A 112981-nucleotide genomic window follows, 5' to 3' on the forward strand; every position below is an offset into this window, starting at 1 on the left:
AGGAAAGGGTGTTCTACCACATGCCGTCACACAGATGAACCCGGGGAAGTCACACCCAATGACATGAAGCCATTACAAAAGGACCCAGAGTAGTCAGAGACAGAAAGTAGAATGGGAGTTGCCAGGGTTGGGGAAGGAGGGAGAATTACTGCGATGGACCTGGAGTTTCAGGTTGGAAAGGTGGAAAGTTCTGGAGAGTTCTGGAGATGGCTCACAGTGAATGTTCTAGGAGCCACACAACTGTTGAGGGCATGGTGGCTTAAACAATACTAGCTAGCCCTCAAGAGGATGAGGCTGGAAGACTTTGAATGTGAGGCTAGCCTGGTCTATATAGTGAGACCCTGCCTCAAAAAAAAAAAAGAAAAAAGAAAAAAATAATAATAAATTTCATTAGGTATATTTTATGACAACGTGTGTGGGGGGGAGCCAGTAATAGTGTTAAAACCATGTTAATTTGGTGAAGAAACCAGGGCACAGGAAACACGTGACCCCTGAGAGAGTCTAACGTTTAACGGGTAGAAATGCAACACACACACCACATACCAGCATCTGAGCCCGGCAAGGTAAGTCACAGCCTCTGGCTTCTCCCACTTCCTCTCCAACGAGCAGGCAGCATGGAACCTTTGGCCTCTTAAGTGTCAGGCCTGAATTCTGATCTCTTCCTCTCTCCAGGCCTCAGCTCCCCCACTCTGGTAAGCACAGTGGTTGAGGGGGGGGATCCCCAGAGGGAGTACCTCCTTCAAAGCTTCTGAGGCTCTTGTTTTCTTTGTCTTCAAACCCTCACCCAGACTCCGCCTTAGTGACTGTTTCCTGTTTTTTGCTTTCTTCCTCTCCTTCCCCTTCTGGGTGACATCCATGTAGGAGACAGATTTAGAAACCTAACCCTGGCTGGCCTGGAACTCCCAGAGATCTGCCTAAAGTCATGGGCCACCATACCAACAGGGCCACTGCTTTTTTACCCCAGGTCCACAGGGGCCGAGACCCGGAAAGGGACTCTCTCTCTCTCTCTCTCTCTCTCTCTCTCTCTGTGTGTGTGTGTGTGTGTTTTTTGAGACAGGATTTCTCTGTGTAGCCCTGGCTGTCCTGGAACTCACTCTTTCTATACCAGACTGGCCTCCAATTCAGAGAGATCCACCTATCTCTGCCTCCTGGGTGCCCCCACCGCCATCCAGTCCCTGTCTCTCAAGTGAGCACGTGGTTCAGGTCTTGTCCTGAGAACCATGTCAGTCAGTAATAGAGATCAACGCTACCGCTCACATTCCCACCAAGCCTCTTCCTTGTAGACATTCAGAAATTTCCCTTTCCCCTCTGTATTCTCTCTGTAAAACTGAACATGAAATGTGTGAGAAGGTGAAGGTGTCTGTGTCTGTCACCATAGTGCACAGCAAGGTAATGGCTGTGGGTGGAATTGTCACTAACGCTTTCATGAACTTATCTCCTCAGAGCTCACTCTTTCCACCCACTTGCTAGAATTTTGTCTTAGTTTCTTCTCTGAAGTATTCAGTCACACAAACAAGCTTATTTTTATTTCGTGAGATGGTTACATGGCACCTAGGATTCCAGATACCTTAAAACATCAACTCATTTAAGCCAGATGTGGTGGCAACTGCCTGAAATCCTAGTGCGTAGGTGATGATGAAGGATCAGGAGTTCAAGGCTAGCCTCAGCTCTATATAGGATTTGAGGTCAGCCTGGGCTACCGAAGACTCTGTCTCGAGGGGGAAAAAAATTAATTCATTTAATTCACACAAGAAGTCTACGAAGCACACACGACAGCTCACAACTGGTCTGTAACTCCAGTTCCAGGAGACCTGACGCCCATGGCAAAACATCAACTCACAACTGGTCTGTAACTCCAGTTCCAGGAGACCTGACACCCATGGCAAAACATCAACTCACAACTGGTCTGTAACTCCAGTTCCAGGAGACCTGACACCCATGGCAAAACATCAATGCACATAAAATTAAAAAAAAGTAAATAAATTAAAAAAAAAAGCCGGCGGTGGTGGTGCACACCTTTAATCCCAGCACTCGGGAGGCAGAAGCAGGCAGATCTCTGTGAGTTCGAGGCCAACCTGGTCTACAAGAGCTAGTTCCAGGCTCCAAAGCCACAGAGAAACCCTGTCTCGAAAAACAACAACAAAAAAGTCTATGAAGGAGATGTTAGCACGAATCCCATCTTTCAGACCAGGGAGTGGAAGCATAAAGAGATTGGGTGATTTGCCTAAAGTCTTGGCACAAAAGGTCTTCCAGGGTTGTCCATATCTAAGAGAAGAGTTGTGCCCTAGGGGAGGAAGCTACTTGGCTCAGTGACTAAGAGTGCTTGTTGCTTCGCAGAAGATGGGAGTTCCGTTCCCAGCACTCCGGGGGTGGCTCACAACCATCTTAACTCTAGGACACCCACCACCCTCTTCTGGTTACAGACACATAAAAATACAAAATAAAATAAATTGATTTTTATTCAGATTTATGAGATAATATTTGCTGTTCCCCAGAGAATAGTTCTCCCATCAGTAACTGTAAAAGTTATTATCAACCCAGAACTTCTCCAAAAACTGACCTTTAGACTTCTTACCCTCTGCCAACTTGGTGGATGTGGTTTTCATCTTGACTTACTGTTGAGCTAAAAGTAATGTCCTCTTCCCTTTGACATTGCTTTGTGCACTCAGTTATCAACGATTTAATTAGTCTGTTTTTTCAGTGCTGGGAATGGAACCCAGGACCTGTATGTGCTAGGGAAGCGCTCTACCCAGTGAGCCACAGCCCTAGCCTCTGTTGTTTATGATTGACAGTTGAAGTCTTTCCTAATACCTTACTGCAATGACAACACTCTCCTATATTTTGTCAGTGTTTCTAAAGTTTCCCTTCACACGTAAGTACTCACTGTGAATAGAATTGAGTTCTCCAGTTGCTGTGATGTGGGGATACCTGCTCCCCTCCCGGTCTAGTTGATCAGTTGATCCAGCCTCACATAGTAGACCTTTCTTTTACCCAGCCATCTGCAGTGTCGCCATTGTCATGTGTTAGGTGTGTGGTAGGTTCTAGAAACTAGGACCCACTAACTAATCTCCCTACCCCCATATTAATCTTTTGTATTAAATCTCAGTATTCCAAGAACAAATTGCTCGTCTTATTCTCCCTGTGTGTCTGGATCACCTTATCCTTCCCATGTAACTGGATCATCTTATCCTTCCCATGTAACTGGATCACCGTATCCTTCCCATGTAACTGGATCACCGTATCCTTCCCACGTAACTGGATCACCTTATCCTTCCCATGTAACTGGATCACCGTATCCTTCCCATGTAACTGGATCATCTTATCCTTCCCATGTAACTGGATCACCGTATCCTTCCCATGTAACTGGATCACCGTATCCTTCCCATGTAACTGGATCACCTTATCCTTCCCATGTAACTGGATCATCTTATTCTTCCCATGTAACTGGATCACCGTATCCTTCCCATGTAACTGGATCATCTTATTCTTCCCACAAACACTTTCAAGTTCCATCCTTATTGGGATTTGATTGGGATTTCATTGACTCTGCAGATCAGTTGGGAAAGAAAGCATCTTTCTTCTCCTATTTTATTACATTGCCACAGCACACATACGGAAGTCAGAGCACAGCTCGTGGGAGTCAGTTCTCTCTTTCCACCACATGGGTCCCCGGGGTCACAGTCAGGTCATTAGGCTTGGTGACAAGAGCTTATACCTTCTGAGTCAGCCGTCTCAGCGGCCTCCACTCAGATTTTTTATTTCTTCTCAAATTAAGACTGAAAAGTTAATTTTTCTTGGTTTACTTTGTTCCATATTTTATGGCATGCATTATTTTATAGTCTCCTTTATTTTTTATTGTTGAGAGTAGCCCAGATTGCCTTCAAATTCACCATCCCGCTGTCTCAGCATCCAAGTGATGCCAGCACACCTGACTTTTGTTTGCTTGTTTTTCGAGACAGGGTTTCTCTGTGTGGCCCTGGCTATCCTGGAACTCACTCCTGTAGATCACAGGCTTGAACTCGGAGATCCACCTCCCTCTGCCTCCCAAATGCTGGGATTAAAGGCGTGGGTCACCACCACCCGGCTTATTTTTCTTTTTTTAATTGTGGTACATAGTCTGCTGTGGACCCATGTGTTTATTTATTTTCAACTAAGCGCGTTCACATTGTTCCGAGATTAATCTTCCGGAACCAACCTTACAAAATGAAACCACCCCTAGGAAAACTCCCGCTTCCCTTCCCAGCCCCTGGCAGCCTCCCTTCTCCCTTCTGTTGTGTGAGCTCTTTTTATAACCCTGCTGTGTTTCCATGGTTGTTCTGGTAATGGCTGTTTGCTTTCTTTTCGAGCCTTGACCGGAAGTTTCCTCTGGCCTTCTGCTGCCTGGCATGTCCCTCCCAAGGGTCTCCAGGGAATCTGACCCTCACAATGACTTCCTTTGCCCCTGCTCTGGTGGGCTTCATCAGCTACCCACGGCTGCCTGTCACCCGTAGGGACTTCACTCTCTCCTAGGTATGTGACCTTGCTCAAGCCACTTAACCTCTCTGTGCCTCAGTTTCTCCTAGGAGATGGGAAGTAGAAGTACTCGCGCTTGTAGAGTTCAGGAGTAACTAGTTAATGATTACTAGTGCTTTGAGAGTGACCAGCATGAAGTGGGTACGGTGCAAGACATTTCCATCAGTGACAAGCCACGTCTACAACAGGGGTCCCAGAAAATTATACTGAAGCTGGAAAAGATTCATACCACCTAGAGACACCATAGCCATCCTAACACTAACTCAACGCATTGCTCCCAGAGCCCTGGTGACATTCGTGCCAAGCTACTGTACTGCAGTTGTATTCAAGGATAGCATGCACAGCTATGTACACCAAGTATGTAGTCTCCTGCGCCATCTAGGCGTGTGTGGACACACTACGATGCTCACACAACCACACACTGCCTGCTGACGAGCTTCTCTAAACTTGAACTACAAAGTGAGCTCGAGGCCAGGATGGACCCCTTAGTGAGGCCCTGTATCATAATGAAAAGCACAGAGAGAGCTTAGGGGTGCAGCTCTGAGCACTGGCCTAGCATGTAGGAAGCCATGGCATCTCAGTCACCAGCACCCCCAAAATGAAAAAGGACTTGTTCCCCCCTATATGTAGTGTCTATGTTGCTGTATTATTATCACCACCATTATTATTATTATTTTATTATTACTATTATTACCCACCGGAGGTCAGTCCCCACTTATCACCCAGACCCTTCCAGCTGTCCTGTCCCCTGTCCTCAGCACTCTGTCACCCTCTTGTGAGATCAGAGCCCCACCCCCGACCCCACTCCACTTCTCCCCACTTCTCTCTGCTTACTCAGTCTTTCCCTTCCTTCTGGCATGATTCCAAAGCTCAGCAGCCTCACACAGGGACTTCCCTGGATCCAGCTGTTAACATCAGCATGGGATAGCTGTACACAGTGTTGTGAGAATGGCAGGATGCCACAGTACTCTCCAGGCCAGGAACCCAGGTCACTGGTTAAGCCATTGAAGCTTCCTTTGCTTGACATCTGGAGGCTGCAATGGTCTGGGAACTAGCCTTGCGTGTGGCTATTTGACCTCAGATAATGAATCCCCCAAAACTCTGGGATTCTCTGGGAACTAGCCTTGCATGTGGCTACTTGACCTCAGATAATGAGTCCCCCAAACCCTGGGACTCCTTTCAGATAGGCCCTTTCTGGGATTCCACAGAGACATCAAGGAGGTCTGCTTTTGCCCCACCTGTCCCGGAGGATCTCAGGACTGAGAGAGCAAGGTTGGTTATATGGGGAACACAACATTGCCTAGGAAGGCCTTCTCTCCCATAAAAACTCACTGCCTGTGGGAAGAGCTTACCTGGAGAGCATTAGGTTTTAGCTTTGCTAGACCAAGGCCCTGCTTGGATGGTAAATGGGCAAGAAGTCACCAGCTGACAAACCCGGAAAAGGGCCTAGGATTTGGAAATAGGCTGTAGCCAATCTGTTCCCTGACCTCCTAGACCTGGGCCACTGCAGAAGGCCACTGTGGGCTGCCCTTCTGCAATCTCTTAGCCCCATGTGGGCCCTGCATTGGCCGAGTTAGGGCTAGGCTTCTCCTGGAAGCTAAGCAAGATATTAAGGTGTGCAGACATACACAGGGCATTAGCCGGAGATGGCTGTGTGACTGTGTTCTTCTAACTTTGGATATTCTCTTACCAGAGAGGCTGTAAGAGAGGCCCCGTGGGATTCAGAGTTCCCCAGATCTGAGCCATGGAGGCCTCATTCTGCCCCATGCACAGACAGAAATTCCACACACACACACACACATACACACACATGTAAGGGCGTGCACGCATGCTCTTGCACCACACCCACTTCCCTGAATATGAGTTCCCCTTCCTCTCCTAACCCTACACAGGGAGCAAGCCACGTGGGAGGGCCGTGTTACACCCCTGCTTATCAACTACCTCCTGGCTTCCTCTGCCTGAATTCTTGAGGGCCTGAAGGTTTGGGAGCTGTCCTGTGCATAGACTTCCTGATCTCAGATAATGAGAGGAAATGAGATCATTCGTGCAGAGAAAACTACGGATTTCAGTCCCAAGCTCCTGCCTTCACTCCCCAATCTGTGGTGTTCATCTCTCCATCTCCCTGCAGGCAGCCAGCAGCTGAGCCCCTGGAGCCGATAGACCCCACCTGAGATGTCTTCTTTTACTTGCCGGAGCCTGCGTATAACCCTTCTTGCCCTGTTCTGCTGCTCAGGTAAGCGGCCCCCAGGGTTCCCAGCACATGGCATCTTAGAGTAGGGGGTTCCGCACTATTCCTTGGGCTTCAGGTTGGGGAGGAGGGCATCCTGGCTACAGGGGCCTCTCCACCATGGATCCAGAAGACCGTGACAGCCTGGCTTGGGTTGCCCATGGCCTCAGCCAGTGGCTAGGATCATGGCCTCTTGGTTACTGGATGGAGCAAGCCCAGGGCTTGAGAATGTTGATGCGATAGGCTGCCAAGGTTGAGTGGCGAGCAGTGAGTGGGTAAGAAGGGGTGCCAGGGTCTAAGCAAAGAGATGAGAGTGTGCCAAAGGGACCTAGTGAACAGCAGAGGGCAGCAGGGGGCGCTGCGTTCACTGGGACAACAAAATGAAAATGAAACTTTTTTCAGTGGGTCAAGGAGATCTGGAAGGACACCGCCACTACGTGCTGAGTGCCTTGTGCCTGAGTCAGCCATGCCAAGTGCTTTCAAGCTTGCTTGCACTCAGGACCCAGGGGAGGGCACATTAGCCCTCTTAACGAATAAAGAAACTGGGGCTCAGAGAGAGGACGCATCTAACCCTAGACTGCCCAGACAGCACACTGGCAAATGTTGAGTTCAAACTCAGTACTGTCTACATGGAAAGCCCCTCTTTTGCAAATTATTTACATACCGCTAGCTGATGGCTGAGTGGGCTGGGGGAGGTAGAGAAAACAGGCCACGTGTAGGGGCCCTGCCAGCTGGGACCTAGGACCTTCATGGTCCTCACAGAGTGGCAGTGAGCACTGAGGGTCCCATCTTTGCATACCAGATACTTCCCAAGTATCTGTCATGCACTGGACTGTGTGGTCAGCATAAAGAGAAACAGGCAAAACTCAGGCCCAGCCTTCTAGAAGCTTCAAAATGTTTGCAGAGCATCAACATAAGTTATGAGCCATGAGTGCAGCAGCTCCTTCTCATGGTAGCCTGTTGCTTCTCTGGCCTTGTCTCTAACATTCCTCTTCCTAGCTAAGCTCCTGCCGTTCTGGCCGTCCATTGCTTCAGGAGAGCAAGCTCCCACGGGCAGGTCTGGGAGGCAGCAGTTCCCGGTATCTGGAACTTGCTCCCACAGCACACGCAAGGTTCACCTCCTCCTTCCATATTTGCCCCAATGTCATTATCATTATCTTTTCTTAACCATGTTATTAAAAGTGGAGTCCCTCTGGACAGTGATGGCACACACCTTTAATCCCAGCACTAGGGAGACAGAAGCAGGTTAATCTCTGAGAGTTCGAGGCCAGCCTGGTCTACAAAGTGAGTTGTGGACAGCCAGGACTGTTACACAGAGATACCTTGTCTCCGGGGGGAAAAATAAGAGTCCCTCCATCACCTGCCCCATGCCTATCCCTGGAGCTCACCACTACCCGAAGGGCATTCCTGGCAGTTCTCTGTGTTTATGTGAGTTCAGAGCTTACCTCCATTCTCAGAGGTGTCTTCATGACAGAGAGAACTTTGAACTGGAGCTTAACGCAGCAAGAGAGGCTCGAGGAAGACTGACCTAGTGCCGATGGACAGAGGGGCTGGAGGAAAGAACGCAGGAAGTCCCTGAGTGGCAGCCTCCGTAGGTCTGATGGGGAAAGTTGTGAAGTAATAGAGATCCCTGAGGGTGGGCATCGGAGACATCTGCTGCCTGGTGTTTTTGCTCTTCCAGGGTCTGGTGAGAAGGAGTTCGAGGTTCACGTATCATCCGAGAAGCAGATAGTAGAAGCCACAGGCTTTTTGAAAGTCAACTGCAGCACTAGCTGTGAGAATCCGCAAGTGGGTGGTCTGGAGACCACCTTGAGTAAGAAAGTGTTGGAGGAGCACCCTCGAGGGAAGTGGAAACAGTTCTTAGTCTTAAATATCTCCCAAGACATGAGCCTCCTGTGCCACTTCACCTGTGAGGAGAAACAGCATTCAGAGCATCTCAACATCAGAGTATACAGTGAGTGTCTCTGCCTGGGTCTCCACTCCTCGACTATACACTCCCACATCTGCTCAGTGACTGTTCTTGGGCTTCCCATCATGGTCCTCATCTCCTCCGGGCTCCTGAACCACAAGCAGGTCAGGTCTGTCGGCTCAGGATCCGCTTACACCCTTGGTTGGGCTCCACAAGTCCTCCTATACCTCGGAAGCAGACAGCGCAGGTTTTGAATCTTTCTCCAAGAGTGTCAGTCTAGCCAGGGTTTGCACGGATCTGGAAGTCAGTTCCCACCCCGGTTCTGTTGCCAGAACACTCCATAAGCATTACAAGCAGTGGGGGAATCAGGGGAGCTTCGTGAGATGGAGGAGCTACTAGAGAATACCAGGAAAGTGGGAGAACGTGGAGCATTTCATCATTCCCCCCCAAGGACCCGTGGCGAACGTGTGAGCATTGTGTACACTCCTGGCAGGATTCGCTCAATCTTAGTTCCAGGTGTTTCCCAGCTACCGGTTAACGACATTGATGGATCAAAAGCTGGAAAGATGTTCTGAGTCCTAGGAGGGGTGAGGATGGGTGGAGTAGCTTAAGCGGAAACCAGGGTACCGCTGTAGTCCTTACTCAGTGGATCTGCAATGACACTGGTCACGAAACCAGCTGGAGAAGTGAGGCAAACGCGACTCCTGCCCGGGCTTCAGGAGGAGGCTCACAGTCAGCTCTGAGGACTGTCATAGAGTCCACATATAGAGGAGCTCCCTTCCAGTGCTCCCGGGACAACCACCCAGCTGTTTAATCCAAACATTTGTGTTTGGTATCTGGAGGGGATGGAGACAGGCCCAGATGTTTTTGTATATCATTCTAGCTGGCTCTGCAATCTGGATCTCCTCTCTGTAGACCCCTTCTCTGTTTTCCGAATCATGCTCACCCAGATCATCCTCCACCATACCCTTCTCCCTCCTCTTTCTTCTTCCAGTGAGTAGGTCAATGCCCAGCCCACTCCCTCTCTTTCAAGCCCAGCTAGGGACCTGGGATACCAGGAGATGGGCCCTGGCCAGATTGAGCCTGCAGGGCCACAGTTCCATCCTGAGTGGTCTTCCTCCTTTGTCTCCTACAGAGCCTCCGGCTAAGGTCACACTGAAGCTGCAGCCCTCGCAGGTGTTTGTGGGAGAAGCCTACACCATTGAGTGTATGGCAGAAGCCGTGAAGCCCCTTGAGAGTCTCACCCTCAGCCTGCTCCATGAAGGAGAGACCCTGCAGAACCAGACCTTTGAGGGAGCTGAAAGTAACGCCATAGCCATATTCAACAGGAGAGCTCAAACAAAGGATAACCTCAACTTATCCTGCCAGGCTGTGCTGGACCTGCGGCCCCATGGTGGGCACATCATCAGCAAAGACTCAGAGTCCCAGATCCTCGAAGTCATCGGTAAGGAGATGCTGGGCCCAGAGGGGCAGAGATGGCATCCCTCTCCACACCTTGGGAAAAGAAAACCCACAAGCCCCACTCCTAGGTAGCTTGATGTGTATGTAGAATCCCGAGGGCTCCCTCTTACTTCCTGATTTACTGGGTCTCTCTCCAAGCTCCAAGCTGAACCCTAACTTTTCCAGAAGCCAGGAGAGCTCAACTAGTGGTTGGGCGTGTTGCCTTGACCGTGGTAGTGAGTTCTCTCAAGCTATGGCCCCTTTCTACAGTGCGAAGGCTTGCTGGCCTGACCCACAGCTTCCCGGGAGCACTGCTGGTCTGTGACTCGTGGTGCCCAAGGCCTGTTGTAAATGAGCTTGCTTGAAGCTCACTCAGCTCTGCCTGACGAGGGACATGGTATAAATCTGACCATGACATCCTCCAGGCCATGGCATTGTTGTTGTTGTTTTTTCTCTTTTGTCTTTGGGGGTCCACCACCCAGGTCCCACAGAGCATTCTTTGAATGCCCAGTCTTAGCTTGGCTTATTTCTAACCAGCTTTTCTTAAATTATCTTGTCTGCCTTTTGCCCCTGGGCTTTTATCTTTTTCTATATATATTTTATTTCCTTTTTGTTGTTGTTGTTGTTGTTTTGTTTTGTTTTTCGAGACAGGGTTTCTCTGTGTAGCTTTGGAGCTTCTCTTGGAACTCATTCTGTAGACCAGACTGGCGTCAAGCTCACAGGCATCTGCCTGCCTCTGCCTCCTGAATGCTGGGATTAAAGGCGTGCACTACCACCACCCAGCTTTTCCTTTCCTTCTTATTCTGTGTCTGGCTGTGTGACTGGGTGGCTGGTCCCCTGCACCCTCCTCTCCTCCTCCTTCTCCTTCTACTTATTCTCTCTATTCTGCTAACCCTGCCTGTCCTTTCTCCAGCTTAGCTATTGGCCTTTTCAGTTCTTTATTAGACCAATCAGGTGTTTTAGGCAGGCAAAGTAACACAGCTTCACAGACTTAAACAAATGCAACAGAAAAGAATGCAACACACTTTTGCACCATTAAACAAATGTTCCACAGCATAAACAAATGTGACACATCTTTAACTAATATTCCACAACACCCTGATGTCCAGGCTCTACATACTGGTCTCGGGAGCTGCTGAAGAGGGGTAGCTGCTGAAGAGGGGTAGCTGCTCTGCCTGATAGAGCCTCGACTGCAGACCACCTTCCTCTTCTATGTCACACGGGGGGCAGACACCTTATGCCACTTCTCTCTGCTACCAGGCTGGCTGTGGAATGCATGAGTGGCCAAGGTGTGATGGGTGGACTCCCTGGGGTGCCTGGCACCTGAAAATCTCTAAATGCATTGCCTCTTCCCTTCCCAGAGCCTACAAACCCCATAATCATAGTGGTGACAATACTGCTGGTTTTATTTGTGACATCGGTCCTACTCTGCTTTACCCTCGGCCAGCACTGGCACAGGAAGCGGACGGGCACCTACAGGGTGCTGGCTGCCTGGATGAGGCTGCCCCGAGCCTTGCGGCAACGTCCTGGGTGAGCCGATGTTCCCAGGCCTCTGGTGGCTGCTGGAACTCAACATGGCGCCTTCAGGGTATGGTCCAGCACTGGCTGAAGGACTCTGGCCGTGGCACAAGACACTGGGGACATTTCCTTTCTTCTTAACCTCAATACAAATACCTGGATTTCACCCTGTGCTCTCCATGTCTGCTCCTGGGATAACAGACAGCACCTGTGACAAGGATGGTACTAACTGTGACCTGCTCACCCCGTTGTCTCCTCCGCCCTTCCCATCTCCCTGCATTTTCCTCTGCAGCCCAGACCCCAGACGTCTACCCACACCATTAGCAACTGATTTCCTACTGAGGTCCCGTGAAGGGGAGGAATTTCTGTATGCACATGGCCCTGGGGACCTCGGGCTGTTCCTGGTTGAATCAGGACTCGGCCCTGGCTCTCCTTTCTGCCAACAGAATCCAGGGAAAGGAGGCCCAAGGAAGCCGAGTCCACCACAGGGGCCTCCTGAGCCGGCCTTCTTCCCCAACCATGCTGCCTTCCAGGGGCTTTCAGGCATTTGGAGACAGGAGCCATCCTCCTCTCTCGTGCCCTATTTCAGGCCCAAGGGTGGACTCCACAGAGGGGAGAGAGGGACAAAGACCAGCTGGGGCTCTGGTATCAGGGCCTTGCTCTGGTCCAGACAGGGAGCAGGATCAATCAGGTTTACGTGGCTTCTGGGTCAGGGAGGAGTTTTACAGAGCTTTCTCTCCAGAACAGGCAGCTTGAGACAGCAGTGGAGCAGAGAGCCTGCTGCCTCAGGGTAGACGGCTTGACTGGGACGGGGTGGGTAGAAGGGCTTCAGCATAGATGCAGAGTCCAGCATGCTGGCAGCCCCATGCTGAAGCGGGTGAGGCTGGATGATGATCTGTCTTCAGGGCAGGCTCTCAGCATCATAGTACTCTAGGGAGACAGAACCCTCAGCTTGCTCCTTCCTGCCTTGGTGGACCCCCAAGGAGGAACATAGAACGGGACGAGGCAGCGGTTGGCAGGAGCCCCCATCCACAAGGGCACATGGTCCTTCTGACATCTCAGTCTGCCCTAGGTCAGGTCCCACGGCCCATCCACCCATCCCCTACCTGAAGCTGGGGGTACATCCGCACCAACAGTCCCTGTGGCACTCGGGGGTGGCGGTGGGGGCACATCTCTCCTGAGATGGAAGAGGAGAAGAAAGACCCTGTCAGAGGCCCAGGGTGGCTTCTGAGGCTTTACCCCCCCCCCCAGTCTGCTCTTTCAGCCTAGATCAAGGACTTGATTACACCCAAACCCCCCCCCCCACAGTCTCACTTACACCTCCCCTTGCCTGGAGGCAGGCGGCTGGTGCTGAATCCTGGGCGCACCCTGCCAGGGAGGTTGATGTGGGGGAACAGGGAGGAAAGAGATAGGCCAGAGTGTCATGGGGCCCGGCAAATAGTGGTGGTGGACCACCACAGGCTCTTCTTGCTCCTGCGCCTCCATCTCTTCCTCCACCTGTTCCTGTTGGCTGTCTGTATAGACCTGGGAGGGGTGCAAAGTGGAGGGGGGTGGCGATGAGCCAGGCTCAGCCCTGCCTGCCCCCACTGCCTCGCCTCCTCCACCTCCTACATTATTTTCTGCACATCGTCATCGTCACCGTCACCGGTGTATAGGCTGTTTAGTGAGCTGCGCTTGCGTGCAGCCAAGGCGCTTTGGAGATGCTGACCCCATTCCTCTGCAGAGGGGAGAGCTGAGTCTCTAGGAGGTGAACCATGTCGAAGAGCCTAACTCATCCAAGAGAGCAATCTGCCTTTGTTCCTGCATCTTTGTGCATCCCTCAAGGAAGGGGGGATGCTCACCTTAGGGCCTCAGAGGGCCTAGGGGTGTGAGTTAGCAGCCCTAATTCAGGATCTCCACCTCCCTAAACTCCCCAACTAGCCCCTCCTTGAACCCCTCCAGGTTTCCCAGAGTCCCCTTTCCATTGGGTCTTCCTTTCTCAGACCCCACACCCCTTACTCCCTCCATCCCGGGTTCACTTCCTACCTGGTCTTCAAGAGCCTGCCCTAAGGCCTCCTGCAGTCCTCCAAGGAGTCTGTCTTCTTCCTCCCTCCCTCTCCAGGTGTGCAGTAATACCGCATCTCTGCACCTGCCTGTCACAGCCTACCTAGCCAGTGCTTTATTCATTCTTTTGTTCGACAAATAGCGGTTGGGCCTTTAATAAAGAGTTCTGCACCAGGCTCCTGGGACTTGAGGTGCACAGAGGAATACCTGGAAGGAAAACCTTGGACACAACGTCTGGGTGGTAGTGGAGATTTGGAAACTCCCTTCCTACTAGAAGCTGACACCAGGCCTTGGCACATAGTAGATGCCAAAGGGACTGAGCCGGGCAGGGAGGGTGTGGGCTAGCTTTCTGCTGCTACTTTATACTCGGTCTTTTTACTCCAGGTGGGGGTCCCCCACATAGAACCCACCCTGGGCCCCACCTTCACACACCTGTGGGCTGGGCCCCTCTGGCCCCGGGTTCAGGGCTCCTGCCACCATTTGACTCAACAGCAGCTGGTGCAGCTGGGCGTTCTGCAGCATCATGAGCTCCAGCAGATCTGAGGAACAGGTTTCAGCAGGCCCACCCGGCCCACCGCCACACAGACCCATCCCCCTCACCGTACAACATTTATACAGGACTGAACAGAAAGGAGGCCCCAGGGATGTGTGGCAGCGGGGTGTCGAGGGAGTGACCCAGGGAAGTTACCTTCCTTGACACGGCTGGGTTGAGGCAGAGGAGATGGGACAGTCCAAGGAAAAGGTTGCAAGATGGTCACCCAGGGCTGGGGACATGGGTGGAGATTCAGCTCAACGAGACAGAAGAGCAGTAAGGCATGTCGGGAGCCCCCCCCTCCACTCCCTGCTCAGTGTCTTTGCACCCCATGGCCTCCTTCCTCCCAGTCCAGTCTCTTCCTCTTGGTTTGGGACCTCCCCTAGAGTTTACCCCCATCCCAGCTCCGCAGTCTCCACCCCCACCCCATTCCAAACAGTCTGTGCTCCTGGGCTCAGGTCTCACCGTAGGGGCTGCACTCTGTGATGGGACGCCACTCCAGCTCCCGCTCCTGGGGGAGGACATGGCTTAGCAGGTCAGTTACCTAGGTAGCTCTGGGGACGCCTGAGAAGGCTCCTCCCAAGAGTACACTGACCCGCCCAGCCCAGGATGCCCGGTGCCTGGGAAACAGACCAAGCCTCCGCCCAGGCCCTCCTCTTCTGGAGATCCACCTTCGGGCCCCTGGCTGGGATTCCCCAGGCTTAGGTTCTTCCTGACGCTGATGCTAACCCTGGGAGAACCCACGTTTGTTGAGTGGTAAGCTAGGGTGACCCGGTTCCCTGGTCCCAAGGGAATAGAAGATTTTATAGGACCGGGCATGGGTGTGTAAGGTGGGTTAGGAGGGCAGAGGAGCCACTCACTGCCATTCTGTCAATCACTCTTAGGAGCGGGGAGTCCTAAGGACCCAGAGGTTTCTGGAGGGGGGACCAGGCAGACACGAGGCAAATGGCCCAGGATGCCAGGGGCTCTTTATGTCTCCCCTGTAGATTTGCTCAATTCCTCAAACCCTGTGCCCTCAGAGGTGGGAAGGTGGACGGGCATTCAGTCCTCTGAGGCCCAGCACCACGGCATTCCTCTGACAGGAAGCTAGAGAAGAGGCCGCTGCTTAAGAACAGGTGAAGAGGGGAGATCTATTTCCGCAGCTGTGACATCCGAAGACAGGCCCCAGCAGCAGTCAGGACAATCCCGACAGGAAGCTGGGATTAGCACCAGAGACTCACCCTTTCCCCACTTCTGTTCCCCTTTCCGCAGTCCTAGAGTGTAGAGCCAGAAGGAACGGTCCCAGCTCCTCCTTTGTCCCTGTCTGTCGGTGATCCTGTCACTGAATTTACCAGGGTCAGAGCCTCTGCCCTCTCAGCCCTAGACAGTCACCTTCAATAAACCTATTAAAAAGACAAATTAGTCCCAGCACTTGGGAGGCAGAGACAGGCGGATCTCTGTGAGTTCGAGGCCAGCCTGGTTTACCAAGGGAGTTCCAGGACAGGCTCCAAAGCTACAGAGAAACCCTGTCTCGAAAAACCAAAAAAAAAAAAAAAAAAAGACAAATTAGCCAGGTAGTGGTAGAGCTCACCTTTAATCCCAGCATTCCCGGAGGCAGGAGCAGGCCTGTCTACAGAGTGAGTTCCAGGACAGCCAGGGCGACACAGAGAAAAATAAATAATTAATTAATAATAATAATAGTAAAAATGTGGGGAAAGGAGATTCATTCAATGTGGCCACATTAGGAGAGGACAAAGGGATCCAGTGGCAACCGTACCATCCCCTCCATCCTCAGGGGCCTGGCTTGAGGGTTAGGGGAGAGAACAGAAAAATAGGCCAAGAGAAACGGCACTGTGCCCCGGAAATCAGCTAGAAGGAAGCCATTCCCACAGAGGCTGCTACTGCTCACCCCAGACTGTAGAAGGAAGTGCCCAAGGGGAAGAGAAGTGGAGCCTTAGGGTTATATTGCTGCGATGAAACACCATGACCAAAGCAACCTGGTGAGGAGAGGGTTTATTTGGCTTACACCTCCACATCGGTGTCCATCCCTGGAGGAAGTCAGGGCAGGAGCTTGGAGCAGGAGCTGATGCAGAAGCCAGGGAGGGGTGCTGCTTCCTGGCTTGATCCCCGTGGCTTGCTTTCTTACAGAACCCACGGATAGCCCCAGCCCAAAATGGGTTGGGCCCTCCCCATCAATCACTAACCCATCAATCAGTAATTTAAAAAATTCCCCGCAGGCTTACCTACAGCCTGATTTTTTTTTTTTTTTTTTTTGGTTCTTCGAGACAGGGTTTCTCTGTGTAACAGCCCTAGCTGTCCTGGAATTAGCTCTTGTAGACCAGGCTGGCCGCGAACTCACAGAGATCCGCCTGCCTCTGCCTCCCGAGTGCTGGATTAAAGGCGTGCACCACCACCGCCCGGCTCTGGGGACATTTTCTTAGTTGAGGTCCCCTCCTCTGATGACTCTAGCCTGTCAAGTTGACATAAAGCTAGCAAGCCGGAATTTTGTCTATGGAGAGAAAACTCAATGGGGAACTCAGCTGCTTGCCTCAACTTCCCCAGTTGGTTTCTGCTAGATGTTGTGTCTGATTTGATGATGTCATCTCTTCATCAGCTGTTGTTCTTTGACTTGGCAGCCTCACCAGAGGGGACACTCTGCTCACCTGTGACACTATTGGGGACTCCAGCTGGCTTCCTCAAGAGGCTTTCTCAGTTTCTACTGGGTGTTTGCTTGCTGAGGTTGTCCCCTTTGACTTGCTATATACATCACAAACTCATCCAAAACTGAAAGTGTGGCTGTCGTAGGTCATCCCGGGGACCATACAAAACCAGCAGGCACAGGTCAGACCTGAGAAAGAGTGGTTCTCAACCTTCCTAATGCTGTGACCCTATAATATAGTTCCTCATGTTGTGGTGACTCCCAACTATAAAGCTGTTTTCAGTGCTATTTCGACCCTGTGAAGGGGTTATCCAGCCTCCAAAGGGTCCATGACCCATGGGTTTAGAACCGCTAGATAAAGGCTGCAATTCCAAGATACAGAATGTAGGTATCACCTTGTGAGTGATGGATTACCTTGTGGGGATGATGGGCAGGTGCCAGCAGGGGCGAGAGAAGGGGTGACGAGCACACCCACGATTAGGAATCATTTTGTTCCTCGCATCTTTATGCCACCCCCTAAAGGGTTGAGCGAATCCACCTCTCTGGGCCGTCTTACCGTCCCAAATAACCAAGTAACTACACCCTAGGTCAGGATACCCTGTTTGTAGACACACCTGTTGTCAACAACTTTGAAAGAGCAAAAATAAGCTCTCTGCCCTTTAGTTGAGGCGGAACAGGACTCACATCTGTGGGTCCCCTCAGGGTATTTCCAAGACAGTTTGTCCTCTGTTACCCTAATAAACCCATTTCTAGAAATAAGTAAACACGGGGAAAGATTCATACTAAAACATATCCTTCCTTCACAATGTTATTTTTTTGTTCTTTTTGCTCGAACTCACAAAGATTCATCTGCCTCTACCTCCCAAATTCTGGGATTAAAGATGTGCGCCACCATTGCCATGCTACAGTGTTATTTTTTAATTACTTATTTACTTGGTTTTTATACATGCAGGTGTTTAGTTTGCATGTGTGTCAGTGCATCAAATGTGGACCTGTTGCCTACAGAGGCCGGAAGAGGACATTGGATCCCCTGGAACTAGAGTTACAGATGGTTGTGGGTCCTGGGATTAGAGCTGGGTCCTCTGCAAGAGCAGTCAGTGCTCCTCACCCTTGAGCCAGTTCTCTAGTTCCCATAGTGCTTTATTGAAAGAATTGAAAATTGAACATCACTCAATGTCCAAATATAATAAAAAGGCTGGGCAATGGTGGCGCATGCCTTTAATCCCAGCACTTGGGAGGCAGAGGCAGGCAGATCTCTGAGTTTGAGGACAGCCTGGTCTGTGGAGCTAGTTCAGGACAGTCAGACTACACAAAAGAGGCCCTGTCTCAGAACACAAAACAAACAAACAAACAAAGCGTGCAACTGGAAGGAGGAACCGCTTCCTATTGCTTTCCTGTGGAAAACAGACCAGAAAAGACCCTTTGTGAAAATTCCAGGGACGTCTCAATGACGACTTTAGCCACGGTGAGGAAGAACCAAGGAGAGAGCGACTGACAGCAATGGCCCTTTTGGAGGGTCCGATTTCCAAAGGAGCAAGGAGCTGGAATCTGAGGGTTAAAGGAAATTAAATGTCGGTCTGCAGAATTCTGTGACTGGCAGTATCTGAGCAGGGAGGAGTCTGGGAACCGTACTGGCGATGGGAGTTTGTCCTCCATACCCGGTCTCACTGCACATTTCCAGCAACTGCAACTGTCCTCGAGTGGTTTATGGGGGTGTGGTTTTGTTCAGCGTGTAGCTGGTGGTACTTTGGGGGCATGTAAGGATTGTGTTGAGGGGATGCCCTGGGATGGGGACATCTTTCCAGAGTTCCACCCATCGGAACTACAAAGTGGAGTTTCAGAGCCTTCCCCGCTCCACCCAGGACCTCTGGGATTGAGGCGCCACCAGCCATGAGTGAGCATCTAATGAAGGTCCTAGGAAATTATCCTGACCAAGGACCCAGGGAAGAAACCGAGTGCCCAGACTCGGAGTGGTTGTGGCATGCTTGCTCACTGTGGGCCAGAGTGGGACTTTCTAGAATTCACTTGTGTGCGGGTGACTGTAACTTGTAAATTAGCACAAGGGGAAAAAGGGGTTTTGTTTGTCTTTGGTTTGCTCCTGTGATAGGATGGGGTTGAAACAGGTATACACTCTGCTTGGTTCAGGGTCTGTGATGACTTTTATACTGTAACTTGATTGAAATAAGAAATACTCAGGGTTGGGACTAGAGAGATGGCTCAGAGGTTAAGAGCACCGACCGTTCTTCCAGAGGACTTGGGGTCCATTCCCAGCACCTACATGGCAGCTCACAACTATCTGTAACTCCAGCTCCAGAAATTCTGACGCCATCACACAAGATACACATGCAGGCAAAACACGAAAGGATATTAAAAACAAATAAATAAATAAAATAAAAATGCTTAGGAGACCGGAGCATCTCAGCTCTGTGTTTGTTGTGAGGACATTTGTTCATTTGGAATTTGATCATGAGGAATCTGAGCTCATAGATGGATTCATCCCTTGATGAATTCGCAATATGATGGTATTTGGGGGTAGGGTGGTAAAAAGCACCTAGTTGGAGGAAGTAGGTTATTGGGGTGGTGTGCCCTTGGGGTACACTTCCTCTGTAGCCATGCGATGTGAGCTGTTCTGTTCCATCGTGCCCTCCTCACCCTGAAGTACCTGCAACAGTGAGCCAGTAGAATCCGTCCTGTCGTAAGCTGCCCTTGTCACCGTGTTTGGGCACGGTGACTAAGGCTAACCAATGCGGTCTGTAGGTGACCCTTCACTTCCTAGTCCCTCTTCTGCACCTCTCGTCTACTTGGGGTTCCTGTTTCCTCTTCCTACAGCCAGGTTTCCTCCTCGGGTATCTTCAGGTTTACCTCGTTATTTCTCACAGACTTAGAGCCTCCTCCGGGTACACATAGTCTCAGAGAAGGGACATGCAGCCTCAGGGACTGGCCAAGCAGAAACATCATCGCCATCCCTGTGGTAGAGCCGAGTTGGCTGTCGTAACATCAACAGCCTTTCAGATCATATGTTTGGGGCAGGGGCAGTTGCCTGAAGGAGGAAAAATCCTCTTACTAAGGGAAGGAGATGTGGTTCTAGTTGGGCTTTTGTCTCCTAATCTAAATGACCCACATGATACTGGATACAAATAGAAACCTTAGCTCCATTTCCTCGACATTTTACCGCCATTGGCAGCAAAAGAATCATGCTAAATCTACCAGCCTTTATACCGCAAATGTGACCGGTGCACAGAGCTGTGCCCTACACAGCTCAAACAATTGACTATCACAGCCTTGCCCCCTCCAGTCCCTCATTAGGGAACATTCTACCCCATGGAGCTTTGAGCAGAAAAAGACAGGACCAAAGGAGTAGGGCTGGACAGTTAGAAGGGACAGATGGCGCCCGTTATCACCTGTCTTAGTCAGTGTTCCATTACTGTGAAGAGACACCATGGCTATGACATATAAAGGAAACGATTTAATTGGGGCTGGCTTACAGTTTCAGGGGTTCAGTCCATTGTCATCATGGTGGGGAGCATGGCAGCTGTGCAGGCAGACATGGTGCTGGAGAGGAAGCTGAGAGTTCTACATCCAGACCTGCAGGCAACAGGAAGAGAGAGACTCTGGGCTTGGCATCAAAACTCACCCCCAGTCACACACTTCCTCCAACAAGGCCACACCTCCTAATCCTTTAAAATAGTGCCATTCCCTGATGACCAAAGCATTCAGATCTGTGAGCCTATGGGGAGGGGGGGCATTCTTATTCAAGCCACCACATGTCATCATGACTAGAAGCATGGTGGCCTGCAGGCAGATGCTGAAGCAGTAGCTGGGAACCATGGCCTGATCCGAATGTAGGCAGAGAGTGAGAGACTGGGCCTGGCCTGAGCTTTTGAAACCTCAAAGCCCACCCCTAGTGGCACACTTCATCCAACAAGGCCACACCTCCTAATCCTTCTAACCCTATCAAAGAGTTCCACTCCCTGGTGGCTAAGCATTAGATTATATGAGCCCATGGAGGCCATTTTTATTCAACCACCACATCACCTATCCATCATCTACAGACAAAGATGCCCTGTCAAGGGGATGGTGACCAGTGAACTGAAGCCACCGCCAGGCTGGGAGTGATGAGAGGGACCCTGAGGGGAGACTTTGGGGAGTCCATCTGTGAAGGGTCTGAGAAGAAACTGTACTTTGCCCCCACATGTTGGAAGCAGCTCTAGTGGGGTATTCACTTCACCCGTGACCTCGGGCTACCTGACCCTGTAGAGGTGGTGTTTCTTGTCTGCCAACGTGACCCCGTTAAAGGGAAGAGGGGGGCGGTCGCTCAAGTGGTGGTCAGAGGTGGACCTGCTGGTTCCATTCACCCCTGGGCAGAATGGACGACCTTGACCTTGCTGTGTTTCGGTGAGTGTTCTCTAACAAATCCTTGATACCCATTTGAGCGGACTCTCTTGGCTCCGCCTACAAACTGCCCCTGGTGAGGAAGCTCAGGTTTCTTTAGTGATAGATGCCTGCAGGAATGCACCCCACCCCTGCCAGGGGGGCATCTGTAGAAGAGACGATGTTGGTAGAGGGGACCAATGCGCACACCTGGCTTACAAGATGCTCAGAATGTCAGTGACTTCCCCTGATCACTGTGGCAGCCACACCGTGGGAGCTGAGAGGTGAGGACTCCCAGAAATGCTCTAACCACGGGCCTGGTCCCCGAGGAGGGGCCCGGTGACATCCGAGGCTCTGTCCACAGAGGTACCTGTAGGAGATGAGGGTGGCTACTGGCCAGGCCTCTCTGAGCCTACCACGGCACACACCACCCCAGAGCTCAGTCTGCTGAGGGCTAGAAGCAGCTGCCTGTGGCAAGGGGAATAGACACAGCATGGCCAAGACAGGCTGCTTTGGAAGGTCTGAAAGGGAGGGGGGAGCAGAAATCCACCACTCCTTATGTAGGCTGGAGATGGTGAGATGGAGCACTTCATAACAGCTCCTCTAGGGGGCACCACAGCTACAGAGTGACCAGGGGAGCTAAGACAATCTTATTTTTCCCAACCACAACCCCTCCCTAGGCTTGAAAGGACAGATGTCTTGTCAGCTGGGGGGTGGGGGAGGAGGCAGACAAATGCCACTTGAGACCTCTGTGTGGTCCTCTTAAACAGTTGGGTGTGAATGTGCACACTCGTGTGCGTGTGTGTGTGTGTGTGTGTGTGTGTGTGTGTGTGTGTGTGTGTGAGAGATGTCGGGGATGTGGGCAAATACCAGATAAAAATCTGTTGGTTGCACTAGCAGTCCCTGTTCCTGGGCACGGGAGTGAGTGTATTGGCACGGACAAGTCACGTCAGTGAAAACACAAGAACGCACGGACAGAAACACAGACATACCCTCCATAAAAACCTGTGTCCGTACATGCGGCATTTGTGTTATCTGGCATGGATGTGGCTGAAAATATAGGGTTTTGGGGGGAGGTGTAGCCTGAAGATTTGCAGAAGCCTATGGTGTGAGCCTGGGAGTGTGTGTGTGTGTGTGTATGAAAAGTGATTTGTATGTGTTGCTGAGAGCACGGACATGAAGCATTTGTGTGCGAAGAGTTCACACGTGAGTGTGCACCAGGCTGAGTGTGTGAAGCAGCCTATTCCCTGGACGTGCTTGCAGAAGTGACTGCGAGGGAGATTGAGGAAGATCGGGTACAAAAATGAGCCTGCGTTATGTTTACTAAGGTTGGGAGAGCTCCTGGATGGGGGAGGGGTGTGTGTGTGTGTGTGTGGTGTGTGTGTGTGTGTGAGCCCCATGTGTGGATGGGTGTGTCTTGGTCTGGACCCTGGGTCACTGTGGTCCCAGGACCCAGGCACTGTCAGGGTGTGCCTGGAGCTTGCCAAGAGGGAAGTGTGGCTGAGGCACCCACCTGAAGATTGGCCAGTCCTCAGGTTTCACTCATGACCCTGTGACATCAGCGGCAGCAGCTGTCCTCGCCGGCCCGGCCCCCCAGCCAAGTCCCCCAGAGCTCCAGCCTCAGCCCGAGGTGGGCACGGCACCCAGGGCTCGTCCGCCACCACTCCGCTCTGCTTCTGACCAACGGTGAGTACCATGCCTGTCTGCGTCAGCCAAGCCTGGTACCCCAATGGGTGGGTCACCCCAAGAGACAGTGACCCTGGTCTCAACCCCAGCATGGTTCCGAGGAAGTCGCCACTTGGCTCTGGCACCACTGACCTCTCCACACCCGCTCTGCTGTCTGTGCCTGGACCCCACGCTGCCTATCTGCCCTGTCAACCCTCCCTGTGCCCTAACCCTGTATGTCCCCAGACTTGCCTTCTCTGTCCGGTTCTCTCTGCCCCTGCCTAGCTGTCCTTTCCCTGATCAAGGGTCTTCATTCTGGTCACAAACAGCATGTGACCAAAGGTTAGCTCCAGGCAGGCATAGGGTGACCCAAAGGACAGGGTCCAGGCTGGGATTTCTTCAGGAAGGGACATGAGAGGGAACCAAAATAGTGAGTCGGCTTGGCCTGTTTGCTGAGGCCGGGAGAAGCAGGGGAGGAGAGCAGAGAGCGGCTGGAGGCCGGGTGGGGGTGGTGGCGGCCTCTTTGCTCTATTGAAAGAGGAATCCATGAGATGCCAGCGAGGACACATCCCGGCTGCCACCAGTCTAGGCTCTGCCCACTGTCCCGCCCTCCTCCAGCCCTCTCTGCCAGCCTCAGGCCTCTTTCCCTAGCAAATTGGGGGGGTGGGGGTGGGCAAGAGGTGTAGCCCCACATACAGAGGGGGCCCAAGGGGAGCAGCCCCGTATAGTTAAGAGGGATGTGGGATGTGGAGCCAGAAGGCGCGCCTTGAGAGGGAAGATGGGGTCTCAGCACTTAGGGAACTCAGGGGAACGAGAGAGTCCCGAGGAGACTTGAGGACACACGGGTTCCCAATGTAGGCCAGGGAAGCAGTGTCCAGCAGACCCCAGCCCTCTCTGCCCTCAGGACAGACCCCAGGGCAGGGTGGGCAGTAGCGGCTGGTAGAGAGGTTTGACACTGCTTGGAGAAGCTAGAGCTAATTGGATGTCCAGGTGTTGTTTATCAGAAGAGTCAACTTACTGAAAGTTATGAAGGGATCCCGATCTTAGCTGGGCATTATACACCTGTAATCCCAGCACTTGGAAGGCCGAGGCAGGAGGATTGCCACGAATTCAAGGCCATCCTGGGCCATAGATGACTTTGTATAGGTAGAGACTGAGATCCCTAGGTCAGAGCAGTGCGGGGCTGGGCTATGTCCAGGGGTCTTAGAGCATCTACCGTCAGGGAGGCTGCCCCACTCCCCCACCACCTGCTCCCTCTTCACCCTTTCCTGCTGAAGTCTGCACAAGCACAAATCACTCAGCAGAGCCTGGAAAGGCTGGAGGCCTGGGGAGCCTTTGATGAGGTCCTGCCAGTGAGAAGGTTGGGAAGTTTGGGGAGAGAAGGGGCTGAACTTTGGGGAGGTGTCAAGAGCAACGGATGTCGTCCGTCATCTGCCACCATAGCTACGGCTGTGTCAGGAGGACCCTAGCAGTGGCAGAGGCTGGGTGACATTGCGTGTGGTGGACTCAGGGATAGCGGTAGGTAGGCTGTTTCTTAGGAAGCCAGGCCCGAGTCCCCACACAGTGTCCAGGACACAGGGAACAGAAACCACAGGCCTTGCCTCCAGTGATCTCAGAAGCCCACCTCCATCTATAGTCCAGGCACCCCCAAAGGATCATATGCAGGGATTTAGGGAGTTAGGAGAAGGTGGATGAGGGACCTTTGGTGGCCCAGGCTAGCCCTGCTTGTCACTTCTGGTTCGGAAATACATATGCTTGGGGAACTCAGGACTGGGGATCACCTCCCTTCTTCAAAGTCGGACAAATGAGAAGTCTGCTCCAGTAACTTCTCTTGAGAGGGTCTGTGCACCCCAGACCGGGACCTGACTCAAACGCAGCCCAGCCGGCACTGGAGGCACTGGGTCTCCTGGTGAGATGTGAGCAGTCGGTCCTGATGCAAGCTCTCTGCTTTGGGGGCCGGATAATTCTGGGCATCAGAATAGCAAGGAAACATGGGTTGGCAAGGAAGTGAGGGGGTAGAGCTGCTGAGGCCAGCAGTGTTCACAAAAGCCTCCGGGAAGAGGCAGAACGGAGGAGAAGGGGCTGGAGATCCCAGAAGCAACTGTCCCTTGAAAGACGTGTCTGGAGAGCAGGGGTGAGACATGAGGGGACAGAGGCAGATGTGCCGGTGACAGCTTGGCACTTCATGGGTTGTACAGTAGGTTTTTTCAACGCCTTTTCATCAGACACTTGGACACACGGGTCATAGCGCTTGCCCAGGGCACACTGTAAGGGAATGGCCAGGGCTCACTCCACAGTGGTCAAGGCCCCTGCTCTCTGGGGAGGAACTTGGGTGGGACTGAGTCAAAACAGAGCTTTCCTGGGACTGTGGATACCATGAGTGGTCCAGGCAGGCTCTGGGGCTCTGGGTCAATCCGGTGACTCATTCAGGGGTCCCACTGTGGCAGGGACAGGGCAGGTCTCGCTGTAGTTCCCTCTGAAGGTGCTGGGGGACCCGGGTTCCTTTCACCTTTACCCTCACTCCTGGCCTTCGTGTGTGCGTCCCGTTATGCAGCATCAGCATTGGCTATTTTTGTTCCCTGCTGTCTTCTGTCAACACCCTGTGTTGACGGTGGGGAGGGTGGCGGCGGAGGGAGGGGGCTCCAGGAGTCCTAAAGGCCGTAGAGTGGGAAGGTGGGAGGCAGATTGGGCAGCGTCCTTGTCTCAGGGCCTCTGCCTAGAGTCCTGGCCTAGGAGGGAAGGGTAAGATCCAGGAGTCACTGAACTCAGCCCTGATGGGGCCTAGCAGGTTATAGCCTGTGGGTAGCAGTTTAGCCTGGTGGTTAGAACAAGCTGAGGGCCCAGTTGTCAATCCCAGTTACTCTATCATGAGCACCTGGTGGGTCACTTACCCTTCCCATGTCTCATCTGTCAACAAAGTGATGCCGACAAAATCAGAGAGGATTCAGCGAGTTCGCGGACACTTTGTGCCCAGAGCAATGTCTCGAGTGCAGTAGCTGTACTGAAGCGCTTGTTAGTTCATTGTGTCTACACAACAAAATAAAACCCCTCACCACAGTGTGAGAGAAGGAAAGGAGCTACAGCCTCAGGGAACCCTTCAAAACCAAGATTTGAGCCGGGCGATGGTGGCGCATGCCTTTAATCCCAGCACTCGGGAGGCAGAGGCAGGCGGATCTCTGTGAGTTCGAGACCAGCCTGGTCTACAGAGCTAGTTCCAGGACAGGCTCCAAAGCCACAGAGAAACCCTGTCTCGAAAAACCAAAAAAAAAAAAAAAAAAAAAAAAAAAAAAAAAAAAAACCCAAGATTTGGGGCCTGAGGAGATTGCTCAGTCCATAAAGCATTTGTTATGCAAGCATGAGGACCTGAGTTCAGATCCACAACACCCGTGTAGAAAGTCAGCTGTGCCTGTTATTCCAGCACTAGGGAATCCCTTGGGCTTGCTGCTCAGCTAATCCGGCTGAATCAGTTTACTCCAGACCCCAAAAACCAGGACACCAAATAATGACTTCTGACCTTAACCCACACACATATGTGCATACGTATATGCATGCATGTCTGCATACACCACACACATACACACACTGAGGGCAGGGAAAAGCAGGGATATTTTTTGTTTGATCTGGTCTCCCTAGAGTTGGGGGCCTCTTTAGCACGGGCTGCGGAGACCTCCACCTAGGTTGCTGTGAGGACTTACATCAACAAGGCCGAGGGTATCCCATCAGAGTCCTTTGTAGAAAGGTCTGCTGTTGAGATTGGCAGGTTTCAGTCGGTCCAAAGAGGGGAAAGGAGAAGACTTTCCCAACATAACTTCTAGGGAACGTCCCCAAAAGCAGGAGCTGGAGGCAACACAGGCTGCCTGAGGACGGGGCAGTTGCCAGAGCAGAGCCTGTCAGCCTTCCTTGCCGATCTCAGGTGTTGCCGGGTGGCTGTCGGCCACAGTGCCTGCTCCCAGGGCTTCTGCAAGGCCTGTTAGCTCGCGGTTTCCATGTGACGGGGCTGATAACAGGGGTTATAGCACTAGGTTGGCTCTGGAATTCTCTGGGTTCTAGGAGGGACAGAAGGAGCAAGGTACAGTATAGAGAGGCTGAAGGGAGAGGAACAGAGGCAGGGGAATTCCTGAAAGGAATTACCCAGGAGGAGGTGCCACGGTGGTGGAGGCAGCACCACACACACACATGTCCAGAGCAGGTGAGGGGCTCACACATGACTACAGTGTGTGCAAGAGGCAGTTTGGGGAGGGACCACCACTGTGTGCTAGGCATTGTTTCTCAGAGAGACTTGAGCTAAGAGAAGGCAGGAAGCCCTGGGCTTGGATAGAACAAATCAATCTTACCACCCTTTGAGCAGCTGGGAAATGAGTCAGAGTTGAGTGTGTGTGTGTGAGTGTGTGTGTGTAAATAGGCCATAGTGGGAACTGGGAAATGAGTCAGAGTTGAGTGTGTGTGAGTGCGTGCGTGTGTGTGTGTGTGTGTGTGTGTGTGTGTGTGAATAGGCCATAGTGGGAACTGGGAAATGAGTCAGAGTTGAGTGTGTGTGTGTGTAAATAGGCCATAGTGGGAACTGGGAAATGAGTCATGGAGTTGATAAGAGAGACAGAGAATGGAGAACGGATCATACAAACAAGCTATAGTGGAGATTGTGTATATATGATAATTAATTGGTTCCAGTAAAAATAAACTTCAGTTAGGGATCTTAGTACAACCCTGTAGTGAGTTCAAAGTCAGTCCAAGGCACTTATAGAGACCCTGTCTTTAAAAAAAAAAAAGAAAGAAAAGAAGCAAATATTTGCTTGTCAGAGTGTTGACGGTGTGCTCCCAGCCCCCGCGCCCAAAACACAATGCCCCCAGAAGCCAGCAATCCTTCCAGGCCTGCCAGGTGTCCACACCACAGTCACGAGGGGCTTCGAGCAAGACCGCCAGCCTGCCCGTGGAGGAAGAGCCAGGCCAATGCCCCAGAGGGCTGGAGGGACACCGTGTTTATAGGGGCGGGAGCATGGGGTTGGCATAAAAGACAGCTGTGTTCACATCCTTAGCTGGAACAGTAAAATGGAGCACGTGACACCGGGCCTGGCACACGGTGTACAGATGAGTGCGTCTCTGCTGTCTGTCCATCAAAGGACCTGGGTGGGGTCTGGGGGCGTGACTTGGTGGTTCCACGCCCCTCCTAGCAGGCACTGGGTCCTAGGTTCAGTCCCAGCAGCACAAACACCAGGCATAGTGCATGTCTGTAATCCTAGTACTTTTGAGGTGGAGGCAAAAGAATCAGAAGTTCAGGGTCATCCTCGGCTCCATAGCAAGTTCAAGGCCAGCCTAGGATACATGAGACCCTGCCTCAAACATAAGGAAAAAGAAAGAAATGGGGAAGGCAAAAGGGGGGAGGAGGATGGAGGAGAAAGGGAAGGTAGAGAGGAAGGAAGAGTAAGAGGGAGGGAGGGAGGGAGAGAGAGAGGGAAAAGAAGGGTTTATAGCTCAGGGCTGGGGGTGTAGCTCTACTGGTAGCATACCTACCTAGTATGCACATACATAAAGCTGGAGGTTCAATTCCCAGCATGCACTGAGCTAGACACGGTAACATAGGCCTGTAATCTCAGCACTTGGGAGGTGGAGGCACAAGGATCAGAAGTTAAAGGTCATTCTGGACTAGGTAGGGAGTTCTAGCCTAGTCTGGGTTGCTGAATTTGTGAGACCTGTGAAGAAAAAAAAGGACTTTTCTTTAGCTGCCTCCTGACACTCTATGCAAGTCAGACGTTCAGGCGAATGCCCCAAGACTTAGGGCCAGAAGAACCAATCCTTCAACTCCTGGGGCATTTTTCTCATGTTGGAGGACACCTGGAATGTTGTATCTTGATATACATTTTCTGTCTTAAAGGTTTAGGCTTGGGAGGAAACTCTTCCCTGGGGAAGTGAGGGATACGTGAGCTGTGAGGAGTTTGGAGAGGAGGGGTCTGGGACAAAAGCTGAACACAGCCCATTCATAGGGTCTTAAAAAAAAAGATTTATTTATTTAGCATGTATACAGGTTCTGTCTGCATGTGCCCCTGCAGGCCAGAAGAGGCACCAGATCTCATTACAGATGGTTGTGAGCCACCATGTGGGTGCTGGGATTTGAACTTAGGACCTCTAGAAGAAGCAGTCAGTGCTCTTAACCTGTGAACCATCTCTCCATCGCCCCATTCTTACTAGATTCTTATTTCATTGGCTTTGAGGCAACAGGAAGCACTCCGGGTAGAAGAAAAGGCTCAAGCCGAGAGGTCTAAGATTGGTAGAGAATGACCCCTCATTTTTGGGAGGGTCTTTAGAGCCTGGCAGGCCACAGGACCGACTGTAGAAAAAGAGCCTTCAGATGAGGGCAGACACTCTTGGCACACAGTACAAAACAGTGTGCCCATCACTGTCATTTGTGTCTCTTGGTGAGCCCACAGGCAGGTGGTTGAATGGGGACTCCCAGGAAAGGTTTATTCTAATCCTCTGTGGCCTTCGTGAGCCTCCGCTATGACTCTAGTTGGTTTCCTAAATTCTGTGTGCTACTCCATCAATGCCCAGGGTTTCTGCTCTAGGCTCCCAGCTCTAACCCTTGCAACAGAGTTTTCTCAACAGACAGTGATAGGCCGGGAGGGGAGGGCCACCTGCGGTGACTTCCTTTGAGCTCTGACTTGCCAAGGCTGAGGCCATTTTTTTCTCCCTCCTCACCAAGCTAAGTGTTGACAGAAAAGTAACATAGCCACTCCCCTTCCCATCTCCTCACTCTTGGAGCTGGGCCACAGTGGGAACCTGGTATATTTGGAAAACAGTCCATACGGTTGCCTAGTGCTGTCATTGACCAGAACGGAAGTTTGGTGTGGTTGAGTCTCCCAGGAAGTTTTGTATTTGAACCTAAACTGCAGGGGACCCTTAAAACAGATCTCCACCGGCACATATAGCTTTCGGTAATGTTTGCTTGTCTGTCTGTCTGTGGTTTGTGTCTGAGACAGATTTATACTCCGTAGCACAGGCTAACCTGTGTAGCCCAGAGTGGCCTAAACGCACGGCAATCCTTCTGCCTCAGCCTTCCAATTACTGAGATTAAAGACATGAACTACCACACCCAGCTTGCTTTAGATCATTTTGTTCATTTTATGTCATAGTCCAAGTCTCACTACGTAGTAGTCCTGGTTGTCCTAGAATTCTCTATGTAGACCAGGCTGGCTTCCAAACTCCCAGAGATCCATTTGCCTCTGCTTCCCAAGTGCTGGGATTGAAGGTATTTGTCACCATGTCTAGCTATTATATTTATTATGATTGTGTATGTGCTGTGTATAGACAGGGTATCATGTAACCACATCAGGCATGTGGGGGCCAGAGTCAGTTCTCTCCTTATGTCTTGTCCCTGGGTTCTGGAGATAGGTCTCAGATTATCAGCTTTGGGTAGCTAGCATGTGCTCTTACTCCCTGTGCCATTTAACTGACCTGTCATTTTGTTCGTAAACAAACAAAACATCTGGACAGTGGTAGGCAATGAGCGGTCTTGTGAGAGATAAAGGACATGGCTAGTTGGTAAGAGGAGTGGTAGCTGGACCCTGAACAATGCCAGCTAGCTGCCTGGCACCTTTGTACCCATGGAGGTGTGCTCTAAAGGGAATGGGAAGGGTGTGCGGGACAGGTTGAGCCACCCATGGTCACCCTTCCAAGACAGTTCCTTACAGTAGCATTTATATCACAGAGTGGCAGGGGCATAGCTGAGACCACTTGAGAGATTTCAGGCTGGTGCAGCTGAATGAGTTTCTGGATATTTGAAGACACCCCCCCCCCCAAAAAAATATCACTTTTCCAGAAGGGAAGATTCTGGAAGTGTATAAAAACATCTGTGGTTTGGAGACTATCCTGAACTTTGTTTGGTCAATAGTTTGGGACATTGGTATTCATAGGTACTTATAGGTAGATGGCCTTGGTCTCAGAAGAAATCAGCACCCTTTCAAAAGATTGGAGGGAGTCCCTCCCCTTTCTAATTTGCAGAGGGTCTTATCGTGAATGAGGACTAGGGCTTCTTTGGTTTTATTCTTAACCTTCACCTTCATTCATTGATACAATCTGGTGACTTTTCTTCTTCAGTCTGTTGATAAGAAGTTCACAGTACTTAGTTTTTTGAGCTTGCCTTGCACTTTTGAGATAAATCCTGTGTGGCCATGGTGCTTAACTTTTTAATATACTGTTGGTATTAGTGGGCTAATATTTTTTGTTGAGGTGTATGCAGATTGGGAAGAAAAGAATTTACATTATTTCGAGGCTGGGGAGTTATACCACAGCTCTTAGGAGAAGATCCAAAGTGTCGCAGACTCCATCCGCGAGGAATAGACACCCTGAGTGGCCGGGCCAGGGAGGGACGACTCCAGTCTGGACCGGCTCCAGGAGGAGCTGCCTCACCCTCGGCTCCCTGCCTGGGGACAGCTGGCCTCAGCCTGGCTCACCATTCCTGATCTTCCCTTCCCCCACCTCTGTCCTGGTCAGCTCACCAACTCCAGGCCCCCAGGAAGGCCTGATTTACCCACCACTTCCGCCCAAACTTCCTCTTTGAAGGCGGTTTGGATGGGACTTTGCACTTTCTAAATGGGCTCCAGCCCTGGCTCCCGGGGCTTGGCTTTAGTCTTGGCTTGGCCTCTATCACTCGCTAAAATTATCTTATTTGCTCGCCTTATTTACCGTCTGCCTCTTCCCTCTGGAATGCAACCTCCGGGAGGCCAGGGACTTTACCTCCCCTGTGCTCTGCCCTAGAACAAGATTAGATAGAGCCAGGCATGGACCACAAACTCAGAAAGTTTGTTGAGCGAATGAATGAATTTGTGGACCGGAAAGTCGTGGCTCCTCTCTTAGGCTTAGCTGTGGGATAAGGGAATGAATGCCTGCTCTCTCAGTTCTTTGAAGCATCACCATTCTCAAATGCCTTGGGAAGGGGTTGCCTGAGGACCTAAGCCATAACTTAGGCACAGTCTGGGACAGAGTTGGGTGGAAGGAGCTACCGTCTTACCATGTTCACACTCCTTGTAGCCCAAGGAGCCACGAGGAGATCTACCAGCCTACCCGGTGTCATGGAGTTCTGCTGATACTTTGTATCTGCCAGGGACATCCACACATTGTGGTTGTTCTTTCATCCTGTCACCAATGCCACTAGAAACAGCACGACTTTCCCATCTGTGTTAGATGCATGAGAAGGGTAGTGGACAGTACTGGAGGGCAGTGACTCCATCTGACCTCCCACTGGGGGGGACTCTGCAAGGCTGCAAGATGAAGTCTAGTCCCCTTGTGCCTGGCAACAGCCCTAACCTTATCCGGCCTCTCCCCACCCCGTTCCCTAAATGGCTTCTGCGATCCATACAGGTTCCCAGTGTCTGCCTTTGCCCTGGCTGCCCCTGTCTCCGGGATGTCCTCTGCTCTGTCTTCCTGTGTTCTTAACTTACTCATTTACTGAGACCCAGCTTTAAAAGTCATCTCTCTTCCACTTGGAAGCAACTGCTCACTCACCTCCATGCCCCTAGCACCATCAATGCCCCTCTTGAGGACAGGGTCTGTATCATCTTGTCACAGCCAAGTGTGCTCGGGTCCACTTTCCCCAGACCATCAGCATCGAACTGTGAATCACTGAGCCCTACTCGTGGCCAGCTCAGCTTCTGAGATATAAACAAATGGATAAAAGGATGGATGGACAGATGGACAAACGGACAGGGGGATGGATGGACCGATGATAGAGGGAGAGATAGATGGATAGATGGGTAGTTGGATGGGTTGGTGGATGAAGCATAGAAAAGTCCATGAGATCCCTAGAAGGTCTGTATCCAAGGCCTCATTCATTCATTCGTTCATTTCATTCACTATACCCTTTATTGGTATGTTTCTTTTGAGACAGGATCTCACTATGTAGCCATTAAGTAGACTAGACTGACCTCAAACTCGTAGACGTCTGACTGTTTCACCTCCCAAGTGTGGGGTTAAAGGCATGTGCCACCCAAGCCTGGCAACAGACTCTATTTAAATACCTACCTCATGCCCAGTGCTGGGACTAGCCATGGTGACCTAGACGGACACAGTCACTGCTCGTGTTGACATTCCCATCCCTTGGAGAACACACACAAACAAATGAGGCAAGCATTTGCAACTTATGAAAAATGATGTCAAGTAAAATAGAGGAAAAAAACCTTTCTCTGAAATAGAAGACAGAAAGGGAACTGCCATGAGAAGGGGGGCTGTGGGGTGCCAGAGAGAGAGGGGAGCTGGGCAAAATCCCAAAGGCAGGATCAAAGCCAGTGACCATATAGGACTGGAACAGAGTGGCCAGGGTAAGAGCAGTGGACAAAAGAGGGGCAAGCAGGCAGGGGCAGGACCTGTGAGGCCACCACAGGAGGCTTAAGTTGTATTCAAAACCCATTGGAGGGTCATTAGAGAATTTTAACAGAAACGGGAGCCGACTCTTGTTTTGGAATCTCGGTGGTTGCCTTGTGGGACTGACTCGGAGGATAAGTGGCAGACACAGTAGCAGGAAATGGTTATGGCGTGGGCATGAGCAGCTGGGAAAAAGTGGGTTTCCATGCGTGGTGGAAAAGGGATTAGTAGGGCTTTGCACATGGTGACAGAAAAGGAGAATTCAGGACACATGTTGGTGATCGACCAGAGAAACTGGGAGTGGTGGCATTTCCTGGCGTGAGAAAGAGTATGTGGAACCATGGAGGGTGGGCTCACCTCTCTGCAGCATGGAGCTGTCCAGAGGGCAGCAGCTATGCCTGTGTAGAGCTCTGTTCCTATGGCACATTCTGTCATCATAGCCATGTGAAGGCTGAGCCCGTGTGACTCCAGAGATTGGTCACAGAAAGGGCCGCACCACAGGTGTTGTTAAGGGACAACCGGTAAGGAAGAGAAACCACCAGAGTGATCCCGTGGAGGCCAAAAGAATAGAAGATTCCAGAGAGGGTCAGTGGCCAAGTGGGCTGCCTGCTCCTGAGAGGTCAAGGGAGGTGAGGAGAGAAATCTGTGCCCTGGACTTGGCAGCTGGGAGGGTGTTGCCAATTTGACAAAAGCAGTTCCGGTTGAGTGGGGTGATGGCAGCCAGGTTGGAATGGGTTGAGGAGGGAGCAAAAGGTAAGAAAGTAGAGACAGCTGGTGGAGACACTTTCCAAGACAAGAAGACAGGGGGAGCTGTGAGGTGTGGTGGCTTGTTGTGTAATGTTTTGCTCTTTTGTCTTTTTGGGGGAACCACCATCCAGCTCCCAGAGGCGTATTCTTAGTTACGAATTCCTGGCCTTAGTTTGGCTTGTTTCTTGCCAACTTTTCTTAACTTCAATTATCCCAACTACCTTTTGCCTCTGGGATTTTCCCTTTTCTTACTTCTGTATATCTTACTTTTACTCCTGCTCCATGTCTGACTGTGTGGCCGGGTGGCTAGCCCCCCATGCCCTCCGCTCCTTGTTCCCTCTTTTCTCCTTAGACCAATTCTGCCTGCCAGCCCCACCTAGCCTTGTTCCTGTCTTGCTATTGGCCATTCAGCTCTTTATTAGACCAACAGGTGTTTTTTTGTTTTTGTTTTTTGTTTTTTTGGTTTTTCGAGACAGGGTTTCTCTGTGGTTTTTGAGCCTGTCCTGGAACTAGCTCTTGTAGACCAGGCTGGTCTCGAACTCACAGAGATTCGCCTGCCTCTGCCTCCCGAGTGCTGGGATTAAAGGCGTGCTCCACCACCGCCCGGCCAACAGGTGTTTTAGACACGCAAAGAACCATAGCTTCACAGAGTTAAACAATTGCAGCATAAACAAAAGCAACACAGTTTAAAACAATATTCCCCAACAGGAACTGTCGTTGGCTTTAATATAGAAGACGGACACCCATGAGCGGTAGACAGAAAAGATCCACAAGAAGAGGCTGCGAGGAAGCACAGGGCCCAGGTGTCGAGTATAAGTGGAAGGCCCAGCCCGTGGTGGTGATTTCACTGTGTCCCTGGCTGTCCTGGAACGCTCTCTGTAGACCAGGCTGGTCTCGAACTCAGCGAGCTGCTGCCTCTGCCTCTTGGGGGCTAGGACTAAAGGTGTGCACCACCAAATCTGGCCAGATTATTATTATTCTAATAGGCCAGGAGGGAGGGAGAAGAGGCAGGGTAATCTGAAGGGAATATCAAGGGGAGGCCGTGGACATTTGAAGAAGTATGAGATGACCTGAAGCATTTGTTTTTAGAAAGCAGGAGAACAGCCACGGGAAACACCGCTGGGGTGGAGAGGTGGGTAGTAATGCACTGCTTCACGACCTGAGGATGAACCTGAGTTCACTCCTCAGTTCCCACTCAAAACAAACAAAAAACTAACCGACAAAATTGGGCGTAGCAGGATATATTTGTACTCCCAGCCCCGAGGACGTAGAAATCTTTGCCATCAACTAACAGATAGTCTGATCATCGAGCCCAGGCCAAGGATAGACCCTGTCTCAAACAAACAAACAAAGCTGAGCCAGAGGGGTTAGCACATGGCTTTTTTGGGAGGGGTGTTTTTTGAGACAGGGTTTCTCTATATAGCTTGGCTGTCCTGGAACTTACTCTGTAGACCAGGCTAGCCTCAAACTCAGAGATCTACCTGCCTCTGCCTCCTGAGTTCTGGGATTAAAGGAATTGGACCACCACTCACAGCGCAGCACGGGATTTTTAAACAAAAGTTGTATCTTTATTTACTTTTATTGTATGAACGTTTTGCCTGTGTGTATGTTTGCCATGTGTGTGGCTGGTCCCTGTGGAGGTCAGAAGAGGGCATCAGATTCCCTGGGACAGGAGTTATAGACAGTCGTGAGCCACTGTGTTGGGACTGGGAATGCAGATATTTCCCCTCACACAGCCAAACCTCCAAACATGAAGCGGCTTCAGGGTTGGTGAAAGGATGGCAGGCAGAGCTGGGAAGTTGTGTGTGTTCCCAGGGAGAGAAGAGGGTACTTCTCAGAGCAGAGACCAGAGTGGGCCAGTGGGGTGGGCCACATCATTTTCAAAACATGAGAGCAGGACAGGCTGCTCCAAACACTGGACTGTCCCTGGACTCCTGTGACTCAGGTGAGGTCAGTTTCCTCGAGGGCTGGTCCTGAGCCAGGCTGTAACACTGGGTTATTGTGGTCCCTCCAGCCAGGCTGTGATACTAGGTTATTGTGGTCCTGAGCCAGGCTGTAACACTGGGTTATTGTGGTCTCTCCAGCCAGGCTGTGACGCTGGGTTATTGTGGTCCTGAGCCAGGCTGTGATGTTGGATTATCGTGTTCCTCCAGCCAGACTGTGATGCTGGGTTATTGTGGTCCTCCAGCCAGGCTGTGATGCTGGGTTATTGTGGTCCTCCAGCCAGGCTGTGATGCTGGGTTATTGTGGTCCTCCAGCCAGGCTGTGATGCTGGGTTATTGTGGTCCTCCAGCCAGGCTGTGATGCTGGGTTATTGTGGTCCTCCAGCCAGGCTGTGATGCTGGGTTATTGTGGTCCTGAGCCAGGCTGTGATGCTGGGTTATTGTGCTCCTCCTGGGCTCCAGTGGAGGAAAGTGATCAGCCCCAGAACTGGGGTATTGTGGCCAAGATGACTTCAGACTGGGTGGATCCCTTCGAGGCCATCTGGCAGGCCAGTATTATCTATCATATGAAAGATGCAAGTATGCATGTAAGGTCAGGGGAAGGCTTGGGACCGGCTGAGTGTCTCTGTGAAGGGCTTACAGCTCAGACCCGAGTGTGTGGATGTGCACTTGTGCACACCAGGGTCACTGACCAGCTGAGAAACAGGAACCAGCAGAGTCATCCCCCAGAAACATGACTCCTCGGAGCCTGGCAAAAAGCAGCTGGGTAACTGGACAAGGGGTGTGGCCATCTCTGCCCAATGGCTCTGGCCTTTCTGTGTCATCTGCTCCATCTGTTGACCAGGCCTGAAAAGTGTGCACAATACCAGAGCTGCTGTGCCTGGGTCTTCTGTGAGAGGACTAGACTTGATGTCGCTCTGGGGGTCTGCCGGAGTCCCTGTCAGGGTAGCAGGGTAGAGGCTCTAGGATCCATCCGTCTGTGTGATCTCTCTCTCTCTCTCTCTCTCTCTCTCTCTCTCTCTGTCTCTTTGTCTCTCTGTCTCTCTGTCTCTGTCTCTCTCTGTCTGTCTGTCTCTCTCTCTCTCTCTCTCTCTCTCTCTCTGTCTCTTTGTCTCTCTGTCTCTCTGTCTCTGTCTCTCTCTGTCTGTCTGTCTCTCTCTCTCTCTCTCTCTCTCTCTCTGTGTGTGTGTGTGTGTGTGTATGTGTACATGTGCTTACAGAGGTCAGAGGAGGGCATTGGCTGTCCTGTTTTATCACTATCCACTCTACTTCTTAGAAACAGGTCTTTTTCCTATTTTACCTAGAGCTCAGCTAGTGAGCAACAGACCCAGCAATCCTCCAGTCTCTGCTTCTGCACCAGCACTGGGGTTACAAGTGTTCATGTGGCTACCCAGCTTTTTTCTTGAATGTTAGAATCCAAGAGCAGGTCCTTATATGCACTTACCCACTGAACCATCTCTCCAGCCCCATACTGGCCTCTCAGTGGTTGTGAGTGGCTGGGCCAGTGTTCTTTCTGTTTGCTGAAGGAATCATTCCCCCAAATCCATTTCCAATAACTAACCCAGCACAGCCCTTCTGTGGGGAACAGGCTGGGCAAATGGGACCAGGAACCAGAAAAGGCCGAGGGGCTAGCTCAGGAGATGGTCCACATATTGCCCATAAATCCCAAGGCTTCTGGCACACTTTCTTTCCCATACCCAGTCCGTAAGGGACCACCAATCAAAAACTGTCCCTGGGGGCTCGAACCCTGCCCTGCTGGAACTGCCCATCTCTTACTCCCACCGCCTTTCCTGGTCTTCCCCGTTAGCATTCCCTGGTTTCCTGACACCACCCACCTCCCACACCTTACATCTGCTTGTTCCACTGCATCTGGCCAGAGGTTTGGATTCCACAGAACCATGGGAGGAAGCTGCTGAGACCCTCTGCAGACCGGGACCCTTCTGTGTTCCCTCTCCCAGCCCACTGCCAAGTACCTCATAAGTCGGAAAAGAAATCTTATGTCCCCACAGTCTTCCTTTCCCTTCTCTCCAGGCAGAGATGACAAACACAGACAGGGCCCATGTTCTTCTGAGATGGTCCCTGGCAGACATCATCCACACATCCCAGACATCCTTTTGCACCGAGTCTTGCTGAAACCCCGAAGGTCTCCACACATCCTTTGCTAACCAGTATCAGTCGATCCACATGGCAGCCACCGCCTTGCTGCAATTCATTTTCTAGATGTGCTTTAGGGTCGGTCCTCCTTTCAGGCCCTCATCCTGGTCCACCTGGAGATCCTGCGGTCAAACCAATACAGGTTCTCTCTTTGTGTTCCTATAGGCTGAAGCCACACGGTTCCTGGAGTTTGTACTGTCAGGACACTGGGGCATTGGCCCCAAACTCCCAAGACTGAAGAGGATCTGGTTTGTTTTCTGTTGATCCCGAAGGTGGCGCAACTTTTTGGAGAGAAGAGTGCACTGTGGGGCCTGGGGTGGGGGATGCTTCCTGCCCAGCACCTGTGCAGCAGCAAGCCCAGGTCTTGCAGGCACATCTCCCAGCCCCAACAAGACCTGTGCACCCACCTCCCTGGCCCAACCCCTGGGCAGGCAAGAAGTGAGGCGAACACAGTAGACCCAGGGAATTGGTGATCCCCAGAACCCCAGGACTACGGGCTGCAGCTGCCCCGCTGCCTACCACCCTTCTGGCCCCTGAGCCCAGGATGCAAGGATGGCCAGCTCATCTCTGCCCACCCTGGTACCCCCGGGTCCCCACTGCCTGCGTCCCTTCACCCCCGAGTCCCTGGCAGCCATAGAGCAGCGAGCAGTGGAGGAGGAGGCCCGGCTACAGCGGAATAAGCAAATGGAGATTGAGGAGCCCGAGCGGAAGCCACGCAGCGACCTGGAAGCGGGCAAGAACCTACCGCTCATCTACGGGGACCCCCCACCTGAAGTCATCGGCATCCCCCTGGAGGACCTGGACCCTTACTACAGTGACAAGAAGGTCTGGGTGTAGGAGCGCTCCCTCTTTCTTGTGCCTCCTGTCCACCTGTCTGTCTGTCCTTCGGACTCAGATTCTCTCTCTCTCCCCCGCAGACCTTCATTGTGCTCAACAAAGGCAAGGCCATCTTCCGCTTCTCCGCCACGCCTGCCCTCTACATGCTGAGCCCCTTCAGCATCGTCAGGCGTGTGGCCATCAAGGTGCTCATTCACGCATATCCTGCCCCAGTGGGAAAGGCGGGGAGGTTAGGGGTGGGCAGGAGACCTTCCTGTGCCCTCCTCTTCCCAGCTGCCTCCTTCCTCTCTTTCCTTGACCCACCCCCACGCTGTTCAGCATGTTTATCATGATTACCATCCTGACCAACTGTGTGTTCATGACCATGAGCAACCCACCATCTTGGTCCAAGGACGTGGAGTAAGTTGCCTTCCCCAGATTCCCTCTTCCAGGTCTGTATCCCGAGGGCTCAGACTAACACTGCTCTTGTCTTTCAGGGAAGACACACTGTCCCTGTGACCATTAACGCCTTAAGTCAGGATGGGGGAGGGCATGCTATCACCCTCGCCAATGGGCTCAGCTCTGGGTAGCCATATGCCATCTTGGTGCCCCTCCTCTAAGGCCCACTGCTGCCATGCACACACACACGCACACACACACACACACACACACACACACACACACACACACACACACACACACTGTGGTGACATCCGTGGCCCTGACCGGCCCTCTTCTTGCCAGGTACACCTTCACTGGGATCTACACTTTCGAATCTCTTATTAAGATGTTGGCCCGAGGCTTCTGCATTGACGACTTCACATTCCTCCGGGACCCCTGGAACTGGCTGGACTTTAGTGTCATCACGATGGCGTAAGTGAGACCCTAGGTCTGGGGTGGGAGTGGCCAGAAGGGTGAGCCCCAAAGGGGGCTTTGACAGGAGGGTGGTGGCACGGGTCATGACTTGTACAGACTGAGCCACACCATCTAGGACATTCCCAGGGCCCTGCCCAGAGGTCAGCATCCCCTCCTCGTACCTTAGGAGGCAGCCTAACTCAGCCTAACACAGCCAGTGGGTGAGCGCGGCTGTCCCTGCCTATCCACTCTCCAGCAGCAAGCTCAGCACTGTTCTTCTCAACTCTTGGGCTATAAGAGGAACTTTGGGGGTTATTTGACCCGCCCCCCATTCCTTATGGTAATCCCCATTATAAGAATTCTTTGGGACTCCTCATTCTGGGCCCAGAGACACTTGATTTCTGCCCCACTTCTGACACCCCCACACACACCTTAACTTCCCACTCAGGTATGTGACAGAGTTTGTGGACTTGGGCAACATCTCAGCCCTGAGGACCTTCCGTGTGCTGCGGGCCCTGAAAACCATCACGGTTATCCCAGGTATTGGGAGGTGTGGGGACCCTCTGCCTGGGGAACATACCTCCTCCACAGTACTCAGGCCTAGAAGTGAACACTCGGGTTTGAAGAGTCTAACCTAGGCTAATGACAACGCTCGGAGAACACACTTGGGAGCACTAGCGTAGTGACATTTATTAGAATTTCTCCATGCTTTTGTGTAGTTCTGAGGGTCAGGCAGCAGCCCATTGCATCTTCGAGGTCATTCATCTCCAGACAAAGCCAAGCTCAGCATAGAAGAGGTGCTCAGGAAAGGGTCATCTTAGAGAGGCTTCAAAGAAGGCGCTTTGAGAAGCAAAATCTGCCTCAGAGATGGAGTTGGCTGAGGCTCAGGGTGGAGTCCGCTACCATCCCACCCTTCTCCCCGCTGACGCTTTCACCCTTGCCGTGCCCAGGGCTGAAGACCATTGTAGGAGCCCTGATCCAGTCCGTGAAAAAGCTGTCCGACGTCATGATCCTCACCGTCTTCTGCTTGAGCGTCTTTGCGCTCGTGGGACTGCAGCTCTTCATGGGGAACCTGCGTCAGAAGTGCGTGCGCTGGCCCCCGCCCATGAATGACACCAACACCACGTGGTACGGCAATGACGCGTGGTTCAGCAACGACACGTGGTACGGCAATGACTCGTGGTACGGCAACGACACTTGGAGCAGCCAGGAGAGCTGGGCCAGCAACTACACCTTTGACTGGGATGCTTACATCAACGACGAAGGTGAGAAGCGAGGCAGCCCTTGTCTCGGCTGCTTCTTACAGAGAACATAAGCCTAGATCTATCACTGACCAGCTTGGGTAGGCTCCAATAGTCAGTCATGACCCTCAGAACCTTCTCTTATCACCGGGCGGTGGTGGCGCACACCTTTAATCCCGGCACTTGGGAGGCAGAGGCCGGTGGATCTCTGTGAGTTCAAGGCCAGCCTGGTCTACAGAGTGAATTCCAGGGCAACCATGCCTGCTACACAGAAAAACCTGTCTCAAAAAAACAAGCAAAACGGGCTGGAGAGATGACTCAGTGGTTAAGAGCATTGCTTGCTCTTCCAAAGGTCCTGAGTTCAATTCCCAGCAACCACATGGTGGCTCACAACCATCTGTAATGAGGTCTGGTGCCCTCTTCTGGCCTGCAGACATACACACAGACAGAATATTGTATACATAACAAATAAACAAATATTAAAAAAAACAAGCAAAACAAAACAAAAAGATTCTCTCCTATCAAATGAAATATGGTTAAATGATGATGACACACTGTCTAAAACCCCGCACCTGCTGAGGCTGAGGAAATAGCTCAGTCTATAAATGCTTGCCGTGCAAGACTGAGGACTCGAGGTCAATCCCCAGAACCCCTGTAAGCTTCCAGGCATGGTGGCACACGCTTGTGATTTCAGCACTGGAGAGGCAGAAACAGGCAGATCTCAGGGGCGCCCTGTAGAGTGAGCTAATCCTGCCTTACTTGCAAACCCCAGGTTCCAATAAGAGACTCCCTGAAAAAAAGGTGCAGTTGGTGCTGAGAAACAAGACCGAGTTTTCCCTGAGACACACACACAGGCACACACACACAAGCTCTCGCTGTACAAAGACACAGTCCATCATCCTTCTGTAGCCTGGGCACTCTGCTCTCCTTCCCCATCTTCCCCATACTCTGTGCTCCCCTCCTGGTAGGTCTGCCAACGAGCATGTCCTGTTCACATGCCTGTTCTTTATGGGCACATGGCAACACTCATACACATTCTCAGTCTCTGGTACTCACAGTGTCTGCATATTGGAATGGTGTTCGTCCTTCACTGTGGTCCCTAGATTCTAACTCATTCCTACAGTTAAATAAGTGTGTGGTAGCCTAATGCACACACAGACACATGACCCTTGCCCCTTGTTCGGCTCCTGGTGAGTTCTGATCTCATAGCCAGAGTTGGTGCCAAGCCGGTGAGGTGAGGCTTAGCGCTGAACCCCTGCAGTTTAGCTGCTGGAGAGCTTGGAATCTGGGACTGTTGGTTAAAGATGGGAGGGGTCACACATGGAGTAGCGTGTTGTGTGCGTGTGTTTACTGTGCATCTGTGTGGTAACATGTCTTCTTCGTGGCCTCTGGTTCCCAAAGGAAACTTCTACTTCCTGGAGGGCTCCAATGATGCCCTGCTCTGTGGGAACAGCAGTGATGCCGGGTGAGTTGTGGGGTATCCTGGGAAGTGGGGCTTCATTAGGAACATGCATCTGTGGTGGATAGGACTGTGGGGGAACCATTGGGCAAGGATAGAAGGCTTTGGTGTTTGAAGGACATATGGGGGATCTTCTGGGGGACCCAGAGTCCTCAGCTCTCTTCCCTCCCTAATCCGGTCCCCCCTTTCACTACCAGGCACTGCCCCGAAGGTTATGAATGCATAAAGGCTGGACGGAACCCTAACTATGGCTACACCAGCTATGACACCTTCAGCTGGGCCTTCCTAGCTCTCTTCCGCCTCATAACGCAAGACTACTGGGAGAACCTTTTCCAGCTGGTACAGCTGCCCTCGCTCTGCCCTGCTGCCCCAGACATACCCTCCACACCGCTGCTCTTCAGAGCCCACCCCTAGTGGCCAGGCCCCCACTGTACCATCTCCTCTAGGGGACTTCCCTATGGGTTCTTATGAATACCTGGCCAGAGTCAAACCACACTCCTTTTCTATTTTTGCTTTATGAACTGAGGTCTGAGCCTGCTATAGACTTGGACCCAAGAATCTTCAAGCCTCAGAAAAACCGGTAGGACAGCTGGGGAACTTAACTCTGCCCCCACACAATGGTAGTTAGCCCTCCATATCTGTGGGCTTCATTTATGTAGATGCAACCAACTACAGATTGAAGATACTTTTTTAAAAAAAAGAATGGAGCGGGCAGTGATGGTGTACACCTTTAATCCCAGCACTCAGAAGGCAGAGGCAGGCAGATTGTTGAGTTAGAGAGGTCAGTCTGGCCTACAAAGCGAGTTCCAGGACAGCCAGAGCTACACAGAGAAACCTTTCTTGAAAAACTGAACAAAAGGCTGGGGATATGGTAGCTCAATGGTAGAGTACTTGCCGAGTGTGTACAAGGTCCTGGTTCAATTCCCAGCAATGTGCAAGAGAGAGAGAGAGAGAGAGAGAGAGAGAGAGAGAGAGAGAGAAGTATTTTAGCAGTAGTAGGAGTGGTGGCACACACCTTGACTCCCAGCACTCTGGAGGCAGAGGCAGGCAGTGAATCTCTGAATTTGAGGCCAGCCTGGTCTACAGAGTGAGTGAGTTTCAGGATAGCCAGGGCTACACAAATTCTGTCTCAAAAAACCAGTCAATCAATCAATCAATAAACAAATAAAAAACAAACTAAACTAAAAGAGGAGAGAAGAAAGTATTTCAGATAAAAAAAATTGTGGCTATACTGGAGACTGCTGTTTGGAAGACACACAAAAATATCCTATGGGAAAAGATTTTTATTCCATAATTTAGAAGGCCCAGCAACTGTACATGTAGCACTTACATTGTATTAGATACCATGGATCGTCTAGAGAGGATTAGAGGAGGGGGCTGTGCCTAGGTTGGATGCAAATGCTACACCCTTTCCTATAAGGGGGATGAGCATCTGGAGATCTGGTATCCAAGGAACCAGTTCCCAGGATACCAAGGGATGCCTGCATTTGATGTCCACGGCTGGTATAGCAGGTGGGTTGAGAAGGAACGATGGTGTCTTCTGATCTTTGACAGTGTTCCTAACAAGATTTATAATAACAGCAATCATAGATCTACTATCTGTTGAACAGTTCCTAGGTCCCAGGCTCCCGGGCAAAGCAAGGTTTCAAGCCCTGTTTGCTATTTGTCCATCCTGGTTCTCTGACCACAGAGTGCCTATCTGGACTCCCCACGGCTCTGATCTGGGACACCAGAATGCTTAGGTCACTACACATATTTTGAGGTTCCCCAGAATATGGTTGAATTGCTAAGGATGGCCACACCTTGTCTCCAGGCCCCGTGAGGGACCCCTCCTCTGCCTACCTACCTAAGCAACAACCATGTAGAAGGACCCATGGAGGCCATGAGACCCCTCCCTCCTTTTTCCCACATCCCCAGACCCTTCGAGCAGCTGGCAAGACCTACATGGTCTTCTTCGTGGTCATCATCTTCCTGGGCTCCTTCTACCTCATCAATCTGATCCTGGCGGTGGTGGCCATGGCCTATGCGGAGCAGAATGAAGCTACCTTGGCTGAGGACCAGGAGAAAGAGGAGGAGTTTCAACAGATGCTTGAGAAATTCAAAAAACATCAGGAGGAGTTAGAAAAGGTGGGGATCCAGGCAAGGAGTTTGGGGTGAGGACCAAGGGTCTCCCTGGCCTTGGCCTGAACTGCTTAACTCCTGGCTTCTTCCAGGCAGGCTGGAGGGATAAGGGAGGAGCAGGGGCAAGAGGAAGGGTTATGGAGCAAAAGGAACAGAAAGCTCCAGGTTGGGAGCTTTAGTGGAAGGGATACCTCAGTTTCCCCATCACACAGCGAGGAGTTTGGGACAGTGAACTGTGAACTTTCCTCCAGATTAAAGGTCTATGGTTTTGTGCTTTCTGGGTTTTTGCTGAGTCAGAGGCAAGACCCCAGGTTGTACACGGGACAGCTTCCTGCTTTCTCATGCACATATGACGTCTAGGGCCCAGCAGAGAATCAGGGATGAGAGTCTTCTGGGCCAAAGTCTACAGTCCTTTTGTTTTTACCCCGTCCCTCCACCGCCACTGAAGGCTGCCCCTTTCTCTCCATGCACTAGATATGACATCAACTAAGATAAAGGCTCAGTAAGAGTTTCTGAGAGTCAACGTGTCCATCCCCCTGCCTCAGAGTGAGACTACTCATTCATTATTCTTGCTGATTTACAGGCTAAGGCTGCCCAGGCTCTGGAAGGTGGGGAGGCAGATGGGGACCCAGTCCACAACAAAGACTGCAATGGCAGCCTGGACAAGTCCGGGGAGAAGGGGCCCCCAAGGCCGAGCTGCAGCGCAGACAGTGCCATCTCAGATGCTATGGAGGGTAAGTGCCCTGTGCCCCTATCCCCCCTCCCACTCTGCCTATGCTGCCCACCAAGCCTCTCAGTCTCCTGTGGTGCAGGGTGGGGCCTGCTTGGACCCAGCTTCAGGAGGGCAGTAACTTAATATTGACACCAAAGAAACAAGCTGGGATAAATATAGTCCTGTCAACCTGCTTCATTTCTGGCCGCAAGGCCAAGCCGTTGCGGGAACTAGGGGCTTCCGGGAGGGTTTGGGGGCTGCCAAGGCAACGAGGAAGGACAGGCTAATAATATTAACCAGGAAGGCCTGGTGTTCCAGAACCTACTCCAGTGTTTCCTGAGCAAAGGCTAAAAGTCAATGTTTAAATTCCCCCGAGTAGAATCACAGACTCCCCACAAGTCCTGTGGTGCCCCCAAGTCTCAGGAGGAGAATAAAGAAGTAGTAACAAGGGCCGGGCAGTGGTGGTGCATGCCTTTAATCCCAGCACTTGGGAGGCAGAGGCAGGTGGACCTCAGTGAATTTGAGGCCAGCCTCATCTACAAAGCGAGTTCCAGGATAACCAGGGCTGTTACATAGAAAAACCCTGTTTCAAAAAAAAAAAAAGGTATCACTGACCCAGAGATGGAGGGTACCCAGTCACTTCCTAGGGCTTGCCTTGTGCTAAAGGCAGAGTTTAGGGTTCTTCGGGGCTCTGTGACCCTTTAGAGGGCTGCATCTCATACTTACCTCTGCATTCAGGTGATGGTGTTCTTCCAGAGGAAATGGTCCAGGAATGCTGGGCAGAGGTGGCCCAAGAAGCTCCCTGCCTCTGTTTCCTCAGGCTTTAGATCTCAGATGCTGGGACACCTACAGGAGCCCAGGCAGACTAGCCTGAGATAGAGAGCCAAGGAAAGAGGTTCACTTTCTCATTCCTGGGTGGGACCCCAGCCCTACCCAGGTTCTCCAAGGGACTGCCACCTACCCTAGTCTCTTTCACCTGCAAAACAGGGGGCACCAATAGTATTTGCCTCTTAAGTTTACAAAAGTAAGTACTGGAGAATCTGCTTACGGGGAGACTTCTCCCATAGGCCGCAGAAGCCAGGTAAAGGAACAGACCCCACAAATTGGGGATAGCAAGAATAGGGGATTTCCAGAAAGTCACTCAAGAGGGAAAGGTGTTTATGCCTGGGAACAGTCTGGGGTGACTAGTGTTACCAGCAGCAGGGAGGGAAAGGTTTCAGGAACTCTGGCCAGCAGCACAGAGGACTGACCCCCTAAGGTGTACCCCTAACGTGTACCCCCTAAAGTGTACCCCCAGTGCTTCCTAAAGACTCTGGCACCCAGTCAGAGACCACGGTATGTCTTTTTCCTGGCAGGTAGCTCAGCTCCAGCACACTAAGGGGAGGGAGGCGGTAGCATGGATAATAAAAACCCAGAGACAGATATTGGGGTCCAACCAGAAGATCAGAAAAGCAAAGCAGCCAGCCACTAGAGAGACTTTTTACCTCTTCCAAATCTTCAGACCAAAGGGGAGAGAGAGAGATCTTGTCTCCACCAATCCTCAAACTCCACACTCAACTAAGTTCCTGTCTCCTCCCGACCTTATATTCCTCTCTCTGCCCAGCCATATTGCTGGAATTAAAGTCATGTGACCCCAAGTGCTAGGAGCACCTTTGTGTGAGCTCGGTTTCTCCTTTAGACAGATTCAATCTTGTGTTAGCCAGGGTGGCCTTGAACTCACAGAGACCCCTCTGCCTCTGTCTCCAGAGTTCTGGAACTACAGAGGTGTGCCATTACTCCCTGGCCTTTGTGGCTGACTAGTGTGACTGTTTTGCCTTCTGATCTTCAGGCAAGCTTTATTTATGAAAACTCAGATAATGTACCTCTATAGGAGGGCATTGTGGGGGTGCAACAACGGGCTTGCTGAGGGCGCAAAGCAGAAGGCTGGGGGAGGATTTCAGGGTAAGGCTTCTGAAGGAGGTGTGCTTTGAGGACAGGGCTCGGAGGGAGGGGGCTTGTGGGTGGGATTGTGAGGGGCTGGTCCTGGGGCTAGAGAAGTTCTTACTGAGGGGGGTGGGTCCAAGAGTCAGAGCATAGGGAAAGCTGGAGCTTTGACGGATGACTGACATCCTGTGAGGAAGATGGCAGTGGGGTTCAGTTTTGGGATGTGGAGTTCTAAAGGGTGGGAGGTAGGAGCAGGAACAAAGAGCTAGACAGAGTAAGGGTCAAGCCAGGCAGAGACTCTTCATCAGGCACCCGCCCCATCCCCACCCCCAGAGCTGGAAGAAGCCCACCAGAAGTGCCCGCCGTGGTGGTACAGGTGTGCGCACAAAGTGCTCATTTGGAACTGCTGCGCCCCGTGGGTGAAGTTCAAGCATATCATCCACCTGATCGTCATGGACCCCTTCGTGGACCTGGGCATCACCATCTGCATCGTGCTTAACACCCTCTTCATGGCCATGGAGCATTACCCCATGACCGAGCACTTTGACAACGTGCTCTCCGTGGGCAACTTGGTAAGCAAGGGGCAGAAGGAGAGAGCGGGTGTCTGGAGAACAGGATAGAAGAGTGGGCTTGGCTGGGCTGTGTGGAAATGTAGGGGCGCTTGGGGACAGCCAGCACAGGTCGTACAGAGGAGGTCTGGGGAATATGGTGATTGAGCTTCAAGGAATTTGGGAACCAGGAGAGTGGGGTGAGCTGAGACCAGGACTCCTGGAGGTCTGGGATCCAGGCCACATCTAGGAATTGGGGTCGAGGGAGTAGGGGCGTGGTGGAAATGGCTGGGGCTAGATAACAAGTTTCTCAACTTTCATAGACTGCCATGGTCCTAAAAGAGACCAAGGGACTTGGGAGTGAGGGCATATAGCCAAAGACACCCAAATGTCGATGGGTCTACCTCACCCCAGAGACCTCCTGTTCTCCAGCCCCACCGGGTGCTCTCCTGAGCCCTTTGCTGCTCAGCTATTGTTGACATGCTCTGATCCCCCTGCTTATCCCTGCCCATTAGGGGCATTAGCACCTCATAGTCAGCCCCACTGGAGCCTAACAAAGGGAAAAGCCGCTGCCTCCTCCTCCAGTTCTGCTCCACCGTGCCCCACCCTCCCCAATTCCCTTTGCAGTCCCACCCCACCCACCCACCGTGGCAAACGGACAAGAGGCTCCAAGGCTCCCATTATCTCTAGGGAGAGGCAAGCTCAGAGAGTGTGCCATGTGAGGGAAGGCTGGGACGGTACCAGCACTGGGTAGGGGGCATAAGAACCATGGCATCAGAACCCCCAGTCTTCAAAGCAGATACGTCCATCTCGTGAAGATGCCCAAAGCAGCCATGGCCAGGCTGGGCAAGAGAGGCAAGGGCACAGCTGCCAGGGTGTGGTGATGGGCAGGACCCGTCTGCTTGTCTACCCAATGTCCACACTGTGTTGCTTGTCTGGGCACCTGCTATGGCCAGAAACAGCTCTTGGGAGGGACCCAGTGTGTACCTAGGCATGCTGTCAATCCAAAGCAGCTGACGCCTAGTAAGAGGGGGGTATGCCGGTGAAGTTTAAGGGACTGTGGGGCCCTTGGGTGCCTGTTCTGAGGTTGAGGGGGCAGAGCTAACCTTCTTACTGATTCCATCCCTTTCAGCCCCTGCCAAGACCCAAAGCTTGGTTGAGGGTGTGGCTCATTTGGTACAGTGCTTAACTAGGGTGCAAGCCTTCCTAGGCTCCCTTCCCAGCCCTGAATAAAGCCAGGCACGATGACACATGCTTGTAACCCTAGCACCCGGAAGGTGGTGGCAGGAGCGACAGAAGTCCATGGCCACCTTCTGCTGCATAGTGAGTTCAAGGCCAGCCTGAACTGCATGCTACTTGTTTCAAAATCAAAAGGCAAAGTTTGCTAGCTCCTGGGGTTGGATATACGTAGGGAGGCTGGGAGCACAGAGGAGAAATCCTGAGCTGAGACCACAAGGAACTGGGCGGTACGAAGGGATCTGGGGTGCACCTCTCTGAGCCTCAATTGCTCATCTGTCCAAAGAGTGTGATAATCCCTCCAGCTTTGTAGAGACCTGCGTGCCAACAAGGTCAGTGTGGACCAGATGGCACTTCAAGAATGTTGAACATCAGGATCAGGTTGAAGACCCAAGAAGTTAGTGGCTTGACCATGGTCACGGGTCAGAAATGGATAGGAATGGGTCTATACCCACCTAGGCATATGACATGACCTTTGTACCTGCCACCGTATGCACACACATAGGCCATGGGTACCACTCCCTACTCTTCAGGGCCCTCAACCCTCACCCTTGGGGAGATCTCCCAAGGCCCCTTTATCTGTGAGGCTCTGTGATAGGGGTTCCATGTCCTGTCCCACCCCCTGCCAGGTCTTCACGGGCATTTTCACTGCAGAGATGGTGCTGAAGCTGATCGCCATGGACCCCTATGAGTATTTCCAACAGGGCTGGAACATCTTCGACAGCTTCATTGTCACCCTCAGCCTGGTGGAGCTGGGCCTGGCCAACGTGCAGGGGCTGTCGGTGCTGCGTTCCTTCCGTCTGGTACACAAGACCCAGGGGTTGAGGGGGGATGGGAGGAGACCCTAGGAGGGTGCATGCTACCTGGCCCCTCAGAACTAGAAAAAAGAGTCCTCCCTTCCTATTACACAAGGCTGGGGTGGGGGACCTGACATTAGATGACCTCGGGCAGCAATGGAGCTGACTTCAGCACTGTGTTGTAGGCCTAACAGAAGACAAAACCACGCTTGGGACTTAAGAATTACTATTTTTTTCTCTACCCCTTGAAGTTCAGTCTTGTTTTGTTTTGTTTAACTTTATCATGAGGGCTTTCAAGCATACAGTAAAAAAAAATGACTCTTTAGGTGCCTGTCCCCCACCCCCAACAGCCACTAGTGTAGTATCTTTACAATTTTTCCAAGTTTATATATGTGTGTCCGTATGCCACATGTCTTTTGCCAGACATGAATCACATGTATCTACATGCTATCACATGTAGAGGCCAGAAGAGGATGCAAGGCCCCTGGAGTTGGTGTGATAGGTGGTTAGGAACTGCCGAATGTGGGCGCTGGGAACTGGACCAGGAGTCTCTGGAAGAGCAATGAAATGTTCCTACCTGCTAAGCGGTCTCCCCAGCCACATGTACTGCAGTTCTGTTTTCATCTGTCCCGTCTATTTTTATTGCAGGGGGAGGGGATGTTAAAGCCAATTCTGGTGTCCAATCTCACCTGTAAATACTTTAGTCTGTATCTTCAATGATTAAGGCCTTTTTTTCCTTTTTAACATGGATGCCAGGAGGCTATAGGACACAAAGACCCCCTCATTAACAGAGGCAGGCAAAAGTCTTGCTCATCAGGAGGATGGGGGTTAAGACTGTTGAACACTGAGCTTTCTCCTGAGGCTCCCTGGGGTTGGCTGGTGGTCCCCAAGCCTCATTCATTCTCCTATTTCCCCCTGCCTGGCAGCTGCGTGTCTTCAAGCTGGCCAAGTCGTGGCCAACACTCAACATGCTCATCAAAATCATTGGCAACTCAGTGGGTGCCCTGGGCAACCTGACACTGGTGCTGGCTATCATCGTCTTTATCTTCGCCGTGGTGGGCATGCAGCTGTTTGGCAAGAGCTACAAGGAATGTGTGTGTAAGATAAACTCAGACTGCACCCTCCCGCGCTGGCACATGAACGACTTCTTCCACTCCTTCCTCATCGTCTTCCGCATCCTCTGCGGGGAGTGGATCGAGACCATGTGGGACTGCATGGAGGTGGCCGGCCAGGCCATGTGCCTCACCGTCTTCCTCATGGTCATGGTCATTGGCAACCTGGTGGTAAGTAAGCTATTTCGAGAGCTTCCTGACTCTTACACGGGAACTACACGAAGCGTGTCCAGTTCCTCTCTTTCTCACTTGAGGGGCTTGTTTATTTTGGGGAGAGCTGTACAAAACTGTTGGCGTTTAGATCTCTATAGTCAGGCCTTGCAGTGGTGGACAGCCTATGCCAGCATTCAGGAAGCTGAAACAGAGGATCTCTGCAAGTTCAAAGAGAGCCTGGCTTACTCAATGGGTGCCAGGGCAGGCAGTCTGGGTTCTATAGCAAGACGGTCTCGACATAAACAGTGGGGGCTGGAGAGATGGCTCGGCAGTTGCGACCAGTTGCTGCCTTTGCAGAGGACCTGGGTTCAATGTCCAGCACTCACATGATAATTCCTAACCATCTTTAATTCCAGTTTCTGTGGATCAGGGTCCTCTTCTGACCTCCTTGGGCACCAGGCACTCATGTGATCCACATATATACTTGCCGGCAAAACATACATAAAGTAAAGTGAACAAATCTAACTTTAAAATGTTTTCACCAAGCAGTGGTGGTGCACACCTTTAATCCCAGCACTCAAGAGGCAGAGGCAGGCGGATCTCTGTGAGTTCGAGGCCAGCCTGGTCTACAGCGTGAGTTCCAGGACAGCCAGGGATACATAGAGAAACTCTGTCTCAAACCCTTTCACTGACCAAAAAAAAAAATGTTTCCACCTTCTATGGCCACTGCCTGAAAATGGTGGTTTTGTAAGACCTCCCTCAGCACTTTCTTAAAACAGGTTCCTGGCCCCAGCCCTAGAGTTCTAGACTCTGCAAAGTCTAGAACATAGCCTGGGAATCTGTTTCAGCTGAGTACCACATGTTGCTGCTGTCTCTGGTTCAGGGACTGTGTTGGCCTAGAACTTTCATCAATCCTCCTGCCTCAGGTACCTGAGTGCCGTGATGACAGGTGTGTACTATGCCTGGCTTGTAGGCTGTATTTGTGTGTGTGTGTGCGTGCGTGCGCGCGTGTGTATATATGTGATTGCACGTGTGTGTGCACACGCGTGTATGTATGTGATTGCACGTGTGTGTGTGCACGCGTGTGTATGTATGTGATTGCACGTGTGTGTGCACGCGCGTGTATGTATGTGATTGCACGTGTGTGTGTGCACGCGTGTGTATGTATGTGATTGCACGTGTGTGTGCACACGTGCATGAGTGCGCTCATGCTCACCTGTTCCCGTGTGTGCAGGTGCACACATGTGCATGCGAGTATGAAAACCAGAGATCAACTTCAGGTGTCATTCCTTGGGAACCTTCCACCTTGTTTATATGTGTCACGGATGTGTGTAGTAGTATGTACATGTGTATGCAGGTGTCAGAGGTCAGAGGTCAGAGGTTGATATGGAGGGGTTTCCTTGATCACTCTCCAACTTATCTTCTTTTTTTAGTAATTTATTTTTACTTTATGTGCATTGGTATTTGGCCCGTATGTATCTCTGTGTGAGGGAGTTAGATTCACTGGGACTTAACTTACAGACAGGTGTGAGCTGCCATGTGGGTGCTGGGAGTTGAACTCTGGTCCTCTGGAAGAGCAGTCAGTGCTCTTAACCACTGAGACATCTCTCCAGCCATCTCCACCTCTCTTCTGAGACAGGGTCCCTGATTGATCGGCAGACTGGCTGGTCAGCGAGCTCCGGAGATCTGCATGTCTCTGCCCATCTGGACCCCCACCCCAGCTTAGGGTTTACAGACCTGAGTGGTCACATATCTTTTCTTATGGATTCTGAGGATGCTAACTCAGGCCATCCGACTCCTGTGGTAGACACTCCACTTCGCAGCCTTGCAAGCTGTGTTTTGAGGAAACTAATGCAGGATGGCAGACAGCCCTGCCTTCCTCACTATTGCTGTCTGTATGATATTGAACCGTAGCTGCTCTCCAGTCAGGCTGGGGTCTCTATCAAATAGAAGACAAAGAATTCATAACTCCTGAGGTCACTGGGATGGTTGACCTCACTAGTATGTAGAAAGATGTGTCATAGAACGGGACCAGGACCCCATGAAGGTTTTCTTCCACTTTCTTTGGCTCTGTTCCCTGCCTCTGGTCCTGTGGCCTGGAAAAAAAGAATCCATCCAGTGCTGGGCAACCCAGAAATGATGGAACTCCTTCTATTTTGCCCCTTTCTGTAGCCTAGGCCTTGGTGTGTGGGGCCGTGCATGGCAGAGATGCAGGCTGGACAGGCAAAGCTTGTGGTCCAGCTGGCCAGCTTTTCTGTGGCTGGGCCTGTCCCCTTCTTGGGGTAGAGGTCAGGTCACTCCCATCAGGGCTCCTTAGTGCTGCCCCTAGCTGTCCCCTGCGTGGCTGACACTTGCCCTGGGCAACAGGGGGTTGAGGAGGCCGTCATATCCCCACAAAGGCTGGAGGAATCTGTGGGCTGCTGGGTCAGAGCTTCTCAGATATGGCTGAGCTCTGGCTGGGGACAGAGGCCGATGGGGGAGGGTGTGTCCCCTCAGCTAGAGGAGACTGTGGGACAGCTACAGTCTGGGAGAACTCAGGTCTGCAGTTCCTAGGAGGGGTCTGAGAGAATGGGGAGGAAGAGTAGCTTTCTGGGCCAAACTTAGGGCAGACATGCTTGAAGGAATTCTTTGTGAGCGTAGATTAAAGGCCAGGGTGGCTAAAAGTCTGTAGCAGGGGCCTCTCTCTGCACAAGGGCAGTCAACATTTTGTGTCCCTCTTTTTTTTTTCTTTTGAGGTGAGATCTTCTTTTGCAACCATGACTGTTCTTGAACTCAGGCTACTCCTGCCTCAGCTACTCAAGTATTGAGATTACAAACATACAAAAAAGAAAAAAAAAATACTGTTTGTATGTGAAAGAGAGAAAAAGAGAGAGAGTGAGAGGGAAAGAAAAGAGAGAACAGGACCGCTTTTGGGAGGTTGATTCTGTTTCCACAATGGAATCTGATAATTTACCTCAGGTCCTTAGGTTTCTGTAGCAAGTTCTCTTACACCCTGAACTATCTCACTGACACATACCCAGCAATAATTTTTTTAAAAATATTTATTTATTATGTATACAATATTCTTTCCATGTGTATGCCTGCAGGCCAGAAGAGGGCACCAGACCCCATTACGGACAGCTGTGAGCCACCATGTGGTTGCTGGGAATTGAACTCAGGACCTTTGGAAGAGCAGGCAATGCTCTTAACCTCTGAGCCATCTCTCCAGCACCCCCCCCCAACCAATAATTTTAACCTCTTTCTTCTCAGTTTTCCTTTCTGGAAAACGAGGACGTGGGTGATGGCCATCATGAGGGTTACCTGGCACAGGCTCACTGCTTAGCCTCTAAGTTCAGAGGTCAGAGGTTACAGGTGGGTTATTTTAGGTTAGCAATTATTATAATAAAATCAGTAACCACCTCCTCTTGGGGAAGGGGAGGCTCCAGTCATTAATGCCTTAAGCTGCTGGTAACCCTCCCCCATAGCCCGGGGGGCCCGGAATACTATCTCCACACTGGAGGATGCCCAGAGATGCCCAGCTCTTGAGATGCTGGGCTGGGACTAGAGCCTGGGTCTGTGACTCTGGTAACCATGACACCAGTTAGGCTGGCAGCCATCACGGTACCCTTGATGCTGGTGGCAGCACTTGCTCAGCGTTTGCCCTGAGTTCTGTGCTCAGTCTGTCTGTTCACTCAGTCCGCGTCAGCACCTGAGGACGGGCAGACTGATGTGTCTGTTTCAGAGAGCAGGAAGCAAGAGCTCAGAGCGAACTAAGCCAAGTTTTCTGGCTCCAGAATCTACAGTCGTGGCATCACGCTGCCTCTGTGTACTGCTACACACACACACACACACACACACACACACACACACACACCGACTGGCTCATCCAGCCCAGCTCTGTGACTCCCAGTTCACGCAGAGGGCTTGCAGCAGCCCAGGGAGATAGTGTGCTCATTTCCTTGGGCACAGTCCTCTCTGACCCCTCTCCCTCTCAGGCTTCAGAGAAGCAGGTGTCTGCCAGTGGGCACCAGAGCACGGTGCCAACGTTCACGAGCTCTCATGCCCTCTGCATCCACGGCATCCACGGCACTGGATCACTTCCTCTGGGTTAGTGTGAAGAAGTGGAAGGGATGAGGACAAGGGTACCCCACCCCAAAGAGCACCCAGGGAGACTACCCTCCCTCTCTTGCCCCTCCCGCTTTGCCTGAGAAGGCTATTTCTGTCCCGAGCAGAAGCTGTGCACAAACCCTGCTGACCCAGAGAGCAGCTAATTCCCATCTCAAATGTGTTTCTGGCAACTGGATGTCCCCTCCCCAAAGGGAGAAGAAAGACCAGTAAATGTGGGTAGGGGCAATGGCAGGAAGCTATGGGGTGTGGATAGTGACCCCCAGCACATTCCTCTGAAGGGGATTTTAATATAGTTTTTAAAGATACTGTATTAGCCTGGTAGTTAAGGCAAGGATGAGAAGACCTTGGAGGACACTGTTAGCGCCAGGCAGTGTGACACATGAAGAGAGTCAAGGACAGTAGGCTCTCACACATAAGCTCCCTTATTCCCTCATGCCCAGGAGAGTAAGACCTTGGCCATACCCTTGGCAGGCAGAAGCTATGACCTCCTACCCCACACAGCTTCACCATCATCTTGCTGCTCAAAGATGAGTGGGCTGGCGGGAGGAAGGACCGCCATATTGCAAGCCTCCCGGGATACCGGCCATCTTGTAGTATGAAGGAACGGTGCCCTCTGAGGTTGTATAATGACACTAGAAACCCGAGATCTAGTCCTGGCTATGCTGTCTGTCTTAGGACGAATCATTGCGCCTCTCTGGGACTCAGTTTTCTTATTTACAAAATGCTGACCCAGCCTCGGAGTTGATCATTTAATCCTTATGCCTTGCACAATTATCTATTGCTACAAGTGTGATAGAAGCCAGTTTGGGTACCTATTAAATCTTCTATCTGTATTTTTTTTTCTTTTTAGCAATCACAATGTACTAGAATTACCTTCATTTTACAGATAAGGAAACTGAGGCAGCGGATAGCCTAATATACTGATGTGTAGAGTTGGGTAGCTTGGTGCCAAAACTTATCCCCTAGTTTCTATTGCCACCTATACCCATGGTATGGGATTTGCTAATACTAGGCTGTGGGCTCCCTGAGGTCACCTGGCAGGTATGTAGTCATTGTCCCCTGGAAAATAAAATGGAGGAAATGGATGGGTTGACCAGCAGCCTTTTAAGACCCAGTCAGCATTAGGATGGAGGTGGCACATGCCTTTAGTCCCAGTGGTGCGAAGGCAAAGACAGGCAGATCTCTGGGTTCAAGGCCAGCCTGGTACAGAGTGAGTTCCAGGACATCCAGGGATATACAGAGAAACCCTGTCTGGTAAAGCAAACAAAACAATAACAAAAAAAGTGATTCCTAGGGCTGGAGAGATGGCTCAGAGGTTAAGAGCATTGCCTGCTCTTCCAAAGGTCCTGAGTTCAATTCCCGGCAACCACATGGTGGCTCACAACCATCTGTAATGGAGTCTGGTGCCCTCTTCTGGCCTGCAGGCATACACACAGACAAAATATACATAATAAGTAAATAAATATTAAAAAAAAAAGTGATTCCTAGAAGTCTCAGAAGCTTTAACTTGGCCTTTGTTCTTTATTTCCCAACAGTGAAAGCAGTGGACAGTAAGATCCTTGTCACCCAGCGTACCCCCCCTTGTCACCCAGCGTACCCCCCTTGTCACCCAGTGTACCCCCCTTGTCACCCAGCGTACCCCCCTTGTCACCCAGTGTACCCCCCTTGTCACCCAGTGTACCCCCCTTGTCACCCAGTGTACCCCCCTTGTCACCCAGTGTACCCTCCTTGTCACCCAGCGTACCCCCCTTGTCACCCAGCGTACTCCCCTTGTCACCCAGCGTACCCCCCTTGTCACCCAGTGTACCCCCCTTGTCACCCAGTGTACCCCCCTTGTCACCCAGCGTACCCCCCTTGTCACCCAGTGTACCCCCCTTGTCACCCAGTGTACCCCCCTTGTCACCCAGTGTACCCCCCTTGTCACCCAGCATAGCCCCCCTTGTCACCCAGTGTACCCCCTTGTCACCCAGTGTACCCTCCCTTGTCACCCAGCGTACCCCCCCTTGTCACCCAGTGTACCCCCTTGTCACCCAGTGTACCCTCCCTTGTCACCCAGTGTACCCCCCCTTGTCACCCAGCGTACCCCCCTTGTCACCCAGTGTACCCCCCTTGTCACCCAGCGTACTCCCCTTGTCACCCAGTGTACCCCCTTGTCACCCAGTGTACCCTCCCTTGTCACCCAGTGTACCCCCCTTGTCACCCAGCGTACCCCCCTTGTCACCCAGTGTACCCCCCTTGTCACCCAGCGTACACCCCTTGTCACCCAGTGTACCCCCCCTTGTCACCCAGTGTACCCCCCTTGTCACCCAGTGTACCCCCCTTGTCACCTAGCGTACTCCCCTTGTCACCCAGTGTACCCCCTTGTCACCCAGTGTACCCTCCCTTGTCACCCAGTGTACCCCTCTTGTCACCCAGCGTACCCCCCTTGTCACCCAGTGTACCCCCCCTTGTCACCCAGCGTACACCCCTTGTCACCCAGTGTACCCCCCCTTGTCACCCAGTGTACCCCCCTTGTCACCCAGTGTACCCCCCTTGTCACCTAGCGTACTCCCCTTGTCACCCAGTGTACCCCCTTGTCACCCAGTGTACCCTCCCTTGTCACCCAGTGTACCCCCCTTGTCACCCAGCATACCCCCCTTGTCACCCAGTGTACCCCCCCTTGTCACCCAGCGTACCCCCCTTGTCACCCAGCGTACCCCCCTTGTCACCCAGTGTACCCCCCTTGTCACCCAGTGTACCCCCCCTTGTCACCCAGTGTACTCCCCTTGTCACCCAGTGTACCCCCCTTGTCACCCAGTGTACCCCCCCTTGTCACCCAGCGTACTCCCCTTGTCACCCAGTGTACCCCCCTTGTCACCCAGCGTACCCCCCTTGTCACCCAGTGTACCCCCCTTGTCACCCAGTGTACCCCCCTTGTCACCCAGCGTACCCCCCTTGTCACCTAGTATACCCCCCTTGTCACCCAGCGTACTCCCCTTGTCACCCAGTGTACCCCCCTTGTCACCCAGCATACCCCCCTTGTCACCCAGCATAGCCCCCCTTGTCACCCAGCATAGCCCCCCTTGTCACCCAGCATAGCCCCCCTTGTCACCCAGCATAGCTCCCCTTGTCACCCAGCATAGCCCCCCTTGTCACCCAGCATAGCCCCCTTGTCACCCAGCATAGCCCCCCTTGTCACCCAGTGTACCCCCCTTGTCACCCAGCATAGCCCCCTTGTCACCCAGCGTACCCCCTTGTCACCCAGTGTACCCCCTTGTCACCCAGTGTACCCCCCTTGTCACCCAGCGTACTCCCCTTGTCACCCAGCGTACCCCCTTGTCACCCAGCGTACCCCCCTTGTCACCCAGTGTACCCCCCTTGTCACCCAGCGTACCCCCCTTGTCACCCAGCATAGCCCCCCTTGTCACCCAGTGTACCCCCCTTGTCACCCAGCGTACACCCCTTGTCACCCAGCGTACCCCCTTGTCACCCAGCGTACCCCCCTTGTCACCCAGTGTACCTCCCTTGTCACCCAGCGTACCCCCTTGTCACCCAGCGTACCCCCTTGTCACCCAGCGTACCCCCTTGTCACCCAGCGTACCCCCCTTGTCACCCAGTGTACCTCCCTTGTCACCCAGTGTACCTCCCTTGTCACCCAGTGTACCCCCCTTGTCACCCAGCGTACCCCCCTTGTCACCCAGCGTACCCCCCTTGTCACCCAGTGTACCCCCCTTGTCACGCAGCGTACCCCCCTTGTCACCCAGCATAGCCCCCCTTGTCACCCAGTGTACCTCCCTTGTCACCCAGCGTACCCCCCTTGTCACCCTGTGCACCTCCCCAACCCTGTCACTGCTTTGGGCAGCAGGGTCTCACGACAGAGGCAAGCCTCAGTTTCCACATCTGTAAGATGGGATTGACATTAGTAGCCCTCCCACTGTCAATCATGAGCACCTGACCTGATAAAATCCTTTATATTTATTTATGTGTTTATTTTTGAGACAATGTCTCTCTACACAGTCCAGGATGTCCTGGGACACACTATGTAGACCAGGCTGGCCTCAAACTCACAGAGATCTGCTGCCTCTGCCTCCTGAGGGCAGGGATTAAAGGTGTGCACCACCACACCCCAGCTTGACTTCATTTAATATTGTGTGAGCCAGGTGTGGACAAACATGCCCGTTGTTGATCTACTCTGGAGACTGAGGGAGGAAGACTACTTGGGTTTAGTACCACCATACCTGGCAGATGGCATCTTTTTAAGGGCCCAACACGAGGCAGTTCTGCTGTACAGTTCTGAGGACCCCATGTGGGATAAAGGTGGTGTCCCCCAGACCCTGGCTGGCCTGAGATCCTCTGCCCCTTGGCTTTCAGGTTCTGAATCTGTTCCTGGCTCTCCTGCTGAGCTCCTTCAGCGCCGACAGCCTGGCAGCGTCCGATGAAGACGGAGAGATGAACAACCTGCAGATTGCCATCGGACGCATTAAGTGGGGCATCGGCTTTGCCAAAGCCTTCCTCCTGGGGCTGCTGCACGGCAAGATCCTGAGCCCCAAGGACATAATGCTCACCCTCGGTGAGCCTGGGGGTGCTGGGGAGACGGGGGAGAGTGCTCCTGAGGATGAGAAGAAGGAACCGCCCCCAGAAGATGAGAACAAGGAACTGAAGGACAATCATATCCTGAACCACGTGGGCCTGAGCGATGGCCCCCGCTCCAGCATCGAGCTGGACCACCTCAACTTTATCAACAACCCCTACCTCACCATCCAGGTGCCCATTGCCTCCGAGGAGTCCGACCTGGAGATGCCCACCGAGGAGGAGACTGACACATTCTCGGAGCCTGAAGACATTAAGGTGAGGCCATCGAGGGTCTGGCTGTGGGGGTCGGCAGCCAATAAGACCCAGCTTAAAATTTTTACTTAACTTTAAACAAGTCATAAAACCTTTCTGACCCTTAGTTTCTCCGTCGGTGAAAGGTTCTTGGCTCACACCTAGTGAGCAATCTGTGACTCTTAGTTTAGACATCAGGATTGCAACAATGGGCCGAGCCAAAGCTCCTCCTGGGCCCTTCCTGCCACCCGCTGGCATTCTTGGACAGATGCTATCTGTGGCACTTCAGCTCCACCACTGGGGACCCAAGAGCTCTCTCTTTTTCTCCCTCCTTCTCTCTCTCTCTCTCTCTCTCTCTCTCTCTCTCTCTCTCTCTCTCTCTCTCTCTCTCTCTCTGTTTTTTACCCTGGAACTTATTCTGTGGACCAGGCTGGCCTCAGACTCACAGAGATCCACCCGTGTCTCCCGAGTGATGGAATTAAAGGCATGCACCACCATGCCCGGCTCCAGCAGGTCTCTCTTAAACAGGCCCCCTGGGCTCGAAGGCCCTGCCAAGTCTCTGCCCCAAGTAGGTTCAGATCTGATCTATAGCCCCAAGGACCCCTGCTGGCTGAAACTCGCACAGTCCCTTATGTTTACATAGAATTCCTCTGGGGCTGTTCCAGACTTCCTAGTGTAGGGCAGGGTACCAGGTCCAGGGATCTAAGGACTGGAGCAAGAGATCCCAGTGGGAGTCTGGAGACAAGAACAAGGCAGAGGCCTGATCCACTCAGCCCTGTTGGCCTAAGATAGCTCGCTCCTCCTGGCTCTCTCTTTGGGGGCTTAGGGGGTTACTGAGACACAGGTGGGGGTCACCCTCAGAGTCTGGGGTACCCTGTCAGAGCCTATTACCCTTCCTGCAGTCCTAGTAGGAAAAGGATGAACACGTGATGGAAGGGACACTACCCACCCCACCCTTCAACCCTGAGCCTGGCAGGGGCATCTATAATGAACTTTACTCTAAAACCTCTTGACTCCTTATCCCAACCCCCCCCACGCCAGTATGTGGCATGTTGACTTACTGGGGGCTTGAATGCCTGCTGTGCTATAAATACCCCAGGAAACATGGCACCAACCTCGACCTCAGTATGAGGAACTCGGTGGGGGAAGGGCAGGCTAGAGAGGGGCACCTCTGTGACTCTGGAAGGCAAGAGGTCTGAGGAGTGAGCAGAGCTTCAAGGGTCATAATGGAAGCTGACATGCAAGGATGAGGCCAGCAGTTCCGTGAATGCCCTGATTGGCCAAATGCTCCAAGCCTCAGTTTTCCTTTCTGTCAACTGGCAACAAGACCTGCCCACCCTTGGTTTTCTGACTAGTGCACGGAGCTACAACACACACACACACAGACACACAGACACACAGACACACACACACACACACGGAAGAGGCTGCCCAATTCATCTTTCTCTTTAGAGATTTCACCATAAAGAGTCTCCGTGAAGCATGGAGCCAGCCGAGAATCTGGCCTGGCCGCACCAGGAGGCTGAAGGAGGCCTAGCGAGGCCAGAGAGAGCTCCAACCCCCACCCCCTGCCCCCACGGTGATCAGATTCCCCTGGCGCCACACTGGAGTCTTGGCAGGGGAGAATTTTCCATCCCTTCTGGATCTCTCAGCCAAATAGACCCTGGGGGTGGAAAGGCTTGGACTCCGGGGGCGCTGTGTGCCTGCTCTCGGCAGCTGTGGCAGCCCAGATCTATCTTGGCTCTAGTTCTTACCCTTGGCCCTTTAAAAGCACCTCCAGGCCTCTCTTCTGCTGACCCCCTTCATATATCCACATACCTCCTAGGACCTCACTGGGCTGGGCCCCCATCTAGCAACCTTAGCCTATCCCCTGTCCTCATGAAGGGGCCATGAGGACAGAACTGAGGACATCCTTGTCGCTAGGGTGCTTTTGCAGTGCTAGATTTGCAAAGGCTGAATGAATGGATGGATGGATGGATGGATGGATGGATGGATGGATGGATGGATGGATGGAACCTGCTCCACTCTCCTCTCCTTTCCCTCTGGTCTCCCATACTACCCCACCTATTGGGAGAATAAGGGGATCTCTTGGGACCCAGGAATCACGTGCCCTGTGGTCCCACAGAAGCCACCACAGCCCCTCTACGATGGGAACTCCTCCGTCTGCAGTACGGCTGACTACAAGCCCCCTGAAGAGGACCGTGAGGAGCAGGCTGAGGAGAACCCTGAGGGGGAGCTGCCTGAGGAATGCTTCACCGAAGGTGAGGGCAGCATGACAGAGGATGGGAAGGTGCCTTCTAAAACACCCCATGGCCCATGACATGTACCACTCTGCTTCCCAGCCTGCGTGCAACGCTGCCCCTGCCTCTATGTGGACATCTCCCAGGGCCGTGGGAAAATGTGGTGGACACTGCGCCGGGCCTGCTTCAAGATTGTCGAGCACAACTGGTTTGAGACCTTCATTGTCTTCATGATCTTGCTCAGCAGTGGAGCCCTGGTAGGTACCCTCCCCCGGGGGACAGTGTGGGAGCAGAAGCAGGTGCCTTGCTCCCCGAGGATGGATGCATGCAAACAGGACATTTCCAAACCTGGGGACTCTAAAGGGGGACTTACCTATATTTCTGGGAGATGTTCTAGAAGGCATTCTCTCTCTCTCTCTCTCTCTCTCTCTCTCTCTCTCTCTCTCTCTCTGGTGTGTATGTATGCATGTTTTGTATGTGTGTTTGTGTGCATGCATGTCGAGGCGGGAGGTAGATGCTAGGTGTCTTTCTCAGCTTTCTCCACTGTTTGCATTGTGGCAGGGTCTCCCACTGAACTCAGACCTCACTGTTTGGGCTAGGGTAGCTAGGCATCTTGCTGAGGGATCTCCTGTCTCTGTCTCCCGAGAACTGGGATTACAAGCAGGCTGCCACTTCCATCTAGCTTTGATAGGTTCTGGGAATCTGAACTCCAGCCCTCATGCCTACAGGACAACAGAGGCATCTCCCCATCCCAGCATTAGTTTCTAAAGTAGAAGATAGGGTCCTTTGTTTTATAGACTATCCTCGCAGCCATTGGGGGGGGTAGGTGGGCCCTGGGAATTTGGAGTTAAAGGTATACAGAGCTGATTTATCACTGTGGACCCCCTAACAGATGGCTGAGAAATAAAACTCCTTCCCTACCGGGAAGCTTGCCCCTCCCCGTGACAGGCTATGGGCTGGAAGATTCCCAGGGGTATCCCAATCTTCCTCCCAATCTACCTATCCCTGGGAGCCAGTAGCAGCAGGCAGGATGTGAGATTAGAGCTTGCTGCCCCCAGCTTCTGAGCCCTGGCCATTGTGGGTTACGCTGGTGTCCCCAGGCCTTCGAAGACATATACATTGAGCAGCGGAGAGTGATCCGGACTATCCTGGAATATGCTGACAAGGTCTTCACCTACATCTTCATCGTGGAGATGCTGCTCAAGTGGGTGGCCTACGGCTTCAAGGTGTATTTCACCAACGCCTGGTGTTGGCTCGATTTCCTCATCGTGGATGTGAGTTGGCCGGGTCTGGTCATAGTGCCAGCTACGAAGGCCTTTAGGGAGCCCAGGCTCTGGGAGGTAGGACCTCTCCAAATTCACAGAGAGTCAGGCCCCAGGTCAGCACCACTTCCTATAGACTGGACTCTTGCTTCTACAACCCAGGCGTGGGGCCTTATGGTCTCTGCCAGTGTAGAGGCAGGATGTTCATATGTTTTTTGATAGGCACACCGGACCGTAGGAAATGGGTACTATCTTTCCCATTTCCTGTCATAGGTGGCATCATTAAGGGGGGCCCAAGCTCTAGGGGTGCAAGAGGCCACAAGGCTACCCTTTCCGTGAGGCAGGATTATCTACCAGGGAGAGGATCTAAAGCAGACAAACAGAAATTGGGGTTCCCCTCTCCCAGGGTGGAGGAAAGCCAGGGCCCCTGCACCTTCTGAACACACACTTTCTACAGGTCTCCATCATCAGCCTGGTGGCCAACTGGCTGGGCTACTCTGAGCTGGGGCCCATCAAATCCCTGCGCACACTGCGGGCCCTGCGTCCCCTGAGGGCGCTCTCTCGATTTGAGGGCATGAGGGTGAGTATTGGGGAAAGCTGAGGAGGGCTCAGGGCGAAGCCACCCATGGGGCAAGGTACATGGTAATATGTCAGTCACCCAGGGTCAGGCAAAAGGCTCAAATGTTGATGGCTGGAGTGTAGGGCTCTCACCCATCTCCAAGGAAACCCCATTCTCACCCCCAAGCGCTAGAAGACAGTTAACTTATCCCTGCCACCACTAGAGGGCAGCAGAGGCTGCCGCCGTGGCCTGGAAGGCGTGAGGCAAGAGGAAGGAAGGTAGGCCTGTGGGTTTATGGGTCTCTCCACCTCAGACTGGGGGGCCCCAGGGTCCTGTAACAGGAACACGTGAGCGAGTCCTTTTGCTTCAGCCCTGAGCCTGTCCCCTCCTGAGCATGGAGCCATGCCTTTGGCTTCAGAGACGATCCCCAAAGGCCTGTGAGAGCAGAAGTGACTGGTGAACAGAGTCTGGGCAAGATCAGCTAGACTTCCGTCAGAGACGAGAGATCTGCTGGGAATATGACTCATGCCAGAGAAGCAGCAAGCTTAGCCTAAGCGCTCTGACCTCAGATGCTGGCCCAAGGCTGCGCCCCCCAATTGTGGTGCTGGGGACCTCTGTCCACTGAAGAAATAACTCGCCCATGGCCAACTGAGTAGTTGAAGAAACAGAGCATCCCCAACTCCTGCCACCAGCTCTGTCTAGAGACCATGAGATAACTCGCATTAAAGGGGAACTGATCAGGCTAGGGTGTGGCTGGTTGGCAGAGTGGTCACCCAGCATGCACACAGCCCTGGGGACAATCCCCCGAATCTCATAGCACACACTCCTAATCCCAGCACTCAGGAGGTGGCAGTAGGAACAGCAGCTCAAGGGCCTCCTCGGCTGCACAGCAAGTTCAAGTCCAGCCTAGGGTTCAGGAGACCCTATCTCAAGAACAATTAAAAAGGGGTGGGGGGTGGCAACAAGAGGAACGGTTCTCAGATTCAGCCAAGACTGAAACAGTTTGATAAGTCTGTATGGCCAAGACTGGTAAGGGATAGGGAGCTGACCCTGATTCCATTGTTCTGAAGGCCTTGGTGGCTTCTTTTTTTATGCCCTTTCTGTGTCTTTCACCGATGCAGTGAGCCAAGCCAGGTCATGTGGGCTGAATTTCCTATGGGGGCTAAGAAGGCAGTGTTTGTCTCCTGCCTTGTGACCCGTGACCTGGCAGCTTCCAGAGAAGCCTGGCACCCTCACTCTGCCTTGATGGCTTCTGCCAAGCAGAGAGTCCCTCTAGAGGAGCAGGTCTCTAACTCCTCCCCCAACCCTTTACCCCTATACCACAAACCCCCAGCAGACTCCTCTCCCACTAGGACTGGCTAAGATGCTCTGCCTGGTCTCCTGACTGGGAGGGGCTCTAGCAATGACCCCCACCACCACCCTGGTCCCTAGGTGGTGGTGAATGCCCTCCTGGGAGCCATCCCCTCCATCATGAACGTCCTCCTCGTCTGCCTCATCTTCTGGCTTATCTTCAGCATCATGGGGGTCAACTTGTTCGCTGGCAAGTTCTACTACTGCGTCAACACCACCACCTCTGAGAGGTTCGATATCTCTGTGGTCAACAATAAGTCCGAGTGTGAAAGCCTCATGCACACGGGCCAGGTCCGATGGATGAACGTGAAGGTCAACTATGACAACGTGGGCCTGGGCTATCTGTCCCTCCTTCAGGTGGTGAGTGGCACCTATGGAGCCTTCTCAGAACTGGGTAGATGGGCTTAGCTGTCCCTCATCATATCAGAACCCACTACTGTTCCTAGTTAGAGGCGGCCAGCCCCTTTAGCAATGCCTTGGGACCCGGAGGTCGTGTTTATCCCTCTCTAGTCTGTTTGATGCTGCCCACTGGGGTCAGAGAGGGCTTGGTTAGGGAAGGGAGGGAGGTGTGAATGGCGGTGTTTAGGAGAGCCCCTCCCCCATGACCTGTCATGATCTCTCAGGCCACTTTCAAGGGTTGGATGGATATCATGTATGCGGCTGTGGACTCCCGGGAGGTGAGTTGGGTCCCTGGGTTGATGAAGAGTGCTGACAGAGGTCCATTCTGCCATCCCCGCACTCACCCCACCACCTCCACTGACCACGCTAGCTCGTTGGTAGCCCAGGAGCCTGGGGAGGAGGGGAGTCCTGCTGACTACTTTGGGGGACAAAGAGAAACTGCACACGTGTCCCTCGTCCCGCAGAAGGAGGAGCAGCCAGACTATGAGGTGAACATCTACATGTACCTTTACTTCGTCATCTTCATCATCTTTGGCTCCTTCTTCACACTCAACCTCTTCATCGGGGTCATCATTGACAACTTCAACCAACAGAAGAAGAAGATGAGTATCTGGCCCTCTCCAGAGGGACCCCGCCCCACCCCGTCCTCTTATTCTTTCCTGAGCAGCCCTGAGCAGTCACCAACCTGAATGCCCAGGGCAGCAACCATGGATCTAAATCCCACTAGGAGACTGAGCCATGGCTTGGCCCCTTGAGCTTCGTTTTCCTAATATATAAAATGGGGTGGATGTAGAGCCAGGCATGGTGATGCACGCCTGGAATGTCAGTACTAAGTGATCTGAGGCAGTAAGTTCGAGAGTTGTAGGCTAGCCTGGGCTACGTAGTGTATTTGAGGCGATCCTGTGCTATAGAGACCCTGTCTCAACAACAATAAATAAGATTAAGTAGATGCAAGCTAAGGGCTCATTGCTGAGGCATTGGTGGAACTTAGCTTGAAGCTGGGAAACTGGCCTGAAACCCTCCCGTTTCCTCCGTCTTTTGTTCATCCACCCTTATCTAGATCCAGTTTCCCCCTTCCCCACCTCTCCACCTCTGCCACCCCCAGAGCTTCTGCCTTCTCACCAGACACCTCTTAAGGGGTAAAGTCCACCTTCAAGGTAGTGGCTGAGGTAGGGGGTCCTGGGAGCAGGGAAAGGGGCCCTCCCAGTCTTACTGTCTCTGTCCTACTATACTTTGGAGGGAAAGACATCTTCATGACGGAGGAGCAGAAGAAGTACTACAACGCCATGAAGAAACTAGGCTCCAAGAAGCCCCAGAAGCCCATCCCCCGCCCTCAGGTACCAGGCTCTGGGTTCCTCCTCACAACGCCACAAAGGCTCTGCTCACCAACGCAGCAGCGGATGTCTCTAGGCTCCTGTTATAGGTTTACCCTTCATCTAGCACCCCACAGTTTCCCAGTATCCATCCACTTTCTCAAGTGAGGCCTCTGGCCTGGGAGACAGGGGCCCCAGGAAGGAGCAGGAGGTGGATGTCCACAGCCCAGCACGCAATGACTGGAGAAGAGGAGTAGAGATGACTGAGGAACTTTAGGGAGGAAGGGACCTAAGGTGGGGGCTGATGAGCACAGATCCCCCACACACAGAGAATGATGTGTCCCCAAGCCCTTCCCTCCTGCGGCACACATCACTACTACACTCTACACCTGCTCCCTGCCCCTCCTCCTCCCGGGCCACTGCTGTGTCACCCTGTGTCACCCTACACCTCCCACTCATTCCCACCCTGCCTGGGTCTTGACTGCATCCCCCAGCCCCACATCACCTGTGCCCGTGCTGTCCCCCTGCAGAACAAGATCCAGGGCATGGTGTATGACTTCGTGACAAAGCAGGTGTTTGACATCTCCATCATGATCCTCATCTGCCTTAACATGGTTACCATGATGGTGGAGACAGACGACCAGAGCCAGCTCAAGGTGGACATCCTGTACAACATCAACATGGTCTTCATCATCATCTTCACAGGGGAGTGTGTGCTCAAGATGTTCGCCCTGCGCCACTACTACTTCACCATTGGCTGGAACATCTTCGACTTCGTGGTTGTCATCTTGTCCATTGTGGGTGAGCTGGCAGGACCACACCTCACGCACACAGACCTCCTGGGGCCCTGGAATACGCACACACCTGTACAAGCACACACGTGTGTCTGTCATTCTTTCACCTTTAGTGCACACAGGAGTCCATTGCTCAGAGGTCACCCATCATCTGCCCACACATGAGATCACCTGAGGAACACGGGTCTATCTGCAGACGTGTACTTGGATGGTCACGCACTGAATGAAAAGCACAAGAGAGGGCTGATGTGGTAGCTCGCCCGTCAGGCGCTTACTGCAAAGGCACCAGGATCTGGGTTCGATCCCCAGAATCTATGTAAAGAAGCCAGACGTGGTGGCACATGTGTGTGATCTTAGCCCTGAGGTAGTGGAGACAGTTGGGACCCTGTTGGTCACTGGACAGCCAGCCTAGCCTAATCACTGGGCCTCGGGGCCAGTGAAGACCCTCTTTCAACAAGCAAGGTAGATGGCATCTGAGGAGAAATGAGGCAGGCAGTTTTCCTCTGGCCTTGTGTGCATGCACACGCGCACACACACACATTCACACACATGCATATGTACAAATAAGTATGTATGTGCATGTAAAGACACACACAAGTAAGAAAAGGGCTCCAGGATCTTTATACACTGAGGGGAGAGCAGGGATGTCTACAACCATGAGAGTGAGGAGCTACTGTTTACGGAGTGTTTGCTGTGTGCTAGGCAATGGCTATGCACTTAACGGGCCTCACTCTTCCACGGCAGTGCCATCTCACTCCTTCCTAACAGATGAAAACAAGCCACACAGCTCTTCTCTTCTCCCTACTCTCTCTCACCTGCCATATCGGCGAGCAGATTTAAGGACGCCCCCCCCCCATCAATTTTAATATACCCCACCTGCAACTGTCAGGACAAAGTAATCCCCTGGGCCCCAAGAGCTCTAGGAGAGGCGCTACTCAAAGGGTTTCACATACTAGGCCAGGCCCCCCAGCCCTCCAGGCCCCCAGTGCCCTGACCCAGCCTCTGTTTCTCTCTGTAGGCCTCGCGCTTTCTGACTTGATACAGAAATATTTCGTGTCGCCCACGTTGTTCCGTGTGATCCGCTTGGCACGGATCGGGCGTGTCTTGCGTCTGATCCGTGGGGCCAAGGGCATCCGGACGCTGTTGTTTGCCCTCATGATGTCACTGCCTGCCCTCTTCAACATCGGCCTCCTTCTCTTTCTGGTTATGTTCATCTACTCCATCTTCGGCATGTCCAACTTCGCCTATGTCAAGAAAGAATCGGGCATCGACGACATGTTTAACTTCGAGACCTTCGGCAACAGTATCATTTGTCTCTTCGAGATCACCACGTCAGCTGGCTGGGATGGGCTACTGAACCCCATCCTCAACAGTGGGCCCCCAGATTGTGATCCGACGCTGGAGAACCCGGGCACTAACATCAAGGGTGACTGCGGCAACCCATCCATCGGCATCTGCTTCTTCTGCAGCTACATCATCATTTCCTTCCTCATCGTGGTCAACATGTACATTGCCATCATCCTAGAGAATTTCAACGTGGCCACTGAGGAGAGCAGCGAGCCCCTCAGTGAGGATGACTTTGAGATGTTCTATGAGACCTGGGAAAAGTTCGACCCTGACGCCACTCAGTTCATTGACTACAACCGCCTCTCCGACTTTGTGGACACCCTGCAGGAGCCGCTGAGAATCGCCAAGCCCAACAAGATCAAGCTGATCACGTTAGACCTGCCCATGGTGCCGGGGGACAAGATCCACTGCCTGGACATCCTCTTTGCCCTGACCAAAGAGGTACTGGGTGACTCTGGGGAGATGGATGCCCTCAAACAGACCATGGAGGAAAAGTTCATGGCAGCCAACCCCTCCAAGGTCTCCTACGAGCCCATTACTACCACCCTCAAGAGGAAGCAGGAGGAGGTGTGTGCCATCAAAATCCAGAGGGCCTACCGCCGCCACTTGCTGCAGCGCTCTGTGAAGCAGGCCTCCTACATGTACCGCCACAGCCAGGATGGCAACGGAGTCGGGGCCCCCGAGAAGGAGGGATTGCTTGCCAACACCATGAACAAGATGTACGGCCCTGAGAGTGAGAACAGTGGTGTGCAGGGTCAGGGAGAGGAGGAGAAGGGTTCTACAGGGGATGCTGGACCCACCATGGAGCTCACACCCACCAGCTCCTTGGACACCACTCAGACTCCTCCTCCATCATCAGCACCACCACCATCAGCACCACCACCGCAATCAGCACCACAGGGGCAGACTGTGCGGCCAGGGGTCAAAGAGTCTCTCGTCTAGAGAGCAGCATCAAGGTGGCTGAGCACTGGCACAGACCTGAAGCTCCCACGAGAGAGCTGCGTGCAGAGCTGGGAATGGGGCTTTAGGTGGGGGCTGTTCAGGGCTTGCTGCCTTGGCTGAGGGAAATGGGAACCGTGCTCAGGGTGCAGGTGGGGCTGAAGCCCCTGCCTCCTGATTTCATCTTTGCATTGCCCTGACAGACATTCTCTTGGTCAGAACACCAGAACGCTGTTTCCTACTTGGGGAAAAGCCAGCATATCATGGAGGGGTTGGCTGCCTTGCTGGCACTACTCTTAAGGGCCCAAGTGCCCCAGCTCTAGCCAGGACAAAGACAAGTCTTAACCTCAAAAACCTGTAGCTGACCCCAGGGCTTAGCCAGTGCTCCCATCCCATGACTCAGACACAATATCCCCCGGCCAGCTCAGGAATGCCCTGTAAAAGGGAAGTAGCTCGGGTACACACATTGCTGCACAGAACCAATTGGCCGCTGGATCCGGATGTATCAGGCTGGAAACTTGACTTCTGAAACCTCTCACCCAGTCATATCCAGGCCGGTGGATAGCTCCCCTGGCTGGCCCCTGGGGGAAGAACCAAGGAAGGATTCCCCTCGGGAATTCCCTTTCTCTAGGATGCATGGATGGGTCGTACAGGCTGGGTCCTGCCAGCTGCGTTCGTGCACTTGGGCCTGAGCTCCCAGGTCTGGCTGTGATCAGGTTTGGTACTCTCTAAGACAAACCTGCCCCTTCCCTCTTTTCCTTTCTTTGTGCCTTCCTTTGACCCCCAGGGCTCCTTGGTGCCCTGTCATGCCTGAGAGAGCTCCTTCTTCTCGTCTCATCTCTGTCCATCTCCTCCCTGCTTCCTGTCCTTCCCTGCTTCCTCAAAGTGACCCTGAGAATGTTAGGACTGAGCTCACAGGAGAGGTGCTGATGTTGGGGCTAGGGCAGGCAGTCAAGAAGGCTCACCAGGTTGGGCTTCAGTCTCCCTGCTGCCTGGAATGGAAAGCTATTTTCTCTCTCTCTCTCTTTCTTTCTTTTTTTCTTTCTTTCTTTCTTTCTTTCTTTCTTTCTTTCTTTCTTTCTTTCTTCCTTCCTTCCTTCCTTCCTTCCTTCCTTCCTTTCTTCTTTTCTTCCTTTCTTTCCTTCCTCCTCCCTTTTCTTCTTTCTTTCTTTTTTCTTCTTATGACAGGGTTTGTCCTGCCCATCCTGGAACTCATTCTATAGACCAGACTGACCTCAAACTCACTGAGATCCTCCTGCCTCTGGCCGAATGCTGGGATTAAAGGCGTGTGCCACCACCCCTTGGAAAGCCACTGTCTTTTGCTGTACTCCCCAGAACCAGGCTCTGTTAGCTCTCAGAGAACAGAGACCAGGCTTGGAGGAGGAAGTGGGGGTTTTACTCAGGGGTCTCTGGATTCGGTCACTTGTGTGTGTGCCTGTCTGTGTGACTACGCACTGGCTTGTGAGTCTGAATTCATGTGTTTGTACACGGCTGTATGAATGTGAACCACGGCGTCTACAGATACACATGTATCTGTGAGTGTTTGTGTCTACGTGTGTCAGTATGACAGAGAGAGGGAGCGGATGGTGCTCGTGTCTTCTTTACGGGTTTGTTCATCTCACTATCCCTAAATGTCAGAGAGCGTTTTGCCGAAAGGGAGTAAATAAGGATGAACGTACATTCTAAACTTTGCGCTTGGAGTCCCCTCTTAGCCTAAATTCCTTTCCTTTTTCTTTTTGTTTCTCATAAACAGTTTGAGTAAAACTCAGGAAATGGCAAAGCCTGCCAAACAAGGCGTGTTGCACATGCCTGTGTTCACATATGTGCACACCTCGGGCCAGACTCCTTGCTTGCTCTGCTCGCTCAACCCTCACCTGGTCGTCCCTCTTGCTTCCTTTTCTGAGCTCTGCTTTTCCCCTTTCTCTGTTTCTTATCGTCATACCATGGTCTCATCCCCACTCAGTGTCCCTTCTGTAGAGGGAGCTGTCCCTTTAGAAGGCTCCCCCAGCGGGAGTCAGTGCTCTGCCCAGCACCCCGCTACCATGCCTTCCCCATCTGGGCCCAGCCTGGTTTGACCCCCAAAGTCTCAGGAACCTGTTAGGTCTGGTGTTCTCCGCCAACTGCACGAATCACTGCAAAGGAAGAGCCACGAACTGAGTCTGCCGTTGCTGCGTGTGGACCTCTCTGCCGAGTGAGCCCTGCTACCACCCTGTCTAGGTGGGAGCCAGCCCAAAGCCAGGCTGTCAGATAAAGCTTCTTTGTACAGTTCTTATAATAAACCCTCTCCCCCCTGGCGCCTCTGGGACGTGGTCTCCTTCTGCACCTCCGTGTAGGCAAGGGCTGAGGGGAGCAAGAAGAAGAGTAAGCCAGCAACTGCACCAAGCAGGGTGATACCAGAGCCTCTGGGAGCCGGGACAGGAAGGGAAGCTCAGCCTTGTTCTCATGCTCCTTCTTTTCTAACAGGCAGCCCCCCCAAATATGTGTTGGGGCCCGGGGTCTGTAGTCCTCGTCTCCAGAATCCCCTTTCACTTCCCTGTCCCCTCATTCAGACTTCAAGGCATTTGTAGGGTTCATGGTTGTCGCTCCTGCTCTGAGGGGCTGTCTTCTCTGGACTGCCCTTGTTCCCCACTAGAGCCCAGGCCACATGGACCATTTCCTGCAAAACAATTTCAGCTCATGTGCCCATGGTGGGGTGTATTACGTGGGAGTCTATTTTCTATAGCAACCTCTGACTTTAAGTACGAGCTCCCCAGAGCTTGGCTTCACCCACTCTGCGAGGTTTCTGTGCCTTTTTCCTGTGCCTTCTCCCCGGGGAAGAGGTCTCACTTATTTCTCCAGAGTTTATTCAGGTCTCCCCAGCCCCAAGGACAGAAGGATTGCAGGGTCCCCCAGCCCTTCTTTCCTGGATCTCTGGGAGAAGAAGAAAGGAAAAGCGTCACTTGGGGAGTGTAGATAGCAGGAGCTTATGTCTCAAAATTCTCCCTCCCCGCTCCACTCTTGGTGGAGTGCTCACACACGCTCACCCACAGCCAAGGATGCAGGGCAGCTTCGGGTGGGCACGGCCACCTTATGGAGAACGGGCTACTAGGATTGCTTTTATTTCATACAGATGAGAAGGCTTGGCCTCTCAGAGGTTAGATAGGACTGGGTGCTGATCTCTCAGAGGTTAGTTAGGACTGGGTGCTGTCTCCCTGGGTGCAGCTGGTAGATCGGGCTGGGAAGCTGCTTCATGGGCCATGATCCATCTTACCCAGAGCCTTTGTGGGCCAAGGGTGCCTGCAGAGACTGCATTTTTTAAGTGCTCCTAGGTGAGGGACTTTGGCTAGCATGCCTAGTGAAGAACCTGACTTCTCCTTCACCAGCCCCTCCTCCCGGTAACTAAGATCTGCAGGCCCAGGATACTGAGGCAAGAATGGGAGAGGTTTGAGCTCTTCCTTCTCCAGCACAGTTCCTAACCTCTCCCATCCTGGAGTCCCTGACTTCTTCCCATATGCCCAAGCACCTTCTTCCTCTCCCGTCCTCCATGTCTTGTTTTGATGCTGTTTTCCTGGAAAGGGGAGGAGAGAGGTTGCCAGATGTTGGGATGTGTAGCTAGGACAGCCCAGGGCAGAGGCGGGGGTGGGGGGAGGTGGATTGCAAAGCCTCCTGTTCTGGGAAGGCATGGGCGTCACAAACCCCGGACAAGGCTTAATGATGCGGTCACTAGCAAGGGAACAACACGGCCCCACTGTGACAAATAGCCCTACAGTGGTGGGGCCCCCACTGCCTCCCTGTCTGGCATGAATGGGAATGAAGTCCAAAGGGCTCATCTACATCCCTCCCACGGGGGATGCTGATGTCAAACAACCCCTGCTAACCCCTTGCGGCCCCCCATATACCTGAGCCTCAGAGTCACCTCCCAAGCAATCACTGCCCCTGCACAGCCCAGACGACATATATGTGACCCCTGAACACTTTGCTATTAAACCTCCCAACTTTGAGGTTCACTGGCTCCAAAGCCAAACAAGGCTCCCATCACTAGAACCTCAAGGTCGAGTCTTCTAAGAGGTGGGACCCTGGACTTTGACTCACTGCCAGGGGAGGGCCCATGAGCCTCATGCTGACCTTAGGAGACATTCTTTTTCTAGTGCCGTTTCTTCTGCGAGCTGAACATCCGACACCTTTTCAGAGAATTATTTTTTTTCCATTGGGAACATCTGGAAAGAATCGAAAGCATGCAGGGCTACCCAGAGTGAATTGTTTCTCAGACAAAAATTTAACCCTCTTACCCCCAATTTCCATAACTCAGGACCCTGGCCTACTATACTCCGTCATTAGCTGACCCTCACCCTGTCAAGTGAGGTACAGGCTCAGAACTGAGGAAGGAGTGCCCAGACACCCCCGTCCCCCACTGCCACCTTCCAACCCTGCTGTGGGAAGAAAGCGGTAGCTATTCTCCAAACGTGAGCAATCGGGCCAGCCACACAGGCTGCTTGTGGGCTGTGGGGACAGCGAGACATAAAGCGGCTGCCAGAGATTTAGCATCTGTCTGTCCTGGCTGGGATCAGGAGACAAGACAGAAAAAGAAACCACTAGGAGGAGACACAAGAAACCAAGGGGGCGGGGCTGTTAAAGGTTGCACAGACTCTGAGGCCAGGACACAAAGCTAAGCTCAAAGGAGCTCCTGAATGCTGTGGGCCCTGTGGTCATGCTAGCTGTCACGACAGAACCAAAGAGCCTAAGGAACCAAAGGGTTCTCCCATCTCAGCCTCATCCCCCGTTCTGCACCCCCAGAGTTACATACAACCCTTCAGTGACTTCAGTATCCCACAGAATTCCCTGGAAAAGCTCCCTCCACCGTGACGGTTAAATGGCAGGTTTTCCCTGAGTGGTTTCTGCTTAAGTCCAGCCCCTTTGGCAACCCACAGCATAGTCACATACAAGGAGAGGAGGGTACTGCCGAGGCCCTAGGCTGTACCCTTCCCTACCGGTTGGCAGACTTTTGCACAAGAACCTCTGTGGCTCCCTTCCCGTGGTCAACTTTTGACGTGGCTTCTGGCACCCCAGGCTCTACTCTGGATCTCTCCAGAAGCCTGGCGTGAGTCTGTCCCCTGCACTGTCCTTCCTCAGTGTGCCTCGTCCTACAGGATAAAGGTTGTCCAGGACAGGGGGCGCAAGGTCAGATTTGTTTAAGCGGCAGTTCTCAACCTGTGGGTCCCAAGCATTGAAAAACATACTTCTCATACTTCTGATGCTACCTCTCAGTAGCAAAATTACTGTTATGTAATGGCAGCACAAATAAATATGTGAGAACCACTGATATAGAGGATTAATATAGAGGTGTTTAGTTAAACACCAAGCTCTCCCCTTCCTGAGCAAGGCAACCACAGTAGAGGTAGCCGGCCCAGGAGATGACCGACACCCCCCTCAGTGGGGTAGAGAAATAAAGAAACACAGGCTATCCCTAGAAGATTCAGGAGCACCCTTCCCCTCCCAGGGTTTCTACTGTTTCTCAGAACCCCAAGTTGTTGTGTTGTCCAGGCAGGGCCACCTTCAAGTCCCAGCAGGCCAGCTGATGGGGCCTCCCTCCCTTAGGGTCCCTAGAGGAATGGCACCTCCCCTGGGTCTCAATTTGCATGGCAGGAAGGGGCCTAACGGGGAAGAGGTGGAGAGTAGGCAGGCTGCAGCCCAGGCTGACATACAGTTACATGTTTCTCCCAAAAGCCTCCTAAGTGGTGATAGGCCTGGACTCAGAGACAGAGCGCTGACCATGGCCACACTGGTGCCATCTTCCATGCCCTGCCACTGGCTGTTGTTCCTGCTGCTGCTTTTTTCAGGTACGAGATATGTGACAGACAACAGGCCTGCTGGCTTTGAGATGGGCCTATCGGTGTGTTCCGTGTCTCAGCTCAGTTTCTTGCTTGCTCAACCTCCTGCCTTTTGCTTTCTGCTTCTTGTCTGCCTCGCTCTGACTTTCCTATGCCCAGCTCGTGGGTCTTAATGGGAGGCTCAGGGTCTGAGGGCCCAGCTCCTCTCCAGTCTGGAGGCTTTCAGGTTGAACTGGGTGCAAGGGGCTAATCTCGTTGGCAGTTAGGACCTGGAGGAGCCAGCCGGGCCCAGGAGGAAGAGGGACAGCATGTGGTTCCCAGCTAAGCCCTGGGGGCATGGCATGGGAAAGGCTGGTTCCGTAACCTGGAAGACAGCATGTCCCAGGAATGATCCTCCCTTTGAAAGACTGGCCAAGCCCTCCCTGTGTGGCTTTCTTCTCTTTATCTGCAGAAGCTCTAGGCCAGCCTGAGGGGCAAAGGCAGAAGGGATCTGGGAGTGGGGCTTCCAGTACCCCTACCTTATTTCTGCCTCTGTTGTACAGGAACAGGGAGAACTAAGGGGCTTGAAGCTGTAGTTCTGGAAGGAGGAAGTGGCTCTGGGAACGTGGAGGGGGTAAGGGTGGGGCAATCAACTGAGGGTAGAGAGGCCTGACCTAGCCCTGCCCACTTCCTCTCACCCTCCAGGTGAGCCGGTACCAGCGGTGACAAACAGTGACCTGTCACAGAATCTCCAAGGTTAGTCGCCTCAATCATCACTTCACATTAGCCACTGTGGTCCCATATCTTTGCCCTGGAGCTCCCCTTCACCTCCATAAGGCCTCTCACGGAGGCCCCACTTCTGGATGGCTGTCACCCCTCATCAGGCTAGTATGCTCCAGTCCTTGCCGCTGAGGGTCAGAACTAAACCTGGCTTGGAGATAAGAGAGTGACAGCAAGATAGGATTCCATAGGCCTCAGGCCTGTGTCTGTGTGGCTGAGACCCCACAAACCCCGCAGGCCTAGACACTGAGAAGCGTGAGTCCATGAGAAAGGTCAAGAGGGTATGGGAGAAGGGTCATGGGTGACAGGCTAAGGATTCAACCTTTATCACCCTGGAGACAGCGGGGAGTCCTTCAGGATCTGGGGTGAGTATAGGAAAGTCCAGAGGAAAGAGCTGAAGTAACCAACGAGGCCAAGAAGGCTGTTCTGCAGATGAGGTCTGGGATCTAGCTGTTACAGTGGACGTGAATGCAATGGGAAGGTTCCAGAATCCTTCTTAAGGGATGACTAGTGGGCAGAGGTTTGAGCAGGAAGAGGTGTGGAGCAGAGGCTTGGTGTGTGGCCTCTCGACATGGCTTACTGTCCCACAGCTCTACCTTCACACTGCCTCGTAAACCTAATGCTCCAGACATGGGAAGCAGGCTAAACTGGGTTACTGTCTTCCACGGTGGACTAGGTTGGCAAACAGGAAGACAATCAGTCGAATTTTGAACCTTGCCTTGATGTCCGCAGGAAGCTCTTGTTCCGAAATCAAGCTGTACCCAAGGTACATAGCCAAAAAGCGGGGCTCCGTGGTGAAGTTTTACTGTTACTCAGACTCCTCCACCGTGACCTGGTTCCGAAAACAAGAGAAAGAGACACCCCAGAAGCTGTCTGAAGAAGAGGGACGCATCTCAAAGCTCCACAATGGCTCTGCCTATGTCCTCACCATCCAAAACATCCAGGTTGAGGACAATGGTATCTACTTCTGCAAGCAGCAATGCAGCAGAGACTCAGAGGATGATTGGAGCTGTGGCTCAGAACTTAAAGTCCTAGGTGTGTGCCCGGTAGACTTATGTTCACGTAGCCATCCACACCCACGCCCCTGCCTACCAGGGGAGGTGGCCATGGCCCTGGAGTTCCCAGGATAGCTGCTGGGCAGTTGGCCCTGAGGGGGTCCAAACAGTCTCTATGGTTAACCTCCAGTTCCAGCATTATGTATGCCCTGTCTCCCTGCCCCAGGATTCAGCACCTTGGAACAGCTGAAGCGGCGGAACACCCTGAAAGATGGCATCATCATGATCCAGACCCTCCTAATCATTCTCTTCATCATCGTACCCATCTTCTTGCTACTAGACAAGGTGCCCAGAGGAACTGGGGATCCTTGGGAAGGCTGGGAGGTGGGCACCGGGCAGACAAGACCCTGGAAGGGTCTCCATCTTCTCAGACTCTGTGGCTTCTCTCTCAAGAAGGCCCCACCCCAAGTCCTGTCCACTGGCTTGCTGTTCATTCATTCATTGGTTCTTGGAGACTCCTTCTTCCTCTCCCCCACCCAGACCCACATCCCTGGCCCATCAGGGTACATGGATGGAGGACCTTAACATTCAAAACTATATTCTTCCACCCTCCTTGTCCCTCCCACAGGATGACAGCAAGGCAGGGATGGAGGAAGATCATACCTACGAGGTAAGGGACAGTGTCACCTAGCAGCTCTGAGCTGCAGTGGTCCCCCTCTTTTGGCATGGTTAGAATATGGCCCAGACCTGAGCTCCAATTCATCTTTCTAGGGCTTGAACATTGACCAGACAGCCACCTACGAAGACATAGTGACTCTTCGAACGGGGGAGGTAAAGTGGTCTGTTGGCGAACACCCAGGCCAGGAGTGAGGGCCACCCTCATCCTGCCCAGCTCTTGGGCCTCGCTGCTTCCAAATTGCCTGGCTCACAGCCCATCCTTTCCTTCCTGGATCCCCAGCCAGCATCTGAAGCTGGACCACCAATGTCACCTCTCTCTTTAGCCCCTGGTCCCCAGCTCTTGCTGAAAGGCCTGGGGTAGAAGGACAATAGGGCAGTGACACGGAGTGCGGAGTTATCTGGGGATAGATTGGACCTAAGTACCGTGCAGAATCTGTCCTCGTGTTTGGGACAGGAAACAGAGACTTGTGGGAACCTGCACATGGACTCAGAGCAGACTAGCTTCCTGCAGCGCCCAGGAAGGACTATGGTCCCCACTGGTACCAGAAGGGCCTGCGAGAATGTCATTTCTCCCATCCCAAGGACCACTTAGCTTACAGCCCATCCTCCTGTGGAATAAACAGTGTTCTGACAACAGTGGCCTTCATGACATCCATCTCTAGGAAAGGGGTGGGTGGGCGTGGTTCTGGGAGCTACGGTGGCATCTGAATGTGGTACCTATGGCCTTATGAAACTGCGGGGGGGAAGTGGCTGCCCTAGTCTCCCCACCCTTCTCTCTGAAGGCCCAGCTGGGGTCCACAGTCACACCCCTACCACGGAACAGGTGCTGGAGGAAGAGAATCCAACCTGCCCTTCTGCTGAGCAGGGTCACTGCTGGGGGTGTGGTGGTGCCTGCCTTTATCCCAGAACTAGGGAGACAGAGGCAGGCGGATCTCTGTGAGTTCAAGGCCAGCCTGGTCTAGAGATCAAGTTCCAGGATAGCCAGAGCTACACAGAGAAACCCTGTCTTATGAGAGAGATTGATTCCTAAAGGGAATTTGAATGGTGACTGTTGAGGGCTTTTGGTCAGGGTGATCCCAGTATCACAGAGAAAGAAAGCACCCTTACCCCCACCCCCTGCATCAGCCTCTAAGGCCTTATAGATCAGGTCCTCACCTACCAGTTGTGAGAGTAACGGGGAGCCCCTTAAGCATCTGGGGAGCCGAAGGCAGTTCAGCTGGACGAGCCAAGTCTCCCTGCCTAGCTCTATTAACACATCCTGTCCGACCCTGCTGCAGATTCAAGCAGGTGAATCTTTACCCTGGGCAACTGCCAGGATGTGGGAAAGACAACAGCTCCCACAGGAATTCTGGGCGGGACAGGTGGGTGAGGCACACGTGCCTGGGGCTCCAAGTCAGAATCCCTGTCACACAGTGACCCTGACCTGTGGGCCAGGCTGGTTGAGGTGGGCCTTGTTGAGCCTCCTGAGTCTGGGCTGCCAGAGGGAACTGGCTTGTTTTGCCATCTGCCATCTCCGGCACTGACCTGAAGCCCTTGCTTTCCTGCTGTTTTGCATACTAGGTCTAATTCTGTCCCCCACCTCTACCAGGGACCAGGCAGTCAGTCAGTAAAGGAGTTTTAAGTACTGCTCTAAGTAGGATCTCCCCCTGCTTGGGGCTTCCCTGGTTCAGGGGAGGCCTTGACTTTACTGAAAGACTACCCCATTTCAGGAGCAAGGGCTTCCTGGGCCTTGATTTTTTGTTGTTGTTGTTGTTTGTTTGTTGAAAAAAAAATATTTGGGCAGGAGGTACCCCCTTGAGCAGACACCTTCACAGGACAGTGACTTCCTTGGTTTTCACAGAGGAGTCCTACTTGGAGTGTTCACTGTCTCTCATGGTGTCACTCAGTCTGTCCTGTGAGTCCCTGGACACCTAGAAGTGACACCAGCAACAGAAGCCTAGCTAGGTCATAATCATGAGTGGAAGGAACATCTAAGATTGCTGTCGCTTTGTCTGTAACATGACAATCATAAATCCTATCCACCACAAGCCTGATGACTCACGCCTACCCATCCCAGCTACCCAGGTTGAGGAAGAACTCTTTGAGTTCAAGGCCAGCCTTGGCAATGTATTGAGAACTGTCTGAAAAAAATTGAAGAAAGAGCTTAGCCGGAATACTAGATATTTCTCATTCAGAAAAATGTGGAACGCTTCATGAATTTGTGTGACAGGGCCTCTGACTGACCTGGAGTTCATAGATTGGGCTAACCTGGCTGGTCTCCAGCCCCAAGCAGCTGCCGTTCCTGCCTCCCCGGCGCTAAGATTACAAGCCATGCCCGGCCATGCCAAAGTTTTGTACTTGAGTTCTAGAAACTGAACGAAAGCCTTCATGTATAGGCTTGCTACCCAAGGCATCTCCCCAGCCAACTGTGTTTGTTTGTTTGTTTGGTCTCATGATACATTCCTAGCTGGTCTGGAACTTGTTCCGTTGATCAAAACTGGCCTTGGATTCACAGAGATCGGCCTGCCTCTGATTCCCGAGTGCTGGGATTAAAGGTGTGAGCCACTATGCCTGGTTTGATTTTGTATTTTTAAAGTCACATAAAATAATTAAGTTTTACTTAATAATTACTTTTCTATTTATAAACATGGGAAGTTTGCATTATCCTATGAATTCTAAAACATGCCAAGTTTGTATAAGCCAAGAAACAGAACAAGAGCCAAAAGGGGCTCCTGAGCACAACAGATAAATCATCTCTGAACATCTCTCAAGATGCTCTCAAAAGTTTTGTGGAGCACCCCTTCATCTACATAGCTTAGCCTTTTTTCGGGAGGAGAGTATCAGGTTCCCTAGAACTGGAGGTACAGACAGTTATAAATCACTATGTGGATGCTGGGAATTGAACCCCGGTCCTCTGGAAGAGCAGTCAGTGCTCTTAACCATTGAGCCATCTCTCCAGCCCTTCTGTGTGTTTTGGGTGGGGAGGGGAGTGAGCGGGTAGTCTTAGTCCCTTTACTCAAAGCCCAGCAAGGTCAGCAAAAGTGGCCAAGACTCACAACCAAGTCTTGTAATCCAAAAATCAATTCTGCCTACTGCTTTACCGCGGCCTCCTGCATGGGACTGGGCAGCAATAAAACTGAAGGGGAGGAGAAAGGCACTAGAGGAAGGGACCAGGGGACGGAATCCCAGGACAGGACGCCATTAGCTGTTTTAAAGAGCTGTGCCTTACAGCGGCTCTCTTCCTATTTATCACAAGGTCGGAAGCACTCCCTTCTAAACGGGGCCTGGACCAGCTTCCCCACTGCAGAATGCGGCCCAGAGGCCCTTGGTGGGCACATGCTCCATTGCCCACTTGGGGAATCCAGCCAGGTCCCTCGGGGGCCCTGGTTTAAACACAGAGTAGTTCCTCCTCCGCTCAGCTTGACTTCCGGCCCTCTCAAAGCAGGTGCTGCCTGGGCTGGGGCCATCTGACCCATGGCTTTGGGTGTTTTTCCAGCAGAATCAGACTTGAGAGAAAAACAAGGTTCGAGAAGCCACTCTCTTTGGGTGGGAACAGCGGGTAGTTCTCACGGCCAGCCACTGTCTAGCAGGCTGTACCACCTGTGTGAAGACAGGGCCTCGAAAGTCACCTGGGAACACTGTATGGAATTCCCAGATTCCGTCTGCTCTTTTTAGACCACTTGAGAACTGGGGGATTTCTGGATGTTTCCTGAGCCTTGGAGCTGCCCCCCTCCCCTTCTGTGACATCCCCCAGTACAGCATTATAACGAAAACATCGACCTTCAAGTGGAGGTAGCTTCCCCAACCCAGAAGTCTTTTCTTGGAAACGCAGCAGACTGCAAAGAACAAAGATTAACAGGCATTAAATTCTGAGTTCAGTTAGAAAGTAGTTTGTTTAAAAACATTTTGACTGATCCTAGTGCGACTGTTTTTTAAAAACACCTTACCCTGGTATGGCGCCTTCCATCTGTAACCCCATTTCCACCCCCCACCCCGCACTTGGAAAGCTGAGACAGGAGGACTGAGGCGTGTGCATCTGAAGACAACCTGGGTGGCAGGTAAAACCCTGTCAAAAGACAAAACAGTACAAAAGTAAAAACATCTTTTTAAAAAAGTCGTCTTTCCTTGGGTTCACCCAACCCAGCTCTGTCCACAAGGCTGGACAGAAAGCCAGACACCGCTAGGGTCACACTCAGCAAGTGTGGGTCTGCTTGTGTAGGCTTCTTCTCGGTGCATGCGTGAAGCCTTGTCTAATTTTTCAGTTAATTTTTTCATGGCTATGTTAGTATACATTCATGTGCCTGTGCCTTTTATCTAAAAAACAGCTGTGAAGTCGGGCTCAGTGGCTCACAGCTGTATTCCCAAGACTTGAGAGACGGAGTCAAGAGGATTGCCACAAGTTCAGATGGTTGGACCATACAGTGAGACCTGCCTCAAAAAAACAAAACAATAACAGAAAAACGAAAGAATTGTTTTAGTAAAGGGGACTTCTAGACATGACATGTCTGCTTGCTATTTGTAGCTTGTTGGCCCTCTGAGCCCCCCTTGGTTTTCTGACCTCCTCCCTTGGTTTTCTTTTCCCAAGCATTTGCCACTGTGAACAGGGACCTCTGGGTCCTCACCCAGGACTGTACCAGCTTGCCCACTCCCTCTATGGCGTGGCTGGTCCTCACCCCAGTAAAAAGAAAAGATGGTGTCCTTTGTTCATCGAGGTATGCCCACCTTCCTGGTTCAGTGTTTGTCTTGGGGAGGGTGTGGATTGGCAGCACTTGCTCAATACCTGAGTTAGGGAACTGGCAGGCACCTGCCGTCTCAGCACGCAGAGACTGAGGCAAGAGGACAGAGAGTTTGAGTCCAACCTGGGCTACACAGTGAGATCGCTGTCTCAGCGAGAGAAGCAGGACTGGGTGGGGAACGAGAAAAAGGAGGGCAGGAATGCCAGCCACCTCAAAGCTCCGGGGGACAATGGTACAAGGTAACCACACACAGCCATAGGACAAGATGACAGGAGGAGGTTATCAAGAGCACCCCTCAGAGGAAGCATCCCGGACTTCTCGACTTTTGTGTGTGTGTTTGTGTGTGGACGTGTGTGTGTGTGCATGTGGATGTGAGTATCCACGTGTGTATAAGTACACCTGTACACATGTGTGTGTGTGCCTATGGAGGCCAGAGAACAACTTTGGATAGTGCTATTCCTTGGGTACCCTCCACCTTCATATTTTTTTCTAACCGGGTCTCTTGCTGGCTTGGAACTGACGGAGCCGACAAAGACGCTGGCTCCCTATCCCCATGGTCCCATGGACCCTCCGATCTCTGTCTCCCCAGAACTAGGATTACATTCACCTGACTTTTTTTTTAAACACAGGTTCTGAGGACCCTAAGGGAGGTCCTTGTGCTTGCCTGGCACTGACTGACTGAGGTATCTCTCTACCCTAGTCTTTTTCAGTACATCTCTGTCCTTGGGGAGTATCCTGGGGGTTACTTAGCACGTCCAGTTACAGTTGTCCATGGATTATCCCACAGCATCAACAATATGCCACTGGTAGACGGGGCGCCTGCCCAGCCTTCCCCCCAGCCCTCTACAGCCCTCCCTCTACTCAGAACCTTCTGCCGCATTGTTGGGGAGATACGGGAAGTGAAAGTATGAAGCACACTGAAACGTGCAATACAAATATGAAGGATGATATGATTTGCTTCACTAAGTCAGGCCACATCGGCTTGTTTTCTTGCTACAACTTTTCTTAGCGTCTGTGGATGCCCCACTCAATCCCTTTGCATTCAGTTCCTCCCACCTTCACTGAACATCTGTGTGAGGGCTTGCTCTACGGTGAGGAAGGTCCTGCGCATGCCAGCCAGAGCTGTTGGGGGAAGACTACAGAGTCATCCCTTAGACCCAGGCAGTCTGTCTCTAAGCCCCAGTGTCTTCAGCTCTCAAATGAGACACATAGGCTCTCTTGTCCAGTACAGTTTCTGGCACATGGCGGGTCTTCAGAAACACACCTCCCCTGGAAAGGCCCTTGGGAATCCCCAAATAGCACTCTTTAGAGTTTAAAGACTGTGACTCAATAGAGTTAGTGCTAAGACCCATGTACTAACTGGATTAGGGGAGGCTGTACACTTGAAAGACTAGCACTCAGGAGACTGAGACAGGAGGGTCATGAGTTTGAGGCCAGTCTGGGCTACACAATGAGTTCCAGGGTAGCCTGAACAAGAATGTGTATAATATATATTAATATATGTATATATTCTTATGTATATCTGTGTATCTATTTATGTCATGTCTATATTTAAACCTGATGTAAAGAATACTGCAGAGGCTCAAGCTGCATCAAATGTAATAACCAACTCTGACTTCTGGAAGAGGACAGAGCAAGCAGTGGGAAGGGTGTGCTTCAAATTGCCAGTGAAGAGTGTGCAGAGATACCCCTAATCCAGCTGGGGTCATCCCTACAACCAGGATGAGAAAAATAAGACTGCTCCCACCCATAGAACTGAACCTCAAGCATAGAGGAAGACTTTAGGACCAAGACAAGATGTGTGACTTTCTGTGGTATATATAGGGAAGCCCAGAGACGGTCCAGTCTGGAAACACAAAAGGCTTCCAAACAAAGACATCTGTGGACTCCACGCTATCAGGTGCATTCTTTGTGTATGTCTGTATCAGTTCATGTGTGTATGAGTACATGTACCGTGTATGAATGTGTGCAGAAGCCAGAAGTCAACAACAGTTTACTATTTTGTTTTAAAATTGTGTGTGTGTGTGTGTGTGTGTGTGTGTGTGTGTGTGTGTGTAAATGAATTCAAGGGACTGGAGCATGAGGACTGGAGGAAGGTATTGGGTCCCCTGGAACTATAGCTACAAGCATTTGTGAGCAGGCCTTTGTGGGTGTTAGGAACCAAACTTGGGCTCTCTGCAAGAGCAGTATTTGCTCTGAGTTTCCGAGTCATCTGTCCAGCCCCTTTGCCTTGTTTTTAGTGAAAGGGACTTTCATTGAATCTGAAACTCAAAGACCCAGCTAGAGCAGCCCTAGGGATCCTGAACTACCAATATGCCCGGCCTTATCAAGGTGGCTGGGGGTCTGGGCTCAGGTCCTCAAGTTTGTGAAGTAAGCTCTTTATTGACCAAGCCATCTCTCTGGCTCTAATAATGGGCATTTCCTTTGTTTTTGTGGTTTGGTTGGTTTTGTTTGTTTATTTTGAGACAGGGTTTCTCTTTGTAGCCCTGGCTGTACTAAAACCTGCTCTGTAGACCAGGCTGACCTTGAACTCATAGAAATGAAAATGGGTGCTTCTTAGAGACGTCATCTTGAATTGAACTTCTGGAGGCTGGGCTCATAGATGCCAGCCACAGCATCTCCCCCACAGGCCCTGCAGAGATCATTGTTTGGCATCCACTGACCCTGTAGGATTCTGAGGTTTCAGTGGTACATGAGGCAACTTTCCAGAAGAATCAGACAAACCCTAAGTTGAGTCAAAGCTTAGCTTCTAGTAGCAGTGAATTCTGGTTTTTGGTCTCTGTCACCAGAAGTCCTAAAAGATGGTCCAGACTAGAGAAAAGATCACCAAACCCCTTATACGACCTCACATTTGGCTTCAGCTCATCCTCCTGGGCCTAGAGCTCGTCATACTAACATTCTATAAAGATGTATCCCCAGGAGTCCCCAAAGTCCCCTGGGCAACTCAATTCTGAGGTCACTTCAGTTTTGAGATGACAAGAGAAAATGTCAATTACCCCCTCTTCCAAGGGATGCCAGTGGGGGGGGGGGACAGCAGTGGAGGCAGAAGGCTTGAGGACCATCCTCCACTGCTCATCGAGCTCCTCCTCTCTGGGAGAGTTGGGAGGAGGAAGGGAAATTGTGTCCTTCCTTTCCCTCTGGTGCTGTCTTTCTTAGAGCCTGTATCTCCGGTAACCCCTTGCAGCCTTCCCCAGGCTTGCCTTGCAGCCCCTAAGGCCCCAGCAGCCTCCTCTGAATGGTGAATCACAGGGGTAGTTGTTGGAAAACGCTTGGAGGATGTTAAAAGGCTGTATCTTCTGGTCCCCAGGAAGGAGAGGTGTAGCGGCCCGGGCATTCCCTTTGTGAACCCCAGGGATGTGATTTTTCAATGTTGGTTGCCAACAGTACAGCCAGCTACTGGAGAGATAAGCTTGCTTCTGTGTTTTCATACTAGACCAAGGGCATTCAGTAAGCATCCTGAGATCCAAAGATAGGAGAGTTAGACAAGGATGCTGACACAGCCCAGCCTTCCTTGGCCCTGGCTTTGTTGTGTTGTACGCTTTCCCATATGCCCACCCCCCAAGCTTCTGGGGCATTTCCACCTGGGAATTGGCAGGGAAAACGAAATGCAGAAAAGGCACCCTTGCGTTCAGGGGTGAGTCCGAGCGCTCAGAAGGATTCGGAAGCTAAAATAGCTGGCTGATCCTACCCAGGCTCTAGGGATAAAGGAGCTTGGGACATGGAACATGGGAACTGCAAGGCTGAGGGAGCTGCTGCCCCAGCAGAACCAGCTCTTGGGGTTGTTCTTCCCGAAACTCAGTCGTCTCTCCCTCTGAAAAAAAAATAATGGATTTGACGGTTACACCACATGCCCAAGACTTTCGCGGGACCAAATGGAAACCGTCCTTTGCCTCTTGATGAGGGCTTGACAGATGCTAAGGAGCAGGGAGGGTGCTGTAGTGAGTGGGTAGCCGACCCCGACTCCCAGGGCTGCCGGAAGACTCAAAACCCCGAAGGGCTTTAGGAACTTTGAGGTGCCCCGAGACCTCAGGGCTATAGGGAAGTACTTGAAGTCCACGTCTGTTTACAAAGGTTGTGTTACAAGAGTTAAGCTCTATGGCAGGTCCAAGAAGAAGGGTCCATTGCCCCACAGACCTAAGGGGCACCTTTGGGTTTGTGGAAGGATAATGTTCGTGGTTGGTACCCTCTAGTGGTTAGTGGTGGCACTACACCCAGCTGCCCTCCACCAGCCTATGTGTTTGATGGCAGAAGAGGTTACCCCCTTTCCTAACAGGCATATTTTGTCTCTCTTTCTTTATTTTTATTTATTTGTTTGTTTTTTAATTTCTTTATTAATTGTTATGATTATGATTATTATGATTTTTTGAAACAGGATTTCTCTATAGCTCTGGCTGTCCTGGAACTCGCTCTGTAGACCAGGCTGGCTTGAACTCACAGAGATCTGCCCGCCTCTGCCTCCCAAGTGCTGGGATTAAAGGCATACACCACCACCTCTCCTTTTTTTAAAGGTTAATTTTATTTTTATTGGTGTGTATGTGTATGAGCCTGTGCCACACGTGTGTGCTCGTGGAGGCCAGAAGAGGGCATCAGATCCCCTAGAGCTGGAGTTACACGTTGTGAGTCTCTTAGGTCCTCTGGTACAACAGCAAGCTCTCTTAGCATGGAAGTCATCTCTATAAACCCAGCTCATGTAGTTTTTGTAGTTGTGGATTTAGGGAACCATACGTTCAAGAAGAAAAGAACAGAACAAGGCCAGAAAAATGGTCCAGGAGGTAAAGGCACCTGCAGCCAAGCCTGAGTATCTGAGGTCAATCCCTGCGACCCACATGATGGAAAGACGGCATCAATTCCCAAGTTATCTTCTGATTCCTACATATACACACTTCAGCACACACACACACACACACACACACACACACACACACAAACATGCAATTTTAAAAGAAACATTGATGGGGACAATGTCTTTTTGGAAGGTCTCTGTTGCCCCTCATCCCAGGGAGCAGACAACAGCAATCCATCCCCTGGACTCAGGATGCTCTCCTAAGGACACGTTGGGTGGTCTCTGTAGCTGAGAGCTTGCATAACCAATGCTCACAAACCTGACAAAGGTGGCGATGGAAAGATAAGCTTGGGGACATGACCGCAGGAGAGGAGTGGGAACATGGTGAGTGGGAGGAGCCTCTAAATTATCCATCAGTACAAGCTGTCAGTGGCCCTGGCCCATGAATAAATGTATAGGGAAAAGGCAGGGGCCTTGGGATCGGGGAAAACAAGTAGGGTATAAAAGGGGCATGCAAGGGACCAAGTCCCAGATCCCAAACAGCTCAGGGTCCTCTGGACAGACCACTGAATGGCAATGGCTGCAGGTAAGCATCCTTGAATCCTGCCAGGTGTGGTATGGACCACGGGGTCCTGGAGATGGGTTTGAGGCTTCGAACGTGAGAGCAGCCCAACTTCTGCCCATGCTGGAAACACTCTGGGTCTCTACGGGACCTAGGCCATCGCTCTCAGTCTTTTCCCGTCTCTCTCTAGACTCTCGGTCCTCCTGGCTCCTCACCTTCACCCTGCTCTGCTTGCTCTGGCCTCAGGAGGCTGGTGCCTTTCCTGCTATGCCCTTGTCCAGTCTGTTTGCCAATGCTGTGCTCCGGGCCCAGCATCTGCACCAGCTGGCTGCTGACACCTACAAAGAGTTTGTAAGTTCCCCAGCAATGGTGCCTGCCTGACTGTGGGAGCAGCAAGGGGCAGACCCTTGCCCTCAGACCATGGGAAGTCACAAGGGGAAACAGAGGGAGGGGTCAGGGATCTTAAGGCAATGGCATCAAGATGAACAGACACGGAGTGGGTCCTCCATAAGGTAGCGATGACAGGGGGCTCCAGGCTCACCCTCCGTGACTGCTCTCCCTCCAGGAGCGTGCCTACATCCCCGAGGGACAGCGCTATTCCATTCAGAATGCCCAAGCTGCTTTCTGCTTCTCTGAGACCATCCCAGCCCCCACAGGCAAGGAGGAGGCCCAACAGAGATCCGTGAGTGACCACTCAGGCTTTGTCTGCACAAATTCTCTCTTCCCGCCAAGTAACCCTAACTGCACCCCAGGCCAGGGACCGCCCTCCTTCTCTCTGAAGCTGGGGTAACCTTGAAGTCCCAGGCAGCAGTCACTAGGCAATATACTCCACCCAGCCCTTTCTTCTTAGGACATGGAACTGCTTCGTTTCTCGCTGCTGCTCATACAGTCATGGTTGGGGCCTGTGCAGTTCCTCAGCAGGATCTTCACCAACAGCCTGATGTTCGGAACCTCAGACCGCGTCTACGAGAAACTGAAGGACCTGGAAGAGGGCATACAGGCACTGATGCAGGTGAGGAGGGCCCTGGGGTGGGCCGCACTGTCCTTTGCCTCTGCCCAGAGCATAGCTGGGGGCTCACGGCTCTTCTCCGTTTACCAGTCAGGCCTTGACCTTGGGAAGGCCTCTTATTCATTTCTTTCTTCTTATGAAGCTTCCAGGCCTTTCTCTAGGTCCTGGAGTTGGGGGAGGGCACAGCTCTTGAGACTCCTGTGCCTCTCCTGCCCATCCTTCCCCCTGCAGGAGCTGGAAGACGGCAGCCCCCGCATTGGGCAGATCCTCAAGCAAACCTATGACAAGTTTGACACCAACATGCGCAGCGATGACGCCCTGCTCAAAAACTACGGGTTACTCTCCTGCTTCAAGAAGGACCTGCACAAGGCTGAGACCTACCTGCGGGTCATGAAGTGCCGCCGCTTTGTGGAAAGCAGCTGTGCCTTCTAGCGGCGCAGCGTCTCCACAGCGTCTACGCGGCCTCTCCGCTGTATCCCCCCAGTGCCTCCCTTTACCCTGACACCTGCCCAGCCCTATGTGTCATCCTAATAAAATTAAGATGCATCATATTGCTTGGCTAGATGTATTTCTATTATGGGAAGGAGGGGTGCTGTCAGAGTCCTAGAAGCAACCTGCAAGAATCCTGTGGGCTGCAGGAAGACCAGCCCTGACTTTCCCTGGACCACATCGAGGCAACACATCACTTCCCCTACTGCATGAGTCTGCTCCCAATCCATAGTCAAAACGCCAGCTCTCTGGACAGCAAGTCAGTAAGGTCATAGGTCACCCCCATAAAGTGCCCAGAGGTGGTCCTCTCTCCTCCAACTAGAATCAGGAAGACCGAAGAGCCCCCTGCCCCCCAGATTAGGAAGAAATGAAAATGAGACTATGAGGCACCAAAGGAAAACATCTTCAAGAGAGAAAACATGAGTAAAATCACAGAATTACTGTGGTGTGTCAACTTTAAGACAGGTTTTCGTCTGTATCGACTACCCTTGGGGAATAGAGGCAGTTCAAGAATGAGTTTGGAAGCTGGGCATGGTGGCGTACAGCTGCAATCCCAGCATTTAAGAGGCTGAGTCGGGAGGACTGTTGTGAGTTTGAGGCCAGCCTAGTCTATATAGTGAGATATAGGCTAGCTTAATCTATGTAGCAAAACTTTGTCTTAAACAAAAACAAAACAAATGGATTTGGAACAACCAGAACCGGCAGGTCAGAATACTGAGTTAGGGTAAGGGGTAGATAAGATTCTAAGACGAAGATTGCCATAGTAATTCCAGTGGGCACCAGGTAGCGGCTGAGGGACGACTCCGTTGGTGTTTGGTTTGTAATCATGAGGACCTGAGTTCCATGTCCAGAATCCACATTAAAACAAAACCACACACACACACACACACAAGAACGTGATGACATGTGGTTATTAACTGCAGTACTGGAAAGCAGATACAGGCAGCTCCCTGCTCACTTTGTGAATTCCAGGTCAGGTCCCCTGTCTTAAAAAGCAAGGTGCACAGCGCCTGAGGAGTGACAGCTGAAGTTGTCCTCTTGTCTGCGTAAGCACACACAGCCATGTGTACTGCACTCACACAAACACACACACCCATGCGTACACACGTACACACATGCACACGCATGCACACACACACACGCACACACACACCGGTATCAGAGAGAGAAACACAGAAGAGACAAAAGCTCGCTGGGCGGGGACAAACAACACGATGGAGCACTTCCTTGTGAGGAAGGGGACCTGTGTAACATGAACCGTGGGCCTAGCTAAACGTGGGCTCAGCGGACCTCGTCACCGTTTGCCATGGAGAAATAGGTCTCTGAAGTCCTCTGAGGTGAGGACATCCAGACATACACATGAATTTAATTTTCAAACACTGGAGCACATATGGAAAACATTTTAGGCGACCAAGACAGGACTTTTCTATTTTGGAAGGCAAGCCCACTGTGATTCTTTGACCGTCCAATCACAGCTGTTCTGTCATTGCCAAGTTTTTTTTTCTATGCCACCCATGCCGTTCAGGTAGATGACTTTGATCTTGTTAGTGTCAAACTCAGGTGGCAGCTGACTTCAGACTCAGAACAGTGGGGCAATGCTATCCCTTGGCTTCTCTGGGCTGAAAGACTCTCGACAAACCGTTCCATTAAACTATTCTGATTGAAGCAGGGATGTGTCAGTTAACAGACAGAGAGCAACAGTTGCGAAACATGCACAGATGTTGGGGATGGATGATGGGGAGGACCACATGGGGACAGAGGGAGATGAGCCGTTCCCCACTGAGAGTAGCGTCTGTATCTTCCTCCTCCTCCCCAAGTCTTCAAAGGTACCAGATAGGTCTTCTCTAACCCTCCTGCTCTGGTCCCTGGGAACAGCCTGGCAGGAGGAGGCTGACTGTGGCGGTGCACGCCGTTAGTCCCAGCACTTGGGAGGCAGAAGCAGAAGACTAGCCTGGTCTACAGAGCAAGTTTCGGGACAGCCAGGGCTACATATAGAAACCCTGTCTTGAAAAACCAAAAAATAAAAACAAAACAGAATGAGGGTCTAGGGATGTCTGAGGTCAAGAGTTGCTTGTTCTTCCAGGGGACTTGGGTTCCATATCCAACACGCATGCTGGGTAGCTCACAACCTGTAACTCCAGCTACAGGAGGTCCAACACCTTCATCTGGCCTCTCTGTTTACCTGGACACATATGGTAGGCATACACACACACACACACACACACACACACACACACACACTGCATCCACATAAAAATTTTAAAAAAGCAAATGTTAAACAATAATAACCAGGATAGTACCAAAGTCAAACAACTGTCGGCCCATACATTCCACAAGAAATAAAAATATTTTTAAAATGTTGTACTCATGACCTGTAGAAAACGATCTGACCTCAGTCCACATGGAGAACCTGATAAGACACTGGCCCCTTTGCTTTGAGGTGACCTGAGAAGGGCTGCCCCTGTCCCCTGGAGTAAAAGCCCCCCTTAAAGCTGTGCTGCAGGACCACATTTGGCTCATTCATTTCTGCTATCACTAAATCAAAGAGTTCTCTCACTGGCTTTGGTGCTGACAGTTCAGTGTGGGCATGCTCAGACACTTAAAACTGTGAGGATATAAGTTGTTGGGGGTTTTGGTTGTTTTGTTTTGTTTGGTTGGTTTTTGAAACAGGGTTTCTCTGTGTAGCTCTGGTTGTCCTGGAATTCACTCTGTAGACTCAGACTCAGAGATCCACCTGCCTCTGCCTCCCATGTGTTGGGTGTAAAGGCACAGGCCAGCCTGCCCAGCTGAAGATGTAAGGGTTTTTTTTGTTTGTTTGTTTGTTTATGGTTTTGGGTTTTTTTGTTTTTCGAGACAGGGTTTCTCTGTGGCTTTGGAGCTTTTATAGACCAGGCTAGCTTCGAACTCACAGAGATCCGCCTACCTCTGCCTCCCAGTAAGTTTTATATTGTGTATTTCTTGTCACATTTTTTTCAGGGGGAGACAGTCTTGTTAAGTAGCCCAGGCTGATCTCAAAATCTTTGTGCTTCATTCAGCTTCCCAAGTTCTGGGATCACAGACAGGTGCTACCATGCCTGGAACAACAAACATTATTTTCTAAATAAGGGCATGCTAGATAGCCCAGGCTGGCCTTGAACTTGTGATCGTCTTGCCTTAAGCACTTTTGAGACACGAAATACCATCCAGGCATGGTGGCAAATGTCTTTAATCCCAGTACTCAGGAGACAGACGTAGGTGGATCTCAGTTCGAGGCCAGCCTGGTATACAGAAGGAGTACCAGGACAGCTAGACCTACACAGAAAAAAACCTGTGATGCAGTACCACACATAGTTTTAAAAAAATTTTAAGCAACTGGGCGGTGCTGGCGCACACCTTTAATCTCAGCTCTCGCCAGGCAGAAGGCAGGTGGATCTCCATGAGTGAGGCCAGGCTGGTCTACAAAATGAGTTCCAGGACAGCCAAGGCAGTTACACAGAGAGACCCTGTCTCGAGAAACAAGAACGAAAGAAAGACAGAAAGAAAGAAAGAAAGAAAGAAAGAAAGAAAGAAAGAAAGAGAGAAAGAGAGAAAGAAAGAAAGAAAAAAATGTTAGTGAAAAGTCTTCCTGTGGTGGGGGATAAGATAGACAAGGCTCATTCTAGGAAGGATCCAACACGCATATCTCAAGTACTCCATGATTCCTGCCACCATTCCAGAGATATTGAATTCCCCCCTTCAGTCCCCCCCCTTGGAGGTTCTGTCACAAACACTATGGTCAGTCAATTTTGGCAAGGTCTTGTTTTCTTCGGTATAGCCACATCATGGTCTGTCTGCTTTATGGCAACTCTGCTGCTGCAGCAGCCTTCTGTTGCCAGGCAACTACCGCTTTCCCTGGGTTATCTGGCGCCTACCTCATTTCCCTGTCAAGATTTCCACCCTATATCAGGTGTTTTTCTGGTCCTTGTGACGAAATACCTAACAGGGGCGCCTTAACAAAAAAAGAGGTTTAGTCTGGGTCACAGTCATGGTGTCCATCATCACAAGGGGCAGTGTGAAAGTTGGGATAGCCATGATGTGAGGTGACAGTTTTTTTAAATTTATTTTTATTTTATGTTTCTTAGTGTCTCCCTTGCCTGTGAAGGTGCCAGATCCCTTGGAACTCGAGTTTCAAACAGTTGTGAGCTGCCATGTGGTGCTGAGTATTGAACTTGGGACCTCTGGAAAAGCAGTTAGTGTTCTTAACTGCCAAGCCATCTCTTCAGCCAGTTTCTCATATCTTGATGGAGCAGGAGGCAGAGATGGTAGACTGGACTCAGGGTGGTTTATCTTCAAGGCCTGTCGCTGGTGACCTGTCTACCAGCTAGACCCTCCCCGCCCATCCCAAAGATTCTATAACCTCCCAAACCAGTGTTACTAGCTGAGCACCAAGCATTCAAAGATGTGGCCTCTAGGGGAAACTTAGAATCCAAAGCATAATGTATCCCTGAATCACAAGGGCTGGAAAAAGGCAGAGGTCCAGCATCCCAGACTTCCTGCTGCTGAGGTTGAGAGTAGAAATCTCTGGCTTTCTTACTGGGGTGCAGAGGTGGTGACTCTGGAGTTGAAATGGCTGGAAACCTTGCCAGGCTGCCATTCTATGGTGTAGGATACTGAGTTTGAGGCCAGCCTGAGCTACACAGGAAGGCTCTTTCTCAAAAACAAAAACAAACAAAACACCCACAAAAAAAACCACCCCACATATTTTTAAAACAAGGTAAATACCAGGGTGAGGAGAGTAATTAACGCCTTTCGAACTGTACTGGCAGGTGATTTCTCATTTCCTAAGGCATGAAGCCATTTAGCCTGGTCATAATCTTTCCATATCTTCCGTAGCTTGTCCTGCAGGGTTAATACAAGTGCTACAGATGTCACTGACAACCTCTCTGCGTGCTCCACCCCACTTGGCTAAGAGGTAGCTCAGGACAAGGCAGGATCTAATACGACCTTAGCCAAAGAGTCGGGACAGTTTTCAGTGGCCGGGTGTTCTAGTCTCATTCTGCAGCAGCGATAAAACTGACAAAAAGTGACTTGGGAGGAAAGGGATTCCGTCAGCATACGGGTTTCAGTCTGTTACTGAGGGAAGCCAGGGTAGGAACCATGCAGAGAACCCACGGAGGAATGCTGCCTGCTGGTTTGCTAGTTTCTTATGCAGCCTAGGATCTCTGCCCAGGGAATGGCACCATCCATGGTGGAACGGGCCTTTCTACATTAATAAATAAACAATACCCTCCCCCCCCAACAAGACATGCCCACAGGCCAACCTAAAGGGGAAAATCCTTCAGCTGTGACCCTCTTCTCGGGTGTGTTAACAGTTAAATTAATCAGGATACTGTACATTCTAGGGATCCCCTGGTCCTAACCTGAGACTTTACCAAGGATTTTACAGAATTTTCTTCTGTCCTTTGTCTTTTTTTAAAAAGATTTATTTATTATGTATACAGTGTTCCACCTGCATGTATACCTGCAGGCCAGAAGAGTGCACCAGATCTCATTACAGATGGTTGCTGGGAATTGAACTCAGGACCTCTGGATGAGCAGTCAGTGCTCTTAACCGCTGAGCCATCTCTCCAGACCCCCTGTCCTTTGTCTTGATAGAATCATGTCAATGTTAACAATTATCTTTTAGTTCCCAAGTATAGGCTTAGATACCAGGTATGACAGCACACACCTTTGATGCCAGCACTTAGGAGGCAGAGACAGGTAGATCTTTGTGTAGTCAACAAGTTCCAGGCCAGACAGGGTTACATAGGGAGACCCTGTCTCAGAAACAGAAACAAAAGGCTTGACTATGAAAGAGAGACCCGGGCACTAACCTATGAGAAATATAACCGTGGAAAGCCAGGCAGGAGTCAGCAGCATCATTTGAGAGCCACGGAAGCTAACCTGCTAACAGTGGCACCATGTGGCAGTGAGAAGTCACAGCAGGCTAAACCTCTAACTCCACTTGCTGAACTAGGGAGCCAGTGACATCGCCCCTTTTTGGTTCATGTGCCTTAGGGTTTCTGGGTGGCCTTGGCAGATGGGACTGGTGCTGACGAGCAGCTGATCCAAGGCATTAAATCAGCTGAGGACCCTGGATTAGGATGCTCTGTGTATGTCTTAGAACTGATCCTAATGTACTTCCCCTTTGCTCACCTTGAGATAAAATCATAGGAGACTCACAGGGTAAGGAGTAAAAGCTACCAAACTCAGTATGGAAATTGGCATTGAGAGGTCTTTGGGGGAATACTTCCTTGGTCCTGAGTTAGACTTTCTTTGAACAAACCACACCTTTCTGGTCATAGGAAATAATGTGCCTTCAGTTAAGATATGGGTCTCCAAAAGGCCCATGTCTTTGTTTTGGGGTTTTTTGTTTGTTGATTTTTTTTGTTTTTTGAGATAGGTTTCTCTGTGAGACAGTCCTAACTGTCCTGGAACTCACTTTGTAGACCAGGTTGGCCTCGAATTTACAGAGATCCACCCGCTTCTGCCTCCTAAGTGCTGGGATTAAAGGTATGTGCCACCACTGCCCGACTAAGGTCCATGTCTTAAGGGCCCCCAGACCATGGACTATTGTGAGACAATGAAATAAGATGGTGCCTAGTGAAAGGTCCTGAGGGGGTCTTAGAACCTTGGCCCTTAATGGTTTCTTTTTGCTCTTCCTGCTTCCACCATGATGTACTGCCTAGACACAGGACTAAAGGTCAAAAACTTCGAAACACTGTCATGGGAATCTTTCTTTCTTGCAGGCTGGCATACCTGATATTTGTCACGGAGATGGAAAGTGAGCACACCTCCCAGAGATATAAATTTGCAGAAGGCAGGGACAGTGCTCTGTTTACCACTGTGCCTCTGTTGCTTTGTATGATGAAACTAATGGGTTATCTTTATAGCAAATCTCCAAACCCAGATTCAGGGTTGTCAAGGAAGAAGGGGAGACACCTTTGGTGTTTCAAGCTAGTATCCGCAAGGTGGAAACTGGGTATGAGTGGGTGCTTTGGTTTTGAGATCAGGACAAACAGATTGCATTGCTTGCCCCAGACTGGCCATTCGTGTTAGCAAGCGGAAGCTCTCCTCAAAGTTCTGAACTGCAACCACTTGGCTTAGCGTAAAAGCTTTCAGCTATGACACAAAGGAAGAATAAACCCAGATGGCACAAACTCTATTTCATTTTTATCACAGCTAACATCTCAGTAAACAGTTCCTGGCAGCCCCGGAGGAGGGGCCTGACTTGACGCTCCTCAAACCTTCACCAAGGTGGACATACTCCTTCCAAGGCCAGTGCAGAAAGCTGGGCTGTTGGAGCATATGGTGAGCACTGTTACAGAGGATTGGGCGGGCGTGACTGTGCCGAGACCCATCTGCCGTGGGGGTCTGTACATGTGTCCCACAGGACTTGTTTGCAGAAGATGGAAACAGGCAATCCTTTGTGGAGATGGACCACAGATGTGGGGCTTGGCCTTTTACAAAAAGGAACTCAGAGTGCGCCCTTGACCTATTAGACCAACTCTATGGGCGTATTTTACCTTAAAGCCTCCCCGCTCTCCAAGGTCAGGGAGTGATGATATATACTTGCAATCCCAGCACTCAGGAGCTGAGGCTGGAGGATCACAAGTTTGAGGCCATCCTGCACTGCATAGTAAGTCCTAGGTTTTTTGTTTTGTTATAAACTAGCTAAGCTCCTTCTCTGACCCAATGTGAAGTTGCAGAGGGTTCCTGGGGTGAAGCTTTATCAGCCAGCACCCTTTATGATGTCAACAGGTACTGTGTGGAGTAGGGGAATGTGGACCAGGAGCAGAGTTCCTTCTGATTCCTGCCCATTTATCTGATACGTACTCCTATGGAGTCTTGTCCCTGAACTACAAAAGAAGTCCCTGGTTAGTCATCAGGCAGTCCTGAGCAACGGATTCCAGGATATTTCTGATGATCTTTTTCATTTGCTGTTTGAGGAATGGACAGTGGAAATGAGGGGCAAGGGTGGGGACCTTCTGTGTGCTCAAGAGTAGACAGTTGAATACAGTAAAGAGGGAAGGGGCTCTTTGCCAGCAGAGGGTGGGGCCTTCTGTGTGCTCAAGAGTAGACAGCTGAATACAATAAGGAGGGAAGGGGCTCTTTGCCAGCAGGAACAATCAGACTGAAATTTCTAGAAACTGTAATAAACTCAAAGAGAAAGGCAAGCTCCAGATGAACTGGTATAAGCCACATGGGTCCCTGAAACCCTGTGGAGGGGACAGGAGAAGACAGGAATGCCGCCTCACATCCTGTCTCTTCCTCCCTCCTTGGCCTACTCTTTCCTCCCTGTAAAAGGCTGGTAGCTGAAGTCTCACTCAGGCAAAGAGCTGCTTCTGGTCAGCAGAGATGTGAGTTGCGCACTTCTGCCTTTATGTCAGCGAACTGGCCTTCCTTGTCTTTGTTCTGCTCTCTCTGCCTAGAGGCCCGTTTCCTCCTGTTTCTTTCGCAGGGCTAGTAGTTCACACAGTGCTACGGTGATCACAGCCATGCCAAGGGTGATAATGATGATGATGAAGGCGGTGGAGGAGGAGATCCCTTCTTCATGTGGTCCTGTGTGGGCACAGAAAACAGAACTGGGGACAGTGGGCTGAAGACAAGAAAACCATTCCACCCCAAGACACCAAGCCCACTCCTCAGACACATGTTCTCCAGCCCAAGAGCATCTTGCTTCCCTCTACACTTGTGAGATTCTCAAACCTGGGCGACGGGGCGGGGTGGGGGCTTTCTACCCCGAGACCCAGCAGCTGGTGCCGCAGGTACCTTGGACGACGACAGCAATCTCTTTGCTGATAGAGCCCAGCTGGTTAGTGGCTGTGCAGCAGTAGGTTCCAGTGAGGTTCTGGGTGGCCTTCTGAGGTACTTCAAGGTCAATGATTATCCCATTCCATGTGCACACCAAAGCTGGGGCAGGGTTTCCCTCTGGGATGCACGCAAGCATTTGATCCATTCCTTCTACCCATATCTGGTTGCCAGGGCAGCCGGATTCCCCAAACCGAGGCTTGTCTGCAAGAGCGCCCCAAAAGGAACCTAGTTGTATGTCCTGTCCCTGTCTCGCTTCCATTCATAGCCCCCCTTCCCTCTCTAGCTCAAACGTTGCTCCCTCAACCCAAGGAAAACACAGTCAGCTCCCTGCTTAGAATGAAACCCATTCTATTCTCTTCCCTTCCCTGTGGCAACGATTATGAGATGCAGCCTAGGATATTTTTATGAACTCAGGCTAAGTAACACGGTTCTGTTGGTGAGGCCCAGGGCTTCTCAATGTGCAAGGAATGGACTCAGAAATAAGGATTTCCTCATTTTCCAAAACACAAATTGTGATTTGGAACTTCTGGAGGCCTCAGCTGTCTCCTTTTTTGCTCTGTCTTTCCGGCACTGGCTCTCAGCTAACTGTATCTGACCGCCGGACCCACTTGCCCTTTTGGGCAAACTCCCCATCTTGTCCCCACTCGCTTTCCCGAGGGCAAAGACAAGCTTGGACATGCTTGTTTTATTTTCTTCTCTGGACTTTTCCCCTCGGCTAATGAAGCAACTAGCCAAGAAGGGAAACTAAGTGTCCTGCCTCGCTGAGGACCATCGGGCCTCTACTCACATAAGACATGAAGCTGCATCTCAGTGGTTTTGAGCAGTCGCTGGCCCTGCACCTCCAAAGAGGCCTCACAGGAGATTTTCCGGCCATCGTCTTCCTCCCTGGCAGTAAAGAGGAACCAGACAGGCTCACCGGGAGCAGAGATGTTTGGAGCTCCCTGAAGTCGAAGAGTGGGACTAGGTGATGTTAACACATGACCCAAGCAGGTGACATTAACATCTGTCCCTGCCAGAGGGTAAGTGTCTTCGACCTCCAGAACTGGGGGAGGGAAACCTACAAAGAAAGGAAATGGAACAGTGGACACATTTTCAAGCTGGTGGCTGCCCCTGTCCTCTTGTTGCTGGAGGTCTCCCTTGGGTAGACAATGACAGAAGGGCGACTTTGCATAGCATTAGTGCTTCTGGGAAGGCTGAAGAGAGGGGCCAACAAGATAGCTGGAGAACTGAGAGCTTCCCTTCCAACATCTGCCCACATTTGGCTGTGCCTCTCCTGCGAGGACAGCAAGATGTCTTCTCATTGTACAGGTTTCTTACTCATCTCAAATGCTTATTCTAAACCGGGCGGTGGTGGCGCATGCCTTTAATCCCAGCACTCGGGAGGCAGAGGCAGGCGGATCTCTGTGAGTTCGAGACCAGCCTGGTCTACAGAGCTAGTTCCAGGACAGGCTCCAAAACCACAGAGAAACCCTGTCTCAAAAAAAAATGCTTATTCTAGAATGAAGTTCAAGCATCCATGATCGCCCAATCAGCAGGATAGGTTAGGGAGCTGAGGACAGAGGCCACATGGAGCTTCTGTCACAATGCAGGTCCTTAACCACCTCCATCAGAGAAAGATGAAAGCCAACATTGACTTAAGAAGACACCCAGCAAAGGTTAGATAATATCTCCAGCCAAATCCACGGGGAAGAGAGGCGGTCACGTACTGTAGACATGCACTGCTTTCCTGACTCTCTGCTCCACTGGACCCAGAGACACAAGGCAGGTCAGCTCCTGGTCACCGGTCTCCATGGCCCGAATGGTGGTGCTGGCCCACGCTGCATCTCCCTTCCAGGAGGAGAAGGGGCTCAGCTCCTGGCCTTCTAAGAACATTCGGAAGACAGCTTCCTGGGCAGGAAACACCCTAGTCACCTCACAGCTCATGGTCTCCGCCACCCCAACCTCCAGGAGTGAAGACACCCCGATCTGAGGACTCTGAGAGAATTCTGCCAAGTAAGGGGGAAAAAGAAAGAAGGAAAGCTGTAAGTCATGTGTCACCTAGAACACCATGGAAGGGAACGGGGCTGAGGGTGAATTAGAGGTGGGGCGCAGTTACTCTCTTCTCCTAAACTGGTGGGAACAGGGTCCCCAAAGGCCAAAACAGGCCCTGGGTTCTCTCCATGCCTGGATTCTGACTCACCAAAGATCCGGAGTTCCTTGGTGGCTGACCTGCCATGAAGCAACCTCCCACCGTGTGGGCTCAGGTCCAGTTCTGCATGGCAGGAGAAATTGCTCCTGTTATTCTCCCGCTGGGCTCTGACATTGACAGTGACCTCGGCTCTTTGGGATGCCACAGAAAAACTCATAAAGTCCTTTCTGTGCAGTTCTCGGCCGTCCTGGAGAAGGGTAAGGGTGAGGCTCTGCAGGGGTGCCACAGTAGGCACGTGACACTTCACTGTGAAAGCCTCATCCATGGCCACCCACTCGGGCTGCAAGTCCAGGATCACCTGCTCCGGGGGCTCTTTAAGACAAAGAGACAAGCCTTGGTGAGGGGCCATTCACCTCCAGACAGAAATGACATGGCAGAAGTGACCACCACCCTTAAGGTTTCATGCGATAAGTTAGCCTTCCAGCTCTCTGTCCATCAAAGGTGGCCATGGCCTAGAACTGTGACAGCCAAAAGGAAGTCCCTTGCTTTGAATTTTCCTGCCATTCTGGAATATTCTCTCTCTTATCAGTGATGTTTCAGAGGCACAAGAAGCTTGGGAGAGGCACTCTTCCACTCATTTCTATCTTTACAACGCAAGATGGCTCCCTGTAGGACCCTGTTTACCAGTCCCGACACCTCAGAGCCTCCCTTTCTGCAGAGCAGCTCAGGAACTGCCTACACCACAGGCTTCTTTCTCTGACTACCCCAGCTGAAGACTGTCCTTCCTGCAAGCCCTGGCTATCTTAAGAGCTGGCAGCAAATAAGCCAGCACTAATCTTACACTTGTCTGGTCACTCAGAAACTCCCCATGTAGTCTGTGCATTCTCAAGCATGCCTCACGGCTAATGGTGGAAACTCAGAAGACAGCCTCTTCAAAGGCAGAGACTCCTGACAGGATGGCTGAGTCTTTACCTGGTGGGTGGAGGGCGGAGGGTGTAATTCTTTCCCCTAAGTAAAATCCCTGTCTAATTCTTCTCTAAAGAAAATGCATTCTGCCTGGCGGTGGTGGCACACGCCTTTAATCCCAGCACTCAGAAGGCAGAGGCAGGCGGATCCCTGTGAGTTTGAGGCCAGCCTGGTCTACAAGAGCTAGTTCCAGGACAGGCTCAAAGCTACAGAGAAACCTTGTCTCAAAAACAAAAAACGAAGAAGAAGAAGAAGAAGAAGAAGAAGAAGAAGAAGAAGAAGAAGAAGAAGAAGAAGAAGAAGAAGAAGAAGAAGAAGCAGCAGCAGCAGCTGTATCCCTGTTTCCCCCTCCTCTCTTCATCTGGGCCTCCACCCTACTCACGGTACATGGTGATGCGAAGCGCTGTGTCCTTCTGGACCCCTGCACAAGAGAAGAAGCAGTGCAGGACAGAGCTCTCTGTGACGTCCTCCAGGACAAACTCCTTCCACTGAGGCCCTTTGCCCAGCTGGCTTTTCCTGAAGAAGGTCTCGATTCCACTGGGCCCCGGGTCTGGGCAGGTGGTGCTGCAGTTGACTGTTAGGGACTGTCCAAACTCCACCAGGGCCTGATTTGGCCAAACAGACACTTCAAACAGCTCTTCTGTGGTCCCTGAAATGAAGCACACGGATCAAAAATGCTGGTGAAGACCAGGACATGCAGCACAAACGGAGTCCACTCTCTCCATCGGATCTAGGCTGGACAAGAGGGACCCTGCTCAGGGATCTGGAGAATAAACCCTTTAATCAACAAGTGAGAGCCTTGATCCCAGCCTCATTCCCATCTTTGTCCTGGGGACTAGATTTTCCCACAGAGTCTAAGGAGGCATTAACAGTCATGCCTGGAAAAGCTTCCCGAGGCCTTAGCAGCTCTCTGGGCTCAGCCACTAACACCCTGCTGGGGTCTCTGCGCTTCTACTGCCAAGAAATATTTCTCTGAGATGATAGTGAAGGACTGCCTGCACCAGAATCGTCTGGAATGATTGTAAAACTGAAGAGCCCGGCTCCACCTTAGACAGAGTGACCACCCTGTAGTGAAGGTGGGACCTGGAAATACGCCTGAGAACAAAACAAGCCTCCTGTGAACCCTTCCCTACACAAATCTATGAGAACTAACGCCGCCAGGGAAGCCCACGCTCACTGATCTCCCATAGAGTCTCTACATCTTCTCAGAGATCACTCCACTCTGCTTTGCAATGCTATGAAAAGGAATTTTTCAGTGTTCGCAAGTTCAGCCTACATTATGATTTGGATCTTAAATGTCCCCATGCTAGAAGCTTGTTGCCAGCCTGTGGCACCAGGGAAGGTGGTAGGACCTTTTGGAAGGCTGGGCCAGTGGAGAGAGTCCTGCACATACGTCTATGCACCAAGTGCATGTGTGGTCAGAAGAGGATGTGGATCCCTTGGAACAGTACAGAATGGTTGCGAATGGCCACACAGGTCCCGAGAACCAAGTCTAGGTCCTCTGCAAGAGCAATCTTGCTCTTAACTGTTGAGCAAATCTCTCCAGTCCCAAGGAAAGTAGTCTGGAGATAGAGAAGGAGCTGGGGATGTGGCTTACCTGGTCCATTGCTTGCCTAACATGCACAAAGCCTTGAGTTCAATTCCCAATATAAAACTGTCATAGTGGCATATGCTTATAGCCCAACACTCAGGAAGTAGAAGTAGAAGCAAGAGCATCTGAAGTTCAAGGTCATCCTTGGCTACTTAGGGAGTTTGAGGTCAGCCTGAGGTATGGACCTCGTCTCTAAATAAATAAAAATTTAAACTTTAAAAAAGTAAAACGACAGCAATAAAGCCCACTGAGGCTCACCACACACACAGCCCATCACCTACAGACAGAGCGTGAGTGGATTGTTCAGCACAGGACCCCATGGATAGGATGGAATGGCCACTCCCAGTGGGTGGATCTTCCTGCTCCAGTCACCCTACCCTGAGAGAATCCCCTGCAGGCATACGCAGAGGCCCATCTCCAGGGTGACCCTAGATCCATCAGGAAGACAGCTGAGATTAACCACCACCTCATCCCCCTCTGCACAATCAACCAGGTGTGTCCTGGCATACAGTGACTAAAGAAACCTTTCTAGGTAGCCTCACCTGGACAAGGGGTCAAGGCCAGCAGAGTCCAGACACCAAGCAGAAGCATTTTCATTCTTGGGAGAAAGCCCAAAAGCTGGGGAAAGAAAAGAAAGAATCCTAGAGAGAGATTTTTTTTTCTCGTTACATTTTCATAAAAATTTTATGTGTGTGAGTGTTTTTCCTGTATGTGTGCCTGTGCACCACATGTGTTCCTGGTGCTGGTGGAGAAGGCCTTAGATCCCCTGAGACTGGAGTTACAGATGGTTATGAGCCACCATGTAGGTTCTGGGAATCAAACACAGGTCCTCTGCAAGAGCAAACAGTACTCTTAACCTCTGAATCATCTCTCTAGTCTGGAGAATATTTTTATAAATAAAAATGTACAAAAGGAAGCCATTGCTGTAGTGTCTGCCATCCCCCTTCGGTTTTGTTTTTATTTTGAGACGAAGTCTCAGGTACCAGGCAGGGGCTGGCCCTGAATTCACTAAGTAGCTGTGGATGACTTTGAATTCCTGATCTTCCTGCCTCTGCCTCCCCCATGCTGGGATTACAGGGGTTCACACACTCCAACTCCTAGGCTGGAGGAGCCGACCTAACACCGATGGGCTCCAGACTCTGGGATCCTCCCCTTCCGTTTGTATTCAAGGGTTTCGTGCTGTTTCTCATAAGTGGGAGACACATTCTACCCTTTGCTTCTTCTCTGTGCCTGAGAGTCACCCTCCCTCCACGCACTGTTCATCTCTGTGTGAGGTCTACCTGCCCTCTGCTCAGGCCTCAGCACCCACAACTTCCGTCCATGCTACTGTTTTCCTTTCCCATAGGATGCATTGCCTCTAACGCATTTATGTCGGCCTGGCTCCGTGTCGCCAAGGAGAAAACCCAAATCGCCCCCTAACTTTATTTGTTCTCAGATAACTTAAGAATCACAAGTTTGGAAGACCACACAGTTTAGCGATACAGAGCGAATCTCCCGGTAGCTCTACTGTAGATTTTAGCGGTGACAGGTGAGCTAGGATTAGTTACCTACGTTATTTATTTATTTATTTTAACATCCCGAAGACTGCTTTTGCTGAAAACACTCTGCACTTCAGCCTCTGGGTGTCTGGAGAGGATAAAAAGGCCCATCTCTGCCTTCAGACTTTAATCAGTGTTGCATGCAGACAGGTGGGAACATTTGAAAAACGCTTTAGTCGAAAATTATAGTACAGCGGGCGGTGGTGGCGCAAGCCTTTAATCCCAGCACTCGGGAGGCAGAGGCAGGCGGATCTCTGTGAGTTCGAGGCCAGCCTGGTCTACAAGAGCTAGTTCCAGGACAGGCACCAAAAACTACAGAGAAACCCAGTCTCGAAAATCAAAACAAAACAAAACAAAAAAAACCCCACAAAATTATAGTACAAGGTCACCTACAGCAGCTTCGGCGACTAGAATCATCAGACCATGAATTAGCAGAGAGGCAGCCAACGTGTCACCTCGGACCCAGAAAATAGAATCACCACCACCCGGCCCCAGATCCTTTCATCTCTAACCCCTCGCTCCCTAGAGTTGAGAAGTTGATTTCATGCAGATCTTTGGCCACTAAAGATCTCTCTTGACACTGGCTGCGGAGTGCAGTGGGGTATTGGTATGCCAGGAACATTTTCCTGAACAAGTTTCCTGAACTGTGTCTCTCTCCTTGGGACTGTAAGCACCATGAAGGCAGGGCGGGCCTTTTGTTTTATCCACTGCTGGGTCCCAAGAGACTGGAACGGTTATAGTCAGCAATTACCAGTAGCTGAACCAAAGAAAATATAAGCTAATAGTGCGGGCACAAGCACTTGGATGGGGGACAAAAGGCTGGTAAGGAGGTTCCCCATAGCTGGGAAAGGGGCGTGCACACAACTGGGCGTGAGGCATTTAAAGACAGACATTATCTAAAACATTTAAAATATATGGGGGAAACAAACACTTCCAGGCGTGTTGGTGAACTCCCCCACCGACCGATCTTCTACTGGATTTCACTGGTAGAAACCAGCAAGAACCCAAGCAAACCAAATAGGACCCAAATCCTCACTGAGTCGCCGCTGTCCGCTTGTCCCTCTTGTCTCACTGGCCGCTCTTCGATGCTCGGGGATTGCAGACAAGAGCTGCGTCGTCACCGCGCTCGAAACCGCCGCTTGCTCCAACCGTTGGGTCCGCTCTCCTGGAGGGGGTGCTCTGCGCCGGTGCTGCGCCCAGGAGTCCCCAGATCTGCCCGGAAACTCGTGACGCTCACGCAGAGTCTCAACAAGGTTGGCTGAGAAAAGACGCGCCAGCAAGTAGCTTTAAAGACAGGATGGGTTCTATCTTAAAGACAGAAGAGTAGGAAAGCCGGCTCCCTCTTCAAAGAGAGCACAGATTTGACTCAAGACAATCGTTGCTGAGCCAGGCTTGGTAGTGCAGACCTGTCATCCTTGTTTGTGGGAGGTGGCGGCAAGAGAAATATGAGTACAAGATCATTTCTTGGCTCCAGGGGCGTTCTAGGGCCTCCTGTGTTATGTAAGACTCCGATTGATTGATTGACTGATTTAAAGCTGATCGCTTCTAAATAAAAAAGAAATGATGGTTGTAAAGAAAGGATCTTTTAAAATAAAGTTATTTTTATTTAGGCTTGTGGGGGTGTAAACCTTATGTATAGAGATGCTTTCAGAGGCCAGAAGTGGGTACCAGATCCTCTGGAGGAGTTATAGGCATTTGTGAACCACCTCAAGGGAACTGAAGGTCCTATGGGAGAACAGTAAGTGCTCTCTTTATTTTATTTTGGTTTTTCGAGACAGGGTTTCTATGCCTAGCCCTAGCTGACCTGGACCAGGCTGTGTCTGCCTCCTGAAGCACCGCCTGGACAGTAAGTGCTCTTAACCATGAGTCATCCCTCCAGCCCCAGGAAAGGATCTTTAAACAAAACCAAAGAAAATCTTTCCCCCTTGGCTGTTCATCTGTTGGTTCCACCTGAATGCAGAATTTAGGCTACTCCAGTCTTGCTTCGAGTGATGTGTCTCCTGAACTCTAGACCTTGAGTTTACCTCAAAATTCCGGGCTCCCCAGCTACTGTCTGGTTCCCCTCTCCCAGGGTATGTGTGCCAGATAGTAATTCAATGGGACTTTGGCAAGATTCAAAATGTCCTTTTTAGCCCACTGACCCTAGAGTGTGTGTGTGAGTGTGTGTATGTGTTGTTACTGTCTGAAACTGGTTCTCAAATTCCCAGTGTTCCAGAAACTGACCTTGTGGTGATCCTCTTGCCTCTACCTCCCAAGTGTTGGGATTACAGGCATACATCACCACTTGTCTCCCCTCCCCCATTCCTACATCCCTCTCTGAGTGCTCAGAAAAGCCTAGAAGACAGAGACGGTGAGGATGGCCATTGGGGGGGTTGGGGATAAGAAGACACGGAAAATTCCAGAGGCAGTGACATTGGAGTTAGCCCTGAAGGATAAACTGATGCTTGCCCCGCAGAGAATTGAGAAGAGCAAGAATGTATTTAATGAATATGAACTGGGTTAATTTTGTACCACATATGGTTTGGAGGGGTATGGCAGGCACAAAGCCTCTCTTTGAGGAGCTACAGTTTCTACTGAATTGTGGACGAAAGGAAACCTCAGCTATGACAAGTAAGAAATGAGGTGTGTTCAGGGAAGGTGAGCTGAGCGTGACCTGATAGGAGGATACTTGGGCAGTTGGTAGAAAATAAAGCTAGCTACTTGTGGACAGATAGTAAAGTCAACCACGCCACACTAAGCCATTTAGACAGGCTCTTCCTTAAGGTAGTGGCTTTTAGACAGTCTAGAACCGTGGGCCCTTTACAGAAGACCCTGTGGTCACTCAGTATACACAGCAAGGCAGAGTTGCTTGCAAAGTAGGGGTGGAAGGGAAGGAGGAAAGCACCCCACTCTCCTATCCTAAATTCAGCTCAAAGCTCCTGAGCCATTGCTGAGAAAGCCAGAGAAACACGTTTTGAGGTTCCCTGCTGAAGACAAGTGAGAGCACCTGCGTTAGTGGAAGGAAGTGCTCTGGTTTGATGTCTGGGGGTCAGGGGGATGCCAGGGAGGATTGGGTAGGATAATCAATGGGAGGGGTGGAACAGCTGAATGGGAAGGAAGACACGCTAAGGATCCAAAAAAGATTTGGTAAAACACAGAACTCAGTAACACAGGATGGGGGGGGGGAGGAAGATGATTGCAGGTGGCAAGGGTGTAGGTGCCCCAGGCTTTCCTGGTTGTAGTCTTTGTGTCTGCTCAGTTACTTGGGTTACATCCTTAGCAGTCACTAGCCAGCAGAATGCGCCTGGCGTCTCTCCATGTCCTTGTGCTCTTCACCAGGGCAGACACAGATGAGAGGTGGCCAATATAATGACAGCGAAACACTGATTCTGAGCATGTGGGCTGAAGTGGCTTTTTGAGTGTCTGTTGGGGGCTGGAGATATGGATCAGAAGCCCTGAGGAGGGCTGGGGGTCGGAGGTAGAGATTTAGGGTCATTGAAGGGATGAGGGGGTGAGTGTGTCTAGATACAGTAACAAAAGAGGGCTAGAGATAGCAATCTAGACAGCAAGGGTATTTAGGACAGAATGGAAGCCAGAGGAAGTAGAGGTCCCTGCACGGTTGCGCCCCTGCAGTCACGGGCTCTTAATTACCCCAGTAGCTCTGGGTACGGATTCCTCCACCTTTGGAGACTCTGAGATGTGACCAGGGACGAACCACAGTGATGCCCAGTTTCTACCTTGTATGGGAGAACAGATGGTAGACTTGTGCCCCAGACTCTGATGTCAAGAGATTGTAAGAGTGCTCTGAACTGGCTGTAGCCATGAGACTCATTGCTTCCTTTCCCCTCTGCTTTTAGACTTTTTTTTTTTTTAAAAAAAAACAGTTTTAGATGTGCAGAAATAAAGAACAGAGAGTTTCCTATTCCTTCCAATTTTCCAATTATGAACATCCTTTATTGGTGTTGTCTAGTTGTTACAATTTATGAAGCAGTATTCATGCGTTATGGTTAAGGTGTAGTTTACACTGAAATTTTGTGCATTATATAGTTCTGTGGGTTTAAAACTTATTTGTTTTATATGTATGAATGTTTCATCTGTGTGTATATGAGCATACCATGTATGTGTGTCAGAGCTTTTGGGGCTGGAATTATAGAAGATTGTGAGCCACCATGCAGATACTGGGAACCCAACCTGGGTCCTCTAGAAGAGCAGCCAGTGCTTTTAACCACCGAGCCATCTCTCCAGCCAGATTTTTTAATGCTTGAATCCTTGGTTCTCAATTGAAATAACTGTTTGGGAAGAATTAGGAGGTGTGACCTTATTGAAGGAGGTGTGACACTGGAGTGAGCTTTCAGGTTTAAAGGTTCCAACCATTCCCAGTGTGCCTCTCTACCTACTTTTGGCTCAAATGTGAGCTGTTCCTGCCACCATGCCTTTTCCCCACCATCACAGACTCTGAAACCATAAGGCAAGTCAAATACTTTCTTTTATAAGTTGTATTGGTCACCACATTTTGTCACAGCAATAGGAAAATATAATACAAACAGAAAGCAGCCTTAACTTCTGAGCTATTTCTCCGGCCCTACCGCATCCTTTTTTAGTGGCTGGACAACACTGTTTCATGTGTGTTATCTGATTCTCTACTGCCAAACACTGATGCTATTACATGATATGAAGAACATGCTAGGTCAGTAACAGCAAGCCGTAGTTCCACACAATAGCAAGTCAACCTTTGCTGACCTGGCAGGAGATGACTCACTTGCTTGCACTCATGCTTGGCTTTCATGCTCTTTGAGCAAAGCGTCCCCCCCTCTTTTTTTTTTTTTTTTTTTGGAAACAGGATCTTACACACACTATGAAGCCAATAATGAAATCGAACCTCCTCCACTCCTGCCTTCACCTCCCAGGTGCTGAGATTACAAGCGCGCTATCACACCAGTGTTATGCGGTGCTGGGGATGGAACCCTGGACTTCATGCGTGCTAGGCAAGCACTCTGCCAGCTGAGCTACCTCTCCAGCCCAGAGCAAAGCAGCATTACAGAAACGACACGGTAGCTTAGAAACCAGAAGAAAACATCTGGCAGCCACTCTGATGGAAGAACCGAAGCAACGCTGTAAACACTACAGGTCATCCTTTCCTCCCCAAAGTCTTTCCAAATCCATCAGCTTCTCTTTGTCACTGCAGCCCAGAAGCAAGTGACGTCATTGAAGTTTCTTGTGGTATTCCAGGCTAAGAGGCTGAGCTCCTAGGCCTGAAGACCAGGCCTTTACACTAGCGTCCTCCATGGGCAAGCTCTACACTCTGGATCACTTGCCTGTTAGGCTGTGACACAGAAGTGGTTTTTATTTTACCCTCGATGTTTCAGTAACACTGGTTTGATTCTCATCCTGTACTGCTCAGAAGTCTTTATTAATCCCTTACATCCATTAAAGGTTTCTGTTTCTCTGTGGTATCTTGTGGACATTCATTCATTCATTCCATTGTGTGTGTGGTTTTTCCAGACAGGGTTTCTCTGTCTGACCTGAAACTCATTCTGTAGACCAGATTGGCTTTGAACTCTTAGTGATCCATGTGCTTTTGCTTCCTGAGTGCTGGGATTAGAACTGTGTGACCGCATGCTGGGCTGGTACTGCAGGTCTCTCTAAGTGTGTAAAAGGATGCGCCCTCAGAACACGTCTGTGGAATGAAGATAATATTAGGAAACTGCCTTGCAGCACTGAAGTAAAGATGACCTAATGCCATTGTTCACATTTAATCATAAAGTATTTATGAACTCCCCCTTCCCAAATAACCAGTCAACCAACCAAAAAACCAAAACCAACCAAACCAAAAACCCTTACAATTCTCATCTACAATACAGGTCTATGACAGTATTTTTTTTTTTTTTTGAGACAGGGTCTATGTAGCCCTGGCTGACTTGGACCTTGCTATGTGTACCATGCTGGCCTTGAACTGACAGAGCGCCATCTGCCTCTGCCTCCCAAAGGCTGGGATTAAAGACATGCACTAGCGTTGCCTGGCATCTTTTAAATTATTATTATTATTATTATTATTGGTTTTTAGAGAAAGGGTTTCTCTGTAGCTTTGGAGCCTGTCCTGGAACTAGCTCTTATAGACCAGGCTGGCCTCGAACTCACAAAGATCTGCCTGCCTCCCGAGTGCTGAGATTAAAGGCCTGAACCACCACTGCCCGGCTTAAATTTTTTTTTTTTTTTATTTTTCGAGACAGGGTTTCTCCGTAGCTTTTGGTTCCTGTCCTGGAACTAGCTCTTGTAGACCAGGCTTGCCTCGAACTCACAGAGATCCGCCTGCCTCTGCCTCCCGAGTGCTGGGATTAAAGTCGTGTGCCACCAACACCCAGCTTTAAATTATTTTTTAAGTAATGTCTTGCTGTAGAGCTCAGGCTGGCCTGGGACTTGTAACCCTGACCTGCCTCTTGCCCACAGAGGTAGTTTCCTACTGAGGGTTCTGTACCTGTACTCCTGGTGGTTTACACTGAAATAAGGTTCTGGGCTGAAGGCAAGCTGGCAGGGACCCTTTGGAATACCTTCCCAGAGGAGCCTGATTCTCCACTGTCCCCAGGAGAGCTATTGCAGTTACAGAGGCTGAAGTGGACATTAGTTTTCTACCTTGCAGGTATTGGAGGGACCACAATTTTAGTGGCCTGTTCCCAGACTGATGGCTTTTGGGGAGAAAGGAGAGAGTATCGCAGATGGCCAAGAGGCAGGAGCTGAGAAAAGAATATGAAGAGAGATGGCTGTGCTGGAATCCAGGCCTTTAATCCCAGTATTCAGAAAATGGAGCTCTGAGTTAAGAGGCCAGCCTGGTCTACATAGGGAGTTCCAGGCTACAAGGCTATATAGTAGTACTCTATCTCAAAATAACAGAAAGAGATGTGACAAGGTACAGAGTGAAGCCAGCTTCTGAGAAACGACAGAAGACTGCCCTGGACTGGAGCTGTTAGTATAAGCAAGGAAGCAATCATTTGGTTGGGGATAAAAACACGAGTCAGAGGATTTAGCATAAAAAAGCCTCTCTCCGGCCTACTTAAAAGTGTGGGCTAGTCATCGCCCCCTTGAAGATCTTGCTAGAAGGGCTGGGGAGAGAGCTCTGCCATTAAGAGTACTGACTGGGCAGTGGTGGTGGGCGCACGCCTTTAATATCAGCACTCGGGAGGCAGAGGTAGGCAAATTTCTGTGAGTTTGAGGTCAATCTGATCTACAGAGTGAGTTCCAGGACAGCTAGGGCTGTTACCCAGAGAAACTCTTGTCTCGAAAAACAAAATAAAACAGAATTCTGAGCTGGGCCAAGTCATTTACCCAGCTGGGTCACAAATGGGGGCCACTCATGTCCCTGGCAGCGCTGAGCAACCAATGTAAGTTTCTGGGGGTAGGGGGTACTGGTGATGTGATGGAGAGTAAACACCAGATATCCTATCTGGCTTACATCCTCAGACTCTGGGATGTGCTCTTTAAAAGCCAGGAGGTGGTGGTGCATGCCTTTAATCCCAGCACTCGGGAGGCAGAGGCAGGCGAATCTCTGTGAGTTCGAGGCCAACCTGGTCTACAAGAGCTAGTTCCAGGACAGGTTCCAAAGCTACAGACACCCTGTCCCGAAAAACAACAACAACAAAAACAAACAAAAATTGATGGCAGGTATTCTGCCCCAGATCTCTTGTTTTTTTTTTAAATATTTATTTATTTACTTATTATGTATACAATATTCTGTCTGCATGTATGCAGGCCAGAAGAGGGCACCAGACCTCATTACAGATGGTTGCTGGGAATTGAACTCAGGACCTTTGGAAGAGCAGGCAATGCTCTTAACCGCTGAGCCATCTTTCCAGGCCCTAGATCTCTTGTTTTTAAGGTTGAAAACGCCAGAACTGTTTCGGAGGGGTATACCGGGTATCTCGCGGAGGCAGCCACACTGCGGAGCAAGGAGCAAGCTAATACTACTTGCGGGGGTGGGGGGGTGGGAGGGTGGGGGGTTGGGAGGGTGGGGTGGGCTACGAGTGTGACCTTTGAACTCTGAC

At 51.4% G+C, this 112981-nt stretch overlaps 6 protein-coding genes and 1 long non-coding RNA gene across 17 annotated transcripts; 4 read left to right on the forward strand and 3 right to left on the reverse strand.

Annotated features, from left to right (window-relative positions):
* The first annotated feature begins 482 nt into the window (after positions 1-482).
* Positions 483-11772, forward strand: Icam2 (intercellular adhesion molecule 2). 5 transcript variants are annotated; one of them, XM_075990348.1, is made up of 5 exons: positions 483-563; positions 6641-6745; positions 8421-8693; positions 9784-10092; positions 11450-11772. In XM_075990348.1, exons 2-5 carry the CDS (start codon positions 6685-6687, stop codon positions 11620-11622), a joined length of 816 nt encoding a protein of 271 aa, XP_075846463.1. In that variant the 5' UTR covers positions 483-563; positions 6641-6684; the 3' UTR covers positions 11623-11772. The 5 variants fall into 5 exon arrangements, with proteins under 5 accessions (XP_075846463.1, XP_075846462.1, XP_075846464.1 ...); XM_075990347.1 differs by having other exon boundaries at positions 557-692; XM_075990349.1 differs by lacking the exon at positions 483-563 and adding an exon at positions 4327-4509.
* Positions 11773-11917: 145 nt separating this feature from the next.
* On the reverse strand, positions 11918-14706 carry Prr29 (proline rich 29). 2 transcript variants are annotated; one of them, XM_075990352.1, is made up of 6 exons: positions 14647-14706; positions 14338-14413; positions 14082-14188; positions 12937-13130; positions 12713-12783; positions 11918-12536 (listed from the first exon to the last, which is right to left on the reverse strand). In XM_075990352.1, the coding sequence occupies exons 1-6, from the start codon at positions 14704-14706 to the stop codon at positions 12508-12510; spliced, it is 537 nt and encodes a 178-aa protein (XP_075846467.1). In that variant the 3' UTR covers positions 11918-12507. The 2 variants fall into 2 exon arrangements, with proteins under 2 accessions (XP_075846467.1, XP_075846466.1); XM_075990351.1 differs by having other exon boundaries at positions 12925-13130.
* A 705-nt stretch (positions 14707-15411) lies between these two features.
* On the reverse strand, positions 15412-23357 carry LOC142859867 (uncharacterized). 6 transcript variants are annotated; one of them, XR_012912269.1, is made up of 6 exons: positions 23108-23357; positions 20305-20404; positions 19482-19859; positions 16070-16157; positions 15752-15790; positions 15412-15563 (listed from the first exon to the last, which is right to left on the reverse strand). It is a non-coding gene; the product is annotated as an uncharacterized LOC142859867 (long non-coding RNA). The 6 variants fall into 6 exon arrangements; XR_012912271.1 differs by lacking the exon at positions 16070-16157; XR_012912267.1 differs by having other exon boundaries at positions 15752-16157.
* Positions 22745-72430, forward strand: Scn4a (sodium voltage-gated channel alpha subunit 4). The gene is made up of 25 exons (XM_075990344.1): positions 22745-22876; positions 38215-38874; positions 38967-39084; positions 39195-39285; positions 39610-39738; positions 40169-40260; positions 40671-40985; positions 42363-42426; positions 42618-42759; positions 44338-44547; positions 45125-45275; positions 47510-47748; positions 49590-49763; positions 50684-51040; positions 59480-59956; positions 62058-62193; positions 62275-62429; positions 63273-63446; positions 63892-64014; positions 65425-65703; positions 65967-66020; positions 66207-66344; positions 66975-67079; positions 67586-67856; positions 68868-72430. Exons 2-25 carry the CDS (start codon positions 38602-38604, stop codon positions 70136-70138), a joined length of 5538 nt encoding a protein of 1845 aa, XP_075846459.1. The 5' UTR covers positions 22745-22876; positions 38215-38601; the 3' UTR covers positions 70139-72430.
* A 3351-nt stretch (positions 72431-75781) lies between these two features.
* Positions 75782-79008, forward strand: Cd79b (CD79b molecule). The gene is made up of 6 exons (XM_075990353.1): positions 75782-75951; positions 76627-76677; positions 77434-77736; positions 77923-78041; positions 78325-78366; positions 78468-79008. The coding sequence occupies exons 1-6, from the start codon at positions 75885-75887 to the stop codon at positions 78564-78566; spliced, it is 681 nt and encodes a 226-aa protein (XP_075846468.1). The 5' UTR covers positions 75782-75884; the 3' UTR covers positions 78567-79008.
* Positions 79009-83886: 4878 nt separating this feature from the next.
* On the forward strand, positions 83887-89950 carry LOC142831518 (somatotropin). Its single transcript, XM_075941720.1, has 6 exons — positions 83887-83994; positions 84914-84989; positions 88625-88785; positions 89000-89116; positions 89285-89446; positions 89675-89950. The coding sequence occupies exons 1-6, from the start codon at positions 83887-83889 to the stop codon at positions 89873-89875; spliced, it is 825 nt and encodes a 274-aa protein (XP_075797835.1). The 3' UTR covers positions 89876-89950.
* Positions 89951-97081: 7131 nt separating this feature from the next.
* On the reverse strand, positions 97082-106149 carry LOC142831769 (intercellular adhesion molecule 5-like). The gene is made up of 8 exons (XM_075942156.1): positions 106003-106149; positions 103971-104046; positions 102220-102486; positions 100923-101243; positions 100450-100728; positions 99531-99800; positions 98702-98944; positions 97082-98491 (listed from the first exon to the last, which is right to left on the reverse strand). The coding sequence occupies exons 2-8, from the start codon at positions 104023-104025 to the stop codon at positions 98358-98360; spliced, it is 1569 nt and encodes a 522-aa protein (XP_075798271.1). The 5' UTR covers positions 104026-104046; positions 106003-106149; the 3' UTR covers positions 97082-98357.
* Positions 106150-112981: the final 6832 nt, after the last annotated feature.

The sequence above is a fragment of the Microtus pennsylvanicus genome, chromosome 11 (assembly GCF_037038515.1).
Source record: "Microtus pennsylvanicus isolate mMicPen1 chromosome 11, mMicPen1.hap1, whole genome shotgun sequence".
In the NCBI taxonomy this organism is placed as follows: Eukaryota; Metazoa; Chordata; class Mammalia; order Rodentia; family Cricetidae; genus Microtus; species Microtus pennsylvanicus.

Excerpts from the sequence above, each read along its gene's own strand:
- Cd79b (XM_075990353.1), top strand. The coding sequence starts at position 75,885 with ATGGCCACACTGGTGCCATCTTCCATGCCCTGCCACTGGCTGTTGTTC. Across the intron at positions 75,952-76,626 it reads CCTGCTGCTGCTTTTTTCAG|GTGAGCCGGTACCAGCGGTG; the intron begins GTACGAGATATG and ends CTCACCCTCCAG. Across the intron at positions 78,042-78,324 it reads TCTTCTTGCTACTAGACAAG|GATGACAGCAAGGCAGGGAT; the intron begins GTGCCCAGAGGA and ends TCCCTCCCACAG.
- Icam2 (XM_075990348.1), top strand. The coding sequence starts at position 6,685 with ATGTCTTCTTTTACTTGCCGGAGCCTGCGTATAACCCTTCTTGCCCTG. Across the intron at positions 8,694-9,783 it reads TCTCAACATCAGAGTATACA|AGCCTCCGGCTAAGGTCACA; the intron begins GTGAGTGTCTCT and ends TGTCTCCTACAG. Across the intron at positions 10,093-11,449 it reads CCAGATCCTCGAAGTCATCG|AGCCTACAAACCCCATAATC; the intron begins GTAAGGAGATGC and ends TTCCCTTCCCAG.
- Prr29 (XM_075990351.1), bottom strand. The coding sequence starts at position 14,706 with ATGTCCTCCCCCAGGAGCGGGAGCTGGAGTGGCGTCCCATCACAGAGT. Across the intron at positions 14,189-14,337 it reads ACCCAGCCGTGTCAAGGAAG|ATCTGCTGGAGCTCATGATG; the intron begins GTAACTTCCCTG and ends CCTGTTCCTCAG. Across the intron at positions 12,537-12,712 it reads GGATGTACCCCCAGCTTCAG|AGTACTATGATGCTGAGAGC; the intron begins GTAGGGGATGGG and ends CTGTCTCCCTAG.
- Scn4a (XM_075990344.1), top strand. The coding sequence starts at position 38,602 with ATGGCCAGCTCATCTCTGCCCACCCTGGTACCCCCGGGTCCCCACTGC. Across the intron at positions 42,760-44,337 it reads GGGAGAACCTTTTCCAGCTG|ACCCTTCGAGCAGCTGGCAA; the intron begins GTACAGCTGCCC and ends CCACATCCCCAG. Across the intron at positions 45,276-47,509 it reads CATCTCAGATGCTATGGAGG|AGCTGGAAGAAGCCCACCAG; the intron begins GTAAGTGCCCTG and ends CCCCACCCCCAG.
- LOC142831518 (XM_075941720.1), top strand. The coding sequence starts at position 83,887 with ATGCCACTGGTAGACGGGGCGCCTGCCCAGCCTTCCCCCCAGCCCTCT. Across the intron at positions 83,995-84,913 it reads GGGAGATACGGGAAGTGAAA|GGAAGCCCAGAGACGGTCCA; the intron begins GTATGAAGCACA and ends TGGTATATATAG. Across the intron at positions 89,117-89,284 it reads AGGAGGCCCAACAGAGATCC|GACATGGAACTGCTTCGTTT; the intron begins GTGAGTGACCAC and ends CTTTCTTCTTAG.
- LOC142831769 (XM_075942156.1), bottom strand. The coding sequence starts at position 104,025 with ATGAAAATGCTTCTGCTTGGTGTCTGGACTCTGCTGGCCTTGACCCCT. Across the intron at positions 99,801-100,449 it reads GAAAGCAGTGCATGTCTACA|GTTTCCCTCCCCCAGTTCTG; the intron begins GTACGTGACCGC and ends CTTTCTTTGTAG. Across the intron at positions 98,945-99,530 it reads GATGCAGCTTCATGTCTTAT|ACAAGCCTCGGTTTGGGGAA; the intron begins GTGAGTAGAGGC and ends GCGCTCTTGCAG.